The sequence below is a fragment of the Akebia trifoliata genome, chromosome 11 (assembly GCF_017979445.1).
Source record: "Akebia trifoliata isolate Shusen 1 chromosome 11, ASM1797944v1, whole genome shotgun sequence".
NCBI lineage: Eukaryota > Viridiplantae > Streptophyta > Magnoliopsida > Ranunculales > Lardizabalaceae > Akebia > Akebia trifoliata.
This window is the reverse complement of record NC_141385.1, coordinates 42176587-42293851: the sequence shown is the minus strand read 5'-3', so window position 1 is coordinate 42293851 and position 117265 is coordinate 42176587. Positions and strand designations below refer to the sequence as shown.

The 117265-nt window shown below is 34.1% G+C and overlaps 6 protein-coding genes, 1 long non-coding RNA gene and 2 pseudogenes across 16 annotated transcripts; 4 read left to right on the top strand and 5 right to left on the bottom strand.

The window, feature by feature from the left end:
• The first annotated feature begins 2890 nt into the window (after positions 1 to 2890).
• LOC147391789 (uncharacterized) lies at positions 2891 to 14138 on the top strand. The gene is made up of 5 exons (XM_086458523.1): positions 2891 to 4440; positions 10416 to 10474; positions 11645 to 11773; positions 13318 to 13453; positions 13589 to 14138. The coding sequence occupies exons 1-5, from the start codon at positions 3736 to 3738 to the stop codon at positions 13901 to 13903; spliced, it is 1344 nt and encodes a 447-aa protein (XP_086314649.1). The 5' UTR covers positions 2891 to 3735; the 3' UTR covers positions 13904 to 14138.
• Positions 14139 to 23678: 9540 nt separating this feature from the next.
• Positions 23679 to 37534, top strand: LOC147391788 (calcineurin B-like protein 3). The gene is made up of 9 exons (XM_086458058.1): positions 23679 to 23814; positions 29044 to 29124; positions 29207 to 29358; positions 30104 to 30186; positions 30413 to 30472; positions 30783 to 30891; positions 31134 to 31186; positions 33555 to 33635; positions 35258 to 37534. The coding sequence occupies exons 3-9, from the start codon at positions 29238 to 29240 to the stop codon at positions 35417 to 35419; spliced, it is 669 nt and encodes a 222-aa protein (XP_086314184.1). The 5' UTR covers positions 23679 to 23814; positions 29044 to 29124; positions 29207 to 29237; the 3' UTR covers positions 35420 to 37534.
• A 7520-nt stretch (positions 37535 to 45054) lies between these two features.
• Positions 45055 to 84773, top strand: LOC147391784 (DNA-directed RNA polymerases IV and V subunit 4-like). Of its 5 annotated transcripts, none has more exons than XR_015183166.1 (11): positions 45055 to 45214; positions 53568 to 53645; positions 53817 to 53891; positions 54018 to 54119; positions 56115 to 56226; positions 56343 to 56420; positions 56540 to 56573; positions 56653 to 56721; positions 58128 to 58233; positions 60357 to 60419; positions 61961 to 63253. XR_015183166.1 is itself a non-coding variant. In XM_086459752.1 (10 exons), the coding sequence occupies exons 1-9, from the start codon at positions 45139 to 45141 to the stop codon at positions 58197 to 58199; spliced, it is 696 nt and encodes a 231-aa protein (XP_086315878.1). In that variant the 5' UTR covers positions 45055 to 45138; the 3' UTR covers positions 58200 to 58233; positions 84573 to 84773. The 5 variants fall into 5 exon arrangements, 3 of the variants coding, with proteins under 3 accessions (XP_086315878.1, XP_086315879.1, XP_086315877.1); XR_015183167.1 differs by having other exon boundaries at positions 61864 to 63253; XM_086459752.1 differs by lacking the exons at positions 60357 to 60419; positions 61961 to 63253 and adding an exon at positions 84573 to 84773.
• LOC147391786 (cyanidin 3-O-galactoside 2''-O-xylosyltransferase FGGT1-like) lies at positions 62646 to 68621 on the bottom strand (annotated as a pseudogene).
• LOC147391787 (cytochrome b561 and DOMON domain-containing protein At3g25290 pseudogene) lies at positions 63672 to 64941 on the bottom strand (annotated as a pseudogene). Its single transcript, XR_015182599.1, has 3 exons — positions 64846 to 64941; positions 64327 to 64581; positions 63672 to 64230 (listed from the first exon to the last, which is right to left on the bottom strand). The product of XR_015182599.1 is annotated as a cytochrome b561 and DOMON domain-containing protein At3g25290 pseudogene (transcript).
• LOC147391785 (uncharacterized) lies at positions 79896 to 81116 on the top strand. The gene is made up of 2 exons (XM_086459105.1): positions 79896 to 80140; positions 80808 to 81116. The coding sequence occupies exons 1-2, from the start codon at positions 79916 to 79918 to the stop codon at positions 81114 to 81116; spliced, it is 534 nt and encodes a 177-aa protein (XP_086315231.1). The 5' UTR covers positions 79896 to 79915.
• Positions 84774 to 87595: 2822 nt separating the features above from the next.
• On the bottom strand, positions 87596 to 89458 carry LOC147391783 (cyanidin 3-O-galactoside 2''-O-xylosyltransferase FGGT1-like). The gene has a single exon (XM_086460037.1). The coding sequence runs from the start codon at positions 89198 to 89200 to the stop codon at positions 87821 to 87823; it is 1380 nt and encodes a 459-aa protein (XP_086316163.1). The 5' UTR covers positions 89201 to 89458; the 3' UTR covers positions 87596 to 87820.
• Positions 89459 to 94333: 4875 nt separating this feature from the next.
• LOC147391782 (putative methyltransferase PMT26) lies at positions 94334 to 109599 on the bottom strand. The gene is made up of 5 exons (XM_086457244.1): positions 109495 to 109599; positions 109226 to 109400; positions 108881 to 109141; positions 108079 to 108286; positions 94334 to 94561 (listed from the first exon to the last, which is right to left on the bottom strand). Exons 1-4 carry the CDS (start codon positions 109505 to 109507, stop codon positions 108166 to 108168), a joined length of 570 nt encoding a protein of 189 aa, XP_086313370.1. The 5' UTR covers positions 109508 to 109599; the 3' UTR covers positions 94334 to 94561; positions 108079 to 108165.
• A 97-nt stretch (positions 109600 to 109696) lies between these two features.
• On the bottom strand, positions 109697 to 116682 carry LOC147391781 (uncharacterized). 5 transcript variants are annotated; one of them, XR_015170314.1, is made up of 6 exons: positions 116248 to 116682; positions 115791 to 115847; positions 113545 to 113885; positions 113051 to 113455; positions 110295 to 110498; positions 109697 to 110138 (listed from the first exon to the last, which is right to left on the bottom strand). It is a non-coding gene; the product is annotated as an uncharacterized LOC147391781 (long non-coding RNA). The 5 variants fall into 5 exon arrangements; XR_015170315.1 differs by lacking the exons at positions 115791 to 115847; positions 116248 to 116682 and having other exon boundaries at positions 109697 to 109865; positions 109987 to 110138; positions 113545 to 115625; XR_015170317.1 differs by lacking the exons at positions 115791 to 115847; positions 116248 to 116682 and having other exon boundaries at positions 109697 to 109859; positions 109987 to 110138; positions 113545 to 115625.
• Between the last annotated feature and the right edge of the window lie 583 nt (positions 116683 to 117265).

The following is a 117265-nucleotide window of genomic DNA, read 5'->3' as shown; positions in this document are numbered from 1 at the left end:
CCCTTTCACATAATTCTCATGTCATTTCTCAAAGTCCTTAGGATTGGACCATTCTATCCTTTAAAAGTTCCCTAAGAACTTTATAAATAGGCTAATTTTTCATGAAAAAGTCATGGTCTGATCCCCCTTTCTCAACCCTAAACTCTAACTATTTTTTTTCTCAATCCTCATTAAAGCTTAAATCCTATTAAAAATCCTTACACCACTCTCTAACTTTTCATCTTTCAAGAACTTCTAAGTCATTCTCCCCTTCTAAGAACTCCATTGAAAACTTTAAAGGGAGGAAAATACAATCACACTAGGTGGAATTTAAGTTTGCTTTTAAATTTTTTGCATCCCCACTCTTTTTCTAATCCCCTCTTTTATTTTGTTTTTAGAAAACCCTAGAATGATCGCTAAGCACACAAAAAACTCTTTGTTCAATATGCTCAACAAAACACTCAAAATTTATGTCACTACATTTAGAACAAATAATTTCATAGGAGCACAAAACTACTATGATCTATGGGTATTTGACGAGTTCCATGAGCCCGGGGAGGATAGCCAACTATTTGATCCACTGAAGAAGGAACTGCCTTTGCTAACACAATACTGGAAATCTTGAATGGGTAAGAGTGTAAGCTTAAGGCAAAGTACATTCAAATGTCTACTAAAAAAGTGAATGTACCCATCATAATGATTGCGAATACATTGTCAAAGGGCATCAGACAATGAAACACCATCTTCCGTCCCTAGTAAGTTAGAGCTCAACCTTGTGCATAGAATGTGCAAGGCGATTTGACAGAAAATGGTGAAAGTTGAAGTCTTCTTAACTCATCTATCTCTCATGTATTATAATGTAAATAATGCACACACTTGCCCATCCAAGATGTGTTTCATATTTTTTTTTATAATTAATTTTTAGATTAAAAAAGAATCTTAAGAATATCAAATGAATTAAAATCCAACACCTCAATTTTTTCGATAAACCTATGTTTTTTTTTTTTTTTATTAAGTCATATACAGACAATTGTTTTTTAGTAATTTTTTCATGGTACATCTATTATTTCCATATGGTTTAAAGGGTATTTAGATTTTACTATAAATAATTTTTATTTATCTATTCTAAATAAAAAAATTAAAAAATTAGAACACGTAAAATGATATGCGTAAAGAATATTCAAGAGTGGAGGTTAAAATAATTCAATATCTCAAACTATAGACTAGTATATTTAAGTATGAGCTAAAAATAGAGAGTTAATATTGGCCCCCCACAACTTTTACTTATTACAATCAATTTAAAAAAAGGGTGAATCTCCATGTCATGCGGTGAATATGATGAAATTCCGAGTACGGTGCACTATCCATCTAAATCCCAAAATATGTTTATGAGTGAATTCGCCACTTTTATAATCAACAAACTCGTTAATAAATTACTAGCGAGCTCGCTGATTATAAAAGTCACTTTAAAATTATCTAATTTATCAACAAATTTGTTGATTATAAAAGTGACGAACTCGCTGGAAAATATGTTTCAGAAATAAAAATGAACAGTGTACCGGAATAAATAAATAAAAAGAATATAAGTTGCACACGTTTTAGGAAATATCTCAAAAAAATAAAAATAAATGAATGGTTGAGAATAATAAAAGTTTTTGGATTTTGTGTGAGTCTAATCCTAATTGTAACTATTGAAATTGCTTGAATGAATGAATGTTATAATGTTGAGATAATAACTTGAGCCAAACCTTCGTAATGCTTGAATAGTGTGTTTTAATCCTTAATTGAGGTGTGGTAAATAATTTAAGAAATTGAGGTGTAATAAGTAAACATTGGGGTGCCAATAACAACTTTCTAAAAGGAGCAAGTGAAACTCCATTTCTTGTGCTGAATATGATGAAATTCCGATTTCTAAATATTATTCATTTTAATTCCCAAAACATGCTTTTACAGTGAATTCATCACTTCCTATAATCTACAAATTTGTGAATTTGTTACTTTTAAAATATATGTATTTAGTGATAAGATACTAGTGATCTCACTGATAATTTATCAACAAATTCGTTGATTATAAAAGTGATAAAATCCTTGGAAAAACATGTTTTGAAAATTAAAATGAACAATGTACTAAAATCCAAATTTGGACATTAAGTTGCACATGATTTGAGAAAAGTATCGTATTTTTTTACTTGCAAATGAAGTTAAAAGAGCTGTGCTTTCTATGAAAAACACCTTGAGTTGATGGATACACCCTCTCGTTTACATCATGTTAATTGGTCTATAATGTTGTCTCTTATCATATGTTTGTATTATTTAATTAAATAATAAAATCTTAGAAGTCACAATCGTGACGTTTTCGTTACAAGAAACACGGTATTTTGAATTTATTTCACACCTCTACATTTCTGCTAAAATTTGAAATACCTCCTTAGAAATATCATGTGTGTTATTTCAAAGTTCCTCCTTGTTACAAGACACGTGATGTTTTTAATTTATTTCACACCCTTACATTTCTGTCAAAATTGAAAATTCTTCCTTAAAAATGCCACGTGTAATTTAAGAGAGGGTTTCTTCAAAATTTTGAAGGTTTTTGACTGACATTGCAAATTTGCAATTTGCAATGCAAAGAAATGGAGGAAAACTTGAGCTGCTAAAACTGTGATTTTAATATAATAATTTGATTAAAAACCCAAGAAAAGAAAGTGCGGATCAACCGTTCATAAGGTGAGAAGGCCAAAACATATCTACGTGGCATTTATCTCTTTGGGTGATGAGTGATGAATGATGACATCATCATATAGAGATAATGTACATTTGTTTTGGTGGGACCAAAATGTCCTTATATGTTAATGAATTTTCTGAAATGCCACCCAAATTAAATTATTTTGCAGAAGTGAGTTGGTGAGATTTATAGAAGTGAACTTTACAATGGGGGGTTTGACTTGTAGTTGCAGGTCCACTTCAATTCTCACGTCTCCTCCACTGCTTCGTTGTTATTGTAAATTTTCAGCACAAAGAGAACCCATTATTGCAGTCCAAATTCACCTAATTTCCACAAAAAATTCGTTTTTTAATTCGTGAACCCAGTTTTCTATCTAAAAGTTCAGTGTTTTTAAAAAAAAAAAAAAAAAAAAAAAGAAGATAAAATTGAGAGATCATCAAGGTTGCTCTTCTGTAGCTAAAGATTTCTATTGTTTTCATGTCCAGAAACCCTAAGACCCCTGTTCACGATCACAGCTTTAGTCACTCACTCCTACATCACTGATTTTGCTCATAAGATCTCGTATCTGTAAAAACCCAGTTTTTACTTCTTTCATTCATCAACTCCTTTCTGCAATTCCAGTTTACAAACTTGCTCTTTTGTACTGTTTTAGAACCCATTCTTCAGTTTCTGGAGATACCCATTGAAGTTTTCTTATCTTGGCCACCATCACAAGAAGTGTAATTGTATAGACCCATATTGTATGTTTGTTTACTCTGGTAAGTACTCTTGGTTTTAATTTTTGTTTTTTGTTTTTGTTTTGATAGGTAAGTATTTTACTATTCAAATCCATAAAAAACACTCCCACTGATCAAATTCCAATTTTTTTGGATACCCATTTGGATCCGTCCATCAAACTACAAAACCCAACTCTTGGATTTCCAATATATTTGCTTCATATTCAAAACAAATCCCTAAAAAATTAATATTTTTCGATGAACTCAACTCTATCTTGGTCTGCCCTCCCTTATTTCATACTCAATTTATAGGCCTCGATGTCGATATTCTGTGGCTTACCCCTCCTTGAATGCGTTTACTGCCTTGGCTGTGCCCGTTGGGCATGGAAGCGATGTCTCCACACCGCTGGCCATGAGAGTGAGAACTGGGGCCTTGCCACTGTAGAAGAATTCAAACCCGTCCCCCGTCATTGCCGCCTTATCCTCTCTGTCTATGAAGAAGACCTTCGTAACCCCCTTTGGGCTCCCCCAGGCGGGTATGGGATCAACCCCGATTGGGTAATTATGCGAAAGAATTATGAAGATACCCAAGGATTGGTCACTCCTTACATGATATATCTTGATCACAATAATGCTGATGTAGTCTTGGCTATTAGAGGCCTTAATTTGGCAAAAGAGAGCGATTATGCTGTTTTATTGGACAACAAGCTTGGGCAAACAAAGTTTGATGGTGGGTATGTCCACAATGGGCTTTTGAAGGCGGCAGGATGGGTTTGGGATGCAGAGTGCGAAGTTCTGAGGGAATTGGTGGAGAATTATCTGAACTATACTTTGACGTTCGTCGGTCATTCATTAGGGGCTGGAGCGGCGGCACTATTGGCGATGCTGGCGGTGCAAAATCGTGACAGATTGGGGAACATAGAGAGGAAGAGAATCAGGTGTTATGGGATTGCACCTGCTAGATGCGTGTCACTGAACTTAGCTGTCAGATATGCAGATATCATCAATTCTGTTGTGCTCCAGGCAAGTTACACGACAACAAAATAAATGAGTTTGTTTCTTAGGAAATTGAGCAGTGTTGTGGAAAGATTATTTTGGCATCTCTTATTGTTTTTTGTTTATTAATAGTGCTGGTGGTAGTAGATGCTATTGAACGAAAGTTTGGCTTTGATTTGTTCTTGTGTGACATTCTAGTAAGAATTGGGTAAATTTGTATGTGTTTCTTGCATTTGAGTGCAATTTTTTTCCATTGCAATCCTTGCAACTGGCAAACCTATACTTCATTGTGAGATTTCTACCCTTTTTATTGTTGTTAAAAAAATTAATTGATACTCCTATGATTGACTCAGTGTCTTCTCATAGTTTTCAAATGCTTGTGAACATGTAAAATCGGCCATTCTAAACTCCCTACTCGAGGACAATTGTTATAGATCTCTTGTACCATGCTCTTGGCTCCTTACGCGTAAGCGACTCAAGATTTTCCACCTTGCGAGAAACTCTAGGATCTGAATGCGAGTAACCCTTTTATTGGAAATCTAGACACATTCTTTCAGCCCTCTATGAAACAATGCGAGTAACCCTCAACGGGCATTTTGCTAGATAGGGTGGACCGGCGGATTTGGAAAGGGAATGGTGATGGTCTCTTCTTAGTCAAATCTTTCCACTCCATAATCGAAGGTACTCAAGACTCATGTTTTCCTTCCTCTTTTGTTTGGGGGTCCAAGGTTCCCTCCAAGTTATCTTTTTTTATATGGTTGGCGGCTTTGGATAAAATCCCTACGATTGATCTTCTCAAAAATAAAGGCCTCATTTTGGTTGATTACTGTTGCATGTGTAAATCTAGTGGTCAGTTGGTGGAGCATCTCTTGATTCATTGTCAGGTGGCCTCTTTCGTTTGGTCCCATTTCTTGTCCTTACTTAAGGTTCCGTGGTGTCAACCTAATTCCCTTCTTTCTCTTCTTTTTTGTTGGAAAGTATCACCTTTTCTGGTAGGTTGAAGATTCTTTGGAAGTTAATGTCCTTTGCTAGTTGTTAGGTTTTGTGGAAAGAAAGGAATTCACGCACGTTCGATGGCAAAGAAAACAACTTACAAGATCTTTTCAACACCCTCAATTTGTTATTCTTTTGGTGCAAAGAGTTCAAGGAGTTTAGAGGTTTTTGTTTTTGTACTCTTTTTGAGGACTTCTAGTCCTCTCATCAATAAAATCTTCATATATAAAAAAAAAGATGCACATTCGTCACATTATTGGGTAGGGACATGGGACACTGTTGCTTACAAGACAAAAGCAAATGTATCCATGTACTCAGTTTCAATACTTGTCTATACCCTTGGGCAATTAACTATACTTGGTAGTTTGTATAATTAGTCTTATCTAGGTTTGCCCATCTTACTTTTACTTTTGGAGATCTTCATATCCCTTGTTACTTTTTACCCTTATTTCTTAATCCAAGAGGTAGAGAAATGGATACAATGCATGATTCCTTTACAACGCATCTATTTTTTCCTAGTAGTAGTTGCCACCACAAAGTCAATTGCATTGAGAGGAGGTTATATAAGATGACTCAGGATTTCTTGTGGATTGATAAAAGGTGGATCCAATAGTATTTATTTGGTTGGTTGGAAAATCCGAATGCATCCTAAAGAAAGGTGGAGATTTAGGCTTTAGTTTGATGAATTCCTCCCTGTAAGGTGAATGCCTTTGAATATTCTGTGTTGAGGAGAATAATAGCCTGTGGAAAAGAATGATAAGAGTGAAGTACGGATTAGGCACCTTTGGGTGGGAGGGCTAACCAGTTTTCACGACGTAAGTTTGTAGTGTTTGGAGGTGCATCCTCAATGTATTGCTGAAGTTTAGGAAAAGGATTTCCTTTGGAGTTTGTAAAGGTGACCAGAGTCTATTTTTGGGATGATTGTTTTTTTTTATTTTTTATAATATGATGGGGTTACCTGGAACCGTAGACCCGACTAGCAGGGGTGAGGCAACTGGCCTCTTAGAGCACCATTGTTGGCCCAAATCCCCTAGTACATGCAATACCCCACAAATCACACATACTAGGTAAGTCGGGACAAATCCCTCTGGGTGGTCAATGAGGGGTCTTGAACTCAAGACCTCTCTTTTTGGAGGAAGGCCCTAGCCACTATGCCCAACAATCGTAGGTTTTTTGGGATAATTGTTGGTGTTGTGAATCATCTGTTTTTTTTTTTCCCTTTCTTTCTAAGCAAGCAAAGGGTTAGTAGTTAATGAAGGTGAAGGTAGGTTCAACGGGATTTGAACCTAGGTTAGGGGATCAACTCTCGTCAAGCCTTTACCACTTAGCTAAGTGACACCTTCTAGGTCGTGAATCATCACTTATGGATATATTTGGCAAACTAGTCACACTATCGGTAAGAAAAATGTTGTTCAGGATTGTATGGTTTGGGTTGAAGGTGCCATCTCTTGGGATCTAGGTTTCAAGAGAAACTTCAACGGGGTTGGCCCCCTTGCATTTCTAATGGGATGCCTCTTTGAAATTCCCAATTAACCCTTCAATCGAAGATACTATGGTTTGGACGAAAAGCATGAGATTAAGTCTTTTTATCACTCCTTGTCCTTTCCCACTTTGCTTCAATCATTTGAGGTACAAAAGTTCCATCTGAGGTCTTTCGTTTTAATTTGGACTACCATCTTAAATAGGATCATGACATTAGGCAACCTTATGGCTGGGAATTTTGTCAATGTGAATTATATGCCATGGAAGGCAACACGAACCCGATGTAGAAATGGTAGTTGGGGTAATGGAAAAGGTACTATTTTTTATTTCAAACTAATACATTTGACAAACACTTTCGTCAAGTTATTGCCTCATTTCGAGAAAGATGAAGAAAGTAGGAACCAACAAGTGTTGTGCATAGTGGCCAGGACCTCCCTCCAAAAAGGGTGAGATCTTGAGGTCAATCCCCCTCGTTGGCCACCCACAGAGATTTATCCTGGCTTACCTGGTATGTGTGGTTTATGGGGTATTGCAAGTAACGAGGAGTTTGGGCAGGTTATGATGCTCTTAGAGGCCAGTTACCTCGCCCCTGCTAGTTGGACTTATAGCCCCATCATCAAAAAAAGAAAAGAAGAAGAAAGCATGTAACATTATATAATTGCAATCCATCACAATTGGGCACTTTAGGAAGTTGTTTTCCATGGGAGAGACATGGTCCAAATGTGGCAAAGCAAATAGTTGATCAAGTACACTTTCTTGTATACTTCTTTCACTTGATATGATTTGGGTGAATTAAATTAAAGGAGTAAAACGATCTTGCAATTTCCTCAATTTTGTGAGGGGAAAAATTTGTTCAGGAGTAAGAATTTTTTTTTCCAGGAGTGTGAGGACAAGAAAGAATTTGTTGGAATCGATTAGAAGTTTTTTATGTTACAAATCCACCAAATAAAGGCATATTATTTTTATTTCTTTCCAAACTGCGGTTCCATATGTGTTTCTCAAATATTCCATTTTGGATGAAGTACCCATTTTTCACATCTGCCGTATAACCGTCCTTCCAGGACACTATGTCCATGCTGAAGTGATCCATTATTGATAAAAAAAATGTTGAAGTAATCCATTATCTTTTCTTATTACCAACTCATTCGTTGTGGCATTTCATATTTTTTTTGAAAACTCATTAGCTGATTCTCTCCCTAAATCAAGAAACGTTGGAAATCTAATCTCAAAGCAATGTTTTGGTCAGAAGATGGACCAAAATTGTCTCGACTGAAACATCTTGAGACAGTCCGAAACATTTAATGTTTCAGGGTCAATCTTTTGTTCCACTCTTGATTGATACTGGTATATTCTATCAAAATATTCCGAATGGAATGGAACTTTGAACCATGGAATGAAAGACAAATATTTTAATTCTTTCTAAACTGAGGGGCAATCTTTGTTACAGAAGATGCCATTTTGGAGGAATACCCATATACTACACTGATACTTTCAGGGTATCATGTCCATGTTGCATCAATCCAAGAGAGATACCTTTTTCTATCACTAATTAATTTAATTATGGAACTTCATACTTTCGGTTGGAGAAGACCTGTATATGTTGATATTTTTTGTTACCTCACCTTTTGAATTGCTTGGGCATTGACTTTTTAGACACAAAGTTTCCCTAGAAATAATAAGTATACCCACATACATGCATACCCATTTTTGTGGAGTTTGGTCTGTCCGTAGTCACCAAATTCTTCGACTTATTGAAAAAATCGTGACTTCTTTCCCTCATTGATTTATTCACTATTTAATCACAACTTTTGTATGAGGCACGACTTTTATGAACTTCACGATTGAATCCCAAATTTCACGATTAAGTCACAAACTTTGTGGGTTAAGTCGAGAAAAAAATATGACATTGATGCATTAGTAGGAGGATATGATCTTGATGAAGATGAGTGTGATCATTTTACTGATAAAGCGTTTGATAATAAGGATCCAAATGAGGATGACATTGATTTTGATGTTTTTGACAACTTGATGAATCCTAACTTGGACTTATGATTGTGTTCTTTTTTATATTTTAAACAATATAAACCTTGAATATATTGTGTCAACCAATAATTACTTGTGGTGGATGCATGGATGATATCAATATGGGATTTGGTGATTGATTACTGTAGTTTAATATAAGATTTGATCATATAATATTAGAATACCCCCTAGTAGGAACAATTAAACAACCCTCACCCTAGCTTGATTTTTTCCAAACTTTCCCCCCAATCTTATCGAATTTTTCTCTTGTCGACTAATTCCTGAACCCTGACTTGGTGACTATGGGTGTGTCCAAGTATTAGTATCATGTATTAGAATAAACATCCTTACCTTTATGTGTTGCAATCATTGACTAAAAGGCTTTGGATTTGATCAAAGCCTCATCTTTATGTTGTGAAAATACTACTTTCATTGACGAGTAAAGTCACCAAGAAGAGAAATGATGTACGACACTCCTATTTAATAACTATGTAGCATGAACACTTCTATAAGGGTGAAGTACCCTTTTAGGATTCCTACACTCCATGTATTTTTAAGTGACACTTCCAACTTTTTCCCCTTATTGAAATATAATAATTAGCATTTATCATAGATTATGGGTTCTACCCATTTCAATTCAAATGTTCTTTATAGAAAGTATAATGATGAATGTGTATTCTCGTCTATGGATATCTGTATCACAAATCCCACACATAATCCAATATCATTCTCATACTTGTATGAAAATATTTTTTAAATATTATGGTTTTGCCAATCCAACGCTTTGTACTTGTATTGGACTGTGACATCTATACCAATATCCATGCAACATAGCCTAATTACAATGGTGGTCGTGATCAAAATGTCATTATGGAGAACTGTACTTTTTTATGTAGAGGAAGAAGAATTCGAGCTAATCTCTCTCTGCATGCTTGATCAGTATGAGACCACTTTGTTCTCCAAGGACAATAATCTTGATCTTAGGCAATTGTGGTACGGTGCGTTGAGTGTATATTTTCCTCCACTCTCAGGTGAGTCATACCCCAGTTTAGCCACGTGACCCTCTTATATTCGTAGTTCCTTCCCTCTTCAACAGATTGGTCTTTGGGAGTAATTGGTTGGTTAACATGGTATCAAAGCACTAGGTTCGTGTAAGTCGCAGGTTCAATTCTTTCCACCCTTATGGGTGAGGGGGAGTGTTGAGTGAATATTTTCCTCCACTCTCGGGTGTGTCATACCCCAGTTAAGCCCCGTGACTCTCTTATATTTATAGTTCGTCCCCTCTCCAACAGATTGTTTTTAAAGTAGTTGGTTGGTTAACATGTTATCAAAATGCTAGGTTCGTAGGGGGGGGGTGGTTTATCTAAAAATTTCCAAACATCTGAGTTCTTATTTTCTTGAACTTCACTCTTTATTGTTACATCTGTATCTATTTAGTGTACTTTCTTCATAATAATGAAACTATTTGTACTCGATGCTAATTATGACTTATTATACTCAACCAGGACGATTTTTTACCACGCACGGCCACCTCCTTGCAAGACCTTTACCAGTCGCTTTTCTGGTAAGGAAATAGTTTGACTTCATATCCTTTTTCAACCAGATTTCTTTTTTCACACAAATTCCCGAGTCATACATGACATTCAAGGTTGTTTACAAGTTAATAGCTACACAGTCCCTATATTTTCCCGAAAGTGATTGAAACAGTCATTCTGTTCACTTTCAATGTAAGCCAAAAATATGAAACCCCTCTATTTAATTTAAGATCCTAGTATGACTAATTTTCTTATGTTTCTCTAAGACTCCTTAAAAGAAAACAGAAGGATGGCATACATGACTCATGGAGATTGAGTAATGTAGTAACAGTTAATTTCTGGAGAGCAATGCATTATTTCAGAAAATTTGCTTAGATGTCCCTTATTAATGGATTATTTACATATGTAATTTGTGTTTTCACCTCCCAAGTATGCGTGGTTTGTTTGTCCAGACTTGAAGTCTCCCCCACCTTACAATGCATACACACTGAAGGTACCACTAGGGGTGCAACTTGGTTCGGTTTGGGGTCAAATCGGAACCGAATCAACATAGATCGGTTCCACTAAATAAGAATCAGAACAGAACCGAAATGCCAATAGACCAAACCAAACCAAATCAAACTAAGGTCGGTTTGGTTCGGTTCTATGGGTTGCCATTATCCTATTAACCTAGTTGGAAGCAACATATTTTTAATTAAAAAGAAACTAATAAATAATAAACAAGAAATTTCATATAATAAGTCATTAATCTATCCAATAAAAAAAATCATTAATTTATTTATAAAAAAAGTCATTAATCTATGTCCAAGCTCTTAAAATAATTCACAAGAAATTATATATATATATATATATATATATATATATATATATATATATATATATATATATTATATAAGGGTTCGGTTTTATACTAGCCTTGAAGCGAGAACCAAACGGAATTGATCAGTTCTCCATTTTCTTTACCCAAAACTGAACCGTGACTTGTCCCATACCAAATCAAACCAGCCCAAAGCTATCGGTTTGGTTTGGTTCTCGGTTTAAACCAGACCATGTTGCACCCCTAGACCACGTTGGTGAGGTGATAAAAAAAATCTGTGTTAGTGCTGTAAACCTAGGATCAAAACCCCGCCTTCATTCTTAAACCTACAAAGAAAGTATGTGGTATGCTGAAGATGTTGGTGGGTCCTCTTGTTAAACAGTTTGCCTTGCTTACTATGCTTAACGTGCATGAGAGACACATGCATACCGGAGGAGAAGATGCTCAGAGATCCTAGGCGGTTGTATGCACCTGGTCGGCTATATCACATTGTTGAGAGGAAGCCCTTCAGGTACAATCACTTGCATGAAAAATATCCTTAATTATGATTATGCAAGAATTTGGTAGGATTTTTGGGTCTTAGAAATGGGCATAAGATATAATTAACTTATATATGTGCCGGTTGTAGTTATTATGGAATGCCATGAATTTAGGGTCTTTTTTTATTTATTATATATATATTTATAGATTAAGCATTTAATAACTAATTCTTTTAAGAGAGATTTACCCAGCAAACCTAACTGTTGCATTTTTATCACAATTTGGTAGGAACCCCACTTTATGAAGTTTGTTACCCACCAAACCTTACTTTATGAAGTTTGTTACCCAACAAACCTTGTAGTGGGGATCCACCTCATAAATTTCAAATTGATGTGGTTAATTTGTAACTTAGCACATCTTGGAGTGGATCATAACCGCGTCAATTTGTGGTATCCAAAAACATGATCTAATGCCACAGGGGGTTATAAAGGACAAAATTCGAAGAACTTTGAAAAAAAAAGTTAATTTTCACCCTTGAATTTTTTTAGTTTTAAATCGGGAATTCGATGGTCATCCATTTTCAACACCTTCAATCAAGCTCAAAAAGGATTTTGAACCTTAGTAAGATTTACAATCTTACTAAATTGGGCATGCTAGCCTGATTCATAAAGTAAGGTTTGTTCAAGTAACAAACTTGATAAAGTAAGGGAGTTTTTGTAATAAAATTGCAACAGATAGGTCTGCCCGGTAAATCTCTCTTCTTTTAATTCTGATAATATTAGTGACATGGTGATAGTTCAAAAATCATACTTACTGATTATTGTTTTTTCTTATAATTAAAAATTTATTCAAAGAAAATGGAGGTTGAGCTGACAAGCCAGATACAATGACAAACAGAATCATTCACCCATACAAACCGATAACCCAAATCACCTCTCAGCCCTCACATCTAATAGTACAAACCCCCGTCTCAACTCTCCAAGAAATCCTTAAAAAGCACACCCTTAATTCTCTAAATATTTTTTTCGAAAGAATAAAAACCCCATTATTGAAAATAAGATCTGTGAACTAGGTAACCAAGAAACTCCATTTTCTACGTATTTCCTTGTCGGACCCCATGTCATACTCACATGACTAACACATGCCAACACATACATTCTCAAACTGAACTCAACTTATTGGAATGCTTTTGTCACACACATGCTAGCCTGCCCTCATGCACGATGCCTTGTGTTTCGCTCCGAAAGTAAGTTCGGACAAACGAAATTTGTGTTTTGCTCTGAACGTCACTCCATCCAAGAGGCTTAATGGGTGTGTGTTGGTTTATTAGGAAGAGAGGGTATCATCCTTGGATCTTGGAAACCTCATTCAATATTTCTTCTTATTATGAGACATGTATACCGTGTCAGCATATAAGTGTCCTGGATTGCTATGCTGACTACCTTGAAAACCATAATTTTCAAGTTAAATGATCTTTTGAATCATTAAATGATATTTCCTTTCAGTACTCTACTATGGAGAAAATTAAGCTTCAAAGGCATGGACAGAAGCCTCATCTGTGTATAATGGTTGCAGAATGGGAAAATTTCCCCCAGTTGTGAGGACAGCTGTACCTGTGGATGGGAGGTTCGAGCATATTGTCCTTTCTTGCAATGCCATGTCCGACCATTCCATCATTTGGGTTGAGAGTGAAGCCCAAAGGGCTCTCGATGTAAGTTATTTTTTTTTTTCTTTTTTCAAGTTGTTGAGATGAGCAGCTGAAGTGAATTTATTGAACAAAATTCAATATGGTTGATGATAATCATCGATCTTTCTGAAAAAAATTATTATTCTTTGGTGAGGGCAGTTGATGCTTGAGAAGGATCGGAATCTGGAGATTCCAACAAAACAGAGAATGGAGCGACAGGACACTCTTGCAAGAGCTGAGGAGTACAAGGCCGCACTTCAACGAGCAGTCATATTAGCCGTTCCGGATGCTTACTCATCCTCACCATATGGGACATTTGACAAACAAGACGGAGAGAACGCTAGTGGAGTCGGCAGAGAGGCTTCGCCAGAGTCGTCTTCTAATAAGAGCAGATATAGGGAGAGCTGGGATGATTTGATTGAGCGGATCTTTGACAAGGATGAGTCCGGTCATATGGTGCTCAAGCAATCGTAGAAATTAAAACAAGGAAAGCCAACATTCATTTATTTGTTTTTCTTACTTGGCTTAGTTTTACTTTTCGATGTTCCAATTGTGTCAGAAAAAATGTCGAAAAATAGGGGACCGTTGTTCTACTGTACAGGAGGATCTTTCTTTTAGTTAGCATCAACTGATCCCCATCCATTGTGACATAATTCAAAGAACTTGCCTTGCAGAAATGCATATGAAATTACTCCAAATTTATGATCTATTTGTCGACTTTTCATCGTTTGGAAACTTGAGATAATTCTATTATGTGATGATGGATAAACCCAGAATCGAGATCAAACGTGAACCGATGTGATTAATAAAGAACAAGAGATGGTTAAGATCACTATATGGGTACTCAAAAGCCAGTGGAGTTGAACACATTGCTCTTAGCCATAAATGAAAGTTAGTTATCCATGGGCCCATGGCAGTGTCTTGAAAACTGGACCAAACCGGTGGTCCAACCAAATTTTGCAATAAAATCGGTTTAATTGTGAGTGTCATCTATTAGGGATAGACTAGTTGCGCACCACTGACTACCAATTGCACACCATTGCTTAAGAATTTCCCATTGCACTCCATTTGGATGATTGCTCGCTCAAAATAAAAATAAAAATATTGTACTCCTTCGATTTTTTTTCCCCATTCTTCTTCAACCATGCTCATGTAAATTAGTGTAATGATTTTCCGACACACGCCTTCCTACGCCCCCATCATAGAATAGTATATCATTTGCCTTAGGATACACATAATCATAAATATTTTCTTGTGCATCCTGAGACAAATGATCTACGGTTATGTTATAGGGGTGTGTGTCACAGGGGAGCGTCATAATATCATGACTCCATAAATTATCGTAAGAAATACTTGATCATATAACAAGCATGTTTACATTTTATACGAGCAAAGAAGATGAAGTCACGAGAGATGAATAATCCTAAATCTTAACGTTGCCGATAATGAAATGCAATTAGTAGGTTAAAATAGAGGTTGGTGTGCAACCAACTACTTAATGGTGTGCAACTAGTCAGTCTCCCGTCTTTTATTAATATAAACAAAGATAATTTAGGACAAATCTATACATATTTCAAGTTTTCCAGTAAATATGAGTCAGTGATCCAACCAAATTGAATCAGGATCCGACCATGGTCTGACCAATTTGACAAATATTTGGTGACATCATGGGTTCGGTTTTTAAAGCAAGGATACATTGTTAATGGGCAAACAAAAGCAAACTGTGAAAATGACTGATTAACTCTTCAATTAAGACAACTATCGTTTGCATTTATGGTGATTTACACAAGATCAATAAAGGGCTGTTTTGTCATTCCAGGAGCTTCCATAGCTATTAATGGATTAGATTTGGATCGGATCCGGGTCAATCTAGACCTGATTTACCCAATCCAGTACTGGGTCCACTCCATTCAGAGATGGAACAAGGTTTCAAAGGATGTGTTCCGGAACAACCCTACTAATGGAATCTGTTGCATTTATTGTTGAGGAAGCAAACTGAAATGGTCACGCCCCACTGACTGAAATAAGATATTTTATTAATAATAGTAGGGACATTCCTCTTGACCCATTCTACTCTGGAAGACTTATGGAAAATGACTTTTGTGCTCTCATTTTCAACCTTTTGTCAAAAACCCTTGAATTTTCTCCCATAATAAGGTCATCTTCAAACTCTTTGCACTTTATGGTTAAAATAAATTATTTTTAATCTATTCGAACCCCTAGCTTCTTTGTTTTCATAAAAAATTGCATCATTTTTACTTCTCCAAAAATTATTATCTTAGTCTTGAGGTTCAAGGGTTGAAAGAAATATAATCATAAGGTTGAAGACATGAGTTAAAAATGTTACTTAATAGATTAAGATGACTGGTTTGGGGAAAAAAATCCAATGGTTTTGTCGACAAGCCGAGCACGAGGGTAGTTAAGTCATTTCAGTGAACTTTTCAAAGAAGATCAAGGTCAATGGATGTCATTAGCTTGAAAACATAGGTATATTAAATAAAAAGGGGTCAGGATCGATAGACACATGGAAAAGGAACTCATATGTTCATTCACAATCTGGACCGTGTACATGTGAAATCTAAGGGTCGGGATCTAAAAAATATCCCAAGTATATAACACAAATCTCAAAGATAAATTCCGACAATAGGATTTAGTATTTACTCGATTGGAATTGTGTGTGAACTTATGAGTTCACTTTCACGAGTCTACAGATCCCAACCCGAAAGAAATAGAACAATGCTATAATGAGTTAAGAAACATCAGACAAGTGAGCAGAAAATCATAGATATTTTTTCCTTGAAATACGAGTCTTATATACTCGTAGAAAATCGTTGGTTCTCTCTACATACAATGGTACTTCAAGTGTTATTTCGAGTTACTCTAGTAAGGTTCATAAATTTGGGGTTGCAATTTGGGTGGGCCAAACTTAAACCCACTGGGTTGAAACTGATCTTGGGCTAGGTTTAGGCAACAAGAAAAATGCCCGACTCAATTCAGATTGGATTTGGGCATAAGTATCGGGCAATTCGATTTGTCTAAACCCAAACTTAATATAATTATAATTTAAAAATATTTCTTGTATATTGGATTATTTCACATTCGCAATTTATATTTCAATATGTATGCTTTTGTTTATCTATATATAAAAAAATAATGTGTGTTTGTTTTTTTATTAAATAAACAATTGCTTTGCAGACTAGTTAGAAGTGTGTTGGGGTGTGGGGTGTGGAAGGATATCCTAAGAAGACTTCTGTTATTTAAGAAAAGAATGAAATTTAAAGTTGAGAGTGGGAGTAAGGGAGATTTTGGGAGGATTGGTGGTGTGGGGATGAACCTCTTAAAGACCTTTTCTAGAATTTTTTGATTTGTTTTTGAAAAAAAATCCAAGTTATTTCTTTTTTCAAAAACTTTGAAAATGGGGTGACAAATTGAGACTTTGGGTTTATAAGAACTTTTAATGATTAGGAGGTGGATACTTTAGGGAGATTAATTTTTTTGGTGGAGAATAGCTACATGGAGGGTCCTCGGACGACTAGGGATTGTGGGGTGGTGCTAGGGATGGGAAGTTCACGGTTAAATTTTTGTACATTGGCATTGCTCTAAGGAGTGCAATGTCATTTCCTCATTCTTTTGTCTAGGGTGGTAAGATCCCTCCTAAGATATCCTTTTTTCTCTGGTTGATGGCCCTAAGGAGACTCTTAATTATGGACCAGTTAATTAGAAGAGACTTCATTTCTCCAAATCAATGTTGTTTGTGTAGATCTCGAGCGTAAACGGTGGATAACTTACTAATTCATTGTCGGATGACTCATCAAATTTGATCACATTTATTATCTTTATTCGATTTAGTGGGTTGTTTTCCTTATTCGGTTCAGTTGACTTTGGAGTCTTGATTGGCTTGGGAAGACTCCTTTACGTCATCTAGACTGATTCTTTGATTCTTAGCACCGTTTGAGATTTGTTGGGGTATTTGAAAATATCAAAATTGTTACATTTTTTAGAGAAAAGTTTCTACGTTGGAAAGATTAGTTTTATCTATTTTGGAGCTCATATTCTCTTAAAGCAAATTTTATAAGAATTTAAGGGGATTTTCTTTGAAGATTTTATTGTGAGATGGGATAGGCTTTGTTCTTTGTCGGAGAGTAATTTGTTTCTCGCGTTTCGTTGTTATTTTTCTTTTCTTCTTTGTCGTGTCGATTTTCTTTATTTTGGGTTGGTCCCTTCGACCCCCCTCGTTTTCTTTGATTATTAATAAATTTCTCTTTATTGATATAAAAAAAAAATAGTTCGCTCATGCTTTACGGCAAGGACATCTTCTTTGGGGTGAAGGAGGGTAAAAATGAAAAAATAATAAAATTAGAAAGGTATTATTAATAAAGGGAGCAATGACAAAAGCATCCCCTTTGGACGTTAAAGGGATAAAAGAGAAAATATAATAAAATTAAAGGGGTATTATTGAAAAATGGGGAAAAGAGGAAAGATAATAAATTTGAAGTGATATTATTGAAAATGGGAGAGAAAGACAATAAAATTGAAGGGGGTGAAGAGAAAAGGGAATAAAATGGACCCCACTCCATTACAACTGGATGTGACGTTTATCCACCATAATTATAACTAGAGTGGGACCTGTTATTCTGTTTTATTATAATTATAAGGTAATAAAGTGAATCCACTCCACTATAGCTGGATGAAAGTTTATCCCCCATAATTGTGGTTGGAGTGGGACCCACCGTAGATAATAAAACACAATGATGGGTCCTACTTTAACTACAATTTTGTTATTTTGTGGGGAAGATGAAATACAATAAAGGATGGAAGAGAGGAAAGACAATGAAGTTTAAAGGGGTGAAGAGAAAATACAATAAAGTGGACCCCACTCCATTGTAGTTGGATGTGATATTTATCTCCCATAATTGTAGTTGAAGTGGGATCCACTATTGTGTTTTATTATAATTATAAGGTAATAAAGTAGAATCCATTCCACTGTAGTTGGATGGAAGTTTATCCCCCATAACGGTGGTTGGAGTGGGACCCACCGTAGATAATAAAACAAAGTGGTGGGTCTCACTCTAACTACAATTTTGTTGTTTTGTTGGGAATATGAAAGGCAATAAAGTGAACCTCATTCCATTGTAGCTGGTTGAGACATTTATCCCTCATAATTATAGTTGGAGTGGGACCCATCATTGTATTTTATTATACGATAATAAAGTGAACCACACTCTACTGTAGTTGAATGAAGTTTATCCCCCATAACTGTGGTTGGAATGGGACACATCGTAGATAATAAAATACAATAGTGGGTCACAGTCTAGCAATAATTTTATTATTTTGTGAGGTATAAAGATTGAGACAAAAGAGTGGGATCCACACAACCCTATTTTATTGCATTTCCTCTTCTCTTCGTTTTCAAGATAACTTTCAACTTTATCCCATCTTTCAATAACATACACCCCTTCAATTCTATTTTTTTTCCTCTCCTACCCTTTTATTTACCCCTCTAATTTTACTATCCTTCCTTTTTTACCCCTTTAATCCTGAAGAGGATGCCCATGCCAAGCAAACTTTGGTTATAATATAGTTTTATTTTATTATATTTTTGAAAATTAAAATTAACATTAAATAAAGATAGTTACTTTGGTTATTTTTCTTCTTTAAATTTGCTTATAATTTTATGTATATAAAATTTTGAAACACATTTTTAGTACAAATAATTGTAAATTATAAGTTCTTTTACATAACACTTATATTTATATAATCCCTTGTCATTACTAAATTATCTAGTATTAATGAGGAATGAATTAATTCAATGAACCTGACTTGAGATTGATTTGGGTTAAACATTTTATGCCTGAGGTTAGGTTGGGCACAACGTGGGTTGGTGTTTATCAATTTTGGGTTGAGCTCGGGTTGATCCCCAACCTGATCAAATTGCAGTCCTAAACAAATTTACTGTAAAAAAATGAAGCCTTTATATAGCACCACATCAACGAACACCCTTACCCACGTGGTGTCGTAATTAAGAGCATCATCTACAGCATCAAAAATTAAAATTCTAAAAATACCCCCAATTACATTTAAACTCATTATTATCAAGGTCTTTTTCGTCAAAATGAAAAAAAAAAAAAAAAAATCCAAATGCATGTCTCTCACAACCATATTAATGATATTTTCTAAATATGAAAGTGATAACACACTGAACATATATTCATCGTTTTGAAGATTAAGTCCTCCATGGTTAAGTGCAACATTTCACTTTTCAAAAATTTAAGTTATTTATCAATTCTTCTAAAAATGTATCATTTTCCAAAAAATATGCCATTCTATATTGTGAATGGCATGAAGAAGAGAAGCAAGAAGGTGAATCGATACTCACTCGTGACACAACTAATTTTAGTAAATCTTCCAACAATGACAGAGTAAGTCAATAAATAAGAGCAACCAATCAGTCAGAGGACTTCCGTGATAGGGGGGTGAGTAGAATACTATCTAACTAAACATCAGAGATGCTTCTGATCCCTTTGCTTTCGCTTTTAAGGTAAGAAAAATCATCATGGGATATCTTCTGTGATTGTTTGGCAAGGAAACATTAAAAGAGTCCCTTACATTGATATTTCACTGACATAGTCCAATTTTAGGTTTTATGGTGCAAAAGAAAAAAAACAAGTAAGCGTATTTTCTTTTTGGAATAAGACCATTAGAAATGTTATTCTTTCTAACAACAAGAAATCACTCTTTTCTTTCTTAGACATGGCATAAAAGGGATCCGATAGCTACCTGAGTTTTTATTCCCTTTCCCGATGCATTTTCAGGGAGTTGACATAAGAAAATGAGACTCCTAGCTAAAGTTTCCTAGATGAAAAATCCCAGGGCATACTAGTGGACTACAGTTAGAAGAATCTTTAGAACTTTGTTTTGTCAAGGCCGAAACACATCTTATTGCATTATCCTTCTCCCCCATCTCAGTTTTTAACAACTCTTTTCCATAGGGGATCTTCTCCCCCTCCCTTTTAAAGCCAATTCCCCCTTCCCAACCCCATGCCCCTGAAAAAAGGAAAAGGTAGGCTCTAATGGAGGAGGGTAGGGCCTTTTCCTTTTTAAGATACAAATCCCTAAGACCTTTCTATTTTAAAGGGAATAAATATGACTTCTTTGTTGGGAAAATTTTCAAATAATTACAAGCATTTTTGTTTATTTCGAAAGTGTTACAAGTGTTGACAAAGTTATGAAATAGTGTTGACAATTTGAAAACGATTTGTCAATAGTATGTCGTATCTCTTTCAACACATGTAACGCTTTCAATATTTTTGACAACTTTGCTCATTATTTGAGGAATTTTCCTTTTTTGTTCCAAGATGAAAATCACTTTTAAAATCTTCAAAGACATATCTCATACTAAAAGAAAATGATTTCATTGTCTGATAATCTCAAACGATGAACTTACCGCTATTTTGGATTTTAAAGTAGATATATTGCTCTTCAAAGTGATTAATTCATTATTTTTTTTAAATGTTAAAGCAACAAATTCACTATTTGGTAACCTCAAGTCTACTTAACTTAGCCAAGCAGTATTTTGGGCTTTAGAAATTAGTTTGAATAAATTAGTTCAAATGATTTGGAATCAGAAAGGGAGATATTTCTCTCATTCATTAATTAGAATATTAGAAGTTTTGGAATGGGCTGATTTTTGGTGAGGATGATCTCCTCACCGTAGAGATCATCCTCACCAAAAATCAGCCCATTCCAAAACCTCTAACTCATGTTTTGAAAAATGTTTTGCCAAAAAGTTGGCCATTGAACGCTACCCATATATATATATATAATTGAAGTTTTGGATGGTTATGATGATCTAAAATGATTATGCTTATACGCAAGTCATTGGTTTTTGTATTGCAATCATAAATTATATTAATTTCACATTGTGAGGCATCATCCAAAAAAAAAAAGAAAATGTGAAAAAAGGCCAAAACTAAATGAAACAAAAGATACAACCTACTTCATAAACATATCTGCTAGGCTTTGATGATATAATATATATTAAGTCTCATACATAATATTATGTGACTAATGGATATTCATAATCACTACAAATCTGATATTGGAATAATGGGATAATTGAATTAGAAATAAACAAATCTTAAACATAAATCATGTACCTTACATTGATATTGCAACTACGATCATCCTTTATGCATTTGCTTTTTCAATCACCAAGAAATGCAATCCTCGTTCGGTCCTGATATTCTCTTAACTCGCCTTTGACCTCCTCTCTAAATCTCACGAGACACAATTGATAATTTGCGTATTAGTCAACAAAATGATGATGATATATCCCTATTTATAGATAGATGGAGAGGTCCAAGAGTTTGTTTTTATACTTTACCCAATATAAAAATCTTTATGTTTTCTAATTATATTGGGTAAATGATTCTTCTAGGTTTAACATCATCTAAATTAAGATAAAAAGAATTTAACTAAAAACTAAAAACTCCAAAATATAGAGGATGTGTAGTTCACACAAAATAGGAACTATTCTTACATTCTCCCACTTTTCCAATATGTTTAATTTTCTTAAAATATTTTTTGCAAAACATTAAAAAAAAAAAAGAGGATTTTTTCTTGAATTTAACACTGGAAAGATTATTCATGTTATTACAATTTTACAAAAACATGCCAATCAATCATTTCTAAATATCTATCATAATACATAATTTTAGTGAGACCATCAATGCGAGTTATGACAATTAAACATCATTATGTGACATATTCCCTTTTATCACTACAACATAAATGTTGATATTGAACCACGTTTATAGTTGGAAAACTTGTCAAGATTCTTCTTTACATAGATTCAATTATACTATTTGCACACATAAATAGAAATAGGAAATGTAGAAACATCTTATCACGAGATCTCAATATGACAAAGTATAATTATATCATCTTTATGACCGTACAACATCATGGAGTAATGATAAAATAAATTCTTTGATATATTTTCTAGAAGTCTTCAACTCTAGTTTATTGGTCAATGGATAAGCAATCACCACGAAACATGGACATGAAAGAACAAATCTAATTCGAATACTGGATTGATGATCTCATTAATGTAGATTAATATAACATTACCAAAAGACTCACATCTTCAACCTCTTGCTAGAGTATTTAAGCCTAAGGGCGTCAACAAGTCAATTTCTTTTTTATTACACATATACACAAAACCAAAACTTAAATAAAATATTTATTCCAGTTCATATCAATTTGAATTTTAGGTATGAAACCCTTGGAACCATAGCTGACCTACAAATGTTTGAAATATATAAGTGAATATAGAAAACCCTTGTGTTTAGTTTGTGTTTTTTGGTTTTGTAATCTTATTTGTTAAGTCCCACATTGGAAAAAAGAGGAGTTAAAAATCAATTCGTATATATTGTTTTTCCTAATAGCCTTGAAAGCTAAGTGTGATAGTAGGTGGGCTCACACGCATATGTGGGAGCCAATGAGGAAAACCCAAAGGTTTTTAGTGGGATTTGTGTGCAAGTTTCGAAAAACCTTAGCATGTGTACACAGACGACGTGCATCCTGCGCATTTTACACACACACATGCACACCAGGCTTGGGCTTGGGTATTAATTGCCTATGTTTTCATTCAAATTTTGTTTTCGAAAACCATTTTTAACCCTATTCCATCCGTTGAAAGGCAAGTCCGTTGGAATTAATCCATTAGTGCCCCTTCAATACCTTCTCAATTTATGTCTCTTCTAAACTAGTGTTACAAAGATAACACGACATGGGATTGGTAGCTTGGACAAATACTATTTTTATTTGTTGAAATCTCGATTTTTTTTACTCCTGTTTTCACATGGGGATTATCTTGTAATCTTCCTTCCTTCTCTTTCTTTCATTTACTTTTGTTATATTATTAAATGAGAGTACATTGTACTTCGAACAAAAAATAACTGGGTCCATGGTGATGGACCCAAAATCAATTAATTTATTTTGGCTAAATCAGATAATTAGGAATCCTTCAAGGGAATTCCTTTTAACACATTCAATCTCTTGTCAAAAGCTCTTGATTATGTTCTCGAAGCCATTATCTCAACCTTGCCAAAAGCCTGATTTATTTTGCGCAGAAGATGAAGTCATTTTGGTCATTTTATCAGTCTATAATGGAAGACCAAAGTCAAAGATACGTTTCATCAGTTTAAAACTCGAGGGTGTACCTCTAATTATGATTAAAAAAAATAGAGGTGTAGCTCAAAATTACCCAAGAAAATAAAGAGCCCGAGAAAGAAAAAAAAGAAAACAGAGCTTATAAACAGCGAGACATGTTGCAGAAGCAAAACTCCTCTCTCTCGTACTCAACTCCGCCATCTCTTCTCAAGGTTTGCTTTTTAAAACCCCCCCCCCCCCCCTTTTTTTTGTTCTCCCTCTCATCTCTCTCTTGTATCCATATATCAGATTCAGATCAGATAACAAGTTTGAGCTTTTCTTCGATTCTTCGTTTATTATTTATCTCTCCGTTCTTCATTTGTTTTTGTTTCTGAAATTTAAGTTTCATTCTGTAATTGGATCTCTTCTTTGGATCAATGAGCTTGATTTATTTAGATTAATTAATTTTTTTGTGTGGAATTGAAATTATTTGATTGGGAAACTTGGTTTTGGATCGTGTTCTGTTACGGATGACCGATTTGGCGAGCGATTGAATATGCAGGTCTTTGCATGTATTATTCGCTTTAGATTGATATGTTTTATATGTTTTTTTTTTAGTTCGAGAGCTTTTATAAAGTAGTCTAATTGATTTTTGCCCCAATTATTGTGCTTCTTTGGTTGCTTTTGATGGATGAACTTCAAAATTATAGGATTTTGGTAGATTTTATGATTATTTGAGTTTTAAAAACTCCTTTTTTATTTGATTCTTGTGTGTTTTCACATTTTTAAGGCCAATGATATTGAGAGATTTTAGCTAGAGCAGGATTATTCAAATCTGATAAAAAATTTCTCACAGAACTGCATAATTATAGAGCATTTGCGGATACTCTAGCGCATTGTCTTAATTTGTTAAGCTATCGTTGACAATAAATTTTGCAATCTTACATCAGGATATGGAAAATAATATGAAAAATTATTTGAATTGATTTTGATTAAAAATGGCTATACAATCTTAGTACACTCGCTAAACGGAGTGATTCTACATTTAATAGTTGCATATAAGAAAAATGACATTGTATGGTTTTTCGTCTCTCTAGGCTTAATGCTTCGATCGGTTGAGTAGGATACGTTCTCATAGAATGGGTTTTTTAGACTTGATCTTCTAGATAGACTAAAGTCCAAGTATTGTATTGGAGAACTTTTCTTCTTCTCTAGAGGAGGGCTTCTGAGCTTTTTCTTCTCTAGAGAGGGACCTTAGATCTTCGTAAATAAAATGATTTGGCCCCTCCCAACTGGCCTAAGCTTTGTATTTGTAGATCTAAGGTGGATTAACTTTCTAATTATAGCCTTGAAGTTTAGGGGTTTTAGTTAATTGGTCTATAATATCAAACTCCTCCCATTCCAAATTTTAGTGGTTTAGGGAATTTCGTTGACCAACCCATCTCATTGAGTATGGGGTCCACTATCAAGCTATTCGGAGATTGGGCCAACCCATTTTGGTGGGTTTAGGCTCAATAGTGGGCTAACCTGTTTTATTAGTGTATGTTAGTCCAAGACCTGGCATAGATCACTTGAACTTGTTTGGACCATAGAATTTAAATACGAAAACCTAAAATCGGGCATATGAGGCCCATTCTCGGTCAGTGGGCTCACTTTGAATGTGTATGCGCCCACTTCTTGCATTTAGGGGCTTTCTTGTGATTTATGAAGAATAAAAGGATCATTATAATTTTTGAGGGATGTAAGGGCCATCGACAATTTCGATATCTATATCTATATTACCAAAGATGGATATGCATGGCACATTTTGCCAAACTTGCATGGCTAATGCTAGTTGTTGAGGCCAGATTTTTTAAGTTACAGAAATATCACATATTAGGCGCTGACTTCATGATTGGATTTATGGAATCTTGACTCATTTGTTAATTCTGGTCATTTGGTATTAAATTAGCAGTACAATTTCTAGGTACAATATTTCTGGTCCATGCAGGTCCTGAGGGGATGAGTATTAGGCAGTCAAACTCCCGTCGAGGGCTAGTTATTCATTGAGGACCACATCAAATGTGGGTGTGACGGCCTTTTCTATCAGGATATTTTTTCGATATTATGTGAAACAAAATAATTATTGACCATGATGTTCTCTTCCTGACATTCGTATGTCTTGCTAATGAGAGGCAAAAAAGTCTGGACTCTATCCATCAAGATGCAACTCTTTTTTTTTTTTTTTTTCACATCTCTCTCTTTTCCTTTATCCATAGCTTTTCATTCGCAAAGCATGGGATAAGACGAATCCCACCCTTGTGGACTTTGCGTTGGCGCAGAAGTACATTCCATTTGGCTAAATGTTTGATCCAATGATACATTGATTTGCACGTGTTTTATGATGTGCATGTATTTATGGGACTTGAGACTTGGGTAATGTAAGCCAGCTGGTATTTACTGGTATAATTTTTTTACTAATATTCTAGACACTAGGTTGACAGATGCATGGAAGATAGAGAGTTGGTCGATTGGCGAGGGGTGGTATATGGTGGGTTGCATTTCAGAAAATCATGGGGGCTTATGCTCGATGCTGGAAGATTCTAGATGCAATAATGCTTAAAGTTATCCTAGGCATCAAGGAGTGCGTGGTATTCTAGGAATAACTTTTAGCTTATTGTTTTGTCATTATTATTGTTGGGTTTCATACAAACAAGTGAAAGCTCAACATTGGGAAATTTATAAGTGATCCAGTCATTGAGTAGTATTTCATTTCCTTATCATTGTACTTGGCTAAATGAGCACTCTTTTCTTTAATGTATAAAATGTTTAAAACGTGATTTGGTTCTTTTTATAACAGACAACGGTATATTTGTTATTATTTATTTACACGGGATTCTTTTTTTTATGATAGGTATAGGCTTATTAGTTAGTAAATGAAATTGAGTTGAAGGGGTTTTGAACCTAGGACGTGGGAACGCCACTCCACACTTCTTACCACTTAGCTAAGGTGGCACTTCATTTACACGGGATAATTCAATCACAGAAGTCTTCAATTTTGTGCATTCAGCTTGCTATTTTCGTCTATTTTGTGAATGACATTTGCTTCTATTTGGTGCCCTTTTTCTCCATGTTATGCATTATTGAAGTCTTTTTCTTCCTCATAGCTTTGTCTTTTTAAGAATTCCTATTTGGATCACTGTCACAAAATTCGAATTTTCCCCAAAATTGAAAAGATTCACCGAATAAGAGACCGGCCCATTAAATTGGCAAATTGAGGAATTAATTGGCAATACCATTGTCCCCAACCTTCATTCCCTTTATTTTTCCAAAATCTTATTAAACATTCTTTTATTTTTTATTTCCAAAAAAAAGAATCTTGATTTTTCAGGCAAATTTTTGCCCTTCAACCTAAACATTTTATCTTCTTCAACATTTGAATTTCAAGAGCAAGATTGGATTTTTAGGAAGGATGAAGATGACGTTTTTTTGAGAAAAAAGACAAAAACAACATTTGTATAATACTATAATCCCCCAAACTTTCCTGATTTTTCCGAACTGACCCCAACCTACCGAATCCAAACTTGGTTACCATGGTTTGGATAGAACAACTTGAAAATGATCCACCAATCTCATAAGCCATCAATCCATAAAAGTATCTTGTCGTGTTTTCTAAGTCCTAAATTAGATTCCCTTTGTGTTCATAGATAGAAATGGAAGACGATTATTGGCCGTCTTGTTTTAAAGTGATTAACATATTTTTCCCTCTTTCCTTTTTGTTCTCTTTGTCTATATCTTGTTCCTTACAAGAAGTTATATACCTTGCATAGTATTAAATTTCGGCATATTTTCACGAAATATACCAAAATATTTCCATTTCTTTCGAGTTCCGACGCAAAATTTAACTGAAGTTTTTGTCTATGTTTCGGTGGAAATCAGTATTCATTTCAAGAAATATTTTGATGAATAGTGAATTTCAACCGAAATTATCAAATTTTAGGTCTAAAAATGCAATATTTTGATGAATATTATACTTCGACCGAAACATTGTTTGTTTGTTTTTGAAAAAAAAGTTATAATTGCTCTTAGAAAGAACTTGTAAATTACACATAGTATTTACTAATAAAAAGTTACATATAACATTCATCCGTTAGTATAATTTTAATGTATTTTATGCATATTAGTACGTTTGTATAAGCACGCACACAATCGGTCATGCTTTAATTAATTGGATACATTATATTCCTACTTATTATATATATATATATGGGAAATGTTCAGCAACAAACATTTTGGCAAAACATTTTTTAAAACATGGGTTAGAGGTTTTGGAATGGGCTGATTTTTGGTGAGGATGATCTCTACGGTGAGGAGATCATCATCACAAAAATCAGCCCATTCCAAAAACTTCTAACCCCATAAAAAATGATTTACAAAAAAGGGACGGTCCACGATTTTTCAACTTGTAAACTGGGGCTAGAAGTTTTGGAATGGCTGATTTTGGGTGAGGATGATCTCCTCACCATAGAGATCATCCTCACCAAAAACAGCCTATTCCAAAACCTCTAACCCATGTTTTGAAAAATGTTTTGCCAAAATGTTTGTTGCTGAACGGGACCCTATATATATATATATATATATAATATATATATAATAACACATTAATGCAGTAGTTTTTCATTTCAATGTTTTACATATTAAATTGTATGTAGTTTATGCAATATTATTTATTCTGATTTTCATGTAAAGTTGGGTATTTTAGAAACACCCCCTTGTAAAATTGGTGGTATTAGGTTTACCCCTTGCAAAATGCAAGATTAGGTTTATCCCCCTTGACCGTAAGTCAACGTTGTTTTTTCTTGTTGATTTAACAGTGAAATTTTGATAGGGTAATTTAAGTATTTAAAGAGCATTTTGAAAAGAATCAAAATTTCACCGTTAAATCATCAAGAGAACGCAATGTAAACCTAAGATCACCAATTTTACAAGGGGGTTGTTTCTAAAATACCCTGTGAGGTATTATTATTCTTCACTGTTTGACTCTCGATACTTGCGCTATTTGTAGCAAAATGTTGATCTTTGATTTCCCACTCCATATGATTGTTTATTATACTTTGATCACTTAATGAGCGTGTCTTAGTGCCTATTTTATCATTTTCTACAGTGTCAATGAAAAGTTCTTCAATATTTCTGTCATTTCCAAAAATTCTATTAATTTTGCACTAATTGAAATATTTCCATTCCTAGGCTAACATAAATAGACACCAAAATTGAAATTTAATATCTTTATTGCTTGGTTCTTCAGTTTAGAGGACCAAATGATTTATGTGAAACACAAATGTCACTTTTGCTCCATGCAATATTGATTAAAGGCTGAGAATTCTCATAAAGTAGTCATTCTCATATATATTCACTTTAAACGTTAAAAGGGTATTTCTTGTAAGATCTGGCAGTAATGAACATGTTTATGTCACTGTCAACAGCATTATGTTTTGAGTTCACTCCAATTTCTATGATCCCCTGCATTTGGGCTTGGATTAGCAAAATCAGTAAATGGCCAAAAGGTACTTTCAATTTTCTAACCAAATATGGATTTTTTTCTTGATCAAAATCACTTGAGCGATGCTTCATATTCCTTTTGCTCAGGTATGGAGTGTGTTGACGAGAGGGGAATATCATGTTGCAGTGTTTAGTGGGATTCAAGCATCTATGTGCTTCCCTTCTAAGCTGTTGCGCTCTCGATTTGTGTAAGCAACCGGGCCTAGAAGATCCAGAAATTCTTGCAAGGGAAACAGTCTGTATGTCATCTATCTTTCCTAAAAATATTCATGTTGTTAATATAGTCAATGTCCTCATTATCACTATTATCTATGCCTTCTCTGGACTATTTGGGATTGGAAAAATGGATCATTCCCAGTCATGTGATTCACTTGAAGTGGTCAAACATTGTGAGGATGAGCGTCAATTTAGCCATCTATTTTTGAACTCTAAAGTATCTGTTTGAAGACTTTTTGTTGTTAGGTAAGATGGTTAAGGAGGGGTTTGGTCCCATGTCTGGTATTACCACTGACAGACTTTACTGCCTGACCGTATTGGCACCTTCATCATTTTTAAACATTCAAATTAATTATCTACAATTAACTTTTCCCTTTTTTTTTTTTAAGTAAAGAGCAACTAAGTTAAAGGTAAACCAATGAAATAGAGGGAAATGGGATGGTTTTCTTTTGATTGGTGACGTTTTATTGAAAGGGCCTCACTATTCCACAACAACAAATAAAAATGTAGCACCGATGGATCCATCTATTGGAATATAAAGTCATCAAACTGAGTTATGTTGAAGTCCCAATACAATGGATGACAAATAGCACTACCATGCCCTGATCTTCAAAATCACTAAGCTATAAGCCCTCTCCTCAATCAACTGATGCCCTGTTTTATACTAGATAGTTTCCCTATAATGTTCTTTCTTGTTAGTGCAACCATGAAACAATGATGGTTGATATTATAATTTCTTTTTATTTTTATCCTTCGTTCTTATTGCAGTTAGTGTAAGTGAAATAGAAGCACTCTATGAGCTATTCAAGAAGATCAGCAGTGCTGTGATTGATGATGGGCTGATCAACAAGGTAGATATATTCTTTATTTAAGGTCATTTTGTTTACATGGATGAGTTTGCAATAGCTTTTGTATTATTGACTTCTTGCTGGGATACTCTTTTTTTACCAATTAAAAATATAAACAACTTTTGATGAGAATCTTTCTTAATATTCTGTTTGGCTCATTTTTTATGTACAGTGCTTGTTTTATTTATTGCCACTAATTACTGATAGCATTTGAATTATTATCTTATAGGAAGAGTTTCAATTGGCATTATTCAAGACAAACAAGAAGGAAAGCTTATTCGCTGACAGGGTATTTTCTACCACATCAAAGCTTGTCCTTTGCTCTATTTTATTGCATTGGAAGTCCAATTTTATTAATAATTATTTTAAAAGCATTGCATGTTCCTTAACTTATCTAGCCATATGTCGGGTCCTATATTGAGATTTAGATGGTGACATCTGTTATCTTCTTTTTTTTCCCAAAATAATTGCAACTATAGAACTACATTACGTCCAAGCTGAGATTTCACACCATTATCTTCTCAACATTCACACCTTTTTATTGAATTTCAACAAGCTTTTCTCATCATGAATGTTTGCCTTTCGTTCAAATTTTCCAGGTATTTGATTTGTTTGACACAAAACACAATGGGATATTAGGTTTTGAAGAGTTTGCGCGTGCTCTCTCCGTCTTTCACCCCAATGCTCCTATTGATGATAAGATTGATTGTAAGTTGTAAAATTATTTTTTAAAGCCATGTATTGGGCAGTTTTTTTGACCTATTTCCATAATAATGAGAAAAATATAGCCATGGATTGTCCAATGAAGAGTAGTAAATGGATGTAGTTATGAATTTTCTGAAACTTTACTAGATTACTTAAATGGCAGCTTAATTTCGTGAGCTACCTCACATGCTCATATATTTCAATATATGTTTGCAAAGTCTAATGTAATTTTTCTTTATGTGCAGTTTCTTTTCAATTATATGATCTCAAGCAGCAAGGGTTCATTGAGAGACAAGAGGTAACTACTGTTGTTTATAATAAATTAATGCGTTTCAAAATATGGTTTTGTGGGTTGGAATGGAAGTCATAAACATAAGCTTTTTTTAAGGTTTGAATTGAACTTAACACTTTAACTAGTTGTAGCAACTTGCACGTATTACTTGGTTATTTTTTTTTATTTTTTTTGTGTTGTGTAGATTCCGTTCTTTTTTTTATTAACTACAGTTGTTCTATTTCAGTATCTTAAGTTTCATTCCTAAGATTAACATGTTATCACATGAATTAATGTGTTATGTCGATTTATTTATTTAAATTCTATTTTGACAAAAACTTCTTGTCTTCATTTATTTTCTTTATACCTTTATGCTATTAGACAATTTGTTAAAATTTTAGTCATCAAGTATTAAACATGTCCACATCAAATATCTTCAACTGTAACTAGACATTTTAATGCCTTTCTAAAATTCTCTATCACAAGTTACAAAATCACAAAAATGTTAGGAGGTCCAAAATGGAATTTCTTTATGCTTCCTAGTATATTTTTATACATTTGGATTGTGTATTGAAAAAATATGAAAAAAGACACTTCCCGCTATCCCGAAAGGCACAAACTTGAATTAAAATTTGCAAAGAATTGATCTTTGAAAACTTCTTTATGATGAAGTTTAGCTTTTAGTTCGGTATTAATACAACAATATGTTATTATTCACCCTTTTCATATTAGCAATGGGTTTTCCTTTTTGGTTTTTAGTGGTCAACATACCTAAGCTGTTAATTTTTAATTTTAGGCAATGATGGTGTTTATTATAAACTTGTAATACTGGTGTCGAGCCACCTTGGTGAGGTGGTACATCATCATTAATCGGGCTCTACCCCGACTCTGGGGAACACCCTAGAATAAATATAAAGAAATGTCTGATCTAGATTCATGTTAAGAGGTGGTGGCTTTTTACACTGGCTTGCCATCCTGAAACCCTCCACCTTTATCCGAGCTTGGGATTGTCTAGGCAGTGTAAAGGAAACACTACAGGTGAACTTAACAGCTTACCTATCTAAAAAGTAGTGGTGTCGCTTATTCAGCATCTCAAATCGCATATCGAGTTTTAAAATACTGCTAGATTGCATTGTTTCAAAATAAAAAATTAGTGTGGTCACTTATCACATGCCCTTTGTTTGCTATCAATCTGATGCTCAAAATAGGAAATATTTGATGATGTTTCATATAGATGCGACTCAGTGGATGGGAACATACTCGAGAAAAACACTCATATAATGGACTCATGACATCAGGAAATTTAGATAATTTTAATTATTGTAAATGAGTATACCTCTTTTAATTATGTTACCTAATGCTCATGAAGTGGCTGGCTCATTATCAAAGAATGGTGTGATGGGCATGCTAGAATGGAATTGGATTGTACTCCATTCCACATATCCACTGAGTTATCAAAGAATGACCTCATTATCAAAGAATGGTTCATTTGAGGGTTTTTTTTAATCCTAAACATTGAATTGAATGGTGGAGCTTTTTTTTTTGGAAAATGCTGAAGTGACATCAAAATCGACATTGATTCATACATTGCTGACATGGTTGTGTGTATGGAACCATAGATGCTTTTCATCGAGATAGGAGTGGAAAGCATCTGTGTTTCTGTGCACACCTCCATGTCAGCAATGCGTGAAACGATTTCAATTCTGATGTCACTCCAGCATGACTTTTTTCTTTTTCTTTCTTTCTTCTATATATAGATTAAGTTCATGATATTTAATTAATCTGTCTTGTAGGATATGTATTTGTGATTGGTTATTGGTTAGATAGATAATTGATACTGTCTCAGTTTCATCAATTAATCTAATATTTTTTTTTAATTTATCTAAATAAACAAATAAAAAACAGACTAAATGTTAAAACTTATCGTTGTTATGTAGAAAAGAATTTATTAGTTACTTCTTCTTTGTTAATAAATAACAGCTTAATGTTTACCTAAATTCTTTTTTTTTTGTGTGGTCGAGGGGGGTTCGGATTTCTATTTCTTTCATTCTACCATTTTGTGAGGAGGAAGAGATTTTGTTAGGAATTGATTGTTACTTTGAGAGGTAGTTTCTTCGTTTATTTTTATTTATTTTTTTGAATGGTTCATGACGGGTTGTATTCTGGTGATCATATCGTGCTAAATGCCTCTATTGTATGGTCTTTCCTCTCCTGAATCTGGGATATTCTTGTTTAAATTGCAATAATCAGTGTACGGGAGAGACAGATTAGTTCATATCCAGTGTTGGTATTGCTCTTTAGTGTATCAAATTTCTACTTCCTTCAAGGTTCTTGTATGCAATCCGCTTTTATGGAGTTCAAAAGAAATTTGACTTATTGTCTTCCCTATGTCTAGGTGAAGCAAATGGTTGTGGCTACACTCGCGGAATCTGGAATGAATCTTTCGGATGATGTAATAGAAAGTATCATTGATAAGGTGCCCCCCTTAATCTGAAATGATACATTTTCACATGTCTTTATTTTAGTTAAAAATTCTCTATATGCGTTTTCTTGACTTCTAATCAGCCATTTTGTTATATGCTTTTCTGAAAAAACCCTGTTATATTATGTTGTTCCTTTTATCTGTTTTATTTTAGTGATATTGATGATGATTTCTGTTCTTCAGTTTGTTGTTTTATTTCAACTCTGGAACTGATGAGAAATATTTAATAGGAAATATGCCAAAGCTACAATTTGTAGTGTTGGCTATTAAAAAGTTCATGTTATTAATTCTTAACTTCATATACAATCATTATGTCTGCTTTTTGCTTAGTTACCTGTTATCTGCTTTTGATCATCTATTTGTCAAATTAAGCATACGATTACCTCAAGTTCTATTGTGAGAGTTAATGGTGGTTGAACCAGCATAAAAGCTTAGCTCTAGTTAAGAATCTACTAGATAAAATAGGGATTGTTTGAGAGTATTCATAAGCATTATTTAATCCTCAGAGTCATAAGCATATCTTTATTTAATCCAACCATGTTAGTTAAAATCTGTATTTGAGTGGAGAAAGCTCTGAGGTCTGCAGACTTGTTCTTGACAGAGGAGGGATGTGCAGGTAACCATTATTATGATTATAAAAGATACATCAGGCCATTCAGCCTTTGGAGTGATCTTAATAAGAAAAGAGAAGTTCTCAAAAGTATCTTCATGAGGAAACATCCAGCATTTGACAGTAATTTAAACAAGGAGGTTGGCATGACCGCTCAATGGAATAACTGGGTGGCCTGGTCTTGGAATGCTTTCTTATGGCAGTCAGTTGGGTCATTGACTGCACAATAGATGCTGTAGGAATGAAGTGACACGTGGGTTGATTACAATAGGTGTCTTAAACTGATAAAAAAAAGGATGGGGGGAGGGACATTATTGGTGTTGTAGGGGAGGTAGCTTTCAGAAAATATATTTAGATCTGGGATAGAGCAAAAGAGTGGGTATTTTTCTAAATGCTTTTTTTTTTTTATGACGGGGTGTCCCGTAGGATTTCAAAATGCTTTTTGAAATAACAACTTTATTGAATAAAAGAAAAATGCAAAAGTAGGGAAGATATTTTCGGAATACATGGAAAAATTTGTATACTCTGCCTTCAGCATGTTTGCTAGCTAGCTGTTGCACACCTGAAGTGGGAGAGATGGAGAGTCCCAGCCAAAGTGTGGAATATGGTCAAGAATTTGACATTTTCTCCATAAATAATTGTACAGCTTTAAAGCTTGTGAAATGGCCCTTGTAGGTTCTCCATACACACACACACAGATACCATCTTTACAATGCAATTTACAGCATGTTTCACGAAGATGTTTGCAAAGGAATAATGTCAAAAGTTTTTTTGTTTTTATAATGTTAGTGGTTAGCAAATGAAGTTGGGTTCAAGTGGGTTTGATCTAGGACATGGGAACAACACTCCACATGTCTTACCACTTAGCTAAGTTAGCACTACATGTCAAAAGTTGATTATACAAGCTTGCTTTCCTCTTTCTCAATGTTTTAAAATTCTTGCACCTCTGTTAAATATCTTCTTTTAAGATGTGTTTCTGCTGCATTTTTTTTTTTTGGTGCATCAGACTTTTGAGGAAGCTGATACAAAGCATGATGGGAAAATTGATAAGGAAGAGTGGCGGAACCTTGTTTTGCGACATCCATCTCTATTGAAGAATATGACCCTTCAATACCCCCCCCCCCCCCCCTCACACACGCACCAGGTTATTTTTTGGATAAATCCCTGAGGCTGGCCCCTAAGTGGTGCTTCGAACCTAAGACCTCCGCTCACTGAGGCGTGGTCCTGGCCATCTCACCAACCCTTTGATTGCTGTGATTCATTTGTTCTTCTCTTGAGATTTAGTGTATCACCCTTATAAATAGATTTGAAGCAACCAATTTCATTGGTGAGGCATTAAAGAAAAATTAAAAAAACAATCAACGATGTAAGTATAGGAAAAGCATCATAGCTAAGATACAATCTGATATGGGGGAATACATGGTTGGAAAATGTGTTGGAACCTTTTTGAAAATAAAATATTTTTATCTATATCTTAAATATTTTTAAAACTATATGCTGAATGCAATGTATCCTCTCTTGCATAAGTATACTTTCATTCTTTAATGGATGTATTGATGCATTTTTCCCCATATTTCCATGTCCATCCCACTGTGTTTCACACTAAAGCACAAGGCAGTGCTCAAGGTACATGATGAAAGGCCTATTATTCACAGAACCTTACTCTTGGTGGTTTTGTTCTTATAGCTAGTGATGGTAATTAAACAATTTTAGGGTTGTCAAATTTTCCATCTTAAACCTTCCGTAGGTCTTATGCTTCTCTTCCCCATATATATATATATATATGAAAGTGTACCTAGGGTGACTTTTTTCTCTTTATAGATCATCCATTCCATTATAAAGAAATCCTTTATTTCCATTGAATTATGTATATGTCCTCTCATCAAGCACATAACTTCAGATTGAGATGAGATTACTGGCTCATCAATTTTTCTAAATTTTATCACTTCCAGTGATACACCAAGTGAAAGAAGTATGTAGGTGGGCTTTCATCCTCAAAGGACCTTATTCCCATTTTTCTACACAATCAAAAAATTCATCAATCCAAACTATTAAATTGTTTTATGACCTCTTGATGAGACATACCCTAAATTTTATTTTTATTTTTCTGTCTGTTTTTTATTATTTGATTTGTGACATAATCTAAAAATCATCATCATCATCAAAGGCTCATCCTAAAATTTGGGGTTGGCTGAAGTTGTCCTTGCATTCAATTTCATGTAAAGCTACGTTTTCTGTCAATTCAAATATGTTCATATCCTCTCTCGCTACCTCAATCCACGCATTCTTTTCATCTTCCACTCTCTCTTTTAGAACTTTTTCTAAATGGGTCTATTATCATTCTTCGTTACACATGACTGAGTCATCTCAATCGACTTTCCCTTGGTTTATCACCTATTGAGCTTACTACTACTACATTTTCATAAGTGCATTAACTTCTAATTTTCTCCGCTTAGGCTTTCTACTTATCCAATTCAACATATTCATAATGAATATGTTTCTTGACTGCCCAATAGACATCTTCATAAAGTGTAACGCCCTTACAATCTTAGAAAATTTTCTTTTAGTTTAATTGGGATGCATCGATAACATGGTATTCTAGAAGCAGGACCTCATTTCCACTTACCAGCTTTGTTTCTATCGATAACATCCTCCCCACTCTCTCCATCCTTATGCATACATGACTGAGGCAACGAATATGGTTCAACATAAGCTATATTCATTGTTTCTATATTGTATCTCTCATATGGAATAGATGGCGCAGATGTGTTGGCTTATCTGACTTTTTAATGTTCATTGTGTCTGATACTTCGTAGCAGTGTTGGACGGCAACAAGTCTGGTCTATTTTGGCTTTAAACCCTTTTGGTTAATAGCTAGGAAGTTTTTATTGGTTGAGTATATGTAAAGAAATAATGAACATTGTCCCTTTCGTTGTGAACTAAAGCAGTAAAGTAAGTTTATCAATATGCTTACATTTAACTTTATCCCCTACACTAACAATTTGTTCCATTTACCTTGAACAGGGACATCACCACTACATTCCCAAGCTTTGTCTTTCACTCACAAGTTGACGATACCTGAGGTTTTGTGTTTAATTTAATGTTTGGGGATCTTTGTTTAAAGATATTTCTTTCTTTCTAGACTATCTATTAAGACTATAAGGCATGGAAAAAACTTTCAAATCAGATTGTTGAGTGTTAGGACGAAGATGGTATTTTTCTATTTTAAATTGTGTTGATGTGTTTCAATTATGAATTATACATGGCTGAGTAAATTTAGGCAGGGATGGTTCAGTGCTCCTTTGTGGTTTTTCTATACTTGTGGAACCTCCTTCACTCTTTAAGTTCTACAACAAATAGGTCACGAGCAATTGCATTGTTCAATGCTAACTCCACTGAGTAGATTTTCCTAGACTTCTATTTGGGGATAAAAAACCTCGTCGAAAGAAGCTTTTTTCTTTTTGGGTTTGGTTGACCATACTTGATAAAATCTTAACCATGAATCATACAATTGTCAGCAAAGGATCATTGTGATTTTCGCGTAAATGTTTGAAGAAAATGGTGAAAATGTTAATCACTTCGTTGTCGTAGAACTTTCATTTGGTGTTATTTATTACCAATACTCTAGTAGTCAGTGTTCTTAAAAGTTTCTTAGTCAGTGTGCTAAGTTGAATTATATACCAGGAGAATGTTTAAGAGTACTTCTAGATTTATCTCTTAAATATTAAGGAATGTAATTAATGGTACAATTCTCTAAAAAATAAATTTCCCCAAGTCTACATGAAGGGAAATGGTTCATTTCTCAGGCAAAATTTAAAACGTCGCATCAATTGATTGATTCGGTTAATTTAAAAATCGATATGGTATCGGTTGATACATTTCATACAAACCTATATATTTTGATATATACCTGATAAATTCCTGAAACATTGAATGTTTCGGAGCCAATGTTTTGTATTGGTCTCCCACATTTTAATATTTTAAACCATGCTCTCAGGGTTATCCCTTAAATCACTTGTTTGAGTGTCATCATTAATGATTGAGTGCCTTCGAGATTTCGAGAAAGACTGACTTAGGCCACATCAGGAGATTAGTTAAAAGGCCTACACATGAAGATATTAACTTGGTGATATAAACCATTTTACATCAATTTAATTAGCTGCTTGTTCATATTATAACTGTTGATTGGGCCTAGCTGTATCAAGAGTCAAGACATCATATTGTTTACTGGGCCCAAAAGGGTTGGACCATTAATACAACCCATTTCAAGCCCAATATGTATCTGGTCCTAAGCCCAATTGAGCAGCTCATACTGACTTATCTAGACTTGCAAACTATGAAAAAAATAAAACAAAGAATACAATCCAATTCAAAACAGGAAGAGAAGAATCTACTACACTACTAGCAAGTATTAAGTGAAAACAACTCCAATGTTTACAACAGAAAGTCTTGAAAAAACATTCCAACAAGCTCATAAGAACAAACTAAACCAATATATATCAACTAATAGTTACCTGATTACCCGATGTATCTGAAACTAATTATTCAATTTTATCTTTTACCATCGTTGACTCAAATATTTTTCGATTTGATTTTGGGTAACCATATGAAGGACCCGAATGGTGGGTTTGTTTCATTTATCACTCATTTTTAAGGATACTAAATAGTTTATAAATATTAATTAATGAGATAATAAGAAGTAAATGTACTTTAGCTAAAACAAGAATTTGCCCGTACTTACCGGCATGAGCATCCTCTTTGGGGTTGAGGAGTTAGAAGAGGAAAAACAATAAAATTAGAGGAAAATTATTAGAAATGTATCTGAAACTAATTAGTCGATTTTGGCTTTTACCATCGTTGACTCAAATATTTTTCGATTTGATTTTGGGTAACCATATGAAGGACCCGAATGGTGGGTTTGTTTCATTTATAACTCATTTTTAAGGATACTAAATAGTTTATAAATATTAATTAATGAGATAATAAGAAGTAAATGTACTTTAGCTAAAACAAGAATTTGCCCGTACTTACCGGCATGAACATCCTCTTTGGGGTTGAGGAGTTAGAAGAGGAAAAACAATAAAATTAGAGGAAAATTATTAGAAAAGAGAAGAAAAAAGGAGATAATTAAGGTTGAAGATATTATTGAAGAATGGGAGGAGAAGAGAAAATACAATATATAAAGTTGAAAGATATCCTTAGAAAGAGATGGAAGAGGAAAAGCAATAATGTTAGAGGGGTAACCTTGAAAATGGGGAAAACAAAGAGAGTTACTATTGTCACACCAACTTTTACTAACGCCACACCAACTAATGTGCAAATCTTTGATGATTTACTTAGGGATTGGTTTGGCATTAATAAAAGTTGGTGTAGCAATAGCAGTTTTCAAAGTAAAAGAGGAATAAAGTTGAAAGTTGTCATTGAGATTTATGACATGATTAAATCTCAATCCCTTATGTGGTGGGTGCGTGGCACCCTTATAAAACAATGAACTTAAATCGTTGAGATTGAGATCAACAATTCATAAACGTTAATCTCAATGGCTGCAAATGTTGATCTTGATGATTGGAGCAAAGGTTGTTATCAATGATTTGAATTGTCGATCTCGACAATTTGAATCATCAATCTCAACCATTAAAAGGGAAGGAGGGGGCATTAAAAATGAAAAGAGTTTATTAATTTGAGTATTGGACTATCAACTTAGCACATAAATTCCGAAACAAGAAATCTTTGTTCAAAAGTTAGGGGTATGTCGATAGAAATCCCTTGTAAAGTAATTTTTCCAGTTTTTCTTTGTAAATCAAAATGTTCATTTTTCATACTTTTGTACATTCAATTTTCACCCAAAAAAAAAAAAGAGAAAAAAGAGAGTTGTTATTTGCAGTCCAACTTTTACTTATTACACCCCAATTTATTAAATTATTTATATACTCAGAATTAAGGATTAAAACAGACTCTCCAAACATTACAAAGGTTTGGCTTAAATTACTATCTCAACATTACAAAGCATTGAAACACTCCTTATAACATTTTCACAAGTTATTTACAATTATGATTAGGCTCATATAAAACCCTTAAAAAAAAAAAATCTAGCTAAAGAAAATGAGAGAGCATCTATTGGCACCCCAACTTTTACTTATTCTCAAACATTCACTTTTTATTTTTAACTGTAATAAGTAGAAAAGTTGGGGTGCTAATAGCAGCTATAAGAAAAAAAAATTCTTTTCTTTAGTGGTTTTAATCTTGAATATATGGATTATAAAATAATATTTTGCAGTATGTCGCTTTTGATGTAAGAAGAATCATTTTTAAAACTTAAATTTCATTTTCACAAATTGGCATGGTTTTAAAACTCGTCCGAGACCGAGACATATCGCCCGAGTTAACTTGGTATCAAGCATGGATGAGATAGATAGACATGGTATTTTGAGACGGTAGGATATTGCAAGATAAACAAGACATCTCAATCGAGATTTTGCAAAATCTTGTTCGAAACAAACAAGATAAGTGGGTTTTCATGCTTGAAATCATATGATCTCACCCCCAAATTGATTTTTGCTCATCTTTTCAACCAAGTGAACAAAAAAAAAAAAAAGGGTTTGAGAGAAAATTTCATCTTCTTCATCCGATTCAAAATGAAATTGAAGTGGATTTACTTCATCTTCCTCCAAATCAAGTAAATTCCATCTTCTTCCTTCTTCTCTCTATTTGTTTTTCCCCTTTCTTTTTAATATTATGTGTGATGTGTTAGAGAATTTTTTTTTTAATTCAAACGGTTGGAATCGATTTCGGTTCAACTATTGTATCCATTTAGTTACTTTTTCAAAACAGTTATTTATTTATTAATTTATTTTTTTAATTATTAAAAGTTGCACCCCTCCCTTGGTCTTTATCAAATTAATTTCAAACCCAAAGGTTAATTTGGCACCCCATTGATCCTTTGGGTTGCTTTGAAAGGTTGTCTTACACACCCTTTGTAAGCTATTTAAAGATTGTTATTTTCATTAATTTTAAATGAAAAAATAAAATTCAGCACACAAACTTTTTTAAAATCTGTGTTTTAAACACTTCTCCACAAGTTCTCTTATTTAATTAAAGTGCTATTTAGATATTGGTGTTTGGAGGAATGCGATTAGATTTGACAAGTTAATGCACAAGAATTCAAATTCAATCTATTGTATCTTATAATCGACGTTGTCGACAACCTATTATCGATCACGTTTATGTGATGGGGGCAACTATTGGTTTAAAGATAATAATATTTCTTGTACCTCAGATTGATTTTTTGAATTTTCTCATCTCTTTTTTATTTGATTTCCAAATTTCTCCAAAAATGATGTGTGTTTTAACTTCTAACTTCTAATGGTTAAGAGATGAAAAATGTGTTTTATTTTAATGGATTTGAACTTTGAAAATAATGAGTGAAGTAGATGGGTTAGGATTTAGGGTATTTTTTTATGGGTTGGGTTTAGTATATTTTTTTTTAAAAACCATGATTTGAATGTGTGATTGACTTATGGTTTAATTTTAGTTGACAATTTGATTGTACTAGGAAATAAGGTTTTTTCATCTTCTTCCTTCTTTTCTCTTGAGATTTGTTTTCTCTCTATATTTTTTTTTTCCTTTTTTTATTATTAAATTATGTGTGATGTGTGTTCTAATTTGTAATGGTTAAGAGATAAAAAAATGTGCCGGACCGCAACGATCCCCATTTATCAATTATTTTCTTGTGCCACTTGTATCTTATTTATCAAATTTTAAGCAACTTGAAGTAATTGGATTAAAATGTAGACCTAATATAGGGTATTCAAATTTTAGAAAATTAAAGGAAGTACTTACTCTTTCAATATATGGTTTCAATGTTAGTTTGACCCACCCTTCATAAATGTATTGATTTTTATATTGATTAATTTATTAATTTTACAAAATATTTGATTTATATATTTATTTATAAATTATAGGATGCCTAGGGAATAGGACATTGGTTGGAAGCATGACATTCTATTTGAGGGGAATAAAAAAAAAGTAAAATGCAATTATTGTGATAAAGTAATGAGTGGGGAAATTACAAGCTTTACAGAACATTTGTTTTCTAAAATAGAAGTGACAGTGTGTTCAAAATGTCCCCAAGAGACTCGATTGTTGATGATGATACAAATGATAGTGAAATTGAAATTAACAACAAAAAAAGACAAAAAGAACCATCGATGAAAATATTACATGAAATGTCTGGAGGTGGGAGTGAGTTTGATGATAAAGTCACTCGATTCTATTGAAGGAGAAAAAAATGCCTATATGAGAATGATATTTGATATGAGTCGACGATCCTTACAAGAAGACGATCATCGAAAAAAACATTCAATTTCAGAGATCCCTAATAGTTCTAAAAGTGGGGGTGAAAGAGTTGACATTTCATCTAAGACAATGAGAAAAGTGGAGGATTATTTTGAACTTTTAGTGTTAAGAATGGTCATGAATTGTGAAAGACAGATAAATAATTTAAAATTTTTGAACAATGATTGAAACAGATAAAAAATTTGTACATGATATTTATAGCAAATGATTGGATCATTTCTTGTATAGGTCAAAAGAAGTCAAAAAAAAAAAAAAAAAAAAAACAAAAACAAAAATTAGAGGATCATAGAATGTGAACAAATTATTAAATAAGGTTGGCCGGACAATTACAAAAAAATTTCTCTTCAACTCAGTTTCATTTCATGCAGTTAAAAGTCCATATTTCCAGACTATGATGGATTCTATTGCAAAGGCAGATAGTAGTATTAAGAGTCCTACACCATATGAGATTGGAGGAAAATATTTGGATATGGAAGTAGATGAGTTAAAAGATTATATCGGATCGTTTAAAAAGAAATAACCAATCTATGATTGTACCATGATGTGTAATGGGTGATCATAAAAAAAAAAGATGACTATCATCAACTTTATGGTATATATTATGATAAGAATATGATATTTCACAAATCAATCAATGCAACTGGAATTACTAAGATATCGAATTGCTTACGTGGATTAATGAATAATATAATAGATGAAATCGGTGAAAATAATGTTATTCAAATTGTGATAAATAATTAAGCATCATATCAAGCTACAAGTTTGGATATAATGTTTAGAAAATCCCATATGTATTGGATATTGTGTGTTACACATATCATCGACCTAATTTTGGAGGACATAGGGAAATTGCCATTATTTATCGTACTATTTCAAAATGTTGACAAATAATAAGAATTGTACAAAATATTAACAAATTCTTGAGTTTGATGAAAACATTTACTAAGGGGCATGAATTGTTACGCCCTAATAATTGAGAAAGATAGAAGATCTTTTGATGGATGAGAATGACTTATCTTGGTTAGATAAGGAGATTGGTACCCAGCCCAAGAGAGATATGAGTAGATCTCCATCTCCGAGTGGTGGTAATGATGATGATGGAGTTAGTAGAGAGACTGTGCAAAATAAAGCATGGGATGCTAATGAAACTAATAACGTGATCACGACACAAAATACAGACCATGGTGCTATGCATTTAAAGAGAGACGGAAGAGATTGGTCAGATTGACAGAGTTTTGTAGTGATGATGATGATGATGAAACTCATACTCAATATTATAGTGGTGGTGATAGAAATTATGATTATTATGGATATTCCCAAGAGACATGTATAAACTAAAATGATGTATCTAACAACTATGGTGTTGAGTTTGGACATGGTAGTTTTTATTATGGTTATAACCAATCTATTAGTGTGTATGAGTACAAATGTTCTTATTCATACCACGGACAAATAAGCTCGAGCTATGAATAAAATGAGCATACTCATACTAACACGAGCAACACCACAACTGACGTCTTTATTGTTTTTTTTTTCTTTTATGTAAATTGTCAATCTTATCCTCATTATGAGGAACAAGAATAATATGTTGATTTAAAAATACTTTTATGTTGATTTTAACTTATCAATCTTCTTACTTTTTATCAAATATATCTAATTAATCATTTTCTGATTTATTTTTTTGTTTAAAATATCTTTTATAGGTGAGTAAGTTACATGTTTTATCAAACATCAGTGCAAATCTCAACTCATGTTATTGTGGTGCTTTACTTTTATGATTTATATTTTTACAATAGTATTTCTTAGTCCATGTTTGCTTTGTATTCGAATTAGGTTAAACTCAAACATAATGTTATATTAATATTTGATTTATTTTTGCATGTATAAACCTATTCGTTATCATGTATTTGCATTTGATTGAATTGCAATTAGTGCTTTGATTGATTTCTAACAACTCAATGTTTTCTTATGTTTACATGAAACTCTAGAATGATTCATTTAAAAGTTTGATAGTGCCTGTGTGTTATTTTGAGAAAACTCAAATGGATCGATATTCTATTATAAATTATTCCATGATAGTATTTTGATTTTTTTGATGATAAGTTTAGTGTTCTTTATATGTTGTATTTGAAAAATAAATTTGATGTACTTGTGTAATGAAAATAAAACATATGTAATCATGCAAGTATTTAATTAATTTATTTAATAGATATATTATGAATTTTTTTTTTAAAGTTTAATGCTGAATTTTTTTTCTAAAGTTTAATGCTTTTTTTTTTTTTTTGGCTTTATTATTTTAATAGGAGATATTTCTGAATTTTTTTAGATTTTTTTAAAGGGTCAAAAACTATTGTCTCAATGCGGAACGAGACAACTCGAAACGAGACGAGACGTGTTGTCCAAGTTAACTCGGTATCTTGGCTGGACTAGGACGAGACGAGACGCGAAACCGAGTTTTAAAACCATGCAAGTTGGGGCGTTGGGCTTGGGCTCCATTTTTTAGTACAACTTAAGCTTCTCTGAATTGCAGCAATGGCGGAGAAAGGCGGAAAAGGGTTTTCACTCAAAGCAAGAAAGTCTTCCGTGAAAACACCCTCCGCAAAGGGAGGTTTGATCTTCTTTTCCTCTTCTCTCGATTTTTAGAAGAATTTTATGGGTTTTGATCCAACATTCAATGCCATTTGACCTGAGATTTATAAGCTAAAAATAATTAAAAAAAAGGGTTTTATCCAACTCTTATGGAATCGATATATGTTTTTCCCCCCATTTGGTATAATTTTGATATTCATGGTCTATGTGGCTTGAATTTAATCTGAAATGTATTTATCGTAGATAAGTAAAAACTTGTTTTTTTTATTCTTTAGTAATCTGAACTCAGGGTTAGGGTTCTTTTTGAAAGTCCAGGAGGATGGTGAGAATGTTCTCATTGTTTTCTATTATGCCGAGGTGTGTATTACAGATATTTTTTTGCTGGAGATTAGGTATAATTATGGCGCTCTCTGTTGTTTTGAAACTATTTTGGGTTTGATTGTGAACCTCAAGAAAATCTAGGGGTTTTTGGGGTAGGGGAAGTCAATATGCTTGGGTTCTTTGGTGAAGTCGTGTTCTGCTTCTTATCTTGGACTTTGGGATGCTTATAGTAGTTGACAGGGACGGAGCCAGAATTTTGCCCATGTCGGGAAAACCAAGGGTAGCACTTTTTTTGTGGGGGACAACTAAATGTGAAAAAAAAAAAAGTTTTTTTTTTTTATTGGGGGGTGGGGGGGGGGGGGGAGGGGGGAGAATTTTGGTGGGGGTAATTGTGGCAGATTTTTTAATCCGCCACTAAAAAATCTGTCGCAATGGCTTACTAATCCATAGCCTTTGAAAATTCTTGTGGGGGCCAAATGCCCTCACTGTAAATCTGCCCTTGGGAGTTGATCTATTTGTGATTCTGTGATTGAGAGAGTGGGGGAAATGTTAGGATATTGGAAAGTTAGATACCTCTCCAAGGGTGGCAATATTACTTTGACTAAGAGTACACTTGCTAGTATTCCAAAATACTCTCTCTCTATTTATCATGTCTAGAAATGAGGTGCGCTTGGATAAACTCATCAAGAATTTTCTATCAAACATAGTCATGAAAAACGATGATTTTTTTATTTTATTAATGTCACGTTTAAAACATATTTTGCTACTCTAGCTAATAAAACAAGTAACAAAAAATGCTATTTTCTGCAAAAATGCATTTTTTAGGTTATTAAAAGTTTTTTTATTTTTATGTTTTAAAATATTTTTTTAACACATTATTCGTAAGCGTATGGTTAATTTTTGTGGCCTTGTGGTCTTAGACTCATAGCTCAGATTGTTTGATAGAGTGCAAAACAATTTTGAGGTCGTTGTGGGTTCAAGTCTAGCTTACCCATCATTTTTTTGTTATGGTCGTTTGTGATTTGGTTCCTAAATGTTATTTAATGTGAGATTTTATATATAATATAAAATTTGGTGATTCATGAATGTAGTTTAATGTGAGATTTGATGATAGTGTTTGGATGTTATGGTTGTCAAGTTGTTTAATTGCATGTTATTTCTTGATACATAATATAATTTGGCGATTCATAGCCTTTCCTTTTTTCCTTTTTTCCATTTTTACAAAAAGTTTTTTCTTGCCATTTTAAACCCGTACTCTGAATTGGTGACTAAGCTATGGAATGAAAAGAATGTCAATCATAAATTTTATCTCGTATCGTTGTCTTGGGTATGCAAACCTAAAAATTTGATGCTCATAGGGATTGGTTGTGGTGCCATAGGTTGGAACAAGAGAGTTTATGGAAGAGGATTATAAAGGAAAGCTATGGTAAGGGCATCTATGGCTGGGAAGTGGGGTTGTGAGATCATCCTATAGGTGTAGTATTTGGAGGTTATTGCGAAAAATATTTCTAAGTTTAGGAGTAAGATAACCTTTAAGGTGGGAAAGGGGGAGTAGAATGCATTTCTTGGGGATTGATTATGTGGGGAATTCCCCTTTTAGTACTAGTTTATTTTCTATATCTTCAAAAAAAGTCTCTTGGTGACTAATTTTTTGGTTCAAGCTTGGAGAGAGAGGTTTTGGGACTTTGGATTCGAAAGATCTTTTGATGATTGGAAGTCCAGATTGTCACTAATCACATCAATGTTCTTTTTAGGTTTTCCTTGACCGAATAATGAGGGAGATCCAAGAAGTGCTAGCTAGCTAAGTGGTCAAGACTTTTGGAGGTTGTTCCTAGGTCCTAGGTTGAAATCCCTTGAACCCATACTTCTTATTTTAACTATTAACAATTAATTAACAATATTCCTGTACTAACCAAACATGAACCTATAAAAAATAATGAGGGAGATTTGAAGGTTTGGTTTGGTAGTCAAGATGATAGGTTTTCTATTTAGTCTTTCTATTTTACTTTGAGTCTTGCCTTAGAGGTTGAATTTCCTGCTTTTGCAGTGTGGTGTAGGAGGCTCGCATCTAAGGTCGTCCTTTTTTCGTTTGGCTTGCGTCCTTAGTTAAGATTCTCACTGCAGATCACATTATTTGTAGGAGATTCCATTTGCCAATAACTTGAACAAGTTTATTCAAAAAGAGTAGCGTCTGTCCATGCAATAAGTTGTTGGTCAGTAGGAACCCATTCGTCATAAACATGGTTATGGAAACAACAGTTGTTTGCTTGTTGCACATCAATCTCTTTTTGTCACGTCCCAAAATCCCAACATGAATCCCCATGATTCATTAGTCAGAATCTCGAGGTGTGAGGTAACCAATCACACAACCTGCTAGAACATTCACAAGTAATAATACTTATAGAAAAGAAAATATACGCAGTGAAATTAAATATTTACTATCATCTATGTAAGAGTCTAAAGTAAGCGGAATAATCGCCAAATACTGATGTCATTAAAATTTTCAATCTCATAATACTTTAGATTACAAAAATTTCTAAACTAACATGTTTCTTATCTACAAGCAAAAACTGCTAGGATCCCCTACTAATCCTCAGAGGCACGGTGGTGGCAAGACATCAATTTGATCATTCTTGAGGACCTTCTCAAAAGAGTCCTCAAAGAACGACTCTTCAATAGTTAAATAATCTGAAAGAGGAAGGATAGGGTGAGTAACGGGGGAATGTTACTCAGCAGGATGAACGCCGTTCTAACAGTGAGTCATACATGTACGAGTAATCATTTGAACAGTTAAATAATGCAAGTTTTTCATAATGTAACATACGATAAATGTCTAAGCATACTCAATAAATAGTTAAATAATTTCAACCTATCATTTCTATCATTTAAAGTAACCTATGCATCTTTCAAATAAAAACATCTATCAAACATCACAAAATAAGGAAAAGACACATAATAAGAACACGACGGTGTAGTCGATCAGGGAGCAGAGGAACACGTTGATATAATCGCCTCGGCTATGGCAATTTGTTATTCCAGACTTCCAATCCGACGTGGAATCCCATCGTTATAATCTGATGTTGTGGCCGGTTTAGCATACCACAATTGGATGACCATTTATCCGGCTCAAATTGGCAGTTGACTAAGAATCTAATACTGAGTTCAACTAATGGTGAGGTCGACTGTTTGACGACTACAGACTAATAGTGATCACTAACTAGCCCAGGAGACCCCTCGCGTCGAAGCCTATCAAGAGGCAATGCATGTGAACCCCGCTTACCTCTAAACTATACAGAAATCGCCTTTACACGCAACGTTCCCCAGGAAATAAGTAGGAGAAATTCCCAGATCTCATAAGCTGTAATGTGCTCTAAGGTATCCTATACTACCAAAGAGCATATGACATCTAGCGCTATCCTAGATTAACTCGCCGCTTCCAGATACACAGCAATGCGTCACTCTTTATAGGTTTTTACGAACCTTTGCTAGTAAACAAAATAGTTTATTTTGTATATAATATATCATTTCTTTTAATCGAAAATACAAACAAGGTCTGGTAGTGCTCTCCAATGACAACTATATGTCATTTCCATCTATCAATCATCCCATCCATATATCTATCTATCACGTTTACGTGGCATGACTACTACGTAGAACTGGAAGCACTGTCCCAACAATCAGTCGGGAACATACGTTCTCTCTACCCATCGATCAATCAATCATCTAACTTCCTACATATCTATCAAAGTATCTTTACCTTTAAAGTTGTTTGAAATCCATAGAGTATCAATCAATTCCATTTGATGGTTTTGGTTGAGTAAAAAGCTCGGAAAACATATTGAAACCGAAAAACGTAAAAGTTGAAAATCTGTGAAAATTTGACTAAGTGTTAAAAAATGACTTCTCAAAGTTTTTGAAATTGAAAAACCCTCGACAACATGAGAAATACCATAAAATTTTTATTACTTAATTCAATGGAACGTTTAAGATATCGCGTTTTGAAAATCGGGAGAAAACGTCGAATTTTACGTTTTGTTTTTAAAATAAAAAATCACATTTTTATACGATGAGATTTGGATCTTAAAACCATTCCCAACGTTTCGAAATGGAGGGTAAAACCTAAATTTTATTAAAAACTTAAAGTAATTGGAAATTACTTCAATGTTTTTAATGAAATAAAAGTAGGAAATGGGTATACATATTATATAGAATCAACACAAATAAAAATTGGAACTAAACTCAACAATTGGATTTGTTTATTTATTTATTTTTTTCTGAATTGCTGATTTTTTTGTCGAAACTTGACAAAAATCGATACAAACCTTATACTACTCATAAAATGTATAAAATACATCAAATAAATCAAATGAACTAAAATAAAGAAAAATAATCATGCAAACATGATCAAATACGTTCAAATATGTATAAATGTGATGAAATAATCGATCTATCGAAGATCACATGGATTTTTAATGAAATTATTGTATAACTAGAAGGTAGAAGGGAAGACAACCTATTTTGAGCTATATTCGACGGTTGAACGAAGTTTAAAATTGCCTTCGACCAATCTCTAAATTTTTCCTCCGGCGAAAATCGAATTTTTTTGCGTCCACGCGTATTCCTTGAGGACGTGCACGACTTTGCTTCTTGCGGTAAAGTTTGAATCGTTTCAGCTCGGTGTAGATCTGAGTTGCAAATTTTGAGTAAAAATGGATGAGTTTTGTTTGGAGAGGAGAATTAGAAGAAATCAGATTTTTCTAATAGAATTTAGATATTTGTAACTTAAGTGGGACGTAAGCATCATTTTGGGAGTTGTGTTTTCCGAATGCCGATTTAGATAATCTTATACTCTATTTCGGGTTATTTTTCGATACGAATCAAATGGTATGATCGGATTTTTCAAATTATATCTCTAAAGTGCCGTTTACCTATTTGGTAAATATCTAAAGCGAAACTCGAGGATTTTGTAACTTTTTTGTCTGAACTCGAATTCGAGCATGTTTACAGGGTAAAGTATGTTTTTCGATCATTTTAAATCCACTAGCAAAGTCAAATTTCGTTAAAGAGGAACATAACAAAATTTGAGTATTTTACCTTAAGTCCCTCTGTTAGAAATTCTCCAAAATTTCCCTATTTTATTTTCTCGAGATACTAATTAATTCGGGGTATTACACTTTTTTGTAAGGAATTGTGGAAGGTTTAGAAAGATCCATTGACCTTCCCCTTAAGTCATTGCTCACGGATGAAAACTCCTATGATTATGTTCCAAATTATGAAATTATTGGATGTTAACTTGGTGGAGATCATATGCAAGAGCATATTGGGAAAAGAAAAAAAGGGGAGTAGAAGAAATGTTGAGATTAGGGTTTGAAAGAACAAATTTTACCTTAAGTCCCTCTGTTAGAATTTCTCCAAATTTCACTATTTTATTTTTTCGAGATACTAATTAGAATTCGGGGTATTACACTTTTGTTGTAAGGAATTGTGAAGGTTTAGAAGATCCATTGACCTTCCCCTTAAGTCATTGCTCACGGATGAAAACTCCTATGATCATGTTCCAAATTATGAAATTATTGGATGTTAACTTGGTGGAGATCATATGCAAGAGCATATTGGGAAAAGAAAAAAAAGGGCGAGTAGAAGAAATGTTGAGATTAGGGTTTGAAAGAACAAATAAAGGAAAAGAAAGATAACTATAGTTTGAGTTTGATAAAGAGAAAAGAGAAATATATGTTTAAGGTTTTATGATGTGGGAATGAGAAAAGAAGTTTGGGAGAAAATAGATGATTGCGGTTTTATGATCAGAAAATGAGAAAAGGATAGAAATATTGGGATTTGGGAGAAAATAGACGATTAGAGTTTTACCATTATAAAGGAAAGAAAGATATAAATATGGATGGTTAGGGTTTAAGAGAGATTAGGGTGTGAGATAGAAGAGAAGAAGGGATACTTGACTGAACTTTTTGAGTGGATGAAACCAAGGGAAGAAGGACCAGGTCTGATACCTTGGAATTCCAGGAAGAAGGTGACAGATGAAAAGATTCTCACTGTTTATATTATGCCTTGACATATATTACGAAAATATTTTTGCTGAAGAATAATTATAATTATAGGAATACCCTTGTATCAATTTGTATTTCAAGTAACACATCAAAATGTAGTCTTAACACTGTTTTCATGTTTACTGATGTTATACGCAAATGATTATCTATACATTTATTCCAAAGAAAAGCAAAAAAAAGGTTCTATAAAAAAGCATAAAAGGTAGAATTTTGTCTTTGTTTTATATTCTTCATTATTCTTGGTTTTTTTTATTTTAGTAGCTTGTACTTTACATAGAGTAATGATGCTGTTTCGATCGTTCATCATGTCGGTTCTGTTAAAATCCACTCTCATGTTTTTAAAGGTTATTAACAGCAACCTTGGTCTCTTTCTGTTAAGTCACTTAAGATTTCTTTTGGGCATTTTGTCATTCATTATTATTTGTATTCATGATGTGAATTGAGTAAATGATAGGCAACTTGTAGAATGTTCCTGACCTTAAGATTGTGCCAATCAGACAACAGTTACATTCTGATAATGAGCTAATACGTGGATGAATAGGCTGTAAAGAAATAAGTGAAAATTAGTCAAGGTCATGGAATATGCCCATACGTTGGAATGATAGGATTTCTAGATTGGTAAAATTCTGGGGATGACCACCCTTCTAATGACCAGTTTAACACGTTTTGGTTTTATGCTGCATGCAATGCATTGTGTCTGGTGCTTGCACCAATCAGGCAATAGTTCTTTTCTGATAATGAGCTAAGATATGGATGGATCGACAGTAACAAGGTCATGGGAATGTGCCGGTACGTTGGAGTGGTAGGCATGTTAGATTGGTAAACTTCTGGGTATAACCCTTCTAAGGACCAGCTCAACACTCACATGCATTTAGTTTCATGTTGCGTGCAATGCGTTTTGTGTCTGGTGCATGTTATATTTTGAATGGAATTTAAATGGAGCCAATATACATCAGTGGAATATTAAGTGGGGTCCATGTGGTTTTTAAGTGGGTTATAATCTTATATATATACATCAATCTTTGTGACTTTTTTTGTTTGTTAAAGTTACATAACTAATTTATTGGTTATTTTTTTATTGTTTGGTGGTTTAATGTTTAATGTATCACCATTTCACATTTAGTTGGGACTATTCTTTTTTGCATATTTATTATATTTAATAGGGGAATATGTATGGTCATTGGATTTCTATATTATATCTTCCCCATTCTCAGAGGAGAGAAAATATAGATGCCTTTTTATTATTTTTTGGTCTTCCTAAACTCTCAAGATAGAGATAGAATTACAAAGAGTTGAAAGAGATATTTAAGATTTCTCAGGTTCAAATGTTTCATTCTTTTTTATTTTTGGCACCTATAAGATTTTGTATTCATGTTTGCCGGTCCCAACATTTGTTTAGTTATATGATCTTGTGATAATATTTTTATTGAGAACAAATGGTAAAAATATTAAATGAAAAATGTAAACTAGATACTTCACCAGGATGTATAGACCATTAGAAGAAGAGGTGCATGTGGAACCTGGTGATTTAAGGCCACTTACCAAAAAGGTTAATTATATATACTTTGAGAACCATATAATTAATGGTATGAATTATTTGACAGTGTGGAATTTGTACAATGTTTTTTGAATAATCCATTTAAAAAAAATGAGATCAATATGATTTGTGAGAGGACAAACAATGATGTGATTAAATCCACTACTATGTATGATTTGTATATATGTATGTATTATATGTGCCTATCAAAAAAAAAAACTATATGTATTATATAACTGGAGAATTTGAGTAGATAATTAATTTTGATCTCATCAACAAACATTTAAAAAAAAAAAATAACAAGTCTATGCGATGTGAACACTCTTTATAGCAATAACTAGGTCTTATTAATTGTGACTCATTCGTTTTCCTTATTCATATTCTAAAAAATGCAATTAAAATAGTTCTTTGTTTGTGTAACTGCTCTTTTTTAATGTTTGAACACTGTGTAGCGTCATTGAAAGGGAAGGATGGTAGTTCAAACAAGAAAGGGAGGAGCGTTCACTTCGAAAACTCATCAGATTCTGAAGGTTCAAATGTTTTATCTTATCTACCTTTTGAATTTTTCATATTCCATGCATTATAAAACAAAAAATCCCATGCATTATCTTGTTTCTCAAGTGTTTCTGCATTGGAATGTTGGTGTGATCGTCTTTCGTTGTTTGGTACAATCCATGAAGTTGTATTATTAAAATTTTCAGGATCACCAAGAGCCAAAATCAGTGTTACATCGAAGTCGGGTGGAAAGTTTTCATCCGAGACCCCAGTTTCTAAAGGTCAGATTTCATTCACCCTTTCCATTGTTTTCTTAATCAGTTTCAGATGTATTGGTTTATCTTTGGGCATTGGGCAATGTTTGTCACATTGATTTAGTCTGTCTTGCATAATGTTTGATCGTTAAGGTGATTGGGGCAAAGGTGGAAAAGGAGACAAGGCAGGGAAGGCTGGGGGAAATAGCAATTTGCCTAAAGTACCCACCATTCCAGAGCTAAAAATTGAAGAGGGTTGGTACTTTCTGTAGCCGTACAATCTTTATTTTTTTAATTTCTGAAATGCTGATTTATGGAACTACACCTTTTCTTTTCCTTACAGTTTTTTTTTACTTGTGAATTTCATGGTATTCTGTCTATCTGGGTAACTAAATCAGTTGGAACCATGGTTTAAAGTTTCATACTGTTTCATTCCTAGACCATAACAAAAAAATTGGCCCCGAAACATTGAATGTTTCGGATTGCCTTTGAATTTTTCAGTGGAGGCTGTCTCAACTGAAATATTGCCTCAAACAAGATTTTTAACCTTGATAGGAGGAATCACCTATAAGGTGGGCTAACTTGCTCTCAAAATACTAGTCAACCAACGTAGAAAACACTTAATAGTTAATCCATTATTTACTAATAAGAGTAAGAACGAGAATGGTTATATGATTTCTATTTATTATAAATAGTAAGTTAAAAGATTACTATATATAATCAAATGTAATTTACTGAAAATAGTAGATTCTGTTATCATATTTGATTTATGTTTCATCTTTCGTTTGTTTTGAGAAAGATATCAATCAATTCTGATTCTTTCTTTTTCTATTGATTCTTTTCCGATCGAGATGTATGGATTCATGGATCTATGTGTCCATATAGATCCTGTTCATGGATTAACGAAAATGTGCGAAAGCTTGCTCAATAGAATCCTGCCTAGCATATGCTGGCGTGGCTGAAATGGCCCTATTCTCCTATTCTAGCTATGCGAGAAGCTATGCTTGGAGCTTGCATTCCTCTTCCTCCTTGAAACCCCAACCCGCACATTGCTCTATTCACTGCACCTGCCTTGGGTCTTAGTTCGTAATGAAACTCCCAATTCTTTCTAGAATGGGCTGAATCATGGGCTCAAAACTTCTCCAGATTTTATATGGATTTGGAGCTTGATTATGAGTCTAGAAAAATCCATAAAAAATTGCAATTCATTCTTAGATTGATGAGCAAGATTCTCGTCACTTCTCATGCTGCACCAAGCATGTGTGAATTACATGTCCATCTGAGCAGCGGAATGCCATTGTGTGGACCCTTGGATTCCTTATATTATCATTCCATCCTGGTTTTATACGTTGATCTGGCGATGGTTTTTTTAAGACTAGGTAGTGCTACCTTGCTCCCTATTTCGTTGCAAAAAATCTGTTTTTTTTTGTTTTGTTTTGTTTTGGGCTAGACAAAAGGAATAAATTAAAAATATGGTTGAGGAAACCATCGAAATTTACAAGAAGAGAAGAGGCATACCAACCCGAAAACCCCCAACATACTAAACACCCATCAAGAGATTACAAACACTATCCCACCTAAACACATAATCTTCAAAGAAAACCCTTCTAAGCTCCTTAAAAATTTTACACAAGAAATAGGGTAAATACAAGATAGAACTAGTCATGTCTTCCACTGAGTACTCCATGTCCTCAAAGATTCTCCCATTACATTCCTTCCAAATCTCCCAAGTAATGTCTTCCACTGAGCACTCCTTCTTCGGGATATACCCAAGAAATACATTTTAATATATTTTCCTTAGTTGCACAGAGTAACAAAATTTGTCTATTTTTTGAAAAAAAAAAAAAAAGCGTTTAAAACACGACTTCCATCCCTGACGATTAAAACAGTAAAAACACAATTTTTTCATGTTTAACAAAACTCCCCCCCCCCCCCCCCTTGACTTTTTCACATGGATAAACATTTAAACATTTTCTCTTGTTTTTTAAATGTGGGATTTGATGATAGTTACTTGATTTTATGAATTTTCATTAGATATATATTTTTTCAGAACTTTTAATATATTTTTTATCTTTTTATTTTCATCGTTTTTTTCCTCTTTTTTTTTTTTTCCTCGTTTTTAACGTTTTTTTTCCCAAAGTTTTCCCTTGCCGATTTAAACCCTTACTCTGACTCTGTGACTATGGTTGCGCCATGGGTAATGCCAGTGTACCACCCTTTTTTATTGTCATGTTGGTTTGATCTTTCTAGAACTTGCAAAGAACGCTACATGCCTGATGGACTGTGAGGCAGCTGTTGTGTTACAAGGAATTCAGGAGCAGCTAGTCATACTTTCTGAGGATTCAACAATTAAACTACCGGGGTGAGTATTATAAAAGCATATTTAAACTTTTCCATTTTAGTTTTTATTTTGTTTTGATGATTTCCTTGTTATTGTATAAAAATGATGGATAGTTAATAACATGATTTTTCTTTCAGATCATTTGACAAGGGACTTCAGTATGCCAAATCCAGTGACCACTATACAAATCCCCAGTCTGTGAGACGAGTACTAGAGTATCCTTTATTTTGTGTTTCTAAGAAATGTAGTCTACATAGATGGCTTTGACTGCTTATGAATTATACACATTTATTCTGTTTGCTGAACTGTTCTGTTGGAATTAACTTACTTTCAGAACGCTCAAAAGTCACAATATTTCGGATGGAGAGGTTTGGAGCCCAACACCATTGACCTTTTTCTTGAGTACCATTCAAACTTGCATTTTGATTTCTTGTTTTTTCCCTGCAGATTTGCTTAATTGCGAATCTTTGCCCCGAGACAGCTGATGAGGTTTTTGCACTCATACCATCATTAAAGGTAATCGTAAGATCTTCATGATGGTCGCATTTTCATTATATACATAATATATTTTTATCTGTAGATCTCTTTGTGCTTTAGGTATATCTTCTCGACCTCCTTTTATATCCCTCTTTTGTTCTATATAATTTTATGCTTACAAAAAAAAAAGGTTTCTTGGGCCATTGTAATTTCTTCTTGATTATTTATTCCTCAGTTCTATACTGGATGTGAGCCATTGTAGTATTTCCTTCTTTAGATAGACGTCAAATAATTTATATCAATACTTATAAGCTATGTAACAACTGACAAAAACAGACAATATCCTGATATAATGCTGGCACACCTTTCCAAAAAAATTATGAATTTATTTAAATATTTTATTTTCAGCTCACACTAATAAGTTGTTCATATATCTTTAATTTATATCTGCTTATCTAAATATATACTAGATTGTACACCTAAAATGAAATACTGTTTTAATAGGGCTTAAAATGGGTCGAACCTGGTCCAGATCTGAGTATTTCCATAGTCAAATCCATTTTTATCTGGACCTGAATCCATATCTGAATCTGACTTGAATCCTACTAGATAAAATCATGTCTGAATCATTATGTTGTCACTTAAACCGGATCCGAGCCAAGCCGACCCGCATTGCTCTATTTGGGTTGGGTCATGTTTAGTAATTCGGGACTGTTTAGTATTTTCTATTTATTTTACAAGAATTCATGTTGTATTAAAGTAGTAGAAAAATATATTTTGAAAAATCTAAGAATATAATTTTCTAAGCAATATCTCATTTGGATCTAGGTGGATATAGGGATGGATCTGTATCCAAGCCAGATCCGACTTGGATCAAGGTACATCAAACCATATTTGACCCATTTTTTTTATTCAGGATCAACCCGCTAATTTGGGAAAAAATCCAATCCATTGTATGCCCCAGCCCTACATGAGGATGAGATATGTGAACATATTTACTGGAAATGGTTTCATCATATTTGCGGGGGAGATGATGGCAATATTTTTTGTTGGAATGCATTTACTAATGTAACAACCTTTCTCACAAGTTAATGGTTTTATTACTTCCTGAATTGATTTATGAGCTTAAATCAACAGTGACACAGCTTGTAATCATTTCTTGGTACGGGCAACAGAGTTAAATTTTGGATCAAATGCAATATATTAACTCTTCTCATAGTTAGAATTGGTAATTACTTCATGTACTGATTTGCAAATTTAAACAGTGGTAAGACCTTTTTGTCTTTTTGTTTTTGTCCGTCAAATTGGTCGTTCTTCTTTGTGTTTTTTCGTTCTCACAATTATTATTTTGAGAAATTATGTCCAATTCCGTAAATTTATGCATTTTCTTTATTCAGGATCGTTTAGTCTTTGCAACACCCAATGCATTTTTTTCCCCTCTTCAGGTCAACAGGTTGAGGATTGAGAGAGCCATCAACCACGTGTTACACGAATTGGCTAAGCTCAAATCTATCTAGTAAAATCACCCGAACAGAGTTATAGATCCCCATGGTAAGCTGTTTCTTTCATCATTTCAGTTTTTGACACGAGTTTTGTCTCTAGCACTTGAATTTTGATTATGGGAAATAATTTTATTTACATTGGTTTCTATTCCTAATCAATGAGGTTCACAATATTTTGGCTACTAGAGAATGTTGTTATACTATTTTAGTAAATAAAGTAATGAAGGATCTCTATGGTACATTTGGCAAGCATATTGAGGGTGGTCCCGAACTGTTCTGGTCATGTTCTTGTGCAAAAATTAGCCCGATCATCTCAACCCTTTGTAGGGTTTTTTTTTTTTTTGGGGGTGGGGGGTATAGGCGAGGTTTTCAGTAGGATGAACCTGATTGTTGCATAATTAATAGGCTCTTTGGTAGACTCTCTCTCTCTCTCTCATATATATATATATAGGGGGCTGATCATGGGACATATGTAAAAACAATGGTTTTTCAAAATATGAGTTAGAGGTTTTGGATTGAGCTGATTTTTTGTGAGAATGATCTCTATGATGAGAAGATCATCCTCACAAAAAAAACAGCTCAATCTGAAATTTCTGAGTCCATCAAAAGTGGTTTACAAATTATTGGTAAAAAATCGATGGTCCACATTCTAAATCACTTTTGATGGGGTTAGAAGTTTCAGATTGGACTGATGTTTTTTTAGGATGATCTTCTCATCATAGAGATCATCATAAAAAAATCGGCTTAATCCAAAACTTCTAACCTATATTTTGTAAATTTATTATTATTACATTGTTTTTACACATGCCCTATGATCCGTCTCCATATATATATATATATATATATATATATATAACACAACTGAGTTGGAACAGTTGTACGTGACACAAACGTCCAATCATTTACAGTTTTGTGGGTTAGACCTCCCATCAAGCTATAGTGTCATGAGACCAACTTTATTTCCTTTATTCTTTACCCCCTTAATGTGAAAGAAGATGCCCCACTAACTTTACTATATTTTTACTTTTGCCCCTTTAATTCACTTTATTGTTTTTCATCTCTTACTCCTTTAATCTCAATTTTTTTTAATAATACCCTTCCATCAAGTTATAGTTTTTTGGGACCCACTTTATTTTATTTGTTCTTCACCTTCTCTAATTATATTATATTTCATTTTTTACCCACTTTATTGTTTTTCATTTTTTACACTTTTAATCTCAATTTTTTTTATGATAATAATACCCCTCTAACTTTATTTTTTTCGCTTTTACCCCCTAAACTCGAGAGATGATGGTTGTGCCATAGGCATGGGTGAACTCTAGTATATATATATATATGGTCAGGATCTCTTGACTCCTAAGAATGACTCATGAAAAAAACACATAATCCCAACCTTTTAAATGCAAAATCCAATGGATAAGATCTATCCTTGGGATAATTGTCTTTGAGATTTGTATTATCAAAATACTCATAAATCTCAACCATTGGATTTTGCATTTAAAAGGTTGGGATTACGTTTTTTTCATAAGTCATTCTTAGGAGTCAATAGATCCCAATCCTATATATATATATATAGGGTCCTGTTCAGGCATCAACTATTTGGCCAACACATTTTTTCCTACATGGTTTAGAAGTTTCAGAATGAGATCATCTTTACCAAAAGTCAGCCCATTTTGAAACTTCTAAACCATGTAGGAAAAAATGTGTTGGCCAATGAGGAGATCATCTTCACAAAAAGTCAGCCCATTCTGAAACTTCTAACCCCATGTTTACGAGTTGAAAAATCGTGAACTATCCATTTTTCGTAAACCACTTTTGATGGGGTTAGAAGTTTCAGAATAGGCTGATTTTTGGTGATGATGATCTCCTCGTCACGCAAATCATCTTCATCAGAAATCAGCCCATTCCAAAACTTCTAACCCATGTAAGACAAATAGTTGGCACCCAAGCGGCTCCCATATATGTATATATATATAAGGCTGATTTTTGGCCATGGTAATGTTGATCAATTGGTTAAATCAAATCGATTGTGAACTTGTGTTTAGTGGTAACCCTGGAATCTTAATTTTTTTTTTTTTTCCGTATTAAGTATCTCCGATTAACTGCATTTATTATTATTCACTTTATTAAAAAAATTATTTACAAAAATTTCGGTTGATGCTGGACCATCAGTTGCAAGAAAAAGGACTGGATCTATGGAGCATTGATGGGGTTCTGATCTATAGTGGTTTTTTGGTGGGTATTTTGGTTTGTATTTACTTTTAATTGGCTAAACTGGGGGTTGTAATTTTGTTCTGCATATACATCATCCATTAGGTAACTTCTTGAGATACTTTGGCTGTACTTAAAATCTTCAATTACTTTCACCCTGAAAGCAATTATTAGAAAGCCACCTTTTCTTTGCAGTTCAAATTTCATTTTATACCAATTGTAGTCTTTATTACATTGTTAACATGAGGTTAGAAGTTTCTTGATGGGCTGATTTTTGTGAGGATGATCTAATCACCATAGAGATCATTTTCACAAAAAGTCTGTCCATTCCGAGATTCTTACCCATGTAAGACAAAACACTTAGACTATAATTTTGACTTTTGAACACTACCCCTTATATATATATAAGGTACGGATTAAGGGACATGAAAAAACATATGTTAAAACAATGTAACATTAATAAATTTTCAAAATATAGGTTAGAAGTTTTGGATTGACTGATTTTTTGTTAAGATGATCTTTATGATGGGAAGATCATTCGACAAAAAAAATTAGTCCAATCTGAAACTTCTAACCCCATTAAAAGTGATTTAGAATGTGGATCGTTGATTTTTTGTTAATAATTTGTAAATCACTTTTGATGGATTTAGAAGTTTCAGATTGAGTTGATTTTTTGTGAGATGATCTTCTCACCATAGTGACTATCCTCGCAAAAAATCAACTCAATCCAAAATCTCTAACCCATATTTTGAAAAACCATTGTTTTTACATATGTCCCTTGAATCGCCCCCAAATATATATATATATATATATATATATATATATATATATATATATATATATATATATATATATATATATATATATATATGGGAGCGGTTTAGCAACCCTAAAGTTTGTCAAACATTTTTCAAAACATGGGTTAAAATTTTTGGAATGAACTGATTTTTTGTGAGGATGTCTCTATGAGGAGATCATCCTCACCGAAAATCAGCCTATTTCAAAACTTCTAACCCCATCAAAAGTGATTTACAAAAATTGGACGGTCCACGATTCTTCAATTTGTAAATTAGGGTTAGAAATTTCAAAATGAGCTGATTTTTGGAAAGGATGATTTCTTCACCGTAGAGATCATCCTCATAAAGAATCAGTTCGTTCCAAAGTTTCTAACCCATGTTTTGAAAAATGTTTGGCAAACTTTAGGGCCGTTGAACTGCTCCCCATATATATATATATATCTATGTGTGTGTGTGTGTGTGAGGACGCAAATTTCACACAAATTTCAAATTAAAATTCAACGGTGAAAGATAATTTTTTTTTTTTTGTGTAAAATTCATAGAATTTTGTCATCTACAATACTGTGGTATTGGATCGTGGAGTCACTTTTTGCTTACAGACTCCTCGGTGCTTGCCATGTCAAGCATACAAGGGTAGTTTTATAACTAATAGGGATACTTTAATGAATTAGGAATGCTATTCGATACACGTGGGAACTTTTGATTGGTGGACCCCAGATTTTCTTTTAATGCCACAAGGTGATCTAATGAGTCTTTTTTTGCTCGCAGAATTTTTGCTCACATACTCGTCATTGCTTACCACGTTAAGCATACAATGGTAATTTTGTAAATTAGGAAATCCATTCAATACACGTGGGTATATATGATTGGTGAATCTTAGATTTATGAGTAATTGTAATATTTTTTCGTGATGTAATGAGGAAATTTCGTTTTTTAATTATGGGCAGTAAAGAGAGTTCTTCTCTTATTGCTATGAGTACATGTCACAATGGTGTTGCGCTGTGAGCAAACAATCACTAGGATAAAAATGAAAATGATGAGGTGACACAGGATATGTATTGCGATTCTCACAATTCTGACGTGGGATGAGCACATAACTGAAAATGTGTTTTCACGCAATACGAGGAAAGATCATCTATGGTTATGTACACATCTCCACGTCAGAATTGTGAGAATTGCAGTAAATCCTGTGTCACCCCAGCACGACTCGGGTTAAAATTACCCTAACAAAGTTTGACAATAACTCAAAAACTCACTTCATGGGCAAGAATCATAGAATTTTTCCCCTTGGGATACACAACTGCACAGATTTACGGGGATGTACAGTTGTGAATCCCAAGGGAAAAATCAAGCCACGTCAGTGAGTTTTCTAGTTTTTCTATCAGAGTCGAGTTAGAAAATCATTACACCAGTTTATTTTGAATAAATTGACGAACAAGCATTTCCTAAAAGGTAAACAATCAATTGAACGATGACATTCACAATTTGCAAAATCATAGATGTTCCCAAATAGAATTATTACACAATGATAGATTGGAACCCATATGTATAATAATGGGACTTGGATGATGTTGCGCCAAAACACACACACACAATTAGCTTGAGCAGAGATCTTGCAAGTTCTTGATAAAACTATCAATGTATGAAGATTCAAAGCCCTCACTTAACAAAATCCCCCTCAACTTAGCATGATTAGCTCTCACTTCTCTACCTACTTGGCTTTCTTCATCCATCACCAACTTAATTGCTTTGCACACACACTCCCTTGTAAACAACCCATCTTCTTCTCCCTTGTCAATCTCCACTCCAACCTTGAGATCCCCACTCAGTAGCTTTGCATGAAGAATTTGATCCCCTGAATTTGGCAACAACACCAGTTGGCATTCATTCGTCAAGGCCTCACATATAGATCCTGCCCCACATTGGGTCACAAAACATCCCACTGATGGATGCGCTAGTATCAATTGCTGCTGCATCCATTCACTGGTGATCACACCTCTTCCTTCCACCCTGTTTTCGAACCCCTCTGGCAACGCGGCTTTAATATTCTCAATTCCTTGTGGTGGTTTTAAAGCCATCAAGAATGGCAAACCCATTAACTCAAAACCAAGTAACAATTCCTCAAACTGATCCTTGTTCATCACACATTCACTATGTGAAAAAGGCTCATATTTGACGGTCTTAGCCCGTCAAATTTTGAGAAATTTGACGGACCCTCCCGTCAAATATGCCCGTCAAATATTCTCTTGTAGAATTTTTTTTTGACGGCCTTGGCCTATCAAATTATTGGAGAATGGACTTAAAAAAAACAAAAAAAAAAATCCATAAAGTATGACCGTCAAATTTGGAGGTTTAACAAACAATAACACGGTCTTCTAATTCACTAATCACAATGAACGAAATAATATAAAAAAAATCATTAAAAAAAAAAAATTCATAAAACAAGCTCAAAACTAAACTAAATAACCCAAAATTAATATACATGTAAACCTCTTTATTAAGATCGAAAATTCTGTCAAAGCTACAAATAACTGACAATAAAGCAGTATATGATATATATACAACTATTTATGTCACACTCCTGATTTAATTTAGAACACAAAACACAAACAATTGAAGAAGCAATAATAGATTCTAAGAGATACCTAAGAGAAAGCCTAAGAAGTAACTTTATAGACAAACTGTAAGAGAACCAACTCTCCTCAATACTATATGTGGCCCTGCAATCTTGTTGTCGATCAAACTGTGAGTGGTTGTTACTGGCCATTCCCATCATAAGGTTCGGTGGATGCCTCGGATTTCCTCTTCAGAACAACGATCCATGTCGTAACTTCCAACACTAATGCAATCCCACCCAATACACACAATACCACAATATAAGCTGTTTTCCACATTTTAGCTGGATCCAACATGTCTAGACCTTTAAACACGTTGACGATACCAAGAACAAGGATGGAGTATCCAACAATATGGTGGTAAAAATTCTAGTAAATCCTGTACTTGTGCTCCTTCTTTGGCCTTAGGTACAATGCGAAAATCTGCACAACACAAAGAATTATAAACTCGTTATGATTGATTAAGAAAATGTGCCTAAAATAAAAAACAATGAACAAATTAGGAACAATTATAATTACCTGCAATGTTGCGAAACAAAAGAGAGTGATCCCAATATTCCGATGAGATTTGTATACCAAACCCTTCGAATTGGCCTCGAGCTGAAGACCAGTAGTCCATCCGGCAACTCCAATAACATAGGAAGAACTCTGACAAAAGATATGAAGATAAAACCAAACTGGATCTGCTGACTTGAATGTCCTGAGATACCTAGCAAATATGGCTCCAATTGGAAACAAAATTCCCCAACTCACTGCATTCAGAATTCCATGAATCTGCCAAAAAAAAACAATACAAATTAGTTTTTTTTTTTTTTAAGATCATATAACAAGGAAACCAATAAGTAACAAAAACCACAAATAAACAAAATTAAGCATAAAAAAACAACTTATATTCCTCTTTTTGAGATTTGAATTTCCTCCTCTACTTTGGGTACTATTGCTCTGCCCACTCATTAAATCAAGTGTTCCTTTCGAACCCAAATTATCGTCTCCAAATCCATGGACATTAGGAATTCCATTAGTGACAGATGACCCCACCTGCCACACTTGATTCACCGTCACCCCCGCCATGTTCTTTGGCAACACCACCGTAGCATACAGCCTCATCACACCATCTACGTACTCCGCTTCCATTTTGGGCACATCGAACGCAATCTTCGACCGTTCGATGTTCTTGTAAGAGGTCACATTGAAGGTTTTCACTATAAATAATTAATTTTGTGCAACAATTTTTTCTATATAAACTATACCATTCTAGAGTGATGGTTGTAGGGTTTGAGTTACATTCTGTTTTGGAGAGAGATGAGAGACTTTATTCTAGATTTGGTGTTTTTGGTTAATGATCATTGTTCATCACATTTCAGTTGTCTACCTACAATGGAGGATTCATTCTCGAAGACAGCAACAATACCAAGGTGGAAAACAAAAGTTCCACCACTGTTCAGGGATAGCACATAGTATTACACACATAAAGACAAAAGAACAGATGACTGAAAAGATGGGAAAGAGAAAAATCTTTTATATGATTGACACTCATTGTTGTCATAATTGATCTTTGAAGTACGATGTGCAAACCACCACATTTTGTTCTCCATTACTGGTGTGTGGGTGAGGGACAATTCCTCGAATATCATTCTTGTGAACATCTAAGAGCAGCCACTGGTTAGAGGTTGTCTATTAGTGATGGGATTGGTTGGTTTTGACTGTAGTTAGTTACCAATAGAGATACCAGCACCTGCAAACGAGTATTTTCTGCATATATTTCAACACTAGATCTAGATATCTTCCTGGTTGTGGTCTAGCAACATTTTGACCTGTTCAAGGCCCCCCCGACCAAAAAAAAAATCTTATTTATATGCTTAAAAAAGTAAACTGATCAGAATGGATTTCACTCATCCACGGCTTTAGATTCAGGCAAGCTAGTTAATATCCCAGGGCAAGAAACAAGAAAAGGGCAATCATTTTTGAAGTCCTAGGAAGAACTTAAAAGGGGGGTGTTAATCTGGCATCTACATCAAAATCCTAGTAAAATAAACTTGATAACCATTACTTCTCAAAAAAAAAAAAAAACTTGATAACCATTCTTTGTTAATAAAAAGTTCAAAAACTATATCATAATGATCAAGGAAGTGTCCAAGCCTGATGTTGTATAGCAAAATGGATGCAACCAAAGGGTTTGGAATGGTGGCACGCACACACACAGAGATTTGGAGCATGTGAATAAATAAGGTTAACCTGTCCTTGCACTAAAGAAGACCAAAAATAATCTAATGAGCTCCCCACAGTTGAGGTCAAAGGAAAAGGTGGTGGGAGAATGTGAGATAGAGTATGGGCAAGTTTGCCTTTGCTTTTTGGCTTTCTCTACCATTACTCATCAAGATTTCCATAAGAATTGATCTGAATCGTAGTTCAGATCCCACTTGGTTAAGTGAAGGTGACCACAAAAGTCGTCGAATGGGTCCATTCCTTCAATTTCTGACATGACTGTTAGTAAATTTGAAACTATTCTAGTTTCTTCTTGTGGCTCTCTAAAGCTTTTGACCTTGTCAATGCCAAAGGGGATTCACATACTAAAGAATATATGTGAATGAAAGAGTTTAAGGGTTAGTTCTTTTAGTAATTTCTTTCCAAATCATTATGGATGAAACAAAGGGAAATGTTAACTTATCAAACTTCAAAAGAGAAAGGTAAATAAGTGTTATACTATTAGTTTATCATTAAAATCATGTTTAACCATAAATGCCGATGGAATCGCTAGACCCCTCTCACTCCTAAAGTGCAAATTGTTTTTACTATGCCACCACACATAGATTCATCTAACAAGGTAAGCTCTAAATAGATCATATAGTCTTAACAATATATTAACCAAGCAAACAAAGGAACCCCCAAAGTAAATGCAAATTTCATAAATCAGTAATAAGACAAGATTAAACCAAACAATAAAGTTAATAATCAAATAAAACAATTGTAATTATGTAATTTAGATGAAAAATAAGGATGTTCACCACGATTCAATTGTGTATAAAATTCAATGTTCAATTTTTTAATCTACTAAGAAAAATCATATAACCATAAGTTAAAAAAAAAATGTTCAATGTGAGTTTTGAATAGATAGATATACCTTTCACTTGTTCGTCTCGACAAAGCTTAGCAGCCAATGTAGTCTTCCCTGATCCACCAATTGCGCACAATCTGATCATACTCACGTTGTCTCTAAACAACTCCATCTTCAATTCTTCAATTCGCACTTCCATTCCAACAGAAAAATTAGGGATTTCAAGAATTGCACACTGATATTCGTTCTGATCCTCATTTCCACTCCCAACACTTGTTTCTATCAAATTCAGTTGATCTAATTTCCTATTCACTTCTTATAAATGGACCAAAACTTGTTTCTGATCTAGGAGATCGATCGATCAAATAGAGTGGGAGATGAGATCTATCGAGGGATACAGATCGATCGAGAAAGAGACTGTGAGAGATAGATAGAGAGGTCAATCGACTGATGGAGTGGTCGATCGATCGAGAAAACGAATGAAAAAACGAGGTCGATCGATCGAGAGAGTCACTGTGAGAAAGTTAGAGACCGTGAGAGGCGATCAATCGATCAATGACTGTGATAGAGATTGTGAGAGAGAGAGACCGTAAGAGGCAATCGATCGATTGATGACTGTGAGAGAGAGAGACGATCGATCGATGACTGTGAGAGAGAGAGACGATCGATCGATGAGAGACTGTGAGAGACGATCGATCGATGAGAGAGTGAGAGAGGCAAAGAAACAGTGAGAGAGGGAGAGAAACAATGAGAGGCATATTATAAATTAGGTATAAAACGTCGTCCACGGGCCGCGGATTTTGGATTTTAAAATTCGACGGGCCAGGCCCAACAAATTTTTTAATGCAAATTTGGGATTTTCACGTAGTGATTCACTCCCAAACGAACAGTACACTACGGAACCTGCCTTGTGTTTACCAAGCCACTTATCCCACCGTTGTTCCAACGGAGTTGTTAGTGGGTCCGAAAAGACAGGCCCAGCTAAAAACATTGGCTTGCAATATTGGGTTTTGAGGTAATCATAGAAAGGTCCCTCGATCTCTCGGCATGCTCTGAATGAAATTGCAGTGCATTCTGAAAAGGATATCATGTGACGCTTCTCATATGCCATCCCATCACCAAACTCTTCTTCACCATCACAACGAATCAAGCTACGGACTTAATGGAGTCGGAGCTTGACAGTGGAAGGTGGAAAGCCTTTAGGTTGTTGCATGAGTAGGACCTCTACTGGATGATTTTCCTCATTTTGTACACGAACAGGAACTAGGCAATAAGCAATAATTATCATGCTGGGGATGTGGTAATAAACAGACTTGATGCCGAGTCGGTTAGTTAATAAGGAATCCAGTAGGCGACATCAAAGAACACTAAATCAGGCTTTAGATCACGCAAAGAACCTTCAATATCGTTCTGGGTGCGGTCCAGGGCTTTAGCGATGAGGGGAATCATATTGGGTGGAATATCATTGGTGGTCTCTGCACCTTTTACAAGTCCATCTACATGAGGGATCGCAACGGGGATAAACTGGATGAGATCCGGGTGAAGGTTGAAAGGTTCTATTTTGGATTGGGTTTTACATGGTATAAAGAAGGAGATTCGATGACCCCTTTGAGCCAGTTTATTGGCTAGACGAAATAAAAAAATAATATGGCCCATCGCCAACCATGGGTACATAGCTACATGAAGTATTCCAGACATTGTTGATAGCTGAGTCGACTGGTTCTAGTAAATAATTAACAACTCTCCTATCCCCTCTCCTCTCCTCAGACAAGGTAATGGGACAAAATGACTGGAAGGGACTTTTATGGACCATTTAAGTCCCACGTGATGAACATTCACCAATTAAGAATCTTTTGAAGATTTTTTTAAGAAAAAAAAAAATACTTGAAATCCCTTTTTAACAATTTTATAAATTAAGTTGTTTAATCTAAATTATAAAAATATACTCCATCAAATGAAAAACTTTATCAATTTATTTGATTGTTAATATTTTATTAATTTAGATCTTTTATTTATTTATTATTATATAAGAGATGACCATAGTTTAGGGGCATGTCATTAAATTTAAAACATAAGATCACTTCCAATATTCTCAAATAAACATGTTTCTTTAATATTCAAAATTTGTTGAGGTTTAAGGAAACATGCTTACCTAATCATAAGGTGGGATTTGTCTCTACCCTTGTTTTTCTTATCTTATGTTGACAAAAATATTTAATTCATTGACAAATTTATTATTTTTATAAACTCGATCCATATTATAAAATAATGTATAATTCATTTTAAATCTTCAACAAGTCAATGTGATGATTGACATACATGCTCACCATCTTGCCTAATTGCCTACAAGATTGTCACATGTTACCTCAATCAAATTGGTCTTGGACAAAGTTCTAAAACCGTGGTGTAAATCTTGTTACTACATATTTTCATATAGAGTTGTGCTAGAGTGACTCAAGATTGGATCTCATATCGCATATCTTGACATGAAAGTGGATAGGAACCATAGATGCTTTTTCACTCATATCCTGAGATAGGTTGAAGGTATCATATTAACTCACTTATTTATATAAAAGCATATATTCATCAATTGTGTGTTGGATGGGTAAAAATACAAAACTAATCATGACAAAATTCTACTCCTCGAGATTATCTTAATCTGAGTAGGAGTAGATCTAATACAAGATAATTTAGTATGAATAAGGATAGGATATTAATTCATGAGAGATATATTTAACTACTTCTATAGGACGGTTTGTCTTATTATATGGGATGTCAATTGAAAAACGTAACTGATTGTAAGAATCTCAAAAATGGACAATCATGGAGCCTTGAGATTCTAAAAAATTCATGAAAGAGGCATAAGAAAATTACCTAATTAGATTTTAAACTAGATCCATTAATATAAGAAAAAAAAAGAAGAGAGACCTAACTATTTAAAATATTATTTTATTGAAGATTTATTTTTCTTTAAATATCAGATACTCTTTGATAGATATTCACATTAGTGCCTGACGACTAACTACAAAATTCTTTCAAAATATAAATTGGTCCAGCCAAATTAAGCCAAGGTCCATCCAATATATGATCATATTTTTTATATATTTATTGGTTTGGTTCTTAAAACATTGTATTAAGATAAATCATTCAACTTTTTATTAATATTTTGAAAATGATCGAGGAGTAATGTAGATTAATGAAAAAACAAACGTGTAAACTCAACCATTAAAATATGAAATTAGGGATGCTTGAGATAAATATATCATGTATGGGTCCCGTTCAGCAACAAACATTTTGGCAAAACATTGGTTAGAGGTTTTGGAATGGGCTGATTTTTGGTGAGGATGATCTCTACGATGATGAGATCATCCTCATAAAAAATCAGCCCATTCCAAAATTTCTAACTCCAGTTTACAAGTTAAAAAATCGTGGATCATTCATTTTTTGTAAATCATTTTTGATGGGGTTAAAAGTTTTGGAATGAGCTGATTTTTGATGATGATGATTTCCTCACCGTAGAGATCATTCTCATAAAAAATCAAGTCATTCCAAAATTTCTAACCCATGTTTTGAAAAATATTTGTTAATGAACATTTCCCATCATGTATCTTTAAGACAAATCTTGACTGTGGCTCTATTTTCCTGAAGTGCCCTGTAGCGCTTATGAAAGTGTCACATCACCGACAAACTTACATTTCACCTTTAAAAAGTGTTTGAAAATTGTAGACCTCAAAAGAAGAGCTACAGCGTGCTACATGAAAATATGGCTACAGAGTATCCGATCCCAAGAGAGGGAATTATGAAAATATCAATACTCAACAGAAAACAAAGAGTCGTTTGAAACTGACTTCCTCCAACACTTCACTCAACACTGTACTGATGTGGCAGTGTACAGGGAATAATAGATTTTCTTTTTCATGACCACCATCACATCATCACAGTATTGATTCCAGTGCTCAAAAAGTCATTTCAGCATTTTTCAAAAAAATAAATTGGCAAAGTAACAAATTATAAGAGAGAGATTAAGCCATAAAAACACCTATAATAATTGAGAAAACAACATCTTGGAAAGGTAACAAAGTGTAACTTTTGGCTAAAAAGATTCTAGACTAAGCTACGTGAAGTATTCGAGACATTAATTGTTGATAGCTGCGTCGACTGGTTCTAGTCAATAATTAACAACTCTCCTCTCCTCGGACAAGGTAATGGAAAGATTCTATATAGAGGCGAAGCCAGGCTTTTCTTGTAGTGGGGCCAACAAAAACATAATTGAAGGAAGGGTGGGCCCAAAATTGGAGGTAGGTGAGGATGCAAAAATATAATTGAGGTGAGGGTGGGCCCAAAATTTGGAAGGGAGGTGAGGGTGGTCCCAAATTTGGAGATAATTGAGGTGAGGATGCAAAAATATAATTTAGGGGGGGGATTGGAGGTAGGTAAGGGTGGGGGGGTAAATGGGGCATGTACTTAGTTGAAAATATAGGGGTGTCTTAAAGTTCGTTGGGGACATTTGCCCCCCACTAGTTACATACTAGCTCCGTCCCTGATTATATATAGTATTTAAAGGGGTTGGGTAGTGAAAGCGCCCTCGATCCGCGGGGTGCGCGGATCCGCTTTTGACCCTTGAGGTTTGGGAGTCGCCACCTAGTTATTACGGTCTAGGAACCAAACTGACTCTAAAATGGATAAAAATTAATCTACTACAGAAAATCCGAATCCGGGGATCATGTTACGGAGTTGGAAGGTGTTAGGCACCAACCCCGCCCGGCCATTGCCGGTCTCTACTTATCCCAAATAAAGTTACATCGCTAATGACAAACCTAGATTAAAAAAATAATAAAAAAAAACTTACCTTCGATCTGCAAAAATGCTATTCCCTCAGATCTGGTGAGAATGGCTCCTTGTACCGTATTCCTTACTTCGTTCTATCTCCGGATCCGATTCCTGATCTCCGAGGTAAGGTATCTCCTTCTTGGATCTGGGTGCTTCGAATTTGTTGTGGATTTTTGGGACGTTTTTGAGAGGTTTTTGGGTGTTTTTGAGGCTAAAATCGGAGTAGGGGTATTAGGGAAGGAGTTGGGGCTCCAAAATTAGGGTTTTGGGGAGGCTATGGAGGCTTCTTTACCTACTTTTCCTAGGGTTTTTTCTTTGATCCGAAAATAGGGTGTGGAGGCTCCTATTTATAAAGTTTTTTAGAAGCATTAGGGTTTGATTAGGGTTTCTTTTAGGGTTTCAATTAGGGTTTTGACTTAGTCTTTAGGGTTTTAGGGTTTTGACTTTAGTCTTATGAGATTGACTTGATTAGTTTAGATTAGGGTTTTGATTTAGGGTTTTGACCTTAGTCTTATGAGATTGACTCGATTAGTTTAGATTAGGGTTTTGATTTAGGGTTTTGACCTTAGTCTTATGAGATTGACTCGATTAGTTTAGATTAGGGTTTTGATTTAGGATTTTGACTTTAGTCTTATGAGATTGACTTTAATACTTGACTCTAGTCTTACTTAATTGACTTTAATTTTGACTTTAGTCTTATTTGATTGACTTTAATATCTTGACCTTAGTCTTGCTTGATTGACTTTAAATTTTTGGAGAACCCCCCTCTATTATATCTTTAATTCTTTGGACCCCTAAATGGAGGGGTCTTTAAAGAAATATCTTGCGAACCCTCAACAATTTTGCTTGAAAACCTGATTGATAAATTTTTTGGTTTAAATTTTAATAATTAATTTCATTAATGTTTCACTTTACATTATTTAATGATTTATTTATTAATTTCGAAAATTTTAATTATTAAAATTGTGAAATTACCATTTTGCCCTCGGAGAGGATTTTTTACGTTTTAAGTCGTTTTTCAATGTTCCAGGATGTTTTGAAATCAGTTTTTCGTAAGGAATTCAATGGGAATGTTGGTTTTTGTCTTTTTTGAAATTTTTTGTGTGAAATGGTCGTGAATTTTATGAGGGGTATTTTCGTAATTTTGTCAAATTTTGTGAAAATTGGCAAAATGATTTATTTGGTTTCGATTTGTCGTTTTATGTATTTGAACAGATTTTTCTAAGCGTAATGTAGGCTCTAAGGTTGTTTTGATGTTAGGGGTATTTTGGTAATTTGATCATTTTTAGTGATTTTTATCGTGAAACTTCTTTTTTGGCTTGCAGGATGATGATTTCTATGTTTCTGGGGTAGTATTTTCCTAGCGTAGCGTGGTTTCTAAGTTTTGTCAGTTCGAGATACCACATCCGAATTTCTGAAACATATCTGGTAACAAAATAAAGCATTGGAATAGACATCCATCATTGGGAACCTTTGCGATCGGGTTGACGACTTGATTAATCAGGCGGATACAAAAATGGGGTGTCTACAGGTAGGGTTGTTCCCACATTAAAGAATGGGACGATGACTGTAATGGACTCTTTATTGAGAATATGCACCGATTAATCCCCTAGAAAAGAATATGGACCATTTAAGTCCCAGGTTATAAAACATTCTCTTATTAAGAATCGTTTGAAGATTTTTTAAAGAAAAATACTTGAAATACCCTTTTAACAACTTTATAAAGTTGTTTTTATCTAAATTCTAAAAATATACCCGGTCAAATAAAAACTTTACCAATTTATTTGGTTATTAATATTTTTTTGCAAATAAAAAATAAGTATTTTTATTTATTAAAATCTATTTATAAATTCAATATAATTTTATTTGACTTATTTAAGTAAACTTGCTAATTTTTTAGTTGAATCAATTCGATGAACATTCAAGTTGGGTTTTAAAATAATGTTTTAATTATTTAAAATTATTTATATTTTTAATAAATCTAATATTCATAGATCAAATTAGTTTGATGATGATGATAATCATACTCATTTCCCTTATCATCATCATCTATGTAAGTCAAAAAATCACTAGTTTTGGGAAGAGAAAGCAAGGATTTTTTTTAATGTTTATTAATTTAGATCTTTTTTTATTGTTATATAGGAGATGACCAAAGTCAAGGGGCATGTCAATAAATTTAAAACATAGGATTACTTCCAATATTCTCAAATAAACATGTTTCTTTAAACTTCAAAATTCATTGAAAGGGTAATTACGACATTTTCACTTCAAAAATCTTTTTTAGGCTAATATTTGATAAAATAAGTATTAAAGAGTCCATATTTGTTAGGTAGGAACTTTTTAGTACATATTTCCAAAAAATAGTTCTTTGGGGTAATTGTCCCTTAAATTTATTAAAAAATATAAATAATTTTAAATAATTAAAACATTATTTTAAAACTCGACTTGAATGTTCATCGAATTGATTCAATTAAAAAATTAGCAAGTCTGTTTAAGATGAATGTAATGATAATTGTGTCCTTAATTTCTAATATTAATAAAGTTAATTATTTTGTTTATGTGCTTGGGTCTTTTAATGTGTGTCATGATAGATTAGGTCATGTGAATTTTAATGCCTTGCATATATTAATAAATTTATATTTATTGCATAAATTTCATATTGACCTAAATCATAAGTTTGAAGCATGTGTGGAGACTAAATTGACTAAAATAACCTTTCATTTCGTTGAAAGGAGCACTAAACTTTTAGAGTTAACTCATAATGATATATATGATTTAAAATTTGTACAAATCAGAGGTGGTGAAAAATATTTTGTTACCTTTGTTGATGATTGCACAAGATATTGTTATGTGTATTTGCTAAAGAGTAAAAACGAAGCCTTAGAAATGTTTAAGCATTATAACAATGAAGTTGAGAATTAACTTAGCAAAAAGATAAATGTAATAAGAAGCAATAGAAGTGGTAAATACGAAATACTTGTTGGTGAGTTCTGTATAGAACAAGGTACTATTCACCAAACTATCGTTCCTTATTCACCTCAATATAATGGTGTTGTTAAACACAAAAATCGGACCTTAAAGGAAATGATGAATGTCATGTTGATAAGTTATAATTTACCTCAAAATTTGTGGGGAAAACAAATTTTTTCGCAAATCACATTCTTAACAAAAATCCTCAAAAGAAAAAAGACCAAACTCCATATGAGTTATGGAAATGATGAAGATCATCATATAAATATTTAAAAGTGTGGGGGTGTTTAGTTAAAGTAATGGTCATACCATTCAAAATGTTAAGATACAACAAAAAGTCCTTAATTGTTTATTCATTGGTTATGCGTATAATAGTAGTGCATATCGATTCCTTGTGCACAAATCTGACGTTTCTAATATTCATGTTAATACCATTATTGAGTTAAAGAATGCTTCAATTTTTAGGACATGTTACCTTATAAAAGAACTCATGGTACTGCAAATAGTAGTTCTCAAGAGAATATTGATAAAAATCTATAGAAAATGAGGATGAACCTAGACGTAGTAAGAGAGTTAAAGTAATTAAGTCATTTGGACCTGATTTTTTTACTTATTTGTTAGAAAATGAGCTTCAAAATTATAAGGAAGCAATGACAACTCCTGAAACTCCATTTTGAAAAGAGGTTATTAATAGTGAAGTTGAATTCATTTGATAAAATAACACATAGGAGCTAGTGAATCTTCCACCGGATAATAAAGCTACAAATGGATATTCAAAAGAAAATTAAAACTTGATGGAACAATTGATAAGTTTAAGGCTAGATTAGTAGTAAATGGCTTTAAAAAAAGAAGACATGAACTTCTTTGATACATTCATAATTACCAGGATAACATCCATTAAAATGTTAACAGTAATTGCTGCATTGCATGAGCTTAAAATTCATCAAATGGACGTTAAAAAAACTTTCTTAAATGGTAAATAAAAAGAAGAAGCATATATGAAACAACCCAAAGGATTTATCATTCTTAGATAAGAAAAGAAAGTGTGTAGACTTATTAAGTCTTTTTTTGGATTGAAGTAAGCACCAAAGCAATGACATATAAAATTTGACAATGAAATGTTGTCAACTGGCTTCAAGACCAATGAATGCCATAAATGTGTATATGCCAAGAGCACACAAGATGGTTATGCAGTTGTGTATCTCTATGTGGATGATATGTTTATTATAGGTAGCAATATTGACATCATTAAAACTATAAAAAAATACTTACTAAAAATTTTGATATAAAAGATTTAGGTGTTGTATATGTTATATTAAAAATAAAGATTTTTAAAACATCTGATAAATTAATATTATCTCAATCACACTATATTGAAAAAATACTATAAAAATTTAATAAATATGGAGATAGTCTAGTAAAAACACTTGTAGATATAAATTTACATCTAGCTAAAAATACTGGTCAAATTATATGTCAGATAGAATATGCTCGTATCATAGGCAGTTTTATATATGTCATGAACTGCACACATCTTGACATAACATACTCAGTTAATAAACTTAGTAGATTTACAAGTAATTCAGGAAAAGATCATTGGACGACAATAATTAAGATTTTTAGATATCTAAGATACACTTTAAATTGTGGGTTGCACTTTACAAGATATCAAATTTTACTTGAAGGGTATAATAATGCTAATTGGATATTAGACACTAAGGATTTCAAGTCCACTAGTGGATATGTATTTGGAGGTCCAGCCATATTATGAAAATTAAAAAAAAAACATGTATCGTTAGATCCATTGTGGAATCTGAATTTATAGTTTAAGATAAAGTTGGAAAAGAAGTTGAATGGCTTCATAATTTCTTAGAAGATATTCCATGTTGATCAAAACTCGTGCCAACAATATGTATACATTGTGATAGTCAATCAACAATTGGAAATGTACAAAATAACATATATAACGATAAATCTCGACATATTTGTCGAAGACACAATACCGTAAATCAATTACTCTCAAATGAAATAATTTTCATAGATTATATTAAATCGAATGACAACCTTGCAGATTCATTTACTAAAGGTTTGTCGAGAGATAAAATTAACTGCTCATTAAGGGAAATGAGATTAAAGCTTATACTTAAAAAGTCTTCATAGTGGCAACCCAACCTAGTTGACTGGAGATCCCAAGACCTAGGTTCTAAATGGATAACCAAACTGTGTATGATTCAATAATAATACTGGGAAGAAAAGTACTTCCAATCATTCATATGGTGAAACAGTGTTACCTAGAACATGTATTAGAATAAACTATGCTTTTAACGATTACTATAATTTGAAAGTTTAAATAATGTATGGTAGGATATTCTTAATAGGAAATTACATATATGAGTGTCAAAGGGGGGTTACTTCTATTAGAATTTTAGAGGTTAAAATCATCTAGAACACTTATGAAACCAGGAATTGTTCAGTGCTAAAATGAACACAACCGTGAAAATTAATTATATCCAAAAAAGAATTGTGTGAATTCTATTATCTAGGTTTAAAGTCACAAGCTACCTATTTCGATGCAATTATTTTTCAATCATACTCTCTCAAGTGTCTACATTTTCATTTGCATTTTTTTTTCCAGTTAATTTTCATTCATGTGGAGATTGTTGGAATAATGAATGATAAATTAGAGTTTGGGTTCATACCAATAGTTACATGGGTAATTACAAAATCTGTTCAAAATAGTCATGTAGACAGAAAATTGTTAAGAGTTGCAATACATTTTCCAAGAGTTATATATCTCTTAAAAAATATGTATTAAATGTACATTTTCCAAGAGTTATGTACATCTTCAAAGAGGTATATTAAATGTTAGTAGGTGTAGTACCCTTTCCAACAGTCATATCCCTCCATGAATAGGTGTTTAATTCCATGTTTATTCTATTTATAGTCAATCATTCATTGCGTTTTTATAGAATTTTTCTTGATTATTCCTCATATTAGTTTCATAAAAAAAAAAAAGAGTGCAAATCCTAGTTATTTGCTTGTTGTTCTGGTTTGAAGTGCTACTATCACAAGAAGGAGATCGTTATATCTTGATAGACAGTCGCCAAAGATCATGAGCACCAGTGTGGGGCAAATATTATCTTAAGGACATAGAATTAAATTTTAGTTTCGGTTTCATTCATTTTTTTTGTCTATTTTTTCGTATACATCACTGAAAGTGTTATTGAATTTTATTTTAATTCAGGTTCTATTAGGTATTGTTTACTTTTTTTTTTTTCAATAGAGTAAGTATACTGTAATATTTAATAAGAATAACAAAAGACAAGGGAATAGTAGGCTTTTTTGAGAGAGCCGTCAACCACGTGTTACACGAATTGGCTAAGCTCAAATCTATCTAGTAAAATCACCCAAACAGAGTTATAGCTCCACATGGTAAGCTGTTTCTTTCATCATTTCAGTTTTTGACAAGAATTTTGTCTCTAGCACTTGAATTTTGATTATGGGAAATAATTTTATTTACATTGGTTTCTATTCCTAATCAATGAGGGTCACAATATTTTGGCTACTAGAGAATGTTGTTATACTATTTTTGTAAATAAAGTAATGAAGGATCTCTATGGTACATTTGGCAAGCATATTGAGGGTGGTCTCGAACTGTTCTGGTCATGTTCTTGTGCAAAAATTAGCCCGATCATCTCAACCCTTTGTAGGTTTTTTTTTTTTGTTTTTGTTTTTGTTTTTGTTTGGGGTGGGGGGGTATAGGTAGGGCTGTCAACGGATAGGTATCCGATCGGATACTACTATATCCGAATTCGAATCCGAAAAAAAAATAGTAATATTCGAATTCGAATCCGATCGGATATCACTACCCACTATTCGAATTCGCATCCGAAAAAATTATCGGATATCCGAAAATATTCGATTCGAATTTAAATAATAAAAAAATCTTTGATTTTTTACAGTTAATTTACAGGTAAAATAAGAGTTAAATAAAATAAAAAAATTACCTGAAAAATAAGATTTTTTCTGGCAAAAGAACACCCAATTCATCGCTCATCGTATCAATGCATCCTTTAAAGTTATACCATTGATGATCTTGTTTGGAAAATGCTTGGTATACTGAAGTGAAAGTATACAATTACAGACGGCAAGCTCACAAATCTTCTTTCCTCGCAAACTTTCTTCCCTTTAATATCTACCATTGGTCTTGAATTTCAAGCTTATAGTTTCTAATTCTAGTTGAATTGAAGCCCAGGCGCGCCATGGAAATCATTTACAGAGTATTTGCACAGTTGTTTGAGTTGAGAGAGGGAGAGGGGAAGAAAAGTTATCGACCTTGTCTCGTCTTACAGAGAAAAAAAAAGAAACAAAAAGAGATGTCTCGTATTTATGAGAGAGAGAGAGAGAGAGAGAGAGAGAAAAAAAAGGATATATCTTGTCTTTATTTAAGAGAGAGTGTGTGTAAGTGAGTTGTCTTTGTCTCGTCTTTATGAGTGAGACAGAGTGAGTGTAAAGAGAGAGAGAGAGAGGGATTATTTATATATATATATAGGGTCAGGTTCAAACGACAACCATTTCAAAACACATATAGACAACGCGTTTTGTCTTATATGGGCAAAAATGTTTGGAATGGGCTGATTTTTTGGGAGGATGATCTCTGTGGTGAGGAGATCATCCTTGCCAAAAATCAGCTCATTATGAAACTTCTAGACCGTCCAATTTTTGTTGAAAAATTATAGACCGTCCAATTTTTGTAAATCAATTTTGATGGGGTTACAAGTTTTGGAATGGGATGATGTTTTGCCAGGATGATCCCCTCATCACAGAGATCATCCTCACAAAAAATCAGCCCATTCCAAACATTTTTGCCCATATAAGACAAACACGTTGTCTATATGTGTGTCGCAATGTGTGTTGACAGGCCTAGGTATAGGGGAGGTTTTCAATAGGATGAACCTGATTGTTGCATAATTAATAGGCTCTTTGGTAGACTCTCTCTCTCTCTCTCTCTCATATATATATATATATATATATATATATATATATATATATATATATATATATGGGAGGCGTTCGGAGGCATCAGTTTCGTCAGCCATTTTAACAAAAGTTACCCGACCGTTGGATATAATTAAATCGGACGGTCGAGATTGCTTATTACGTTTAAATGATAACTTATAAGTTTTTACTGCGCCATCCCTCATCTTTTGACTTATTAGTGTCACCTCCCTGACTAAAAAACAGCAGAGAGTGATGGAAGGGCCTGATCAAGATGGGTCTGAGAATGGTGATTCGAAGAGGGAAGGGTGGGGACATTGGATGAAGGGTCAGCTCTCTCGGACTCCTTCCGTTTCTTCTAACGCTTATAAACGGTCCGATCTGAGGCTCCTGCTTGGTGTCATGGGTGCTCCTCTCGCACCGGTGCACGTTAGCACCTCTGATCCTCTCCCTCACCTTAGTATCAAAGACACACCCATTGTGAGTCCCCCTTTCTTCCTTTCTCAGTTTCCAAATTTCATCAGTTTTTGACATTTATTTTACCACATTTTCTCGCTCAAAGAAGCTCTCGAGGCTGTTTTTCCACTTTTCCGCGTAAATGGCAATCCAAACAAGTCTTCATTTTCAGAAGCTTTTGTTTTCTTGAGAGTTTTTTCTTTGGTAAAACAATATTTTTTTTGTGCGTTTGGGTAGGTTTGAGTTTCAGAGAAAATGGATTTGTCTATCTTTTTCTTTCTTTTATTTTGTGTGTGTTTTTAGTTTTGGTTTTCTGTAGAGGAATGCTTATTTTGGGTTTTGTTTTAATTTTGTGAATGTTCACATGGAAGCACTGTTCTTTAATTCTTCCCCCAAATTTCTTTAATTCTAAGATGGGTCGTGAGATTGTTGCTATTTCTAGGGAAGCATGTAAATGAGTATCTCTGTGTTGCCTTTATTTGGAGAGCAGAACAAGAAAGTTCTTAAATTTGCATCTTAATGAGATGTTGATGGTTAGAGGAATTGGTGTTGATGGCTAAAAATTGTTTTGTTAGAGTAATGTTAGAGGGCAGAGAGAGAATCATTCTCTGTTTTGAGATTCTTCATTCTCCTTTGATTTACTAAAACCCTGTAAATTAACTCCGTTTTCACTGTGTGGTTACTGTTGCAGGAAACTTCGTCCGCTCAGTATATATTGCAGCAATACACAGCTGCTTCAGGAGGTGTAAAGCTGCAGAACTCCATTCGCAATGCCTATGTCATGGGAAAGGTGAAGATGCTAGCTGCTGAGATCGAGACAGCCACAAAAGTCATGAGAACCCGGAACGCCTCTAGAGCTGCTGAAACGGGTGGGTTCGTTCTATGGAAGATGTCTCCAGACATGTGGTACGTGGAGCTTGCAGGAGCCATTCGTGTTCGTGTTCGTGCTTCGTCGATGGAGTTGCAACGAGAGAGAGGAGGGTTTAACGAGAGAGAGTGAGAGTGAGGAGGTTCGAGGGTTTCGGCGTCGCGAGAGAGAGAGAGAGAGAGGTTTTCGTCGAGGAGTTGCAGCGAGAGAGAGGAGGGTTGTTCGAGACTTTTAGAGAGAACAGATGAGATAGAACAGAGGAGGGTTGTTCGAGACTTTTAGAGAGAACAGACGAGTTCTCTCTGCTGTTTTTCACTCAGGGAGGGGACACTAATAAGTCAAAAGATGAGGGATGGCGCAGTAAAAACCTATAAGTTATCATTTAAACGTAATAAGCACTCTCTGCTGTTTTTTAGTCAGGGAGGTGACACTAATAAGTCAAAAGATGAGGGATGGCGCAGTAAAAACTTATAAGTTATCATTTAAACGTAATAAGCAATCTCGACCGTCCGATTTAATTATATCCAACGGTCGGGTAACTTTTGTTAAAATGGCTGACGAAACTGATGCCTCCGAACGCCTCCCTATATATATATATATATATATATATATAGGGAGCGGATCATGGGACATATGTAAAAACAATGGTTTTTCAAAATATGAGTTAGAGGTTTTGGATTGAGGTGATATTTTGTGAGGATGATCTCGATGATGAGAAGAACATCCTCACAAAAAATCAGCTCAATCTGAAACTTCTAAGTCCATCAAAAGTGGCTTACAAATTATTGGTAAAAAATCGACGGTCCACATTCTAAATCACTTTTGATGGGGTTAGAAGTTTCAGATTGGACTGATGTTTTTTTAGGATGATCTTCTCATCATAGAGATCATCCTAAAAAAATCGGCTTAATTCAAAACTTCTAACCTATATTTTGTAAATTTATTATTATTACATTGTTTTTACACATGTCCTATGATCCGTCTCCATATATATATATATATATATATGGGGGTGGTTCAAGGGCCATACGAGAAAACATATGAAAAAACTTTCGTTTTTCAAAATAAGAGTTAGAGGTTTTGGATTGAGCTGATTTTTTGCAAGGATGGTCACTATGATGAAAAGATCATCCTCACAAAAAATCAGCTCAATCAGAAACTTCTAAATCCATCAAAAGTGATTTACAAATTAGTGATAAAAATTGGTAAAAAATCGACGGTCCACATTCTAAATCACTTTTAATGGGGTTAGAAGTTTCAGATTGGGTTGATTTTTTTTTTTTTTTGGATGATCTTCCCATCATAGAGATCATCCTCACAAAAAATCAGCTCAATCCAAAATTTCTAACTCATATTTTAAATTTTTTTGAAAAACGAAAGTTTTTACATATGTTTTCTCATATGGCCCTTGATTGTTTTTAATAAAATTTTAAAATATAGGTTAGAAATTTTGGATTGAGCTGATTTTTTGTGAGGATGATCTCTATGATGGGAAGATCATCCAAAAAAAAATAAAATCGGCCCAATCTGAAACTTCTAACCCCATTAAAAGTGATTTAGAATGTGGACCGTCGATTTTTTACCAATTTTTATCACTAATTTGTAAATCACTTTTGATGGATTTAGAAGTTTCTGATTGAGCTGATTTTTGTGAGGATGATCTTTTCATTAGTGACCATTCTTGCAAAAAATCAGCTCAATCCAAAACCTCTAACTCTTATTTTGAAAAACGAAAGTTTTTCATATGTCTTCTCATATGGCCCTTGAACCGCCCCAATATATATATATATATAAAACACAACTAAGTTGGAACAGTTGTATGTGATACAAACGTCCAATCATTTACAGTTTTGTGGGTTAGACCTCCCATCAATCATTTATTTCCTTTATTCTTTACCTACTATATTTTCTTTTCTACCCCTTTAATCCATTTTATTATTTTTCATCTTTTACTCTTTTAATCTTAATTTTTTAATAATTTCTCTTAAACTCTATTTTTTCCACTTTTACCCCTTTAACGTGAAAGAAGATGCCTTCTAACTTTACTATATTTTCACTTTTGCCCCTTTAATTCAATTTATTATTTTTCATCTCTTATCTCTTTAATCTTAATTTTTTTTAATAATACCTTTCCATCAAGTTATAGTTTCTTGGGACTGACTTTATTTTATTTGTTCTTCACCTTCTCTAATTATATTATATTTCATTTTTTACCCACTTTATTGTTTTTCATTTTTGACACTTTTAATCTCAATTTTTTTTTTATAATAATAATACCTCTATAACTTTATTTTTTTCGCTTTTACCCCTTAACCCGAGAGATGATAGCTGTGTTATAAGCATGGGTGAACTCTAATATATATATATGGTCAGGATCTCTTGACTCCTAAGAATGACTCATGAAAAAAAACACATGATCCCAACTTTTTAAATGCAAAATCCAATGGATAAGATCTATCCTTGGGATAAGTATCTTTGAGATTTGTATTATCAAAATACTCATAGATCTCAACTATTGGATTTTGCATTTAAAAGGTTGGGATTACGTTTTTTTCATGAGTCATTCTTAGGAGTCAATAGATCCCAATCCTATATATATATATATATGGATGGCGTTATTACGACCACCATTACGACCCCCTTTGCGACACACCATTTTGTCTTACATGGGCAAAAATGTTTGGAATGGGCTGATTTTTTGTGAGGATGATCTCTGTGATGAGGGGATCATCCTGGCAAAAAAATCATCCCATTCCAAAACTTCTAACCCCATCAAAATTGATTTACAAAAATTGGACGGTCTAAAATTTTTTAACTTGTAAACATAGGGCTAGAAGTTTCATAATGAGCTGATTTTTGGCAAGGATGATCTCCACACCATAGAGACCATCCTCACAAAAAATCAGCCCATTCCAAACATTTTCGTCCATATAAGACAAAATGGTGTGTCGCAAAGGGGTCGTAATAACCCAACCCTATATATATATATATATAGGGTTCCGCTCGGCATCAACTATTTGGCCAACACATTTTTTCCTACATGGTTTAGAAGTTTCAGAATGAGATCATCTTCATAAAAAATCAGCCCATTCTAAAACTTCTAAACTATGTAGGAAAAAATGTGTTGGCCAATGAGGAGATCTTTGCAAAAAGTCAGCCCATCCTGAAACTTCTAACCCCATGTTTATGAGTTGAAAAATCGTGAACCATCCATTTTTCGTAAACCACTTTTGATGGGGTTAGAAGTTTCAGAATAAGCTGATTTTTGGTGATGATGATCTCCTCGTCACGCAGATCATCTTCACCAGAAATCAGCCCATTCCAAAACTTCTAACCCATGTAGGACAAATAGTTGGCACCCGAACGGCTCCCATATATATATATATATATATATAAAGGGCTGATTTTTGGCCATGGTAATGTTGATCAATTGGTTAAGTCAAATCGATTGTGAACTTGTGTTTAGTGGTAACCTTGGAATCTTAATTTTTTTTTTCGTATTAAGTATCACTGATTAACTGCATTTATTATTATTCACTTTATTAACAAAATTATTTACAAAAATTTCTGTTGATGCTGGACCATCAGTTGCAAGAAAAAGGACTGATCTATGGAGCATTGATGGGGTTCTGATCTGTAGTGGTTTTTTGGTGGGTATTTTGGTTTATATTTACTTTTAATTGGCTAAACTGGGGGTTGTAATTTTTTTCTGCATATACATCATCCATTAGGTAACTTCTTGAGATACTTTGGCTGTACTTAAAATCTTCAATTACTTTCACCATGAAAGCAATTATTAGAAAGCCACCTTTCCTTTGCAGTTCAAATTTCATTTTATACCAATTGTAGTCTTTATTACATTGTTAACATGAGGTTAGAAGTTTCTGGATGGGCTGATTTTTGTGAGGATGATCTAATCAGCATAGAGATCATTCTCACAAAAAGTCAGTCCATTCTGAGCTTCTTACTCATGTAAGACAAAACACTTTGACTATAATTTTGACTTTTGAACACTACCCCTTATATATATATGGTAGGGATCAAGGGACATATGAAAAAACAATGTAACATTAATAAATTTTCAAAATATGGGTTAGAAGTTTTGGATTGAGCTGATTTTTTATTGGGATGATCTTTATGATGGGAAGATCATCCGAAAAAAAAAATAATTAGTCCAATCTGAAACTTCTAACCCCATTAAAAGTGATTTAGAATGTGGATCATTGATTTTTTGCCAATAATTTGTAAATCACTTTTGATGGATTTAGAAGTTTCAGATTGAGCTGATTTTTTGTGAGGATGATCTTCTCATCATAGTCATCATACTCGCAAAAAATTAACTCAATCAAAAACCTCTAACCCATATTTTGAAAAACCATTGTTTTTTACATATGTCCCTTGAATCGCCCCCAAATATATATATATATATATATATATATATATATATATATATATATATATATATATATATATATATAGGGTTATTAAGACCCCCTATGCAACACACCATTTTGTCTTATATGGGCAAAAATGTTTGGAATGGGCTGATTTTTTGTGAGGATGATCTCTATGGTGAGGAGATCATCCTTGCCAAAAATCAGCTCATTATGAAATTTCTAGCCTCATGTTTTTTAGTTGAAAAATTTTAGACCGTCCAATTTTTGTAAATCAATTTTGATGGGGTTAGAAGTTTTGGAATGAGATGATTTTTTGCCAGGATGATCCCCTCATCACAGAGATCATCCTCAAAAAAAAAAAATCAGCCCATTCCAAACATTTTTGCCCATATAAGACAAAATGGTGTGTCGCAAAGGGGGTCGTAATAACGCCATTCTATATATATATATATATATATATATATATATATATATATATATATATAGAACAGCGTTCCTAAGACTCATATTGGGACTCACATTGCGACACACCGTTTTGTCTTATATGGGCAAAAATATTTGGAATGGGCTGATTTTTTGTGAGGATGATCTCTATGGTGAGGAGATCATCTTTGCCAAAAATCAGCTCATTCTGAAACTTCTAGACTGTCCAATTTTTGTTGAAAAATTTTAGACCGTCCAATTTTTGTAAATCAATTTTGATGGGGTTAGAAGTTTTGGAATGGGATGATTTTTTGCCAGGATGATCCCCTCATCACAGAGATCATCCTCAAAAAAAATCAGCTCATTCCAAACATTTTTGCCCATATAAGACAAAACGGTGTGTAGCAATGTGAGTCCCAATATGAGTCTTAGGAACGTGACCCATATATATATATATATATATATATATATAGGAGCGGTTTAGCAACGCTAAAGTTTGCCAAAATTTTTTCAAAACATGGGTTAGAAGTTTTGGAATAACTGATTTTTGTGAGGATGATCTCTATGATGAGATCATCCTCACCGAAAATCAGCCTATTCCAAAACTTCTAATCCCATCAAAAGTGATTTACAAAAATTTGACGGTCCACGATTATTTAATTTGTAAATTAGGGTTAGAAATTTCAAAATGAGCTGATTTTTGGAAATGATGATCTCTTCATCGTAAAGATCATCCTCACAAAAAATCAACTCGTTCCAAAGCTTCTAACCCATGTTTTGAAAAAGGTTTGGCAAACTTTAGGGCCGTTGAACCGCTCCCCATATATATATATGTGTGTGTGTGTGTGGCTACTGGGCACGTAAATTTCAAATTAAAATTCAACGGTGAAAGATAACTCTTTTTTTTTTATTTAAAATTCATAGAATTTTGTCATCTACAATACTGTGGTATTGGATCATGGAGTCACTTTTTGCTTACAGACTCCTTGGTGCTTGCTATTTCAAGCATACAAGGGTAGTTTTATAACTAATAGGGATACTTTTATAAATTAGGAATGCAATTCGATACACATAGGTACTTTTGATTGGTGGATCCTAGATTTTCTTTTAATGCCACAAGGTGATCTAATGAGTCTTTTTTTGCTCGCAGAATTGTTGCTCACATACTCGTCAGTGTTTACCACGTTAAGCATACAATGGTAATTTTGTAAATTAGGAAATCCATTCAATACACGTGGGTATACGTGATTGGTGGATCTTAGATTTATGAGTAATTTAAATATTTTTCGTAATGTAATGAGGAAATTTCGTTTTTTCACTATGGGCGGTAAAGAGAGTTCTCCTCTTATTGCTTATGACATCAGTGTTACATGTCACAATGGTGTTGCGCTGCGAGCAAACAATCACTCGGATTAAAATGAAAATGATGAGGTGACACAGGATATGTACTGCGATTTGTCACAATTCTGATGTGGGATGTGCACATAATTGAAAATGTGTTCCCACGCAATACGAGGAAAGATCATCTATGGTTATGTACACATCTCCACGTCAGAATTGTGAGAATTGCAGTAAATCCTGTGTCACCCCAGCACGACTCGGGTTAAAATTACCCTAACAAAGTTTGACAGAATAACTCAAAAACTCACTTACGTGGCATGTGCAAGAATCATAGATTTTTTCTCCTCGGGATACACAACTGCACAGATTTACGGGGATGTACAGCTGTGGATCCCAAGGGAAAAATCTAGCCACGTCAGTGAGTTTTCTAGTTATTCTATTAGAGTCGAGTTAGAAAATCATTACACAAGTTTATTTTGAATAAATTGAAAAACAAACATTTCCTTGACTAAAAGATAAACAAACAATTGAACGATGACACTCACAATTTGGAAAATCATAGATGTTCCAAAATAGAATTATTACACGACGATGGACTTGGACGATGGATTGGAACCCATATATATAATAATGGGACTTGGACGATGTAGCACTGAAACACACACACACACACAATTAGCTTGAGCAGAGATCTTGCAAGTTCTTGATAAAACTATCAATGTATGAAGATTCAAAGCCGTCACTTAACAAAATCCCCCTCAACTTAGCATGATTAGCTCTCACTTCTCTGCCTACTTGGCTTTCTTCATCCATCACCAACTTAATTGCTTTGCACACACTCTCCCTTGTAAACAACCCATCCTCTTCTCCCTTCTCAACCTCCACTCCAACCTTGAGATCCCCACTCAGTAGCCTTGCTTGAAGAATTTGATCCCCTGAATTTGGCAACAACACCAGTTGGCATTCATTCGTCAAGGCCTCAGATATGGATCCTGCCCCACAATGGGTTACAAAACATCCCACTGATGGGTGCGCTAGTATCAATTGCTGCTGCATCCATTCACTGGTGATCACACCTCTTCCTTCCACCCTATTTTCGAACCCCTTTGGCAACGCGTCTTTAATATTATCAACTCCTTGTGGTGGTTTTAAAGCCATCAAGAATGGCAAACCCATTAACTCAAAACCAAGTAACAATTCCTCAAACTGATCCTTGTTCATCGCACATTCACTCCCAAATGAACAATACACTACAGAACCTGCCTTGTGTTTACCAAGCCACTTATCCCACTGTTGTTCCAACGGGGTTGTTAGTGGGTCCGAAAAGACAGGCCCAGATAAAAACATTGGCTTGCAATATTGGGTTTTGAGGTAATCATAGAAAGGTCCATCGATCTCTCGGCATGCTCTGAATGAAATTCCAGTGCATTCTGAAAAGGATATCATGTGACGCTTCTCGTATGAGATCCCATCACCAAAGTCTTCTCCACCATCACAACCAATCAAGCTACGGACTTCATGGAGTCGGAACTTGACAGTGGAAGGTGGAAAGCCTTTAGGTTGTTGCATGAGTTGGACCTCTAATGGATGATTTTCCTCATTTTGTCCGCGAGCAGGGACTAGTAAATAAGCAAGATATGCCACGCCGGGGATGTAATAATAAACAGACTTGATGCCAAGTCGGTTTGTTAAAGTAGGAATCCAGTAGGCGACATCAAAGAACACTAAATCAGGCTTTAGATCACGCAAATAAGCTTCGATATCGTTCTGGGTGCGGTCCATGGCTTTAGCGAGGAGGGAAATCATATAGGATGGAATATCTTTGGTGGTCTCTGCACCTTGTACAAGTCCATCGACATGAGGGATCACAACTGGGATAAACTGGATGAGATCCGGGTGTAGGTTGAAAGGTTCTATTTTGGATTGGGTTTTACATGGTATAAAGAAGGAGATTCGATGACCCCTTTGAGCCAGTTTCACGGCTAGACGAAAGAAAGCAGTAATATGGCCCATCGCCAACCATGGGTACATAGCTACATGAAGTATTCCAGACATTGTTGATAGCTGAGTCGACTGGTTCTAGTAAATAATTAACAACTCTCCTCTCCTCTCCTGTCCTCAGACAAGGTAATGGAAAGATTACATATATATGTGATCCTGTATTTAGAGGGGTTAGGTAGGGTTGTTCGCACACATTAAGGAATGGACCACTGACTGTAAGGGACTCTTCATGGGTACATAGCTACATGAAGTATTCCAGACATAGTTGATAGCTGAGTCGACTGGTTCTAGTAAATAATTAACGACTCTCCTCTCCTCAGACAAGGTTATGGAAAGATTACATATATATATATATATGTGATCCCACACATTAAGGAATGGGCCAACGACTGAAAGGGACTCTTCGTGGACCATTTAAATCCCCACCTGATAAACATTCACCAATAAAGAATCTTTTGAAGATTTTTTTAAGAAAAAAAAAATACTTGAAGTACATTTTGAACAATTTATAAATTAAGTTCTTTAAACTAAATTATAAAAATATACCCGACAAAATAAAAAACTTTACCAATTTATGTGGTTGTTAATGTTTTATTAATTTAGATCTTTTTATTTATTTATTATTATATAAGAGATGATCATAGTTTAAGGGCATGTCATTAAATTTAAAATATAAGATTACTTCCGATATTCTCAAATAAATGTGTTTCTTTAAGATTCAAAATTTGTTGGGGTTTAAAGAAACGTGTTTACCTTATCATAAGGTGGGATTTGTCTCTACCCTTGGTCTTATCTTATGTTGACAATAATATTTAATTCATTGACAAATTTATAATTTTTATAAACTCGATCGATATTATAAAATAATGTATAACTCATTTTAAATCTTCAACAAGTCAATGTGATGATTGACATACATACTCTCCTTAGACAAGGCAATGGGACAAGGACTCGAAGGGGCTTTTATGGACCATTTAAGTCCCACGTGATGTATATTCACCAATTAAGAATCTTTTGAAGATTTTTTTTTCTAAGTCCCACGTGATGAACATTCACCAATTAAGAATCTTTTGAAGATTTTTTTAAGAAAAAAAAAATACTTGAAATACCTTTTGAACAATTTTATAAATTAAGTTGTTTAATCTAAATTATAAAAATATACCCGATCAAATAAAAAACTTTATCAATTTATTTGATTGTTAATGTTTTATTAATTTAGATCTTTTTTTTATTTATTATTATATAAGAGATGACCATAGTTTAGGGACATGTCATTAAATTTAAAACATAAGATTACTCCCAATATTCTCAAATAAACATGTTTCTTTAAAACTCAAAATTCATTGAGGTTTAAAGAAACATGTTTACCTAATCATAAGGTGGGATTTGTCTCTACCCTTGTTGTTCTTATCTTATGTTGACAAAAATATTTAATTCATTGACAAATTTATTATTTTTATAAACTCAATCGATATTATAAAATAATGTATAATTCATTTTAAATCTTCAACAAGTCAATGTGATGATTGACATACATACTTACCATCTTGCCTAATTGCCTACAAGATTGTCACATGTTTCCTCAATCAAATTGGTCTTGGACGAGTTCTAAAACTGTGGTGTAAATCTTGTTACTACATATTTTCATATAGAGTTGTGCTGGAGTGACCTCAAGATTGGACCTCATACCGCACATGTTGACATGAAAGTGGATAGGAACCATAGATGCTTTTTCAGTCATGTCCTGAGATAGGTTGAAGGTATCATATTAACCCACTTAATTGTATAAAAGCATATGTTCATCAATTGTGTGTTGGACGGGTAAAAATACAAAACTAATCATGAAGAAATTCTACTCCTCGAAATTATCTCAATCGGAGTAGGAGTAGATCTAGCACAAGATAATTTAGTAAGAATAGGGACAGGATATTAATTCATGAGAGATATATTTAACTACCTCTACAGGACGGTCTGTCTTCTTATATGGGATGTCAATTTAAAAACGTAACTGGTTGTAAGAATCTCAAAAATGGACAATCATGGAGCCTCGAGATTCTGAAAAATTCGTGAAAGAGGCATAAGAAAATTACCTAATTAGATTTTAAAGTAGGTCCATTAATATAAGAAAGAAAAAAAAAAAGAGGAGAGACTTAACTATTTAAAATATTATTTTACTGAAGATTTATTCTTCTTTAAACATCAGATACTCTTTGATAGATATTCACATTAGTACTTGACGACTAACTACAAAATTCTTAAAAAATGTAAATTGGTCCAGCCAAATTAAGCCAAGGTCCATCCAATATATGATCATATTTTTTATATATTCATTGGTTTGGTTCTTAAAACATTGTACTAAGATAAATCATTCAACTTTTTATTAATATTTTGAAAATGATCGAGGAGTAGTGTAGATTAATGAAAAAACAAACGTGTAAACTCAACCATTAAAATATGAAATTAGGGATGGTTGAGATAAATATATCATGTATCTTTAAGAAAAATCTTGACTGTAGCTCTATTTTCCTGAAGTGCCCTGTAGCGCTCTTAGACGATTATGAAAGTGTCACATCACCGACAAACTTACATGTCACCGTTGAAAAGTGTTTGAAAATTGTAGACAGTAAAAGAAGAGCTACAAGGTGCTACATGAAAATATGGCTACAGAGTATCCGATCCCAAAAGAGGGAATTATGAAAATATCAATACTAAATAGAAAAAAAAGAGTCTTTTGAAACTAACTTCCTTCGACACTACACTCAACACTGTACTGATGTGGCAGTGAACAAAGAATAATAGATTTTCTTTTTCATGACCACCACCATCACATCATCACAGTGTTGATTCCAGTGCCCAAGGAAGTCATTTCAGCATTTTTCAAAAAAATAAATTGGCAAAGTAACAAATTATAAGAGAGAGATTAAGCCATAAAAACACCAATAATAATTGAGAAAATAACATCTTGGAAAGGTAACAAAGTGTAACTTTTGGCTAAAAAGGTTCTAGACTAAGGTGTTGTTTGTTAAACTGAAAAAAATAAGTGTTGAATAGCATTAAGCGCTGAAACTTATAAGCGCTGAATTTAAGTGCTGAATAAGTTGTTTGTTTAGATGTTGAATCATGTTTGTTACACATTGCTGAAACTGATAAATTGTCTTTGTTACCCTTGCAATCATATTATACATTTTTTGCATGTTTCAAATGCCTATTTCTTATCAAACACAATAAAATATATTATTTTTTTATAAAATTAAAATACAATTTATTTTTAAATAATAAATAATACTCAAATATTTAATTTATAAATAATAATTTCTATTTATAAAAGCCCACAAATTTCAAATTAAAAATAATAATGTCATAAAAGTCACCAAAATTTGAAATCAACATTAAAAGAATTTAATTTTGGATGAATATTTTTCGATAGAAATAAAAGATGTGTAATTATAAAAGCACCTTATGAATTAATAAAGGCAACCCACACCATAGCCAATTTTTTTTTTTATATGGATTAAAGTTTTTGGAATGAGCAAATTTTTAGTGAGGATGGTCTATATGGTCTAGAAATCATCATCACCAAAAATTAGTCTATTTTGAAATTTCTAACTCGTCAAAGATAGTTTTCAAAAAAAAAAAAAAAAAGGAAGATTTACGATTCTTGAACTTGTTTTGATAGGGTTAGAAGTTTTAGGATGTGCTGATTTTTGGTGAGGATGATCTCCTCATTGTAGAGATCATCCTCATCAAAAATCAACTTATTCCAAAACTTTAACCCATATAAGACAAAATAATTTAGCTATGGTTTGGGTTTATTAATTTGTGGGATGCTTATATACTTATAAGGAGATCATCCTCACCAAAAATCAACTCATTTAAAAAATTTTAACCCATATAAGACAAAATAATTTAGCCATGGTGTGGGTTTATTAATTTGTGGGGTGCTTATATACTTATCCATGGGATATAAAAGGTAATATCCTTTTAAGAATAAGGGCATACTTGTCCATGCTCAAAAAAATGAAGGGCATACTTGTCCGTGTTGAAAAAAACGAAGTGTTTATCGCTTCAGCACTTTTTTTCAGCATCAAAATAGTGCTGAATTTTTTTCACTTATTTTCAGCCATAAGCACTGAAAATATAGAGTAAACAAACGTGCTATTTTGACAAAAAATGTTGAATTTAATTTTTTTCAGCAATAAGTACTGAAAAATAGCGCAAACAAACACTACCTAAGCTACATGAAGTATTCGAGACATTAATTGTTGATAGTTGCGTCGACTGGTTCTAGTCAATAATTAACAACTCTCCTCTCCTCACACAAGGTAATGGAAAGATTCTATATAGGGGCAAAGCCAGGATTTTCTTGTAGTGGGGCCAACAAAAATATAATTGAAGGGAGGGTGGGCCCAAAATTGGAGGGAGGTGAGGGTGGTCCTAAAATTGGAGATGATTGAGGTGAGGGTGGTCCCAAAATTTGCAGAGGTCCCAAAATTTGGAAAATTGGAGATAATTGAGGTGAGTGTGGTCCCAAAATTTGGAGGGAGGTGAGGGTGGTCCCAAAATTGGAGATAATTGAGGTGAGGATGCAAAAATATAATTAAGGGGAGGGGGGGCCCAAAATTGGAGGTAGGTGAGGATGCAAAAATATAATTGAGGGGAGGGGGGGCCCAAAATTGGAGGTAGGTGAGGATGCCGGTGGTCCCAAAATTCGAGGTAGGTGAGGTGAGGGTGCAAAAATATAATTGAGGGGAGGGGGGGCCCAAAATTGGAGGTAGGTGAGGGTGCGGGGGTAAATGGGGCATGTACTTAGTTGAAAATATAGGGGTGTCTTAAAGTTCGTTGGGGACAATTGCCCCCAGTACACTATGTGAAAAAGGCCCATATTTGATGGTCTTAGGTCGTCAAATTTTAAGAAATTTGGCGGACACTCCCGTCAAATATGCCCGTCAAATATTTTCTTGTAGAATTTTTTTTTTGACGGCCCTGGTCTATCGAATTATTGGAGAATGGACTTCAAAAAAAAAAAAAAAATCCATAGAGTATGACCATCAAATTTGGAGGTTTAACAAACTATAGCACGGTCCTCTAATTCACCAATGACAATGAACGAAATAATAAAAAAAAAATTAGAAAAAGAAAAAACAAAAGAAAAATCATAAAACAAGTTCCAAATTAAACTAAATAACCCAAAATTAATATACATGTAAACCTCTTTGTTAAGATCGAAAATTATGTCGAAGCTACAAATAACTGACAATAATTAAACAAAATAAGACCAAATGATATTGAAATTACTGGATCGACAACTTCTTTGGTAGAGGTCGGTGTTGTTATCGTTGTAAATTGGGGAATGAACCCTTGTGCTTCACGTGCCACTTTTTCCTTGGCCTTTTTCGCCCTTTCCAGCACATCCTCCTGCATGCAGCATTTCATTAATCATTTTCCCTATATTGCATCCATCGATAAGTAAAAACCATTCAAAGGGGAAGAACTATAACTACTTACTAAAAGAAAAAAAAGAAAAAAAAGAACGAGAACGGGAAGCATGATAGGCAACCAGGTTAATTAGATTACTATTACATCAGTGGGGAGGGGGTACATAGAAAGTGAAGCTCTCGAACACAATGGTAGACTCAAAATTACCTAAAGTTGATACGTTTAAGCTGATTTTAGGTAAATGGCACAAAAATCAAATAAACTTTTTTCATTGGAGAAATATTAAGAATAAAACTTAATTGTTGTTAGGCGAACCTGAAGACTAGACTGTATAAGAACAAAGCCTGCAACGCCAAATTAGTAGACTAACGTTCAAAAATGTGCCTTAAATAGGAGTGTCCCTATTTTTGTCTTCTGCAACTGTTTTGAGTGTTTGCTTTGGTCCTTAACTCATAATCTTTTTATACCTCAACAACAACAACAACAACTACAATAAAGACTGTTGTCTGCAACGTCGGTCCTATTTTCAACAACAATGGCTGTAGCTCCTCATAAACAATTGCAAACAGTTTATACAAGCAAGAGAAAGGTTTGCCTTTCCCTACTACTAGGCTTCCCTAGCACTGCCATTTCAGTAATCTTATCTGCTCCTTCAAATGTAATGGCTTCAGAAGAGCAGCAGTTAGTCTTGGAGAGATACACGGACACAAATGAGGGTTTCACTCTCCTCAGACCTTCTTCATGAATTAAGGTCTCTCTCTCTCTCTCTCTCTCTTTTTCTCTGCGCGCATGTGTGTGTGTGTGTGTGGTTTTCTTTTGATTTGGTATACATCTTGGCGTGTGGTTTTCTATTTTGATTTGGTGAATTGGTAGATGTGTGTATGTTTGGGTAGTTTACTATACTGGTTGATATGATTTTATTTTGATTTTAAACGAATACAAAGAAAATGTTCTTACAAGTGACAGTCCCAAAGCTTGATCTTCTACTCGAGAAACTTCGCAAGCATATGCCTTAAATACAGTCAAATAGAGAAGCTTAAATATGTATTGAATATGACCCTGATATGTATTATTAAAACAGAGTAAATGACATAAATAGTTTTGAGACTACAATTCAAGTTTAATTATATAGGAAATAATGTCAAGCAATACTAATACTGAAATTGTGCCCAACACTATAACAGGTTTCGACCATATCGATCAGCTATAACTCCCCAAAGAATAGAAGTTAAAGCTCTTCCAAACATATATGAAGCTCCTACAACACATTAAATGCATTATAAGCTTTGTATTATTAAAAGCGCCCTCGATCCGTGGGGTGCGCGGATCCGCTTTTGACCCTTGAGGTTTGGGAGTCGCCACCTAGTTATTGTGGTCTAGGAACCAAACCGACTCTAACATGGATAAAAAGAACTAATCTACCACAGAAAATCTGAATTCGGGGATCATGTTACGGGGTTGGAAGGTGTTAGGCACCAACCCCGCCCGGCCAAAGCCGGTCTCTACTAACTTCCCAAATAAATTACATTGCTAACAACCTAGATAATAATAAAAAAAATAAAAAAATCTATACCTTTCCGATAGCAAGGACTTTGTTCCCTCAGATCTGACAAAAATAGCTCCTTGTACCGTACTCTCTTACTTCGTTCTGTCTCCGGATTTGATTTCAGATCTCCGAGGCAAGGTATCTCCTTATTTTTGGATCTAAACTCTTCAAGTTTGTTGCGGATTTTGGGATGTTTTTGGAAGGCTTTTAGGCGTTTCTTAGACTAAAATCGAAGGAGGGATGTTAGATAAGGAGTTGGGGCTCCAAAACTAAGGTTTATGTGAGGCTAGGGGGGCTTTTAGACCTACTTCTCTTAGGGTTTATGATTTGATACGAAAATAGGGTGTGCGCACCTCTATTTATAGATTTTTTTAGGGGTTGATTAGATAAAGTTAGTATTTAATTAGAATTCTTTTAATTAGAGTTGTGTTTTAGTTAGACTTGTTTTAGGTAGAGTTGTGTTTCAATTAGAATTGTTTTTGGTGGAGTTGTGTTTTAGTTAGAACTCTATTAAATAGAGTTATTATTTAATTAGAATTCTATTATGACTTTTGGTCTTATTTGATTGACTTTTAATATTTTGACTTTAGTCTTAATTGATTGACTTTTAATATCTTGACTTCAGTCTTGCTTAATTGACTTGATTGACTTTAATACCTTGACTTTAGTCTTGCTTGATTGACTTTAAATTTTTGGAGAATCCTCCTCTAAAATATCTTTAATTCTTTGCACCCCAAATGGAGGGGTCCTTAAAGAAATATCTCATGAACCCTCAACAATTTTACTTGAAAGCCCGATTGATCAATTTTTTTAATTCAAAATTTTAAATTAATTTCATTAATGTTTCACTTTAATTATTTAATGTTTTATTTATTAATTTCAAATTTTTTAATTATAAAAATTATGAAATTACCGTTTTACCCCCAGAGAGGACTTTTCACGTTTTAAGTCGGTTTTTAATGTTCTAGGATATTTTAGAATCAATTTTTCGTAAGGAATTCAATGGAAATATTAGTTTGTGTCATTTATGAAATTTTTTTGTGTGAAATGGTCATGAACTTTATGAGAGGCATTTTCGTAATTTTGTCAAATTCTGTTAAAATTGGTGAAATGATTTATTTGATTTCGATTTGTTATTTTATGTGTTTGATAGAGTTTTCCTAAGCGTAACGTAGGCTCTAGGGTTGTTTTGATGTTAGGGGTATTTTGATAATTTGATCAATTTTTAGCGATTTTTATCGTAAAACTTCTTTTCGTTTGCATGATGATGATTTCTATGTTTCCAGAGTCGTATTTTCCTAGCGTAGCGTGGTTTCTAAGGTTTTGTCAGTTCGAGATACCTCATCCGAATTTTTGAAACACATCTGGTAACAAAATAAAACAATGGAATACACATCCATCATTGGGAATCATTGCGATCGGGTTGACGAGTTAATTAATCAGGTGGATGCAAAAATGAGGTGTTTACAGATGCCCCTCTTTGACAGAGGGTTGAAGTAAACTAGATAGCAAATCTATTTTGGTAGATAGTGCGATATCCGAATGCCAAAGCTAGTGACAGTTCATTTTGCAACATGATTTAGCAATTCGTCAAGGTGTTCGGATCCTTGAGTGTAAACTCTTCCCGAATTAAAAGATTGTCAGGTCCTTGTGCGCAAACTCTCACTGACGGTGTCAGATCCTTGAATTTTAAAAAATTCTCCTTGACTGATGTAGTAACTGTGCAAGTGTGTGGGCTTAAAATCTCAGATAAATTTGAGTAAAATCTGAGCACAACATGAATATAAATTAGGCATAAACTAAGCATAAATTGAGCATAACTGAACATAGACTGAGCATAATTTGAGCAAAGTGAGCATAATCTTAGCAAAATTTGAATGTCTTCCTCTACCTACCCTAGGTGAACGAGTAATAAGCTAATTTTTTGAAAGTCCTACTCTACCTGCCCAGGGTGAAAGAGTAATGAACTAATTTTTTTGGGAAGTTCTACTCTACTTACTCGGAGTGAAAGAGTAATGAACTAATTTTTTTGGGAGTCCTACTCTACCTGCCCAGGGGGAAAGAGTAATGAACTATTTTTTTTTGGAAAGTTCTACTCTACCTACTCTGAGTGAAAGAGTAATGAACTAAGCTTTTTGAGAGCCTTACTCTACCTGCCCAGGGTGAAAGAGTAATGAACTAATTTTTTTGGGAAGTTCTACTCTACCTACTCGTAGTGAAAGAGTAATGAACTAACTTTTTAGGAGTCCTACTCTATCTATCCAGGGTGAAAGAGTAATGAACTAATTTTTTTTTGGGAAAGTTCTACTCTACCTACTCGGAGTGAAAGAGTAATGAACTAAGCTTTTTGAGAGTCTTACTCTACCTGCCCAGGGTGAAAGAGTAATGAACTAATTATTTTAGGAAGTTCTACTCTACCTACTCGGAGTGAAAGAGTAATGAACTAATTGTTTTGGGAGTCCTACTCTACCTGCCCAGGGTGAAAGAGTAATGAACTAATTTTTTTTAGAAGTTCTACTCTACCTACTCGGAGTGAAAGAGTAATGAACTAAGCTTTTAGGGAACAAACAGGGGATTAACCTCGCACTTGAATTATTATTATTATTTTAATAAAAAGTTGGATTTTATGAAGGTCCGGTAACATTTTAACTCTCTTTGAATCTGAGGAGTTTTCAAAATTGCTATCAAGAGGGTAACCTTTAATTCAAAATTAACCTTATCCTTTGGGGTTGAAATTGATCAGGCATCAGAACAAAAATGCCCCTAGTTTGACAAGGAACATTGTACTGGGAGTAATTGAATATAATTTGAAAATAAATGCCCCTAGTGTAAGGGGGAAACTGTACTCTTTAAAAAAAGGAAGTGCCCTTGTTATGAAAGTTTGAAATCCTTGATTACCGCAAGCGCAATAAATGTTTAACTTTTAATTTTGATTTTTTATATTGAAGATTTTGAGTCAGGCTCAAAGAAATTGAAACAAAATATTTCTTTATGAAATTCATTATAGAATTTGTTCTTTCTCCCCATCGGTTCGCCTAGGGATATGAAATTCTTCAGATCAATCATAGACGAGATACTTATATCTACTGAGTCTATATTTGGTTCAAACTGGGTATTGAAACTTGATCATTCGGACTTCTGATATTTCGGCACAGGCTACCTTTTCAGCTTCTCAACTCAATGGAGATTTTCTTTTATTTTTTGATAGCTCTAAGTTTTGCCTAGATTGCCTTTTCAGGTTTTCAATCTAGCGAGCATGCCCTAACTTTTGCCTAGATCGCCTTTTTAGGTTTTCGATATAGCGAGCTTACAATTTTTTCTCTTTTCTTTGCTCTGATTGTTGCCAAGGTCATCCTTTCAGATTTTAAACCTCGCGAGTTTGCCTTAATTTTTGCCTAAGTTGCCCTTTTGGGTTTTCAATCTAGCAGGCTCTTTTTTTTTTCTTCTTCTTCCCTTCTGAATTTCTGGAGTTACTATCTGATCATGCTTTACTACCTTCCTTGACTTTTTTCACACAGTACTTAGGAGGACTTTTATAGGTAGGCTTAGGACTGGGTATAAAAAGAAAGGAATCTTGAGGCTCAAAAACCCAAATACCCCTTGTGTGACATTTCTTTTTAAATTATTTTCTTTTTTTTTAAGTTTCTTCCCCACTTTGACAATTTTTTTCTTTTAAATTTTTTTCTTTTTAGAGTTTTTCTTGGTCGGGGAATCTGTTCTTTTATTTATTTTGATGTGGTCGAGCCTGAAGGCGTAATTCGAACTTCCCTTCCCTAGGTTAGGTGATCGGGCTGAGAAAGAAAAAGGCGTAATTTTTCTTTTTGAAAAGACTGCAAAGGGGTTGAGAAAGGATATATTGAACTGGGTAACAGGAGAATTGAATCGGCTAAAGATGGCCTCCGTAAATATAGTACCGTTTGATTCGGTCAAGGTTGGTCGGTTCTGGTAATTATATTCCATCATGATCTTGAAGTCTAACAGTTTTCCTAGATAATATTTCCTTAATGATTGAATCTCTCCAATTGGGTTCAAACTTTCTATGATCGAGGAAGAGTACTCAAATTTTTTTTTTGGTAGTCTGATGTTTAGATTCTTGACTCATAAGTGATGAACTTTAACTTTCTTGTCAAATATGCGAGTGACTCCTCTCCATTGACAGACCCAATCTGTTTCTAACAATTAACTTCCATCAAGACCTTGAGATACAGAATTTTCCCTTTTAACCGGTAAGATTGCTTCCATATCATACTAGAGTGACTCTAGTAGAAGACTGTATTGAAGTGTAATATGTCCATAATGCGAATGGTAACTTTTCTGGCCAATCCCGGTGTGATATGTGATTGACACATTTTCACGATGATTGTCTTGAGATTTTTACTGGCTGCTTCAACTATTCCATCGATTTTAAAATTCCAGCACTGATACATTTTATAATCCCTCCTCTGACTATGTCAGTCAATTCTGGTTTGTATATGTGGTGTTCTCACAGGATGGGTATATATTTCATGTTGAACAACACTCCAAATTTAACTGACATATCCTCATAGGACCATGTAAGCAAGTCTTTTGAATTTTCTGAATAAATTCATCATCTATTTATACTCCTCTGGGGATAAGTTAGTTCCAATCTGAATTTCTTGGAAATTATTTTTGTTCCGAGGTCAATGACCTTTAGTTCCTCGAGCAAGACATTTATCTTCTCATTCAAGAGGGGATTCCTTATTAGAGGAATTTCTCTTTGAAGCCAGTTATTAGTTAACTCGTTAATGCGCTCAAGGTATTCAAAAATTTTCTTTATTCAATTAAATTTAGATGGGGCAACTGGCACCATTGCAGACTCGACAAACTAACTTGACTAGAACAAAATAAGAAAAAAGACAGACTTAATTACTGAATTGATAGAAAGAACTGGACTCAAGACTCATAAACAACTAAAGACAATTACCCACAATGGGCTTGATTACAGACTGAGAATTCGAAAAACTATTTTTAAGCGGTTAGACTGAGTTTTCTTTTTCAGATTCTTTGCATTCTTCAGACTTACTTTTTCTCTCTTGGCCAAGACTGCATTTGGTGGTGAAAACCTCATTAGGGACTATCACTTTGGTAAAAGGAGGGCTAGGAGGTTTATGATTGACTGATCGGATGAGAAGGATTGGGTCAAACAAGAGTTGAGTATTGGATACCATGTTCAAAGTCTGAGGAGGTTGGTAACTGGGTAGAGGGTTGATAGTAACATTCGGCTGCTCAGGGGCAGGGACATTAACTTTTTTGGCGTCGATGAGGTCTTGAACTGTATGACGAAGAGCGACACAACGATCAGTAAGATGATCGGGATTTTGGTGAAACTCACAAAATAGGTTAGGATTGTGAAAAGTGGGGAGTGGATTTGGTAAAGGTCAAGGTTGGAGAGGTGCAATGAGCCCTTTACTTAATAGTTTTTGAAGGACAATGCTCAAAGGCATCCCAAGATTGGTGAATTTCCTACGTGGTCGAGGTTGATTAGGGTTAACTTGGTTACTAGGCAAGATAGTAGATTGGACGGGTATAGTAGACGTATTGACTACATAGGCGTGATCAGTACTAGACTTAGAATTGATAAAAGGCTTTTTGAACTTGTTGTCAGAAGGATTGGAAAGGATTCCGGAAGCGAAAGCATCTTCCAATTGGCTACCAGCTTGCAATAGAGACTCGAATGTAGGAAGGTATTGGGAAACTAGATATCGGGCATACCCTTGCGAGAGGTTTTTTAAAATAATAGCCACTTGTTCTTTCTCTGAAGGTCTATCCCACATTTGTGCAGCCTTGGCCCTCCAACGACCAATGAAATCAGTGAATGTCTCCCCATTTTTCTGTTTAGTTGCTTCCAAATCCCTTCTTGAGGTCTCAATCTCAGTACTGTATTTATACTGATGCCAGAAGGCCTTTGACATGTTCTCCCATGTACCCACAGTAACTGGATCTTGAGACATTAGCCAACGTAGTGCTGATCCTGATAAAGTTCTTTGGAACAATAATGTCATCTGTTCGTCGCTGAGCCCTATAGTGCGCATGTTAGTAACATACACCTTAAGATGTGTTTTCGCACATCCTGTTCCACTGAATTTATCCATTTCAGGCATCACAAACTTCTCCGGTAAATGGATTCTAGGGATGCGGTTCAGAGCTTCAATACCTGCTGTAATTTCATCAATACCCTTTATATTCTTCATAGCTGACTCTAATTGGGACATTCTGTTGGATAACGCTGGATTTTCATCAACATACTCTTCGTCTCTATCGAGTTCGAAGACTTCACGTGGACGTTTCTCTTCTACCTTTTTTTCTTTTGGATCATCTAGAGGATTACCCGTCGATTCCGAGGTCTGTTCTAACATTTCCACCTTGCCTTTTATATTGTTGATATCATTGACAAAGGCTGCCAAGATCTTACGGATCTCCGTGAGCTCAGATTCTGATGCCATCTCTACTTGTTGACTTGGTATTGTGGCCCGTTCTAACCGACTGGACTTACGACTCCAACTAAGAGGTAGACGCTTGAGTTTGGGCGCAATGATAATCCTGAAGACCCCATCAAAGGAGGATTACTAGTTATGGATCCTAGAGTAGACTTTTAATAAATAGAAGTTTCTCTTAATAGCATGGGTTAAGTTAACCCCTAGATTCAAAATCTCTAACTAATGAAATATTTCGATCAAGAAATATTACATGAATATGATTTACTGATCTTGTTAAGTATGTAATATTCAGTCTATTGAATCAAACTGGCCGATGCAAGGTGATTGGGACTATGTACCCATTTAAGTTTGGGCCGGTTCGACCCAATGAATCTGAATATTCTACTTCCATCACTCCATCCAATATTTTTAAGCCAATTAGTTCAACCGGTTCATCTGTTGATCCATAAGATCCATTTACCAATGGGGCTAATTGGTTTAACTTGATATTGACCAGCATGTCTCATCAATTAAATTTATTGGGTTGGACCGATATTGCGGGTTTGATTGGAGCGGTGTGGACCGGTCCACCCACTTACCTTTTAGTTGGATTAAAATAGAGCAACCCGGGAACACCCACGATAAGTTCGAGTCGTGACCTATAGGGAAAGTTTCTAGACTCTAGGCTTACTACGTGCAATGCATTTTTATCTGGCCACCCTTGCCTAAGCACACCTATATACCTCTCGATACATGGTGACTTTGTTTAATATACCGTATAGGTGATAATCTAAAACCTCAACTCACTTCTCTGAAGTCAAAAACAGCCAGTTCGTTCTCCAGTTGAGAGGTGGCGCACGATGTTGAGCAAGGGCCCACTTAAATACCTCTCGTCTAGAATAGACGTAGTCTATCCCCCTCGTACAGTAGGGTACAGCGGGGCAAGATCTTGTTTAGGCACCGATTTTGACCAAGAAGTGCAATTGATATACTTAGATTATCTTTTATACCTATGGGTACGAGTCAAGAGTTGTAGCTTTCATAAATGGTTTGGCATCCCACGAGGGGACCGACCACGTACTAGTACTACGTTGGCAATCGGGACATGTGACTGTGTGGCTTACAATAGGTCAAAGGCTCAGGTCGCTCCAGCCTGGGTGCATCAATATATCTCTCAGAATCACTTGATCAGACGGTATTGATATACCCTAAGGTACATGACTGGAGTTGTGGTTTTCATGAATGACGTCGCATCTCCGAAGAGACCGGGCCACGCACTAGTGCCACGTTGGCTATATGGGACGTGTAAGTGGAAAAAACAGTAAACGTGCATGTGGTGTGTGCAAAATAGGGTGGGGTGTACCCGGGATTTTTTCTCGAATAAACGGGTCCATGGGCCAGATCAAACCAATCAAACCATCAACATATGGATATTGAATAAATATTGATCAAAAATACAGAAATATCTAAAATACTCAATTCGAAATCAAAACATGTATATATCAATTAAGATCATGGCATTTCAGATAATAACACAAAATAATTGATTAGATTCAATATTGAAACATGTACAAAAAAATTCTTTTTATTTTATTTTATTTTTCTTGAAATTTTAGGAATTTTTTTTGCATTTTTGAATTTAAGACTCAACAAATTTCTCAATGAGAACTTGGGTTATCTTGACTAACAACTTAAGATTTAAAAATTACTAAGGGTCATTAGGCCACGTGGCTCCCTCATTGATTATTTAATTCCATGGCCTTTACAATTTTAATTGGAAAAGATTTAGATCTAAAAAGAGAAAAAATCAATTTTAAAAATGAAAAATTTAAGTCCAAGGTTTTGAAAATGGGTGATTACGAAATCTCAACTTAAAGTTTAAGATGACATTAAAATTTTATTTTATTTTATTTTTTAAATTGAAAATTTCTTTTAAAAGTTCATGGAATTTTGTTCGTCACAAACACTTGGCATTAGATCACCCTTTTGGATGCCGCGTGACGAAGTTGATAACCCTTAGTAAGGAAGAGACCTTACTAAATTAGTAAGACTAGTCCCCCTTTTTTTTCTTTAAATTCTATGTTGCTGCCAGCAACACTTACAACCCATAATAAATTAAAAAAAAAAAAAAAACTAAGAATTTCGTCCTCCATGCACCTGTGGCATTGAAACGTGGTTTGGGGTGTCAAGTGGTGAGCCCAAAGACCCTTAGTAAGAATCAAATCTCACTAGGTTAGTGATGCTAGCAAGCTTCCCAATTTTTTTTTTAGCTTAACAGCATACACGTTTGTTGCTGTTTTTTTTTATATTTGACTACACACACACGTTCAAAAGAACAAAAGAAATGCTTTTCTTTTTAGATATGTTGCTGCCAGCAACATGCAATGGCAACACTCCCTCATTATCTTTTTCTTCTTTTTATATTTGTAGCTTAACAGCACACCTTTGCTGCTGTTTTTTATTTTTACTGGTTTATTGTTTCTTCCATTGGGGAAGAAGACGATGTGATTTTTAAAAAAAAGTTTTATTTTGGCACACCAACCATATCATCATGTATTGGTGGTGTAAACAAAAAAAACAGCAACTTATTTATGGCACACCACCCAAACAGCACGTTGTTGCTGTTGACAAAACCTTAAAGAAAAAAAAAATTTCTCTTTTAACTATTTCGTTAATTCTTCTTGCTGTCAATGGACAGCAAGCTATTTTTTTTTTTTTAAACAAATACAAAAAAGTTATCGAAGGGTACATCCCACACCCTTAAACGAAAGTTTTGTTTTTTTTTTTTCACTTCTTTTTTTTATTTTCCTTGTTGTCAATGGACAGCATCACCTAAACAATTTTTTTTTTAACAAAAAAACAAATATATATAAAAAAAAATGTTGTTGAAGGACACATCGCACCCCTTTAAATAAAAATTTGTTGAAGGACACATCGCACCCCTTTAAATAAAAATTTTATTTATTTATTTATTTATTTTTTTAAAAAGAAAAATACTTGAAAATAGAACCCAAAAACAATAAAATTAAAACTGCAAAATTTATTAGTCATCACTCTATCCTCAATTAAACCTCTTGATCTCTTTAATTATTTAGGGTCATTCTACACAACCTTCAATTGAGCCATAGAAAATAGCATGCCAAAACAAAATACTCAAAGTCCATGCAAATAATCAATAATCGAGTCATAAAAAATAAATAAACAAATAAACAAACAAAATAAACTGAACTAAAAAAAACTAGGTCATCCTGGCAATGTTCTCATACTTGAGGTTTTCAAGTCTGACCCTCAATGTCCCCAACGGAGTCGCCACTAAAAGCGCCTCGATCTGCGGGGTGCGCGGATCCGCTTTTGACCCTTGAGGTTTGGGAGTCGCCACCTAGTTATTATGGTCTAGGAACCAAACTGACTCTAACATGGATAAAAAGAACTAATCTACTACAGAAAATCTGAATTCGGGGATCATGTTACGGGGTTGGAAGGTGTTAGGCACCAACCCCGCCCGGCCAAAGCCGGTCTCTACTAACTTCCCAAATAAATTACATTGCTAACAACTTAGATAATAATAAAAAAAATAAAAAAATCTATACCTTTCTGATAGTAAGGACTTTGTTCCCTCAGATCTGACAAAAATAGCTCCTTATACCGTACTCTCTTGCTTCGTTTTGTCTCCGGATTTGATTTCAGATCTCCGAGGCAATGTATCTCCTTATTTTTGGATCTGAACTCTTCAAGTTTGTTGCGGATTTTGGGATGTTTTTGGAAGGCTTTTAGGCGTTTCTTAGACTAAAATCGAAGGAGGGATGTTAGGTAAGGAGTTGGGGCTCCAAAACTAGGGTTTATGGGAGGCTAGGGGGGCTTCTAGACCTACTTCTCTTAGGGTTTATGATTTGATACGAAAATAGGGTGTGCGCACCTCTATTTATAGATTTTTTTAGGGGTTGATTAGATAAAGTTAGTATTTAATTAGAGTTCTTTTAATTAGAGTTGTGTTTTAGTTAGACTTGTTTTAGGTAGAGTTGTGTTTCAATTAGAATATTTTTTGGTGGAGTTGTGTTTTAGTTAGAACTCTATTAAATAGAGTTATTATTTAATTAGAATTCTATTATGACTTTTGGTCTTATTTGATTGACTTTTAATATTTTGACTTTAGTTTTAATTGATTGACTTTTAATATCTTGACTTCAGTCTTGCTTAATTGACTTGATTGACTTTAATACCTTGACTTTAGTCTTGCTTGATTGACTTTAAATTTTTGGAGAATCCTCCTCTAAAATATCTTTAATTCTTTGCACCCCAAATGGAGGGGTCCTTAAAGAAATATCTCATGAACCCTCAACAATTTTACTTGAAAGCCCGATTGATCAATTTTTTTAATTCAAAATTTTAAATTAATTTCATTAATGTTTCACTTTAATTATTTAATATTTTATTTATTAATTTCAAAATTTTTAATTATGAAAATTATGAAATTACCGTTTTACCCCCAAAGAGGACTTTTCACGTTTTAAGTCGATTTTTAATGTTTTAGAATCAATTTTTCATAAGGAATTCAATGGAAATATTAGTTTGTGTCATTTATGAAATTTTTTTGTGTGAAATAGTCATGAACTTTATGAGGGGCATTTTCGTAATTTTGTCAAATTCTGTTAAAATTGGTGAAATGATTTATTTGATTTCGATTTGTTGTTTTATGTGTTTGATAGAGTTTTCCTAAGCGTAACGTAGGCTCTAGGGTTGTTTTGATGTTAGGGGTATTTTGATAATTTGATCAATTTTTAACGATTTTTATCGTAAAACTTCTTTTTGTTTGCATGATGATGATTTCTATGTTTCAAGAGTCATATTTTCATAGCGTAGCGTGGTTTCTAAGGTTTTGTCAGTTCGAGATACCTCATCCGAATTTTTGAAACACATCTGGTAACAAAATAAAGCAATAGAATACACATCCATCATTGGGAATCATTGCGATCGGGTTGACGAGTTAATTAATCAGGCGGATGCAAAAATGAGGTGTTTACAATTATGAAGTACTCAAATGAGATACCATCGTTAACACGTGCTCGCCCACAAAACCAGCATAGATCCAATATCTTCTTCCCTTTCCACAATATGAAAGTCTTGTATCTACAATGAAATTTACTTTATAGAAATATTTAGCACAAATTTGACATGAAACACGAACACTACACTATGTAACGTAGTGTCATTGGTTCATAGGCAACTTTAAGAGTACATTGTGACCATTATTCAATCACACAAAACACTTAGCATTAAAGGATAAACACAGATTTATTCGTCAGGATTTACGAATCTCAATGTTTTGTTTGCCTTTTTTCCTTACTACGTTAATCAAGCTAGTCCTACTCTTATCCAATTATGTAACAATATACTCAAGTTTCTCATACAGCGAGAACAGGATCAGTTGAGAATCAGTTATCAAGAAATCTCCATTAGAAGGAATTAAAGGATAAACACAGATTTTGTACTATTTTAATAGCCAACTTGCATACCTTCCCTTCGGGTTTGTTCCTTTACGGAACCAGAGGAGAATGGTATCTTCTGCAAGCACATCCTGGTCGTAGAGAGATCTCACAATTTCAGGGAATAACTTCATTAGTTTGGCATCCTCGTAGCATTGGATCTGAACTTTGTACAGGAGTTCCAGCTCCTCCACTTGTACAAAAGGTATTCAAAAGTTTTGCCCATGTTTTTACCTGTCTAAAAACACACATTCCAGTCAACAAATTTAAAATTATGAGCTTTCTCGACCTGCCCACCCAAGATAAATAACACCCAAAGAACATCAGAATCAAAATGAGGCATTGTCTAATAAAGAATTGTGCATATCAGGATAGAGAAACTTTTATTGAACATTACCAAGGTTAACTACATGAAAAAATACAAGAGAAAAATGGGGGAAAAAAAGAAAAAGAGGGGTAACGACTTAGATTTAAATAATGTCTGAGATAATAGTCTGATGTTATCATTGTCATAGTCAATCCTTGTCAGCGCTGTAGTAAAAGAATTTTCGTGGCACAACAGAAACATCGTTCAAATTAAGACAACATATACGATTCAAAATAAAGACAACCGTGGAAAAGCACAATCAGGATAACAGGAAAAGAAATTAAATAGAACTGCATGCCTTTCAACTGTATGGCAAAATAAAACAAGAGCAAATAGTTGTTGAGATAAATAAAGAGATTTCCAATGAAGCTTAAAGCTCACACAAGATCAATAAGATATGCTAAATCACTAACAATAACGATAATCTCAGACTATTTAGATAGAGCTACAATTCATTTTGCTTACCCTCCATTGACAGATCTCATGTCCATGACATTCCTCATTGTAGACCAGTCGATTCCCATCCCACTTAGACACGACTTGCCAACAACCCGTTTCCAATGTTCGTAATCCGCTGTGAAATCCTCCGGAGCCGCTTTTCCATAAACTCCAACCTGAGAACTCTTTAACAAGTAAGGTGTTTTTTCAAACCTTGCTGGCCATTGGGACCCACGCTCTGATGCATCTATTGGCACCTTGTGCAGACATGCCTGCAGAGGCACATTCCTACAACCACAAAAACACGTGTCAAGAAACTTTAACGAAAAAATAACAACTGATTTAATGCACTCATATAATAAAGAAAGATACCAGGCTGCATTTGGATCATCTGACTCTCGACACAATGGAGGCTCATTTGCAGGTCTTTTCTCATAGCACTCATTGGATAAAGGCTTCCTGAATATTGCTGCACCAACTTCGTTCACTGTATCATTTTTAATCTCTACCAACTCCCAGCACAACTTCTTTGTTAGTTCAGCCATTTCTACAATAGATTTCATGATAAGAAACATTGTTAGATATTTACCCAAAGAAATCCCTCTCTTAAACACAAAGTGACTAGGTAAGTATGTATATACCTTTCCAGATCATAGAATCCTCTTTGCCTTTCCTGTGAACTGGAGTAGCTGACCACACAAAGTGACCACCAGGTCGCAACACGCGGTTCAGCTCTAAGAGAAGTTTACCACTTGTATATTTTAAATCACAATGAGCTCCTATAACAAAATATGTTATTAAAACAAAGAATCAAATTGTAATTGTAAGATTGAAAATACCTTCAACGTGCCAAGGCACCCTACAACGTGCACAGTGGAGTTTAACAGTCTTTCCTTTGAAGACTTCCTTTTAAGATGGGTATAATTTGTAATATGGGAAGGCTAATCCACGCACTTTGCCCTCTTCGATGGTCACCTCAACCATCCTCTATTCTAATAAACTACTTCTATATCTTTCAAAAACGTGAAACATGATGAAGCACAATTTGTAGAAATTGGGAAAAAAAAAGGTGAGAAAAAAATAGAGAGTGACGAGTGATAGTTCAAGGAGATATAAGGTAAATAAGCATTTACTTTCTCAATGAACTCGATGTAACGTAGAGCGCCATTTTTAAACTGAGTTCCACCACCAGGAAATGCCATTTTTAAAAATGACAGGAAGGAAACACTTCAATCATCAGCTGAAGTAAGCCATCAAGCTTAGTTAAAAGAAACTCTTCATGGTCCTGGCCATATGAATTCAGCAAAGAGATTTGTGAGAAGAACATTCCAAAGTGCAAAACATAGAAATTTAAAGCCTGGGTATTAGAAACTTCACATATATTTAATAATGCTTAGTCGTAGAAGTGAAAACTACAAGGGGCATCCCCAAGTATACTCACCTCCACCCTCTACCCCACATAAGTATTCTTTACCTTCAGCTAACCTCAGCAAAATACTTGGAGAAAGAAAATCCCTTTTTTCGGGTCTTATCAGAAGGCACCAAATATGCGTTGGATCATCCTTTTCCCTCCTCCTTTATCCGGGCTTGGGACCGACAATGTAAAATGTTTAATTTTTTCATTGGCGGAGTTAAAAAAGTTTACCTAAAAAGAAAAAAAAACTATTAGTTACTAATTAAATAATATAAAATAATGTGAAAGTCCTAGAAGACAATAAATGAGTCATTAAAAACTAGTATCAAGTAAGTCTACCATTGTAATATGTAATGAATCAATCAAAGTCATATAGAAATGCATATGTAGTACATATCCAAAGACAATAGAAATGTAATACAAGTCCAAAAGACAGGAGTAGATCATGCTATGATATATGTCATCATACGAGATCACCTAATGATGAAACTGAAAATACGTGCTTCGTACCATATCTAGTCCTAGAGGGGGGGTGAATAGGATAATTAAAATTTCTTTCGATTTATCCAATTTTAACTTAAATTGATAATTTGACTATGTGTTCTAAGTCATTCACCTAGCCTCGATTTGGCACTTATGTCTCTAAGATGCATTTAATGAAAATACACTTGAAATTTAATCATTCATTTAACCATGTCATTCAATGACACATTCATATACGATTTATCTATTCGGCATTTTATGGTATCGCATGACATTCAAAACATTCAAGTGTAAATTGTGGAATTATAAACACATGCACAAAACATACGTCATCTAATGGATCGACAATGTGCTTACATCCATTCTTATGGCAAGTCTCTAGTTTGTAATGCAATTGAAATTTTCTTAGAATATAAACATTCATCGTATGACATACTTAGCATCGTATTCATTCATAGCATACATTCATCTAAGTATAAACTAATAGAAGCATTTTCACAAACACGAGACAAGCGTTTTATAGTGGTTCGGCAACATGCCTACATCCACTCCCAAGGTTCCTACCTAGGAACTTGGTGTTCACTATCAAAGGGGTTTATGGTTCACCTCAAACCTTTTACATAGAATTTTTATACATAGGCTAAATTCTAAAACCTTAAGATCGAGAGAACGCATTCTCTCGAAATTGTGAGTTTTGTTCCTCGGAAACTCACAAACCTCTACTCTTGTCAAGAATCCTCGATTCTAATCAAGAGCTTGATTTTTGAGGGTTGAACCAAGTAACCACATACATATATTTTTAAAATTAAAAACAAAATCAAAGACTCACTCAACTTCAAAAGATTTGTCAATGGAGATCTTGAGTTCTTGGAGTCCTTGAGCTTACAAGTACGTCTCGACGGTTGGATCTTCCAATCAAACTTTCGAATTCGTCGGCTACTTGTAATTACTCCTACCATAATCTCCTTTTTGCTCCTTGCTCTATGAATGTACCAATGTGTGTGCAAGGTGATGTTTGATGGGCGGAGAGGGATCAAATGAGAAGTCTAGGAATGTTGAAGGGTTCACCTAAGTTAGACTCTCATGAAAGTAAAGAAGACTCTCAAAATGTGGAGAGAGGAGAGAAAATCTTCTCTAGGATTGATCCAAAGGAAGGGCAAAGGGTCAAAATGATTTTCAATGAAGTTTGAGCCCTTCCATGGCTAGAGAGAGGGTTAAAAATATGTAGAAATGAAGGATTTACTTCTCTCAAGCTTCAACCAACCCAAATGAAAGAGTTGGAGTTGTTATATATGAGAAGAGAGCAAATTCGTAGCTCAACGGTCATAAATATGACCGTTTGAGTGCTTGTTGTCTGTGGCACCGTCAGGACTGTCGGTGGCACCGTCAGCCACAAGTGAGGCACATCAGTAAATTACCAAAATGCCCCCACAGAGTGTTTTGACCATAACTTTCAAACGGTACCTCCGTTTTGTATGCTGTTCGGGAAGCTGATAGATATTACTATTTAGAATATCTCCAAATTGCTACCAAGGGGTCGATCATGATAAAAATGGGTAAAATGACCAAAATACCCTTTTTATCATTTTTGGTGAAAACGAACTTTCGGGAAGTCCGACGTCGAAATGGTTCGAAGGTGTGCTAGATTTTACCTATATAATGACACCTATAAAGTACCAAGGATAGAAAATGATTTTAGGGTGGTCAAATCTTTAATGTCCCCTCTATGTCCATATTTGATTTCCGAAAGGTCCGATGAGCGAACGGGTCAAGGAAAGAGTTTTCCTAGTTACTACGGGTCGACCTATCAATCATCTAAGTGTTGGAGAATGGTATTAGGTAGTCTCATTACCTCTTAGGCTTTGTGCACACACATGGGAGGATTTTTGTTGAGGCGTGTACGGTTGAACAGCTTTAACGGAGTCTTCATATGTCTTCAATAGCAAATCGATCCGACACTCAACATGTGTCTCGGGATTGACAAAACATGGAACTTACAGAAACCTATGTCAAATGAATCAATAAGAGCTATAGTATCAAGTAAGTCACCAGTAGAATATGTAGTACAATTCCAAAGACATATCCAAAGACAAATCCAAAGACATATCCAAAGACAATAAAAGTCCAAAAGACATAAAGGAATCATGATATGATGTCTGTCATCATACGAGGCCATCTAATGAGGAGCCTATGTCAATGTTCGCAAACGTCATTCCCTCAGCCACATCCTTATCCTGTAGCTGTGCAGACATGTCAAAAATCTCATCAATAAGGACCTGATAGTAATCCAAGGACAATACCTCTACACGAACAAGTATCCCATGGGCATAGATCTTAGTCAAATGGAGGTTGCACAAATTGCACCTCTGACCACGTGGGGCGGGATAGTGTGATGATGTTATCCCTTACAAACAATTAAGAGTATTAATATTCTATACAAGATAATTAAAAAAATATAATTTTAACAAAATGTACATCAATGCCTCAAAAAAACTTCCAATGTCATATTGTGAAGAGGACTTGGTGGATGACTGCGGCACTGAGTTTAACTTCTCTGTCAAATTCTGAAGTTGCTGACTCATATTAAATACATGACCTTCCAACTTTTGTATCTCAATTTGTTTTGGAACCATGTACTGCATAGTTGTTTTTGATATTCCCCCACCCAAACCTCTCACTCGCCCTTTTCTATCTTTCCCACATACCTATGAAATAAATGTTAATCTTATTAGAATAAGATCATGTATGTAAAAAATAAATAAATAAATAAATGAACGAAATAACATGAATATACCTTTGCAACTGCATCATTATCTAAATCGTTTGTTCCAAATGTGGGATCCAAACTAATCAATTCCTTAATTAAAGACTGTAAAATAAAAAACTTATTAAAAGAGTGCTTTAGGTGTAAGGGTATTGAGACTTGGGATGAAACCTATCCACTGATATTCTGAATTCCACTTCTCTTATGTTGCCTATTAACTGACTGAGCGACAGGCGTAGACAGATCCTCCAATGATTAATTGCTTTAAGTCTTTGTAAAAGGAAAGAAACACGTATGTCAATATGTTGGTGTCTGGCAAGGATACTAGGTGTTTGACACGATGTCTTTGAGAACTTGACATGCCAATGCACCTGTGGATGTGTTTCACGGTATGAAAGAGATGTATATACCTATCAAGAAAAAAATGAAGGAAGCTGCTGTATTTAAGTTAGTTATTTTTTTTTTTCAAATACAAGGAAGGAAATATATGAGAAGAGAACACAGTTTTATATACCATAACATAGTAGTTAGTAAAAATAGATTTCTAAAATAAAACTGTGGTTCTTAATCAGTTAGTGTACGAGTCTTTCATAATTTTTTTTTTTTTAAAGTTAAAAATAAAGGGTGATTCTACTTTAAGTATTAAGCTGCGTATCAGGTTGTGTCCATGTGTTGATACATGTACTACATGACAAAATTCTTGGAAGCGTTGTTATTGTTACATTGCTTTAAACATAGAATAAACAAGAGGAAGAAGGACATGAGACAAATCACTCTCTCTAGGAAAGATTAAGGTTTTATTTATCCAAAATAAATAAAAACAACAACAACAAAGATTTAAGGTTTAGAATGAGTCTTAAGTTAGGCATTGCATCAACACAACCTTACGATGAACACACACATCGGCCATCCTTGCACCCAAAGATAAAGAATTCTTAAAACTCTATTAAAACTAAACAAGTACATGGTGATGTAGAACAACCTAAGGTTTGCTTTAAGTAGGATTTAAGGTGTTGGAAGTTGAGGTTCATGGGTTGAAAAATAGGTTTTAGGGATACGGTTTGTGGTAGGATGATTTTATCAAGGTAAGAATTTTAGCACTGATGTTACAGGGCTGTTTCTGACAATGGCTAAGAAGGGTCATTTTTTAAGAAGTAATAGGATATTCTCTATATTGCTGATGTCATTTGCACCACATATCAAACGGCTGTTGGACTGTAAGCAAAAATAAAAAATAAAATCATTCAAGGAAAACCTAGAAAAAGAACAAATGGAAATATGTGGATCATTCAAAACTGGGCTGGATCGAAAACAATAACTAAACAAATACGTAATATGGTAAGCCAATAAAACGGGAATAAGCATAGAACAAACCACAGAATCAGATTCTGGTGGCACATTGCACCTAGGAAAAGAAAAGTTCAAATGCATCATCAGCAATAGAATTAACAATTGAGCCATCCAAAACATTCAACCATCAGCGAAAGTGAAATGAGTGTCACGAGTATTCTCCCGAATACTAGGAAAATTATCCAAACTGAAATTCGCATGTTGTCATGGTAATAAATCTGCTTATTTAATTATTCGCTTTAATAATATATATAGTGGGGCATTTTTATTTGTGACCCATAAAGCTACAGTGAGCCACACCCACAGGAGACAGAGATTAAAAATAAAAACTAAATGATATTTTACGGTAAGGTTCTAACTTCTAAGAGGCTGTCAGGTAACTATTCTCGTAATAGATTGGTACTTTATCTTTAATTGTTTCATAAACATCCTTCAAACCAATTTTGGAAAATAGAACCAGTTCTATCGTAATGATTACCACATCAAACGTAAAAGAGATGAGACTTGGTAGGTCTCATGCACTTTTACTAAAAATAATATCTAATTTATTATGTGATATACTACTTGTAGAGGGATAAAATCATCTCTCATCTTCTTTAGGTCTAGATCAAGGATTTGGATTTCGACAAATATATGATACAATGAGGTTCCAACCCAACATTGATTCTAGGTCAACTATGTCTCAAAAATCGTCACAAAGTTGGATTATAGGTTTAAATCGACAAGGGAAAACTTCCAAAATTGTTGAAAACAATAAAAAAAAATATGAAAAATTATGAAATATATATAATGAAAATTCATAAAATCTAACTAAAACATAAAATCAAATCTTAAGTTGAAATTTGTCAATTCTAAATTCTAAATTCAAAATTCAAAATTAACAAAAGACATTAAAATCCGAAAAAGCTAAAATTCAAAATCTGTACCATTTCAAATCGTGCAACAAAGATCTTCCCCAAGCTGTTCTCTATCTCACATGCTTCCTGCAACACAAAAAAGTAAACAAAGAAAATTCAGAGATTGAAGAGCTCTAAAGCCGCTAAACAAAGAAAATTTTCCCTCCATTTTATAATCAGATTAAACAAACCATAACTTCTCAAAATCTCACCATAGAATATCTACTTGAATCCAAGGAGAAAGAAAAAAAATGGTGAAAAAATTCAGATCTAATCATATCAAAACACTCAGATCTATGAAATCATTTGCATCCTTAATCAAATTTTTATTTGTTTTTAGGTTTTGTTTCGTGTAAAATTAACACATTTGGGAAACAAAAAATCAAAATTAATATATTTTGTGAAATCCAAAACCCTAGATCTCATCTTCATCAATCTGAACAACGCTATGGATCCATCAACCTGAGAGAGAGAGAGAGAGAGTCACCTTAAAAAATAACATCACTCCATCGTTTCCAATCTTGAGAAATCAAGAGATCACTTCGAGCGATCAAATAAAGAGTGATTGAGCGATGACATCGATCCAGAGATGAGTTCGATATAGAGATGAGATCGATGGAGACAAGGAGAGAAATCGATCGACAGTGAGAAAGCAATGGAGAGGTCGATCGATTAAGTGAGATAGAGGGAGAGGCAGAGAGTGAGAGGTCGATCGATCGACTGTGAGAGAGAGACAGTAAGATTCGATTGTGAGAGAGGGAGAGAAACAGTAAGATTCGACTGTGAGATTGAGTGAGATAGAGAGAGAGGCAGAGAGTGAGAGGTCGATCGATCGACTGTGAGAGAGAGACAGTAAGATTCGACTGTGAGAGATATGAGTGAGAATATGCACTGATTATATATAGTATTTAAAGGGGTTGGGTTGGGTTGTTCCCACATTAAAGAATGGGACGATGACTATAACGGACTCTTTTTTGAGAATATGCACCGATTAATCCCTTAGAAAAGAATATGGACCATTTAACTCCCACGTTATAAAACATTCACTTATTAAGAATCGTTTGAAGATTTTTTAAGAATAATACTTGAAATACCCTTTTAACAACTTTATAAAGTTGTTTTATCTAAATTCTAAAAATATACACGGTCAAATAAGAACTTTACCAATTTATTTGGTTATTAATATTTTTGTGAAAATAAAAAATAAGTATTTTTATTTATTAAAATCTATTTATAAATTCAATATAATTTTATTTGACTTATTTAAGTAAACCTGCTAAATTTTTAGTTGAATCAATTTGATGAACATTCAAGTTGGGTTTTAAAATAATGTTTTAATTATTGAAAATTATTTATATTTTTAATAAATCTAATATACATAGATCAAATTAGTTTGATGATGATGATAACCATACTCATTACCCTTATCATCATCATCATCTATGTGAGTCAAAAAATCACTAGTTTTGGGAAGAGAAAGCAAGGATTTGTTTTTAATGTTTATT

Coding starts and splice junctions, on each gene's coding strand:
- LOC147391789 (XM_086458523.1), top strand. CDS start 3,736: ATGTCGATATTCTGTGGCTTACCCCTCCTTGAATGCGTTTACTGCCTT. Junction 4,441..10,415: donor TCAATTCTGTTGTGCTCCAG/GCAAGTTACACG, acceptor ATACTCAACCAG/GACGATTTTTTACCACGCAC. Junction 11,774..13,317: donor GTTGAGAGGAAGCCCTTCAG/GTACAATCACTT, acceptor TAATGGTTGCAG/AATGGGAAAATTTCCCCCAG.
- LOC147391785 (XM_086459105.1), top strand. CDS start 79,916: ATGGAAGGGCCTGATCAAGATGGGTCTGAGAATGGTGATTCGAAGAGG. Junction 80,141..80,807: donor GTATCAAAGACACACCCATT/GTGAGTCCCCCT, acceptor TTACTGTTGCAG/GAAACTTCGTCCGCTCAGTA.
- LOC147391783 (XM_086460037.1), bottom strand. CDS start 89,200: ATGTCTGGAATACTTCATGTAGCTATGTACCCATGGTTGGCGATGGGC.
- LOC147391784 (XM_086459752.1), top strand. CDS start 45,139: ATGGCGGAGAAAGGCGGAAAAGGGTTTTCACTCAAAGCAAGAAAGTCT. Junction 56,227..56,342: donor TCAACAATTAAACTACCGGG/GTGAGTATTATA, acceptor TTTTTCTTTCAG/ATCATTTGACAAGGGACTTC. Junction 56,421..56,539: donor TCTGTGAGACGAGTACTAGA/GTATCCTTTATT, acceptor ACTTACTTTCAG/AACGCTCAAAAGTCACAATA.
- LOC147391782 (XM_086457244.1), bottom strand. Junction 109,142..109,225: donor GATGATCCAAATGCAGCCTG/GTATCTTTCTTT, acceptor TTGTGGTTGTAG/GAATGTGCCTCTGCAGGCAT. Junction 108,287..108,880: donor ATGAGATCTGTCAATGGAGG/GTAAGCAAAATG, acceptor GTGTGTTTTTAG/ACAGGTAAAAACATGGGCAA.
- LOC147391788 (XM_086458058.1), top strand. CDS start 29,238: ATGTTGCAGTGTTTAGTGGGATTCAAGCATCTATGTGCTTCCCTTCTA. Junction 29,359..30,103: donor TCTTGCAAGGGAAACAGTCT/GTATGTCATCTA, acceptor TTCTTATTGCAG/TTAGTGTAAGTGAAATAGAA. Junction 30,892..31,133: donor TATTGATGATAAGATTGATT/GTAAGTTGTAAA, acceptor CTTTATGTGCAG/TTTCTTTTCAATTATATGAT.